This window comes from Vipera ursinii (assembly GCF_947247035.1).
Source record: "Vipera ursinii genome assembly, chromosome: 9".
Classification (NCBI taxonomy): Eukaryota; Metazoa; Chordata; class Lepidosauria; order Squamata; family Viperidae; genus Vipera; species Vipera ursinii.
Window position 1 is genome coordinate 8,119,178 of NC_139523.1, and position 129,027 is coordinate 8,248,204.

The 129,027-nt window shown below is 41.7% G+C and overlaps 2 protein-coding genes and 3 long non-coding RNA genes across 6 annotated transcripts; 2 read left to right on the plus strand and 3 right to left on the minus strand.

Annotated features, from left to right (window-relative positions):
• Positions 1-31,975: 31,975 nt before the first annotated feature.
• GJB3 (gap junction protein beta 3) lies at positions 31,976-62,129 on the plus strand. The gene is made up of 2 exons (XM_083369819.1): positions 31,976-32,169; positions 58,279-62,129. The coding sequence occupies exon 2, from the start codon at positions 58,313-58,315 to the stop codon at positions 59,114-59,116; it is 804 nt and encodes a 267-aa protein (XP_083225945.1). The 5' UTR covers positions 31,976-32,169; positions 58,279-58,312; the 3' UTR covers positions 59,117-62,129.
• An 11,557-nt stretch (positions 62,130-73,686) lies between these two features.
• GJA4 (gap junction protein alpha 4) lies at positions 73,687-84,647 on the plus strand. Its single transcript, XM_083369796.1, has 2 exons — positions 73,687-73,758; positions 81,605-84,647. The coding sequence occupies exon 2, from the start codon at positions 81,611-81,613 to the stop codon at positions 82,658-82,660; it is 1,050 nt and encodes a 349-aa protein (XP_083225922.1). The 5' UTR covers positions 73,687-73,758; positions 81,605-81,610; the 3' UTR covers positions 82,661-84,647.
• A 441-nt stretch (positions 84,648-85,088) lies between these two features.
• On the minus strand, positions 85,089-92,514 carry LOC310644629. The gene is made up of 3 exons (XR_014493326.1): positions 92,496-92,514; positions 90,149-90,357; positions 85,089-85,806 (listed from the first exon to the last, which is right to left on the minus strand). It is a non-coding gene; the product is annotated as an uncharacterized lncRNA (long non-coding RNA).
• Positions 92,515-102,836: 10,322 nt separating this feature from the next.
• LOC310644630 lies at positions 102,837-106,687 on the minus strand. Its single transcript, XR_014493327.1, has 3 exons — positions 106,658-106,687; positions 106,183-106,340; positions 102,837-103,979 (listed from the first exon to the last, which is right to left on the minus strand). It is a non-coding gene; the product is annotated as an uncharacterized lncRNA (long non-coding RNA).
• A 7,404-nt stretch (positions 106,688-114,091) lies between these two features.
• LOC310644709 lies at positions 114,092-121,356 on the minus strand. Of its 2 annotated transcripts, XR_014493356.1 has the most exons (5): positions 121,277-121,356; positions 120,274-120,372; positions 116,789-116,833; positions 115,308-115,478; positions 114,092-114,484 (listed from the first exon to the last, which is right to left on the minus strand). It is a non-coding gene; the product is annotated as an uncharacterized lncRNA (long non-coding RNA). The 2 variants fall into 2 exon arrangements; XR_014493357.1 differs by lacking the exon at positions 121,277-121,356 and having other exon boundaries at positions 120,274-120,482.
• Positions 121,357-129,027: the final 7,671 nt, after the last annotated feature.

Genomic DNA, 129,027 nt, shown 5'->3' on the forward strand with positions numbered 1-129,027 from the left:
TTTTGCTTGGGGCTACCTCAGATTGGAAGCCATTCTTAGAAATATCTTCCATGTGTTGGGGGCTGGAATTAAGCTTTATTCAAAGTGGACTACTCTCCATCTTCAGGGAAAGTGATTACACGTTTGAAAGCAATATGAAACTTAAAGTGAGAATTAATTCTCACACAATCAGTGAGAAACCAGATAAGAGCAAGCTTCATCATCTTGAAAACAAAGATCAGGTGGAAACAAGCAAAATCTCAGTTAAGCAGGGCAGTATGAATAACTAAACTTTGTCTTTGCAAATAAGGCTAGCCTATTATTTACTGTAGGGACGCGGTGGCTCAGTGGGTTAGGATGCTGAGCTTGTCGACCAGATGGTCGGCAGTTTGGCGGGTTGAATCCCGAGTGCCGCGTAACAGCGTGAGCGCCTGTTACTCGTCCCAGCTTCTGTCAACCTAGCAGTTCGAAAGCAAGTAAAAATGCAAGTAGAAAAATAGGGACCACTCTGGTGGGAAGGTAACAGCATTCCGTGCGCCTTTGGCATCTAGTCATGCCAGCCACATAACCATGGAGACATCCTCAAACAAACGGTGGCTCTTCGGTTTTGAACCAGAGATGAGCACCAGCCCCTAGAGTTGGAAACGACTAGCACTCACGTGTGGGGGAACCTTGACCTTGACCTTTTACAACATAAGGAAAAACAAGTCACATAGATTCTCTTAGATACAGAGAATTTGACAATTGGAACCAGGTTTTCATTTTTTGAGATTGATTGACCCATCACAAAAAACACAAATAATTAACAGAATAACAGAGTTAGAAGGGACTTTGGAGGTCTTCTAGTCTAACTCCTGTTTAGGCAGGAAACCCTATACCATTTCAGACATCTTCTTAAAAATCTCCAGTGCTGGAGCACCCACAAGTTTTGAAGGCACATCATTTGAGTGATTAATTGTTCTCACTGTCAGGAAATTCCTCCTTAGTTCTAGGTAGCTTTTACCCTTGATTACTTTCCATCCATTGTTTCTTGTCCTGGCTTAGGCTGTGTTGGAGAATAGCTTGACTCCCTCTTCTTTGTGGCAACCCGACACATTGGAACACTGCTATCATGTGACCCCTTGTCCTTCTTTTCATTAAACTAAGCATACCTAATTCCTGCAACCACTCTTCCTATGTTTTACCCTCCAGCCCACTAATCATCTTTGTTGCTCTTCTCTTTCCAGAGGCTCAACATCTTTTTTATATTGTGGCCACCAAAATTGGATGCAATATTCCAAATGTGGTCTTTCCAAAGCCAAGCGATACTTACATTTCATGTGATTTTGATTCTATCCCTTTGTTGATTGTTAATGAGGATTTTAAAAACCATGTGATATACATAAAGGTGCAGGACAGGGATGCCCACTGTACTCGTCCCAGCTTCTGCCAACCTAGCAGTTTGAAAGCACATAAAAATGCAAGTAGAAAAATAGGGACCACTACGGTGGGAAGGTAACAGCGTTCTGTGCGCCTTTGGCGTCTAGTCATTCCCGCCACATGACCACGGAGACGTCCTCAGACAGGCACTGGCTCTTTGGCTTTGAAATGGAGATGAGCACCGGCCCCTAGAGTTAGAAACAACTAGCACACATGTGCGGGGGAACCTTTACCTTTACTATTATTTACTGTAATTGCTGGATTCTCAATCTACAATGATTTCTTAGTCCTTGGAGTTTCTTTTGAAATTATGCCTGTGGTTCATGTCCAGCCTCCATCTGAACCCTGAAAAATAAATCACCTTTCAGATACCCCATGAGCAAGAGGAATCCATCCTACCAAATTTCCAATGAGCCTCAATAGCTGTATTTATCCTTTGAGACATTCAGAAAAAAGGTGCTAGAGGAACAAGGATCCTCTTATTCTGACAGCATCAACAGCTGTTCGATTGAAATAGGTTTCAGCCAAAGATGGTCCATCTCAGCATGGGCAAAACTAGATAACTTGGGAACTAACTCCAGGAAGCTGTCCATCTTGATTGCTTACTTCATTTCTTGTCCTTCAACTTTTCTTTCATCAGTATCCAGATATGATGGATCTGGACAAAGATCCTTTGTCTCTGTTGATCTTGCAACCAAATTTCCTTCTAAAGTTCTGGGTACCAGAGCATATATATAATATTAGAGTTCTCTTAAGAATGATAACAGTCAGCATAAAAGTCCTGTCAGTCACTCTCTTTGAACAAGAAGTGGCATTCTATATTGACATAGCAAGCAAGCTTTTTCCTCAAAAAAGCCATCCTGGATAAATAGATTCAGTATATTCATATCTATTAAGCATCTCAACTCCTCTATGAGATAATCCAAATCCATTTGTTGCAGAATACCCTAGCACCACACACACGCACACACACACACACAAACACACTGTTAAGCAAACAATGTATCTCTTTATTTGTCTATTTTGTTTTTAAATAGCTTATCTGGAGGGAACATTCCATTCATCTTTTTTCATATCTTTCTTTTTCCAGTTTTTACTGTGCAACCTTCACTCTGAAAAGATGGACTGTTTGTTACTTTAAGAAACTGTAAACGGTGAGAATATGTACTTCACTATTAAGGGTCATGCGTATTTAAACATAGTCTTCTTCATTTAAGTACAGGTGACCCAGGTCATCATGTTTTGTGCATCATGTTTTGATGTGCTAATTGTAACAAATGTATTCATGTTGCATGGTAAACTTGGTGTTTATTTGGGTTAGATTTTGTTGTAGCTTAGCTTTGTTGTGAATGTAGGCCATTTAATTGTTTTATGGTAATGTATCTTGTTAATCCAAAAAGTATATTAATAACCAGTTTATATGAAATCTTCATCACTAGATTTTTGGTACTTACCTCCAATGAAAAGCGGTTACACAGATAACATGATTCAGTGGAAAAATCAGCATAACCTAAGGTAGATACCTTGGTTCACTGCTATGAAATTGCTGGAGAAATGGCACCACTGTTTTGTGAGCTTTGAAAGAGGGGTCAAAGAGGCCATCTACCTTAAGAGTGAACAGCCCTCTCTGAACAGGGGGGAAAGGATACGACACCTCCTATCTCCTGTTTTACAACACAGTCCTCTCAGCAGTTCCAAGTAGGCTCCACACCCATTTGCACTACTCAGGTGACCCCGAGGGCACAGATAAACCTCCAAGTGCGGTCACTGACCTTCAGAAAGAATGCAAAAGGCCAGCTGTCTGCAGGGAGTATAAATCCTTCCAGTTCTGGTTCCACAACATGATGATTTTATTATGGTTTCATCTTGATTTAATATATTATCTCCTATATTTTATTGTCCACATATCTTATATATTTATATATTTTTGCTGATGTTTTATTCAAACTAAATTTGTATATCAGTGGTGCCATATGCTAAATAAATAAACAAACAAACACATAAATAAATAAATAAATAAATAAATAAATAAATAAATAAATAAATAAATAAATAATAAATAAATAAATAAATCTTTTTAAGAGGAAAAATTTGCTTTTTTAAAAAAATAGAGGCTACTCTTACAACTGCACCTTTATGTATTTATCTATTAAATTTGTATACCGCCCACCTCACTGTTATAATGACTCTTTGGTGGCTGTAGTTACAGGAGGACCTAAAAATGAAGGATTAGAGCAGCAAGCAGCTTGAAGACTTCAAGTTGCTTGGCTCTACTATGTTGGAACTCAGATGGCTTCTAGGTTGGTGGCCACTGTGCTCTGCTTGAGTCTTGCTTTTCAATTTGCAAATTGGACACGATGGAGTGAGGTAGGTTTGGGCTTGTGCAAATCACAGTGTCCCCGTCTCTTAATAATGAAATGCCTGTTCAGTGCTTCAGTGTACTTAAGTCGTGTTAAGACATGCTGAATTACTGAAACATGCTTGGGTTGTATAAAGAGCTAATTGGCTGCTCCTGGGTTTCCCAGCACCCCGACAAACCTGTTCTGTGGATTAAAGGTAAAGTTCCCACCTTCAAGAGACGGCAAGGCAGAAAATTGGAAGAGGCTCATTAGAGATTTTTCTTGCTCCATCCCCCATATGAAACTTGCTGGTTCTATTTTCTCAACATGGGCTGCATGCGTTCAGCATTTCACCTGCAGAAGGGAAGGCTCAAAGAACATGCATATGTCAACCAATCTGCAAGTATCAAAGACCTGCTTACTTCATCCAAGGATTAATGCAGGCAATGTTTGCAGAAGCTTTGCACAATGTTTGCATAGCAGAACGCAAAGCTAGAGGCTTTTAAGCTCTGTATTTTAGGAGCATCCTTCTACCCACAGAAAAGCTGTCCAAAATCTGACATCAGGAAGCTTCAGTCCTCCTGCTACAGTTATTTCTCCAAATTAGGCATATATGGAGGTTGACCCTTTCCAGCATCCCGTCAATGCATTCTAAATCTCATCTACATGGTGTGGTTAAAAAACTTTTGGTCCTGACTAATACAATCCCACCAATCTTATCTTCAATGTGAAAGCATGAGCGGGATGTTACAAGACAGCTCATAAACCTATCAACAAGCTGTCCTTGTGCAGGGGGTGTGGGGGTGGGCACTGTCCAAAACATTGCTGCAGTTTCAGTGCAAGGCTGAGCTCCGAATCCTGAGACAAAAGTTTCAGGAACATTTTCTGGAAATGCTAAACCTGCTGAATCTGTTCAGAGAGTCATGTTTCCCAGGATGCAGTGCAAGCTTAGTTCCTGGAACTCATTTTACAACATATTCTTGAAATTCCCCATTGAAATTTGGGGGTTTAACCAAGATCCTGTTTTCTCCTCAGGACTCAATCAACCATTTTATGTTCTCCTCCCTTCCCTTTCATGTTTCCTTTTTTCATCCTTCCCTTCCCTTCCATCCTTCCCTTCCCCTGCCCTGCCCTCCCTTTCCTTCCCAAATTCAATGCTAGAAGCAACAGAAAGGAAATTGTCAGCAAGTCCTCTTACTAAACAAGGTATTTTAAATGCCCCACAGGGATTTCTTCTCAATTCGGCTTCAGATCTAGCTACAGTGGGGCTACAGATGTGTCACCGGATGGTTAAAATCAATACATTAAAAGTGCTTGTTAGCAAGGCTTATTTTCTGTATTGCTGTTAAAGACCTTTTCTAAAGAAAGAAAGAAAGAACTGGGAGACGACCTGAATCATAGTAGCCTCCTCTTTACTCTCTGGAGAGGCTATTTCACCAGGTCTAGCATTCCTATTTGGGGATGGGGGTGAGAAATTTCAATTAAAGACAAGGCTAAGGGGAGAGGTGACGGCAATCTTGCAATACTTGAAAGGCTGTGAGTTTATTGTCTGTTGTCTTCAAGATTAGGACAAGAATCAAAGTGTGGAAACCTTACAGAGTGAGATCCAAACTCAAAAAAGGGGGGAATTTCTTGACTACTGGCACCATTAAGTAGTGGATGAGTCTGCCTCGTCACTAAAGGTTTTCAGGCAAAGGTTAGATAGCCATTTCTCTAGAAAGAATCTGAGGGGGGGGTTGCCTTATAAATAGAGTTTTACTAGAAGATTTTGGAGGTCTTCATACCCCATGATCTGGTGAACTCTTCAGTTTTCAGCTACTCAATAAGAGCCTACACCCCAAAAACGAGAGGTATTGCTGAGGCTCCAAGCCAACCCATGTGATAAAGAGAAACCATTGTGAAGGGATATTATTATTATTATTATTATTATTATTATTATTATTATTATTATTGTTGTTGTTGTTGTTGTTGTTGTTGTTGTTGTTGTTGTTGTTATCTAGAAATTAGAATTGTGAGCACCAGCCCTCCAGGTCACAAGGGTTCAGAGAATCCCATAAGTTGAAATAGTTTCCACATCTTATCCTGGTGAAGTGGTTTTTCAAAACAAGCGTCATGCTCAGATTTCTCTGCATGGTTTGTGAGTTGTGACTCATTGTTCCTGAACCGCTGACAACTTTCCCCATTTGGCTCACTTCTGAATCAGTAGATGGGTTTCCAACAAGGGGAAAATGTTCAGATTTCACTCCTTTTCTTCTGCCTTTTGCCTATCGCTTTTTTTCTGTCCTCCAACCTCTGGCAGAAAACTAGGTTGGAACCGTCTTCAGTCTGAATTCATCTTCCCATCTTTGCTCGGGAAGAAACAGAATCAGGAGAATTCCATGTGGATCCTTCTCAGATTCTTTTCATTTCTTGCCTCCTTGTTCTTTAGTTCTAAGATTAAAAAAAAAATTCCTTTCTCTTTATCTATTTGTACACTTCATCTGTGTGCTTTACAGACGCGGTACATTGGTTCTGCAGCTTGTCAGCATTCCTGTTGGCTTTGATGCAAATCGGAAAGCATTAAAATGCATGTCCGAAAGAAGGAGAAGAACTAGTCACTGCCACTCTCTAGAATAGATCACCTGTCCTTCAAGAATGCGGGCCTGTATTTTTTTACAAATGGAAAATGTAGAGAATGATAACGGAGAACGTCTGCAAATGCATTTGCAAAAGGAAAAGTAATATTTACTATATGAATGAAGACCGGCTGGGCACCATGTCAGATTTTATTTGAACAACTGCCAGATCCCAAATCCTTCTGGGATGCTGTCATTTGCCCTGGGCCTCATTTTCAACATAATGTTTTGTTATGTTATCCCTGATGTTAAGCAACTTTCAGATGCCATTTTGGACTTCTCTCCAATACCCTGAAGGTACTACACCATAACAGGACAACCTATGGCTTGTGGCTGATAACCAACCCAAAAGCTCATTTTTCTGGTATCTAAGACTCTGCATCATCCAATTGTGGTTGTGAGTTTGTTGAATACCAGTAGTGTGATCTTCTTCTAATTTACTGGATTTTCTGTAAGCCCAAGAAAGAGCTTAAAGCAATTTAAAAACAAACAAAAATCAAGCCAAAGTCTCAACTCCATAAATTTGACCATCCATTTGAATCACTTCCCTAAAAAAATACATTAAAGGCAATATCTAGTCCCCTCTCTATTAACTTTTACAAAAATGCTTAAAACAGTCCTCTTGCATCGGGTTTTTGGAGAGTAGGATAAAGAGACATGTATGACTTAGATTTGTTCAGCACTCAGCAGGGAAAACAAACTGTGTAAAGATTATCTTTATTAGTGTCATACTGGGTAGAACAGAGCAGTGTCTGTGAGTCTGGAGAAGAAACAAAGTACTCTTTGTCGTCCCCCCCCACCCCCCAAATCACAGGTTCTCCACCCTTGATCTGGGAAAACAGAATCTTGGCATTTTAGAACCAGGAATTAGCATCATTAGTATCTCTTAATCTGTTTTTTTCTGTTAGAAAAAACAATACTTCCAGAAGGAGGAGGAGGAGGAGGAGGAGGAGGAGGAGGAGGAGGAGGAGGAGGAGGAGGAGGAGGAGGAGGAGGAGGAGGAGGAGGAGTTTTTATTGAACTTTAGTGACAAGATCATTGCTGGATCAGACAATACAGAGTGTCAGGCTCCAGTTTATCATTTCCAAGGGTAATGTCTCAACAACGATAGTATTATGTATGTGCTTCTTTCAAAAAATGGTATTATTGTTAAGTTACATCCTGGAGCCTATAGAACTAATCTGAAAATGGGGAGATACATTTCCCTCTTTAGTAAAACGGCCTTGAGATTTTTAGATTTATGAGGAAATGAATAAACATTTCTGAAACCATTTCTTGTCTCTTCAGTCATGAAATCTGTAATTTGCTCAACATTAAATAACATTGTGTAGGGCAAGTGTTAACAATACAATATCCAAGACATCCTCCGTTGGGGTCTTTAGCCTCTCTTAGATTAAATTAAAAAATGAATGTTAAAAGTCATGGTTGAAAACTCATGCGATGAGCCTGAAATTGTGTGAAATTTGAACGTTCTTGCCCACGCTTCTGTTGATCTCTCTCAACAGAGAGATAATTGCAACTCACATTATTCTGGGAGTTGAAATTTACACATCTTAAAGTTGCCTAGTTTGAAAAACACTGATTTCAATTGCTTAAAATTTGTAGCAAATCCCCATATTTGGTGTCCTACTCTCCAAAAACCCGATGCAAGAGGACTGTTTTAAGCATTTTTGTAAAAGTTAATAGAGAGGGGACTAGATATTGCCTTTAATGTATTTTTTTAGGGAAGTGATTCAAATGGATGGTCAAATTTATGGAGTTGAGACTTTGGCTTGATTTTTGTTTGTTTTTAAATTGCTTTAAGCTCTTTCTTGGGCTTACAGAAAATCCAGTAAATTAGAAGAAGATCACACTACTGGTATTCAACAAACTCACAACCACAATTGGATGATGCAGAGTCTTAGATACCAGAAAAATGAGCTTTTGGGTTGGTTATCAGCCACAAGCCATAGGTTGTCCTGTTATGGTGTAGTACCTTCAGGGTATTGGAGAGAAGTCCAAAATGGCATCTGAAAGTTGCTTAACATCAGGGATAACATAACAAAACATTATGTTGAAAATGAGGCCCAGGGCAAATGACAGCATCCCAGAAGGATTTGGGATCTGGCAGTTGTTCAAATAAAATCTGACATGGTGCCCAGCCGGTCTTCATTCATATAGTAAATATTACTTTTCCTTTTGCAAATGCATTTGCAGACGTTCTCCGTTATCATTCTCTACATTTTCCATTTGTAAAAAAATACAGGCCCGCATTCTTGAAGGACAGGTGATCTATTCTAGAGAGTGGCAGTGACTAGTTCTTCTCCTTCTTTCGGACATGCATTTTAATGCTTTCCGATTTGCATCAAAGCCAACAGGAATGCTGACAAGCTGCAGAACCAATGTACCGCGTCTGTAAAGCACACAGATGAAGTGTACAAATAGATAAAGAGAAAGGAATTTTTTTTTTAATCTTAGAACTAAAGAACAAGGAGGCAAGAAATGAAAAGAATCTGAGAAGGATCCACATGGAATTCTCCTGATTCTGTTTCTTCCCGAGCAAAGATGGGAAGATGAATTCAGACTGAAGACGGTTCCAACCTAGTTTTCTGCCAGAGGTTGGAGGACAGAAAAAAAGCGATAGGCAAAAGGCAGAAGAAAAGGAGTGAAATCTGAACATTTTCCCCTTGTTGGAAACCCATCTACTGATTCAGAAGTGAGCCAAATGGGGAAAGTTGTCAGCGGTTCAGGAACAATGAGTCACAACTCACAAACCATGCAGAGAAATCTGAGCATGACGCTTGTTTTGAAAAACCACTTCACCAGGATAAGATGTGGAAACTATTTCAACTTATGGGATTCTCTGAACCCTTGTGACCTGGAGGGCTGGTGCTCACAATTCTAATTTCTAGATAACAACAACAACAACAACAACAACAACAACAACAACAACAACAATAATAATAATAATAATAATAATAATAATAATAATAATAATAATAATAATATCCCTTCACAATGGTTTGATAAGAACAAATAGAGAGGTGGAGTTCCCCCTTAAAAGGACTTGATTCTTCCACCTCTTCTCCTTCCTCTTTCTTCTCTTCTCTTCTCTTCTATTAATTTTATTTTATTAATTTTATCAAAGTATAAAATACAAGGGAAAAAGCATAGAAAACTAAAAGAAGAGGGAGGGGGAAAGGGGGGGATAGTGTAAAGGACAAAAGAAAAAAAAGGCACGGGCTTCCGACTCTCTTTAGCACAGTAAAAGGTAACAACATTGCAACCACAACTTTTTGCTTTTACACAATAGATATACTGTACAAGCCATTTCTGTAACAATAAGCTTATCTAGTTCACAAAAACAGAATCAATGTTTCATATTTTTTTTCTCATTGCAAGGACAAAATCCGGAAGCAATTTCAAAATAGAGACAAGATTGAATATATTCTCTTCTTTGGGTAAAGGAATCAGTTTGACCATCTCTGCTTCTCTTTGCTGTGGGGAATAATATATCTCTTCTCTTCTCTTCTCTTCTCTTCTCTTCTCTTCTCTTCTCTTCTCTTCTCTTCTCTTCTCTTCTCTTCTCTTCCCTTCCCTTTCCCTTCCTTCTCTTCTCTTCTCTTCTCTTCTCTTCTCTTCTCTTCTCTTCTCTTCTCTTCTCTTCTCTTCTCTTCTCTTCCTTTCCTTTCCTTTCCTTTCCCTTCCTTTCTTTTCCTTTCCCTTCCCCTTCCCCTTCCCTTCTCCCATTACCCCCCCCACAAAAAAGAGTCAGAAGACTGAATGTACCCTAATGCCAGCCACAGAAACCCAAACAGAAAACAGAGGAATTTCTTCTGATAGATAGAAGGAAAATGTCTGAAGAATATACTGAAGAGGGAAACAAACAGTGCTTTTAAGGACACAGAGATGCTTGTCATTAGGAAAAAAAATAAGAAAGAAAGAAAAGAAGGAAGAAGGAAAGAAACAGCTTGAGCTGGCCATGTGAGGCTTTGGCAGGGTTTCCAAAGCAGCTTTGTCTCCTAAATATGTAACAAGACAAACAAACACAATGGAATGCCTCAGCTGAACTGCATCTGTATGAACATGCGCTGGACTGCAGACTCTGGAAATAAGATGAAAATCCAGTGCCAATCCTGGGGGCGTTATGTAAGATGATGTTTGGAAAAACAGAATCCACTCAAGGAGAATCCACATTCCAGTTTATTAAGCAAGAGACTGGAAGCAGAAGATGCTGCTGTTCCCATCATTGGCGTGCAAACACATCTGGGACATGGTGTTCAGCTCACCAATGGCATGGAAAAGCTGGATACAATGCAAAAGAAAAAAGAAAAGAAAATTAAACCAATGCTAAAAACATTGAGAAGTGGGAATACTGATGTGTCAATTTTTTTAGGGGGGGTGTTTCTGAAATTTGGGGGTGATTCTTATCCCATTTGATGGAAACACGGCTTTCAATCTCTTTTCCTGCAAAAAAAAATATAAGCTTGAAAGACTTTTGGGTAGAATGCAAAGTTAATCTGCTTCCTTCTCTTAAGCAGTAAGAATGCAGGTAGTCTCGACTTACAGCCGTGGGCTTAGTGACTGTTTGAAGTTACAACGGCACTGAAAAAAAAGTGGCTTATGACCATCTGTCACACTTTCTCTTTGTATTTTTATTTTATAACGAAATTTAATAGAATCTAAGAAAGAAAAAAAACATTAAACACACAGAAAACACTATGTGCCAGTGGCTTTATCTGTTCTATCTCTGCATAAATCATGCAGGCCATCCACAACATTACGCAAAATTTATCCTTATTAAAGAAATAATTCATCATTATTTTATTTTCATAATTTTTTTTGATGTTTTGTATTTTAACTTTTCTTGAATAAACTTAATAAAAGAACTAACAAAAAAAGAAATAATTCAATGATGCCCAGTCTGCATAATGTATGGAAGAGAATGCCTTCCTCCCTCCCTCCCTCCCTCCCTCCCTCCCTCCCTCTCTCCCTCCCTCCCTTCCTTCCTTCCTGCCTCCCTCCCTCCCTCCCTCCCTTCCTTCCTTCCTTCCTTCCTTCCTTCCTTCCTTCCTTCCCTCCTTTCCTTCCTGCCTTCCTTCCCTCCCTCCCTCCCTCCCTCCCTCCCTCCCTTCCTTCCTTCCCTCCTTTCCTTCCTCCTTTCCTTCCTTCCTTCCTTCCTTCCTTCCTTCCTCCCATCCATCCATATGGTATTCAGACAGCCCTGCTTCCAGGATACATAACAGACTTTTTTTTTCCTGATCATTCATTTGACATAACTAGAGTTTGCCTAATGCGGTGTAGGCAGCTCCATCTTTAGCCTTGGGTTAATTAATGTGCTGTTGGAGACGTTTTCCATATATGTGAATTTTCTGTGCCCCAAACTCTTTACTGGCTCTATATATGGTCAAGCAATGCAGGCAAGGGGTAACGTGGTCAGTTGGAAGATGTTTAGAGGGCTCCCTTCGCCCAGAGAACTCCAAGTGTGCTTGCCGACACACAAAAGCTGATAAAATCACACTGTAGGAGGACTGCAGAGGTGCCAAATAGGAATTTATTTCTAGGGTCAAAAGACTGTGACTTTCTTGGATCCATGGCTAGGTTAAAGGGGGGTTGCACCTCTCATTTCCCACGTGGATAGGAAATTGGACAGCAGCCATCGCAGGAAAAGGGAGCAAATTTCCATCTTGCTGGATCTACTTTTTCAAAGAGGGCAAATTTTTATTCATTTTTTAAAAAATTGATTTATTAAAATATCCATATAGGCTTGCTGGATCTATTTTTCCTTCGAATCCTAGGGTCTACCAACTGGAATTTGGTAGAAATTGTGCTTGATGGGAGAGTCAAGTTTCAAATGGCACTTTAGGAACTGGGTCAATAATTTTGGTTGCTTTGTCATCCATCACCAAGGGCTGCTTTTAATAAAGGTAGTCCTCAACTTACAACACAGCTGAACCCAACCTTTCTGTTGCTAAGTGAAACACTTGTTAAGTGAATTTTGCCCCATTGCCCCTTTCTCACCACAGTTGCTAAGTGAATCGCTGCAGTTGTTCAGTTAGCATCATGGTTGTTAAGTGAATCCGGCTTCCACATTAACTTTTCCTTATAAGAAGCTCACAAAAGGGGATCACATGACCCCAGGACACCTGCAGCAGTCATAAATATAAATCAGTTGTAAAGCATCTGAATTTTGATCATGTGACCCCGGGGATGCTGCAACGGTTCTAAGAGTGAAAAATGCCCATAAGTCATTTTTTTCACTGCCGTTGTAACTTTGAATGGTCACTAAATGAAACAGTTGTAAGTTGAGGACTATCTGTATACATAATCTGGATTTCTTGTCCTTGATTTTAGAGGGGAGGTTCAACATTAGGATTTTTTATAAGATGTTGCTGAATGATTTCGCTTGAATTATTTCGCTTGAATCCTTTAGCGAGCTGTACCTCTTTTTGATGGGCTACTCCATTTAAAGGAAAGAAAGATGGAGAGAATCTTTCATGAGTAAATAAAGCCATCTTTTAAAAACAACTTTTCTTTTACAGCTGTATGTGTTGATCAGATGCAGAACAAGCATGAAAGCAGTCTATGTTTTTGGCATTCCTAAAAGTCATTTTGGCTAAAATATCCTTTATTCTAATTCCAAACTAGAGATGAAGGAAAATTTAAAACTCAAAGCATTATTTTAATAACATTTCAATCTCCCTCCAAGGATCTGAGCACTGTGCAGAAAGTTACCTCCCACAATAAATTCATGGCTGTGTCCACACATATTTAACTGGGATCCCAAATTTACAAGTTGCTTTTTCACAGTATATTGAACTGCAAACGAACCAAAGGCTGGGGCTTCCTGAGGTCAAAAATAATCAGGAACATAGGAAGAGGGTGGTCACAACTTGGCAATAGGAGCCCCGCCCCTTCCAACACGCATTTTGGTCATGTGATCAAAACTGCCATCTTAATTTTTCAAACCCGCCCCCATGGACATAACTACCAATAATCCACCCAAGCTGTATGCTGATTTATTTTATTTATTATTTTATTTATTAGATTTATATACCGCCCTTCTCCCAAGGGACTCAGGGCGGTGTACAGGGCAATTAAAATATAACATACAAAAGTTAAAAATAGATTAAATTAAATTTAGCCCCAAACAAATAAATTAAATTATGAAATTTAAAACCCCAATCCCTCAGTCCAGGCCGGCAAGCTCGAATAACCAGGTTTTCAGGTCACGGCGACAAGAGCGAAGGTCAGGAGCTATCCGGAGCTCCACAGGCAGCTGATTCCAAGTTTGGGAAAATGTGTGCATGCAGTTGCTAGGAGTTTGTAAATGACCTGGTTAAAAACATTTTATGAATTTAGCTGCTGGGATAGATTGACTATATCCTGCACTCTGTCTTCAAAGGAAATTGTGGATAATCTAAAAGCTGCAGAAGGCACCTGAATCTCTTTCCTATGGAGCTTAACATGAGACAATTACCTGATGTTTTGTATCAAAAATGGAGCCAATGCTAGCATTTAAAAGTACAGCTTTCCCTATTTTTAAGAAGGCTAAAAAAATACAATAGCCACATGCATTTACATGATGTTAGCAGCATTAAATCCACTTTTACTCACTGTTGTTCCAATCTGCCATAATCCTTCTAATAACCAAGGAGGTTTTCTCCTCCCAATAAGTCCAGTTTTGGAATTTTGGAATTCCTCAGCATGTGCAGAGAGACTTTTTTCACTGTTGAGAACCACAGCTGGATACGAAAGCTCAATCTGGAATCCCTCCTAAGGAGAGGACCTCACCTCCTTTGCTAAATATAAGCAATGCTGGGAGTTCTAGTCCCAGTGCAACTGGAAGGTGCCAGGATAGGAAACCTGATGTACAACTTAAGGTGCAATTATGACATCCATGAGAACTTCAGTGCAGGATGGATGCCCAGCATTAGAAGGAAGAAATAGAGATGAAATAAAAAGTAGGAAAATGGCAGCCATGTCACTTGTTGTTGTTGTTAGTTGCAAAGTCATGTCTGACCCATCGCAACCCTATGGACAACTTTCCTCCAGGCCTTCCTGTCCTCTACCATCTCCCGGAGTCCATTTAAGCTCACGCTTCCTGCTTCAGTGACTCCATCCAGCCACCTCATTCTCTGTCATCCCTTTCTTCCATTGCCTTCAATCTTTCCCAGCATTAGGCTCTTCTCCAGTGAGTTCTTCCTTCTCATTAGGTGGCCAAAGTATTTGAGTTTTAGCTTCAGGATCTGGCCTTCTAAAGAGCAGTCAGGGTTGATCTCCTCTAGGACTGACCGGTTTGAAGGCCTTTCAGTCCAAGGGACTCGCAGGAGTCTTCTCCAGCACCATAGTTCAAAGGCTTCAATTCTTTGGTGCTCAGCCTTTCTTATGGTCCAGCTTTCACAGCCATACATTGCAACTGGGAAGACCATGGCCTTGGCTATACGCACTTTTGTTGGCAGGGTGATGTCTCTGCTTTTTAGTGTGCTGTCTAGATTTGCCATGGCTTTCCTCCCCAGGAGCAAGTGTCTTTTAATTTCTTGGCTGCAGTCCCCATCTGCGGTGATCTTGGAGCCCAGGAAAATAACATCTGTCACTACCTCCATTTCTTCCCCACCTGTTTTCCTGGAATTGAAAGGGCCGGATGCCATGATCTTCATTTTGGAGAAAATTGGGTGGAAAAAACTTTGTGATCCATTGATTGATGGATGGAGAAACTCACCCTTTCTGCCTATCCAGTAGCTTTACCAGCTACCTAGTGAGCAGAACCAAGAACTAAACTTTCTGATTGCATGGATTGGTCAGTATAGAAGAGAAAGGAAGGCAGTCAATGGAAGAAAGCCAATGCAACACCAAATCCCTGCCTTGAGTGTTCATGTGGTTGAAACCAGAGCTGGCCATGCCCTGGAAGGCTATAATCAACTCTGGAGCAGCTGGCAAGGTCAATAAGCAAAAGCCCTGGAGATGAAGGCCCATTGATGTTTGGAGGAAAAAAAGAATGCGAAGGAGCATGTCGGGAAAAGAATATTATTCCCAGCCCACGGCCTGCAGCAGAACAAACAGGCTGAACTGTCTGCAGTGGAAGAAGAGAGACCCACTCTTTAATTAAGGAAAGAATTCCAACATCTAGTCAAAAAGACTTTCCACTAATTCTGAACCAGCCCGCGGGCAGCCCAAATATTGATTTACCAAGCCGCGAGCTGGAACGTATAAACACCATTCATCAGAAAGATGGAAAACTGCAATGTTTCCAAGTGGCTGGTTTGAAAGGCAAGCCCAAACGATGAAAATTCTTCAACATCAGCAATAAAAAAACAACAACAACAAACCTGCATTTTCAAAATCTGAATGAAAAACTCAAAAGACTGGAGGCCTCTGTTTTTTAACCCTGTAAAATAAGACCAGTTCAATGGAAAGAAATCTACCAGGATTGTCGATGCAAGAAAAGAATGGAGATATAAGAAATGACTGGGTTAAGTTTTTGGGGAGCTGAGTGTTTACCTGTATAGCCCAATGTTTATCCTCGAGTTTCCACAGGCGAGTTGTCTCATTTGACAAAACCAAGAAGAAGAATTTCTCTTCTCCGCAATAATCATCCAGTAGAATATAAAAAAGTCTTCATTCAAAGCAAACATTTGTGTCACTTCTGGCCTTCTGCCACTTGGTTTGAACTTCAAGATCAATATAGCTTGTCCTTGGCTTGCAGTAATTCATTTAGTAACTGTTCGAAGTTACAAAGGCACTGAAAAAGATGGCTGATGACCATTTTTCACACTTGCGACTGGGGAAGCCAGATTCATTTAATGGCCGTGTTACTAACTTAACATCTGTAGGGATTCACTTAACAACGGTGGCAAGAAGGATCGTAAAATGAGGCAAAACTCACTTAACAAGTCTCTCACTTAGCAACGGAAAGGTTGGGCTCAGTTGTGGTCGTAAGTGCATACAGCGTAACACTCTATACAGTTTTTAAAACATGTCCCACTTCTTCTCCAACGAAAATATTTGTAAATGACCTGGTTAAACATAATTTTGTGAATTTAGGCCCTGAGGTAGATTAATTCCTGCGCTCTGCCTTAAAAAGAAATTGTGGATAATCCAAGGCTGCAGAGAACTCTTCTACTCTTCTCTCCCCGTGCCTCAAATCTCTAAAACGAAAGGCCACAAATGGGTAGTTTTCCTTGTGAAGAAAAAAGGTAAATATTTCTGGCTTTTCATTTTATGAAGGCCCAATGATCATTTTGGTTGCCCCTTTTAAAATGGATTTTACAGTTGTTTGGTATGTTCCCTGTAGACCTCCTCGTTGGCGAGTCTCTCTCCTTTGAGCCTTCTCCCTTCTTACCCACAAGCCCGACGCGTCCATCCGGAGAGCCTGCAACTGCAACAAAAAAATTAGACGATGCATGGAAATGTAATATAAAAACGATATGGTAATTCTCACTATATAATCACCACCATGCAAGATGCACTGGCTTAATAATAATAATAATAATAATAATAATAATAATAATAATAATAATAATAAGAAGAAGAAGAAGAAGAAGAAGAAGAAGAAGAAGAAGAAGAAGGAAGAAGAAGAAGAAGAAGAAGAAGAAGAAGAAGAAGAAGAAGAAGAAGAAGTTGGAAGGGACCGTGGAGGTCATCTAGTCCAACCCCCTGCTCAGGCAGGAAACCCTATACCATTTCAGGCAAATGGCTGTCCAGTCTCTTCTTAAAAACATCCAGTGTTGGAGCATTCACCGCTTCTGGAGGCAGGTTGTTCCACTGGTTAATTGTTCTGTCAGGAAATTTCTCCTTAGTTCCAGGTTGCTTCCATCCGTTGCTTCTTGTCCTGCCTTCAGGTGCTTTGGAGAAGAGCTTGACTCCCTCTTCTTTGTGGCAGCCCCTTAGATATTGGAACACTGCTATCATGTCACCCCTGGTTCTTCTTTTCATTAAACTACACATACCCAATTCCAGCAACCGTTCCCTATATGTTCTAGCCTCCAGTCCCCCAATCATCTTTGTTGCTCTTCTCTGTACCCTTTCTAGAGTCTCGACATCTTTTTTACATCGTAGTGACCAAAACTGGATGCAGTATTCCAGGTGTGGCCTTACCAAAGCATTGTAAAGTGGTATTAGTACTTCACTTGATCTTGATTCTATCCCTCTGCTAATGCAGCCTAGCACTGTGTTGGCTTTTTGCATGAGAAGGGAAGCGTCCTCAAAGAAAAAAACAGAAAGTCCAGTCGCCTCCTGAAAAAGCACCTTTGGGACAACCATGACCTGGATGACCGAGAGTCTCCACAGACATTTGGCTTGTTCAGAAGTGCAGAATTTATTATTGAATTCACAGCATAACCAAGTCAGGTAAAGTCCCCAGTTGCTGTATTGATACGCTACAGTTAGTCCTCGACTTACAAGCGCAACTGAACCCAGCATTTCCGTCGTTAAGTGAGACACTTGTTAAGTGAGTTTTGCCCCATTTTACGACCTTCCTTGCCACAATTGTTAAGCGAATCTCGACAGTCATTAAAGTAGTAACACGACTGTTAAGTGAATCTGTCTTCCTCATTGCTTGTCAGAAAGTCACAAAAGGCAAATCCCAGGATCCCGGGATGTGACCGTCGTAAATATGAGTCTGTTGCCAAGCGTCTGAATTTTGATGACGTGGCCCTGGGGATGCTGCAATGGTCGTAGGTGTGAAAAACGGTCATAAGTCACTTTTTTCAGCAACTTTGAATGGTTACTAAATGGACTGTTGTAAGTCGAGCACTGCCACCTGTTCAGGTTAGGTTTATTAAATGACAATCTCGACTAAGTCATGAATGTCTGCCTGTGCATTTCTATGGATCTTAAAATGTGTGAAACCAGCCTGTTGGGGTTTGTGGTTTGGAGGTTTGGTTAATTTCAGAAAATTGGTTAATTCAGTAACCAGGTTGGACACGGAAGCCTGCTATTAAAAACTGCTGCTGAAGTTTTGAAATAAAACAGACATTCTTGCTGAAGCAAATTGCCACGTGAAGGTGAATCCAAGCCAGCTGCCGCACAGATGTCTATTTTTAACATCATAAAAAACAAAATAACCCCTAGAAGGACTTTAGAGCATGATCAGGAGGCAGCTATAGCTTGAATAAAAAGCTGGTTCATGACTTGTCATCCTTGCTAAAGCTTAAACTGCCTCACATGCGCAGAATTTTTAAGAGAGAAGGTTGCAATAAATAAATAAATAAATAAATAAACACCCTTTGTTTTTAGGGTGAAGTTAAGGTGAGATGTTTGTTTTTCATATTGAAAATTGTGCATTTATGCCAGTAAAGATAAGGTAGAATGAATTCAAGAAGGCAAATTGCATTGTCAGCCATCTGGAATGTGAGAATGCAAATGTTGAATTCCTCAAGGGCCAAGTAAGGTCAAGCAAGGGAGGAATCTCAATATCTCACCGCCCTGAGTCCTTCGGGAGAAGGGCGGTATACAAATAAAATTAACAATAACAATTAACAATAATAATTATACTCTACATAGCAATCAAATAGTGTGATCTCTGACTTCATGCTAGCCAGCTCTATCAATAACAATAATGATTAAAGATGTCTTCAGTTATATTCATCCATTTCTTCCTTCCTTTCCTGTTGGCCTGGCCCGGTAAGCCAGATAGGAATCTCAACTTGAAGAGCTAATTCTACTTTATTGACAGAAGCTTGCAAGTCTGAAAGTACAAATTTCCCTCCTCCCACTCATCTCCTTTAGAACTGAGAAACTGAAGAGACGGTCTCTTCTGAGTTTCTTACCCTACCTACTATCCAGCTGTGGGCTATTCTGTCTTTTATCCTTTGGCCAAATCTCTTTATTCAGCCTCCAAGGTCTTTCTCACATGCTTTTCCTTTCCTTTCCTTCCCTTCCCTTCCCTTCCCCTCCCTTCCCTTCCCTTTCCTTTCCTTTCCTTTCCTTTCCTTTCCTTCCCTTCCCTTCCCTTCCCTTTCCTTTCCTTTCCTTTCCTTTCCTTCCCTTCCCTTTCCTTTACTTTACTTTCTTTTCCTTCGCTTCGCTTCCCTTTCCTTTTCCCTTCGCTTCCCTTTCCCTTTCCTGTCCCTTCTTTCCCTTCCCTTCCCTTCTTTCCTTTCCTTTCCTTTCCTTTCCTTTCCTTTCCTTTCCTTTCCTTTCCTTTCCTTTCCTTTCCTTTCCTTTCCTTCGCTTCGCTTCCCTTTCCTTTTCCCTTCCCTTCCCTTCCCTTCCCTTTCCTTTCCCTTCCCTTCCCTTTCCCTTTCCTTTCCTTTCCTTTCCTTTCCTTTCCTTTCCTTTCTTTCCCTTTTCTCTTCCCTTCCCTTCCCTTCCCTTTCCTTTCCTTTCCCTTCCCTTCCCTTTCCCTTCCCTTTCCTTTCCTTTCCTTTCCTTTCCTTTCCTTTCCTTTCCTTTCCTTTCCTTTCCTTTCCTTTCCTTTCCTTTCCTTTCTTTCCCTTTCCTTTCCTTTCCTTTCCTTTCCTTTCCTTTCCTTTCTTTCCCTTCCCTTCCCTTCCCTTCCCTTTTCTCTTCCCTTCCCTTCCCTTCCCTTTCCCTTTCCTTTCCTTTCCTTTCCTTTCCTTTCCTTTCCTTTCCTTTCCTTTCCTTTCCTTTCCTTCCCTTCCCTTCCCTTCCCTTCCCTTCCCTTTTCCCTTCCCTTCCCTTCCCTTTCCCTTTCCTTTCCTTTCCTTTCTTTCCTTCCCTTCCCTCCCCTCCCCTTTCCTATTCCACTTCATTTCATTTCCACTTTATTTCATTTCATAGATCCTGATAGCTACCGTATAAGGTTTGTTCCTTATGTCATTGAAGAGGAGGTTTAAAAAGAAAGCCACCGCTGATTCCTATGGCACTGGAGATTCCCCCAGAGAGATTTTTATTGCCCCCTGAATTAGAGCATTAAAGAGAACTAACCAAAGTGCATCAAATAAAAGATCGTATACATCCTGCACACAAGCAAGCTAAATGTGAAAATCAGTGTATGCTTCTAAAAATGGGAGACAGAAAAACATAGTTATTTGAGAAGAAAGAAAGAAATGTACATGAAAAAGATGTAGATCAAGGACATGCTATATAAACGTATTTATAGAAAATGTCGATAGGGATCCTGAGGGTTATATACAGTATTAGTTGAATATAAAAGCTTATTATGTTACAAAACATCATGAACAAAAAAAAGAACCATACAAAACTTAGGCAAAATACTTCCTACTACAGCAGCGAAGCTTCGTTTTAGTGGTTCTTTTAGTAGGCCATCTCAGCAAATGTTTTGATCTAACCAATTGTCCAAGCTTAATCAACAATTCAGATTGAATCTCTGAATCAGAAGCTTCCCACTTAATTCAATGATATGAATCAATTCAGCTATTCAAACTGGAACCAATTCTCCCCACCCTGATGTTTGGAAATCTCAGCAGCCCAGAACATTGTTTTCCATAATAATTGATTGATCTAGCATAGATTTTGGTAAACATAATGCCTTTGGTTCATAAAGGCGAGGCATTCTTTTCTGGTATAATAATGAACTTAACCTAGAATTCACTCAGCCATCCATGGCTAGCAAAATTTTGTCTGAAACATTGCTAAGGTATTTGGGCCACCCATCCTTGTCCAATAGAAGAAATTCTGGATCTTCAGAGTAGATATCAGTGAACTTTATTTCCAGATGGTAATAGAGAAGGACGCCTAATGCAAAGGAAACCATTCACACCCTCCTATAACTTGCCTCTTCTTGCGTCATGCAGCTTTATGATCAAGGGCCTCCTACAACTAACTTCTTAGCTAACTAATTTGACTACTGAATTTCCTTTGACAGGTTGACGACATGACTCCAGCTTCATCTCTCTCTTTAATCAAGGTCAGCAAAGCACATACAGTCTTGCAAAGCGGCAGAAGAATTTGCGTATATCTGCAAAAGATTTTCTATGGCCAAATGCTAACATGACACTCCTTTTCATAGCGTATCTGTTCTTCAGACAAACCTCTGAAGATGAATGCACGGTGAAAACCAATCGGAAGAATGTAGCTGAAGAAGACATACATTTTAGGCCAGTGTTTCTCAACCTTGCCCATGTTAAGATAGCTGGCTGGGGAATTCTGGGAGTTGAAGTCCACCCATCTTAACGTGGTCAAGGTTGAGAAAGACTGCGTTAGGCCAATCCCAGAATATTGCCCCACCATTTGGAATCCACATATCGGACATTAATACAATCCGATGAGTTGAGAAGTACAGGTAGTTCCTGACTTTCAATACTACATTTAGTGACTGTTCAAAGTTACAACAGCTCTGAAAAAAGTGACTTACAACCAGTTTTCACACTTATGACCATTGAAGCATCCCTATGGTCATATGATCAGAATTCAGATGCTTGGCAACTGGCTCATATTTATGACTGCTGACGTGTCCCAAGGTCATGTGATCCCCTTTTGTGACCTTCTGTCAAGCAAAGTCAATGGGGAATCCAGATTCACTTAACAAGTGTGTTACCAACTTAACAAATGCGACAATGTACTTAACAACTGGGGCAAGAAAGGTCGTAAAAGGGGGCAAGCTCATTTAACAAATGTTTCACTTAGCAACATAAATTTGGGGCTCAATCATGGTCATAACTGGAGGAATACCTGTACTTTACAAGAAAAGTTTTGCACTCTCCTGTCCATAGGAGAATACCCTACACCAGGGGTGTCAAACTCAATTTCATTGAGGGCCGCATCAGCATTGCGGTTGCCCTCAGGGGGCCGGGTGGGTGTGGCCAGGGTGGGCGTGGCCTCCTGGGTGGGCATGGCTAGAGTGCGTATGGCCTGCTGGGTGGGCGTGGCCAGCTCTACATCGTTCGCATTGAGGGTGCCTATGGGGGCCTGGGCAGGAGTGGGACAGATCTGAGGGTCTCTGGCAGAAGGAGGGTCTCTGGGCCAGGGCCAAGGCAGTGGGGGCCGTTCCCTCACTGTTTCCAGGATGGCTTTGCGGGCCACATGAAACCACTTCGCGGGCCTGATCTGTCCCCTGGGCCTTGTGTTTGACATGTCTGCCCTACACTACTAGGCTTGAAATTCTTGGTTTGGATAGCCTAAAACTGCAAGACTTTTCGCAGTTATGTAAATGTTACATAGTAAGGTTTTGTCTGTAAATGACTTTTTTGGTTTTTAACTAATGTAATGTAATGCGTATGAATGATCGCTTTAAACTTAATGTAAACCATTTTAAACGTGACTGTAAAAAACTAATCAATTTTTGTAATAGAGTTGTCAAAGTTCGGAATATTCTATCCGATTCAGTAGTCTTAGTTACTAGCCTTCGTAGTTTTAACTCCAACTTGTGGACCTCACCCCGTATTTACAAGGACCTTAAGGGGTCATGCATAAACACACTAACGTGCCTATCATCGCCACCACATTTTAATTTCTTTCATTTTGCTTGTTTGAATTTTCAATTTTTGTTTGATGAATAAACACTGAATGAATGAACGAATGAACGAATGAATCCACTCTGAAGAATATGGTCCCTAACTGATATTGCTTCAAGGCTAATCATGGATTGTAGAATCATAACATTGTTGAATAAATAAAATGGCATCAATCTGCACTGTGACACTTCATCTCTCACCTTGCTGATGTTGACGTCCACCCATTTCAGATGCTGTCACTGGCTGTCAAGCTGGACTGGGAGGAGAATTGAGTTTGTCAACCGCCTGCAACTGGATAGTTTGCCAATATTTAATAAATAATCTCTTAATAAGACAATAACTATCAAGACCTCAGTCATTCCTACCTTTTAAACAATCCTGTTTTAGCAACAACTTCAGGAATGGTTAGCTAGAACAGGGTTCTCCAACCCCCAATCCATGGACCAATACAGGGCCACAGCATGCCAGCAACTGGTCCACACAAACAAGCAAAGCCCCATCCATGGGATGCAAGCAGCACACAAAATCATGCACTCTCCAGTCCATGAAAAAACCTTTCTCCATGGAACCGGGCCCTGGTGCCCAAAAGATTGGGGGCCTCTGAGCTAGATTATGGCTAAGATGCATCTGATGAAAAAAAAATTTCCACTCATGTGGGTAAATAGAAAATTCAGGTCAGAGTACGATAGTGCTGTAGCAGTTTCTGCCATATATATAAGGTAAAGGTTCCCCCACACATGCGTGCTAGTCGTTTCCGACTCTAGGGGCCGGTGCTCATCTCCGTTTCATAGCCGAAGAGCCAGCGTTTGTCCGAGGACGTCTCCGTGGTCATGTGGCCGGCATGACTAGATGCCAAAGGCGCACGGAACGCTGTTACCTTCCCACCGCAGTGGTCCCTATTTTTCTACTTGCATTTTTACGTGCTTTCGAACTGCTAGGTTGGCAGAAGCTGGGACGCGTAACAGGCGCTCACTCTGTTACGCAGCACTCGGGATTCGACCCGCCAAACTGCCGACCTTCTGATCAACAAGCTCAGCATCCTAACCCACTGAGCCACCGCGTCCCTTATGCCATATACAATATATAGATCTGGACAATTGTGAAATCTGGTACCATCTGTTTCCACCTTGAATCAAAATCCATCTCACTGATGTTTGTTCTCTACAGAGGCCCAGTGAATTTGCAAAGTATCATAAGTAATACTGACTATCGTTGCTGAATTCCAGAGCCATCTAAGTACAGCATTTAGCAGCAAAACACTCATATTTATAGCATTCTCTGTTCATAAGTATATGAAACTCACCTACATGCTCTGTAACCTGGGAAACTATTTCTACGGTACTTCAGGAAATGAATAGCTCAAAGGCTCATTAAGACTCAAATATGTCAGAGAATAGCTCAAGCAAAGAAAATTAGTGAACCCAGACATCAATATGCTTACATACTTTTTAAACATTTAGATTCAAAATATCTGTTTATCTCTCACAAGGGCAAAGAGCTTCCATCCTTCAACTTACAAAAGCAACCACAGAAAGGGTTGATTCATAATGTGGGCAGGTATGTTATTTCAAACAACTGAAATTGAAAAGATGGAGAAAAGAGAAAATAACATTTAACAAATGTAGAGTGGGAGGATGTCTAAGGAAATAAAACAGGGTTGACCAGGCAAAGTTCAGCTGCTGATGGAAACAGGGAACCACAGCAAGAAATATCGAACATTTAAAGATTCAAGAAAAAAAAGGTAGAAAAAAATGATAATGCACAGACTCAAAATGGATGGAAATACAATGCTGAGAATTCTGAGCTAATATTCTGGAGGTGAATGGATGTTCTGTAGAGAGATGCTAAAAATTCTTTTGAACTGACTTGAGTCAAAAGAAGAAAAGGAGAATTTGCTCTGTGGAAAGCCAAGTTACTGGTAGGAGAGAATATTTGTTAATCTTTGTTAGGCTGCTGAGCAGTATTAAATGCCAGGTGGAAAGAATGAAAAATAGCCTTGGATACCACAAAGTGCTTTTTTTTTCCTTTTGAAATCCAGCTAGACTGCTTTTTATTTGAAGAAGAAGAGGAAGATGTTTTGCTTCTTATCCAAAAAGCTTCATCAGTTATAATTCATAAATTATAATTTGAGACAACTATAACCTGGATGACTGAGAATCTCCATAGACTGGTGTTTCTCAAGCTTGGCAGCTTGAAGACGCAGACATATAGCCTTGGATAATTTCTTGTCATTTCAAGAAACTCTCAGGTTGACTTTATGCTAAATCAAAGATCTAGGTACAATGCAAAGAAGGCAGGACAAAGAAGACAAAAATTGATATCTGGATTCCAGGACACATGCAGATATTTCTCGACTTATGATTGGGACCAGAAATCTAGTTATAAATACTTAAGGTCAGAAGTCAAGGTGCTCATGTGACCAGAAGAGATTTTACAATCTTTTTTTGCAGAGCTCATTAAGTAAACGTGGTGGTTATCAGTGCAAATCCATTCATGTGACCAGGCTTCCCCCCCACCCCCAAAAAACCAGAAAAACATATTGCAAATTGTGGTCTGCAATCAGTTGTAAAGGTGAGCTGTTGCCAAGCGCCCAACATGTAGTCATGTTTGCAATAGTGGCAAATATCTGTAGCTGGGGTGTGGAATGGGGATGAAGATTCATTCTCCAAGCTCGTGAGTTGGTTTTTGAACATTTCAATACCAGGATAGGTAACAACTTCAGCAGAGTTTAGGGGAGATGTCTGTGTCAATGCTTTTCTGTTCCTAAGGGCTTCAGATGTGGGTGTGTCAAGTGTTGGTCTTGTGATGCGTCATCAGAGAGAGGCATGTGGTGGGTCTTGTGATGGGGAGTTGACTTCAGGTCAGGGTTGTTGGAGGGTGTGAATTATCAGTGGGTCAGACAAGCACTGCTCCCCCCCCCAGCAGTTCACCTCCCAATGGTCTTGACCTGATGTAACCTTCCCATTGAAACTCAACATTAAGAAAACCAAGGTCATGTCATCTGGCCCTCTCAATTCCTGGCAAATAGATGGGGAACAAGATGCTTGCTCGTGGGGAGGAAAGCCATGGCAAATCTAGACAGCACACTAAAAAGCAGAGACATCACCCTGCCAAAAAAAGTGTATATAGTCAAGGCCATGGTTTTCCCAGCTGCAATGAATGGCTGTGAAAGGCTGAGTGCCAAAGAATTGAGGCCTTTGAACTATGTTGCTGGAGAAGACTCCTGCGAGTCCCTTGGACTGAAAGGCCTTCAAACTGGTCAGTCCTAGAGGAGATCAACCCTGACTGCTCTTTAGAAGGCCAGATCCTGAAGCTGAAACTCAAATCCTTTGGCCACCTAATGAGAAGGAAGGACTCACTGGAGAAGAGCCTAATGCTGGGAAAGATTGAGGGCAAGAGAAGAAGGGGACAACAGAGAATGAGGTGGCTGGATGGAGTCACTGAAGCAGTAGGTGCGAGCTTAAAGGGACTCCAGAAGATGGTAGAGGACAGGAAGGCCTGGAGGAATGTTGTCCATGGGGTCGTGATGGGTTGGACACAACTTCGCAACTAACAACAATAACAACAAACCTCCCCATCACAAGACCCATTGGCAACCTCTCACCGATGACTCACCCCTGACCCACCAATAATTCACACCCTCTAATGACCCTGACCTGAAGTAACCTCCCCATCACAAGACCCAACACAGCAGTCTCTCTGATGACTCATCACAAGACCCTCACTTGACACACCCACACCTGAAGCCCTTATAAACAGAAGGGCACTGACACTGACTTCCCCTAAACGCCGCTGAAGATGTAACCTAGTCTGGTAATGAAACATTCAGAAACCAACCCTCAAGCTCGGAGAATGAACCTTCGCCCTCATTTAGTCGTATAACCATGGGAAGGGGTAGGCAGCATGTATAATGCTCAGGGGATGTTTTATGAGCTGTAAAGCCCCCATTCCATGACTTTTGTCAACACGAATGGTTATTAAGCAACTGGTCTTAAGTTGAGGTCTACCTGTATAAGGTTTTGACCAATTGTTCCGATGATACAGGGGTTCAGGGTTCAGCACAGGGTGGAAAAGCAAAGGATGGAGATGCAAAGAACTTTTAGATCTATTTTTAGATCTACTTATTAAGAAATGACTAGCAGCAAAAGTCATACTAAAGTTAAGCTATTCTCTGATTAAATTTAATAAATTAAACAAATAGTGCAAGCTTCTGCCCTGTTCCATCAAGATCCTTTTTCTTGCTTTTCAAAGTCTTGCTCTTGTGGGTTTGCAAACAGGGCAGAAGCTTGCACACAGATAGGCACTGGCACATTTCTAAGAAACTTCATTTGAATTTCACAAATCAAGGGAATAAGTCAACAACAACAATGCCATCATCGTCCCCAAAGGCTCTCCAAGACAAAAGCTCACCTGCTTTTTTTTTCTCCCTTACTTTTATTTTTTTATTATTTTTTTTGCAAACCTAAATAAATGTTCTCACCCAAGACATCTGGGTGACATCCAAGAAAAATAGCAGATAAATACTCCCCAGGAGCAGTGAAGAACCCACATAACAAATAATGTTATGAAACTGGAGTACAGCATGTTGCATGCTCTGCTTCACACCACCTTTGAAACAGTTGGATGTGTCTGCCAAGATGAGAGGAGCGAATCTGACGTCAAAGAAATACTGTACTATCATGTTTTCTTTTGCAGAGTAAATCTTTGTTTTGCTTTGTTTTGTGTTAGGGAGTAAATGTCAACCCTTCCAAGTCATCTCCAATTTCTCTTTGATCTTCCTTTGCAATGATTCAGAATTTCTTTGCCGTCTCCTTGGCTTTTTAGCTGGCTGTCCATCATTCGTGATTTGCACATGGGAGTACAAAGCCCACACTGTAGCTTTGGGCTGGAACTTTTCTTTTTAGAAGATTTGGAATCTTAGAAGGTTTTTGCACAACCTACACCCCCAAAGTGTATCTTGGGCAATGCATTATTAGTAAAATATTCTGTTTGTCAATAATCTCTAGTCTGTTCTTACATCTGCTTTGTAGTAACTCAACATGGACTTACAAGTAGAGGCAGTAACATCAAAAGAACAGAGAAAAACAATGACTCAAGTGAAAGGTGTTTTTTGGGGGGAGGGCACCCAGCTCCTGATAACCTTGGAAAGATTTCTGGAAGAAGATAAAACAAGGAAAACAAAGATACACATAGCTTCGTTTAGGATTTCTGGACCTGTTGTGTCCCTATGTATGGAGTTTGTGTCACTATCTAGGGAGGGATCGTAGATCTTTGGTTTTTTGCACAGATATCTAGAAAGCCAGCAGGAAGATCCATTAAGATCTCACTCCTTAATAGAGAAGAGAAGAATAATGGGTGGAATAGAGGAGAGAGAAGAGCAAAGAGTAATGGGTGGAAGCTTGTTAAACAGAGATTCAGCCTAGAGATTCAGCAACTAGAGTTGTGGATGCTCGATCACTGGAGGTTTTCAAGAAAGAAAAAATTGGACAACCATTTGATTGGGATGGAATAAGGTCTCCTGCCTTGAGCAGGGGGTTGGACTAGAAGACTCCAATGTCCCTTCCTATGATTCTATGTTTTAAGAGCCCAAGAGACCACACCATGCAGCAGCTGTAAATTGTAGCAAAACTAGCAATGTATAATTGGCAACTAAATGCTGCAAGATCCACACAAAAGGATCAATAGCAATACCAATAGCACTTAGACTTATACACCACTTCATAGTGTTTTACAGCCCTCTCTAACAGAGTCAGCATATTGTCCCCAATAATCTGGGTCCTCATTTTACCAACCCTTGGAAGGATGGAAGGCTGAATCAACCTTGAGCATGTCAGGATCGAACTGCTGGTAGTTGGCAGAATTAGCCTACAATATGGCATTCTAATGACTGCACCATCATGGTAGGCAAAGCAGGTAGGCCCTTAGTACATTATGTGGGTGGATTGGCTTATTTATTTGTGTGCTTGTTATTATTGGATTTCTATACAACCTCTCTGATTGTAAGCAAACCCACTTAATGTTCCAGAAAGCCCTTAAGACAGACATGTCAAACACAAGGCCCGGGGGCTGGATGCGGCCCGCAAAGTGGTTTCATGTGGCCCGCAAAGCCATCCTGGAAACAGTGAGGGAACGGCCCCCACTGCCTTGGCCCTGGCCCAGAGACCCTCCTTCTGCCAGAGACCCTCAGATCCGTCCCACTCCTGCCCAGGCCCCCATAGGCACCCTTGATGCGAATGATGTAGAGCTGGCCACGCCCACCCAGTAGGCCATACGCACTCTAGCCATGCCCACCCAGTAGGCCATGCCCACCCAGGCCACACCCACCCGGCCCCTTGAGGGCAACCGCAATGCTGATGTGGCCCTCAATGAAATTGAGTTTGACACCCCTGCCTTAAGGTCTGTTATTAATTATCTTCAGACATTAGGGTTGAGATGTTCTGGGAGCACACGTATACCCATTTAGCGAATTTGTGATATGGTTCCTTAGTTGTCTGTGGTTGGATTAACTCTATGTTGAGATGGATAGGCATACAACTTTCTGTATAAAATAAATATAGGTAGTCCTTGACTTACAACAGTTCATTTTGTGACCGCTCAAGGTTACAGTGGCACTGAAAAAAGTGACATGACTTTTTCCACACTTATGACCATTGTCACATGATCAAAATTCAGATGCTTGGCAACTGATTCACATTTGTGATGGTTGCAGGGCCATGTGGTCATCTTTTGCAACCTTCTGAAGTCAATGGGGAAGTCAGATTCACTTAACAACCATTGTTGTTGTTGTTATTGTTGTTAGCTGCAAAGTCATGTCCAACCCATCATGACCCCATGGACAACGTTCCTCCAGGCCTTCCTGTCCTCTACCATCTTCTGGAGTCCATTTAAGCTCACGCCTACTGCTTCAGTGATTCCATCCTGCCACCTCATTCTCTGTCGTCCCCTTCTTCTCTTGCCCTCAATCTTTCCCAGCATGAGGCTCTTCTCCAGTGAGTCCTTCCTTCTCATTAGGTGGCCAAAGTATTTGAGTTTTAGCTTCAGGATCTGGCCTTCTAAAGAGCAGTCAGGGTTGATCTCCTCCAGGACTGACCGGTTTGATCGCCTTGCAGTCCAAGGGACTTGTAGGAGTCTTCTCCAGCACCAGAGTTCAAAGGCCTCAATTCTTTGGCGCTCAGCCTTTTTTATGGTCCAACTTTCACTGCCATACATTGCAACTGGGAAGTAACAACCATGCTACTAGCTTAACAACTGTGGCAAGATAGATTGTAAAATGGGGCAAAGCTCATTTAACCACTCTCTTGCTTAGCAACAAAAAATTTGAGCTCACTTGTGGTCGTACATTGAGGACTACCTGTACAAGATAATAGTTGAGGTTTTGCAATCCATCCCAACCCAGATAAATCATTTTAAATATTGCTGACTTGCTTTCTCATGAAAGGGTAATACAGTGACCAACAGTGGAATGTTAGGTCTGAATTAAAACCACCTTTAGCTGCAGTCACACGCAAGATTTTACCTCATTAGTAAAGGTAATTTACTAATTTAACTTAGTTTACTCATTTAATTCATTTTCTGGATTTGTAAGAAAGAGGTGGGGGGAATCACAATGTAACCAAAAGAGCTGAGCTACCCAACAACAATAAAAGGGAAAAAAACTGCTTAAGCTGCTTGTGTTAGACAAATCAAGTTACTACTGGTATGCCTTTGATTTGGTTAGATGTGCTGGATGAGCCCAGGCATGCCCTACAGAGCGTGGCCTATTTGGTTGGCCAATAAGATTGTTCCAATATTATCAAATATTTGCTCTTATTAATCCCCTCTTCAAACTTACTCCTCTTCTTTATTCACCTCCCTTGACCTTTACATTCTCCCTCTCTGCTCATATTAGAATGCAACTTTTCATTCATTGATTTGCTTCCTTGCAAGTTACGGTATATAGCCTCCTTCTGTCTCCTCCCCACCCCAAGAGTTCAAGATGGCACATACTGTACCTTCTTTTCCCATTCTTTCACAACAACGAGCCTTGGGTTGCGGAAAAGAGACGGGCTCAAAGTCCTGTAAAGAACTTACAGTGTTTGAAGGAAGACTAGATCCTGGTTTGTGTCAAAGGTGCATTTTCAAGAAGCAACTGGACTTTCTTGTTTTCCTTTGAAGAAGCTTCTTCAGCTCTAGAGCTGTTGTGAAAGATTGGGAGGAGAAGGTACAGTCCATGCCATCTTGAACTGAAGAAGCTTCTTGGGTGAGAAGCGAAACGTCTTCAAAGAAAAACAAGGAAGTCCAGTTGACTCTTGGAAAAACACCTTTGGGACAACCATGACCTGAAGGACAGAGAATCTCTATAGACATTTAGACCTTGGGTTATATACTGATGATCCAGCTCTTCACCACTGGACCAAGGGACTCTTGGGCTTAGAAGGAAGGACTGGCCTAAAGTCACCCCAAGACCATCTATAGTTGAGGTGAGCTAGAACCTGGGTCTTCCCACTTCTACTCTAACACCTTGACCACTGCACCAGATTGGTAGCCGTTTCCTCTGGGGACACCCCTACACTACAGGGAATCCTCAACTTAGGACCACCATTGAGTGCAAAATGTTTCTTGCTAAGTGAGACACTTGTTAAGTGAATTTTGCCACTGTGCTTGCCACCGTTGTTCAGTGAATGACTGCAATTAGTAACACGGTTGTTAAGTGAATCTGGCTTCCCCACTGACTTTCCTTGTCAGAAGGTTGCAAAAGGTGGTCACATAGCCCTGGGACACTGCAACCGTCATAAATACGAGCCAGTTACCAAGCGTCTGAATTTTGATCATGTGACCACGGGGATGGTACAATGGCTGTAAGTGTGAAAAACGGTCACAAGTCACTTCTTCCAGCGGCTTATTAACTTTGAATGGTCACTAAATGAATGGTTGTAAGTTGAGCCCTTTTTTCCACATGGCACTACAACTGCCCTAGACCCATTGTTTTTGCTCCCAGTCTGTGTCATGAACTAAAAGATGTGCTTGGCATAGACCAAAATTTGAACAGGAAGACAAAATGGACTAAGGGAGCATTGATTTGGGGCAAGGAGAAGTAGTTCTTGCTGTGTTCTCTTAGGGCAATCAACCTCTGCCCAAGACCTAAAACAGATGCAATCAGTTTGGCTGTAAAACCAGCCAAAACAAAAAATCTGACTTAGCCCCCCCCCCCTTTGCCACACAGAGAGAATTCCTTTCTCCTTGCACAACTGAAGAAAATTGAGACCACACCCTATTGCTCACACAAAATAAGGCATCTCATTACAGTGCCATGAGCCGGAGTCCTCTGGTGTATTTTTTCATGCAGGACAAGGAGAAAGTTTCATGGCTTAAACTCTTAAGATTTCAGGAGACCTGCCACAAAGAAAAAGAAATCTCTGCTTTTCTTGTTGGGGAGGCTGGCCCGCCTGAGGAAAGGCCAAAGGAGATTTGAAGAAGTTGGTGAGTAGAACTTCCCTTCTTACCGGTGGACGGACTTGAGTTTCGGAAGATGGAGAGAGAGGCTCTTTCGGCAGAGCTTCTTTTTTAAGAAAATATTTGAAAGCATTCGTTGTTTGCAACCAGGAGAGATGCCAATACTTTAACCCTGAAACAGAGATTGCTGGGAACTTTTCCATAGTACAAAATGTATTAAACATGATGTGTAGGTTTAACTTGAGCGGATAACAAGATCATATTGCTTGTTCAAGCAGCTACTCAGCAGTCTGAGTAGGCATTTTCAGCACCCAGAGGTAAAGAGGAGCCATGCCAGCTTCTTAATTCTACTTAGGACCCCAGGACGAAATAGCTTGATGGGTTCAATTGCTGAACAACAAATCAAAACAACTTGCTTAGCCAAGTTTGCTTCGATAAGAAGCATCAGGAAAAAGAAGGTGTTTTAATGTCGGTAACCAGGAAGTGCCTCTCTCCTCGTTTTGCAGATCTCCTTAAGCCTCATCGGTGCTCAGACGTTGAGCTGAGTAGGAGCTTTACAGTACAGGAGGCAATTCAAGTTAAGTGCTTGAAAGAACTGCAGCTAAGCACAAGGTTGGTTCTTTCCACCAAGAGACAGAAAGAAAGAAAAAAATGAAATGTCTCGATGTACACAAATCAGGCTTTAATTGTGCAGGCGTCAGATTGGTGACTTGGCCATCAGCCTTTTGGTGCTGAATGGCAATTATCAGGTTCTCCATACAGCAAATTGCCTTTTTTTTTAAAAAAAAAGAGTTGTAGTAGTAGCTGTAGTAAATTTAATACTGGCCAGAGTAAAAAGGACATGTGTGACGTGATAGAAGAATAAGGTAAAAAGCAGGTAGAAAAATCAACCTTAATTGTGTGCAGTCATCTGAATGCTAACCTTCCATCAATCCCATGGAGCTGAATGGCAATTTGTCAAGCTCTCCATTCAGCAAATTGCCTTCATTGTAAAATCAGTTGTCATAGCGGTAGTAAATTTAATACTGGCACGGGGTGTGTGTGTGTGTGTGTTGTGTGAAAAAACCACAAACAGGTATATGATCTGATGGAGATGGAAAGCAGGTAAGCAGGCACAGAGAAGAAGGAGTTAACTTTTTTTTCTCCTTTTGCAGCCAAGGTATATACTCTTGTAAATACCTTTGCTTTTGAAATGCACTGGCTTGTAAAGGAAGATAGCAACTAGACAAAGAGAGGAGGAAAAAATAAATAAACAAAAGCAGCTCCTGGAGTAGAAAACACAAAAAAAACGCCTTCTCTCAAAGCTGCTGCAGTTTGATGAAGACAGGGCAGCTGCTTATAAAGGAGCTTTAATAAACTTTGCACAGGGAGAAAAAAAATGAGATCCTTCCTGCCAGACCTGACTTTCTGCAGGGAGCACCAGGGGGTGGATGGTGGCAAGGAGGAATGAGTGTGGAAAGTCAGATGGGGTGGTTGTTTGTTTAAGTGTTGGTCCTAGTCAAGGGTGGGGAATTCAAAACGGGGGCATTCGAAATGGGGGTCCCGAGAGCTTATTATTGTTCCGAGGAAAGTGCTTTCCCAAGTGTCGGAATTAATCCAGAGAGAGAGAGAGAGAGAGAGAGAGAGAGAAATTCATTGCTCACTCAGTCCATAGGAGCAAGATTCAAAAGGATTTCTCTCTTTTTTTGAATGCTTCCCTCAATTTTTCATTTATATGTAAAATCGGCCCTGTTGGAGAGCCCAAAACATTATTTATTTATTGTTTCGGCTAAAGATTGTTAACCAAAGTAGTCATAAAGAGAGAAATTCCAGACTGCTGAACTCCATGTGTGCGAGTTTTTCATTTGCAAGGAGACAGACTGACAATTAAAAGATTATTTTAGCCTCAATTCACGATGCCCCAGTGATATTTGCAGTCTTAGCAACGGCTTTCTGAAAATTTGAACGGAAGTCTTTGAAACGGTGAGGGTGGCAGAGTTGAACCTATCCCCTTTCAGGTACAAGGCATGCACAGCACCGCTGAGCTAAGGCCCTTCAATTACTTTTTTTGCCGACATCAACAAACCTGGTGGCTTGCAGCCGCATGTTGCATAGCTGGAAATGCTTCCAGCAGCCATCCAGACGGCATCATTACTGCAAGGAGTCCTCAAGTTACAACCACAATTGGGACAAGAATTTCCATTGCTAAGCAAGGTGATGATTAAGTGAGTCGCATCCAAGTTTGCAAAAAAAAAATTGCCACGGTTATTAAGTGAATCACTGTGGTTGTTAAGTGAATCGCATGATTCTTAAGCAAATCCGGGCTCCCCCCCATTGACTTCACTTATTGGAAGCAGATGAGAAGGTTGCAAATGGTGAACACACGACCGAAGGATGCCGCAACCCCCATAAATACACACCAGCTGCCAAGTCCCCTAATTTTGGTCACATGACCGTGGGGAATCTGCAATGGTTGTAAGTGCAAGGACCGGTTGTAAGTTACTTTTTTCAGTGCCATTGTAACTTCGAAAGGTCGCTAAACGAATGATTGTGAATTGAGAACTACAGTACCTACAGTATGTTGGTCACGAGGATATGGGTGTTTTCTTCAGAACCTGACAATTGTTTCGGCCTGCACTGTTGCCTTCTTCAGCTGTTGAGAATTTTGTAGGGAAAAATCATCATCCGACTTCTGTTTAGGGCCATAATTCAGTTTGTTCAAGAAACTCTCAGTGTAGCCAAAAAAAAATTCATCAGATTTAATATTATTGTATATACAATATTATTGTAAGTCTCAACTGCTGGTGATTTAGATCATAGAACATGGAATATAGAATGATAGGGTTGGAAGGGACCTTGGAGATCTTCTAGCCAACCTCCTTCTCGAGCAGGAGACCCTATACTACTCTGGACAAATGGCTGTCCAGCCTCTTCTTGAAAACCTCCAGTGATGAAGCACCCAAAATTTTTGGAGATAAGCCATTCCACTGTTCTCACTGTCAGGAAATTTCTCTCTAGTTCTAGGTTGGATCTCTCTTTAATGACCTATCATGATCTTACTTCTTCTCTTACCCTCTGGTGCTTTGGAGAATAGGTCAAGCCCCTCTTCTTGGTGACAACCCCTCAAGTACTGGAAGGCTGTTATCATGTCACCCCTAATTCTTTTCTTCATTAAATTAAAGGTAAAGTTTCCCCCTAACCCACTGAGCCACCACATCCCTTCCTTCATTAAACTAGAGACACCTAATTCCCTCAATTGTTCATTCTCCAGATGTCTAATCATCTTTGTTGATCTTCATTCTAGGGTCTTTACATCTTTTTTGCAACATGGTGACCAGAACTGGATGCAGTATTCCAAGTGTGGTTTCACCAGTGCAGTATAAATTGGCACTATTGCTTCACGGGGTCTTGAAGTTATCCCTCTGTTGCTGCAACCTAGGAATGCATTAGCTTTTTTGGCAGCTTCAGCACACTGCTGGCTCATGCTTAAGCACTCTACAGTTGCTCCTCTTGAGCCAGGTACCACCTATTCTATACGTGTACACTTGGTCTTTCCCCCGTCTTGATGTCACCTGCATCATTTACATGGATCCATGCATGTAGGTTTATTTTTTTCAACTTCCTAGTTTGGCCTACAAATCTGTACATCCCAAACCCCTGTCTGAGACCTAATTAGGATCCCCGTTGACTAGCTTTCCAAGAACAGACACCATCTGATATGCTTTTCACTGAGGTTTGTGGAACCCATGCAACATTCTGATTCAAACAACATACTAAGCGTTATAAAGACATACAAACCATGGTAGTTAACTTCACACAACAAGCTAAAACTCCAACAAGTTAATCACAAAATGGTTCAGTAAAAGAACTGAATCTAACCAGAGTCTATCATTGGAACACAATTTGCAACCATGTTTCTCTGTTCACTAGATCTCAGCTTGGACTAACCAATGCAGCAATGGGATAAACAAACGTGACAGGCAGGTTTCAAATAGATTGGATGCTGAGCTTGTCGATCAGAAGATCGGCAGTTTGGCGGGTCGAATCCCGAGTGCCACGTAGCAGAGTGAGCGCCTGTTACTCGGCCCAGCTTCTGCCAACCTAGCAGTTTGAAAGCACATAAAAATGCAAGTAGAAAAATACTTTGCCGTCTAGTCATGCCGGCCACATGACCACGGAGATGTCCTCAGACAAACGCTGGCTCTTCAGCTTTGAAACGGCGATGAGCACCGGCCCCTAGAGTTGGAAACGACTAGCATGCATGTGCAGGGGAACCTTTACCTTTACTAGGTTTATGCCTCACATCAAGCCATATCACCCTAACCATGGCTTAAAGACTAAAGCACAATTATCTAGATTCACAAAACACACTAGTCCAAAGCCAAGTAATACACCTAATTGTTGCTCAGAACAATGCCTAACGCCAGCACAGTTTAGCAGGTAGTTGCTAAGTACTCCAGCAGTAAAGAGGTTAAGATCTTCCTTTTAATCTCATGCATTAGACTGAGATCACCTGCAATATACACATTCCCCTCCCCCACCCTGGGAACTCCCATTTCAGAACCTCTTGGAATGCAGACGTCAAAGTCCTGTTACAAACAGGAGAGAGTAAAAGACATGTATCTCTTGAAACAAGCAACTGTTTGCAGGTTCTAGAGTTTGGTGAAGTAGTAAAATGATGAGGGAGAACCACAGACATTGTCAGCGAGTTGCTTGGTAACCAGTGTTGCATTTTGGCTCGGGATATGAACCAGATCACCACCTAATTTCTGAATTTTGATCATGGCTTTAAATAAAGGCATAGTGGCAACCCTTGGCAAGGGCTGGGCTCCCAAACCAGGAACACTTTATTGCGGCACATTTTGTACCTTGTTGTTAAAAGCAGAGCCACTTTTAACCTTCGGCGATTCTAAATATGGCTGCTTCAGCCATACAGCAGGCAGAAGAACCATCTGTTTTATCCTTTTTTATTAGTTTATAATATAAAATACAAAAATACAAATCAAATAATAGGAAAAATAGGGGAGGGAAAAGGGAAGAGGAAAGTGTAGAGGAAAAGAGAAAAAGAAAGAAAAGGCATTGACTTTTGACTCCCTTCGGTGCCACAGAATAAGACAATAATATCAAACCTCGACTTTTTACTTTTAAATAATAATAATAATAATAATAATAATAATAATAATAATAATAATAATAATAATAATAATAATAATAATAATAATAATAATAATAATACTATTTCTATACCGCCCTTCTCCCGAAGGACTCAGGGCGGTGAACAGGGCAAGAATAAAAATACAGATTACAAAAGTTAAAACAAGATTAAATAAATGCCCACATACTAAAATACATCTTTAAAACTCAATAAAATAACCATAACAAACCCCCCCCCCAATCCCTTCATCAGGCCAGGCCAGCTTGGTATAATAGTATATTATATAATATAATAGTATATTATAATAGTATAAACTAGCCATTTCTATAACAACAGATCTATCTAATCAGTAAAACCCCAAATCAAAGTTTCATTTTTCCCCCACCTCAAGCACAAAAGTCTAGAAACAGTTTCCAAGCAGAAACAAAAGTAGAATAGAATAGAGCTGGAAGGGACCTCGGAGGTCTTCTAGTCCAGCCCCCTGCTCAAGCAGGAGAACCTCTACCATCTCAGACAAGTGACTGTCTAGTCCCTTCTTAAAAATCTCCAGTGATGGAGCGCCCACACTTTCTGGAGGCAAGCCGTTCCACTGGCTAATTGTCCCCACTGTTAGGAAGTTTCTCCTTAATTCCAGGTTGCTTCTCTCTTTGATCAGTTTCCAACCGTTGTTTCTCGTCCTGCCCTCTGGTGTTTTGGTGAATAACATGACCCACTCTGTCTTGTGGCAGCCCCTCAGATACTGCAATAAGAAGTAACACAATAAGTAATTGTGTGGGATTTTTTTTCTTTTATCAAAGCAGTAAATTTAGCCATCTCTGCTAATTCCATCAGCTTTTGCAACCCTTCATCCATTGTGGGGATTGAAGTCAGGCAGAAGAACAATGGCCAGGAGTATTTTTGCTCCAGGGGTCATTCTTGCGCCTCCATCTGCGGTTGGATTCCTCGCGGTTATCTTTACTTGTATATTTTTGCTGTCAGTGCTACTGCTAAAGGCTTAGATCCAGCTGTTTGCTGCCTGGTTGGCATTCCTAGCTGACAAATGTATCTGTGTTGGTGCTTCTCAGCCATTTGAGTCCAAACAAAATTTGAGCCAAAAAAAATGAGTCATAAAGGAAGAGAAGGCCAGCGTGACCCTCCTTATAACTGTTTACCATTGGGTGGAGAACCACAGGTTTCTTTCCCCCACGCTAACATTTTCGGTCAAATACACAATAGTTATTTAGTACCTGACCGCACCTTCCATAATTAATGGCTCATGAGATTCTGTGCAGGATAGCTGCCAAAGCCAAATGAAACCATCAAGAAGGAAAAAATGGAGACAAACATATTTGCATGACCATATTTTTAAACCATCTACCCAGGGTGTAAATATGTTCCCTACTGAGAATGTAAAAATGTTGTGTTCTGAAGTAAGTCAGTCAGTCAGTCATCATCTTTATTTGTTGATTAGCCCTTGGGCCATATCAAATTGCCAAGTTCCAAAAACAAAATATCACTAAAACTTGACAAAAACAATTCAAATGAAACTGGATAAAATACAATTTAAAATGAAACTGAAACAAAATACAATCGAAATAAAATCAGGATAGAATACAATGATTTAAGATACAGGTTAAATATGCTTAAAATTATATTGCAATGTCACCCATACGTCTACCCCAGTCTTAAAACTACTTTTAAAATCACATTTTAAAATCAAGTGATCTTTCCTACAATCTACCACACTCTGCTGCACCAACTTTGTTCTTATTTCCATCAACTTTACAGCATATTTGGCAATCCATTTCACCAACTGCAAATTAGAGCCTAACAAACAATGATGCAAGAAGCGCTCTTTAGACATAGGGGTACTAGTATAAAAGATCCTGCCCAATTGATGTTCCCTCAAATCTTAATACAGGGAGCAATCAAAAATTACATGGGACATTGTTTCAACTTCCCCCATCCCACATAAACAGACTCTTTCACTTACAGGAATCCCCCTATATCTGCCCCAAAGCATGTTTGTTTGAAGTTTCTTTCCCCCACACTAACATTTTCGGTCAAATACACAATAGTTATTTAGTACCTGACCCCACCTTCCATAATTAATGGCTCATGAGATTCTGTGCAGGATAGCTGCCAAAGCCAAATGAAACCATCAAGAAGAAAAAAATGGAGACAAACATATTTGCATGACCATATTTTTAAACTATCTACCCAGGGTGTAAATATGTTCCCTATTGAGAATGTAAAATGTGGTGTTCTGAAGTAAGTCCCACCACCACCACAAAGATATACGACTGAAATATAACACATTAAAGGCGAGCTCATGAATCTATTATCCTGTGCTTGAGAGCCCGTAGATTCACTTAAATATAATCAGCATTCTGAAAAATAATCTCCAATGAAATGGCTGTGTTTTACTCCAGCTATTCAGATTGGGAGGTATGATTGCATATTACACTTATAATATAAATTCCGGTTACAGAAACTGAGATGCAAAATATGACTAGCTGACTTTAGATATCAGATTGGTAGGGATCACGTTACAGTGCCTAGCTATCTGTTAATAGCTTCAAGAAAATTGCTGTACTTTTGACTGTTGGAATAAGAGGGTTTAGACAGGGACCCCCAAGTTCTTCGGCCTGTTGACAGTTTTATGAAGCTTTCGGATTGTTCATTGATGCCCAAACATTTAATCTTAACCCTTTGGGAGGGTCAATACTCAAGACTTTGGAGAACCCCGGATATCATGAAAGAACAAGAGATTCTTTGAACATATAGACAGACACACCCCTCACAGTGCAGTTGCAGGTACTTAAAATAGGCAAGAACTAATGGCTTTGTAGAGGAGCTTTTAATAAATACAAATTCCCTATTTATTTAGGTTGCAATCCCCTTTCCTCCTGAAGCTCAAGGCAGCATACGTAGCACTTTCTCCTATTTTTCATGGGTTTACTTGTTTTTATGGGGTTTCCCCCCCTACTTCTGTATACTGCTCAGAATCCATTGTTGGGCATCTAATGGATATCAAGCAATCCATCAATCAACCAATCAATCCAGGTTTGAGCTAGTCTGGACTGCAAGAAAAGGAAAGAGAGACCCAAACTCTCTTTGAGGGATGACAGCCAAGTCTCTCTACATCTATTTAGTGCCTCCACAATTACCTTTACTACCTCTAGCCCCCCAGAGGTTTCTGAGCTTGGGGAGGAGGCTAGGACCTAGGTCTCTCCATTCCTAGTTCAACCTGTTCACTGTTGCCCTAAGATTAAAGAGAGGGTTGGCCTAGAGCAGGGGTAGGCAACTTTGGCTCTTTTATGGCTGGATGAGAAATTCTGGGAGTTGAAGTCCACGAGTCATAAAAGAGCCATGGTTGCCTACCCTTGGCAACCGGGTTCAGTGGCTTAGGAAGGATTAGAATTTGGATCTCTCTGTTACCATCCCAACGCCTTGACCACTGCACAACGATAATTTTTGAGCTAAGACAGAGAGGATATCAGGGGCTGTGAAAATAAGTTTGGGAGACAGGAGGAAGAGATGCAACCAGGGCAACCACCAGGCAAGCGGTATCTCAGTCCATGGAAGGAACAGGAGTGAAGAAAGCCTCTCGGAAGTGATCCTCCCTTACTTCTCTGGCAAGGAATGGGGATGGGGAAGGCATCTCAGAAAGGATCTCAGAGTCACCTTATCGGTGAGATGTGGAAAACGCATTTAATTAATTCATTGGTTGATCAATTAACTAACCAGTCTCCTTCCTAGTTCTCAGGAAAGGAACGGGGATGGAGAAGGCGTCTCAGAAAAGACTCCAGAGTTGCCTTATCAGTGAGATGGAGACATATTAATTTAATTTAATTAATTGGTTAAGGCATTAATTGGTTAAGGCATTGCTGGAGCAGTGGGCTAATGCCTCCTTAAGTAACACCAGCTGCCTGCAATTAGTGCAGGTTCGCATCCCACCAGGCTCAAGGTTGACTCAGCCTTCCATCCTTCCGAGGTAGGTAAAATGAGGACCCAGATTGTTGGGGGCAATAAGCTGACTTTGTAATAATGTCGCTTGGGGTGTGTGTGAAAGCCCTAATAAGCAGGCATATACATAGAATGAAGGCTACTGCTAAGCTTGTAAGCCGCCCTGAGTCTTCGGAGAAGGGCGGGATATAAATGGGATTAAAATAAAAAATAAAAATCTCAGAAGGGATTCCATTTGCTTTATAAGTGAGATGGGTGGCATATTAATTTAATAAATAAATAGATAGATAGATAGATAGATAGATAGATAGATAGATAGATAGATAGATAGATAGATAGATGGATGGATGGATGGATGGATGGATGGATGGATGGATGGATGGATGGATGGATGGATGGATGGATGGATAAATAAATAAATAAATAAATAAATAAATAAATAAATAAATAAATAAATAAATAAATAAATAAATAAATAAATAAATAAATAAATGAATAAATAAATGAATAAATAAATAAATAAATGAATGAATAAATAATCCTCCCTAGCTCTCTGGAAAGGAATGGGCACGGAGAAGGCATCTCAGAAAGGATTCCAGAGTTGCCTTATCAGTGAGGTGGAGACATATTAATTTAGTTAATTGTTTAATTGATTAATACGCTTCCTAGTTCTCTGGAAAGGAATGGATCCTAGAGTCAGTGAGAAGGGTGGCCTGTTAATTTGATAAACAAAGAAATAACCTCTCTTGTTCTCTGGAAGAAAAAGGCAAGGGAGGGGAGTCGTTTTCAGACTTGCAAGAGTCTCTTACTGCAACCTTCCCATAAAGTGTGCTATTATTCATGGTTCTGGTATCCTATCTGGACTACTTCAACGGACTGACAGAACCCAGAATGTAGGCGCTTCATCACTTGGAGGTTTTTAAGAAGAGACTGGACAGCCACCTGTCTGGAATGGTACAGGGTCTCTTGCTTGGGCAGCGGGTTGGACTAGAAGACCTCCGAGGTCCCTTCCAGTTTTATTCTGATAGATTGAGAGACGCTAGCCCCAAATTTCCCAATATACTTCCTCAACTCAGAGGGGATATAAATCAGGGTTGTCCCAGCCTTTAATCTAGCATTTTAACCACACCACATAACCCTTTATATAGCAGGGATGGTAACCATGTGCCCCCCCCACCTTGGCTAATTTTTTGCAGCCCTCACTGTTTGACCTTTTATGGGTGGAAATCAGACTCATTCGTTTCACCAGTTTCAAGTGGACAACAGGGAAAATTCCATCGCTTTTGCCTCTAACTGATCAGGGTGGCCGTCTAAAATAATAATAATAAACCTTTTATTGTCAAAGTACAACATGTGTACATTGAGATTAGCCGAGCCTCCCCCCCCCGTGCTCCCTCCCCCCAACACACAGTGACAACAAACCCTCCATCCCACCACACCATGTGAACCTACTACACCACACACCGGCCTCCCAAGTCAATTCTGCATAAGATTATGTCCCATTTAAAAGCCTAACAGCCCACGGATAAAAGCTATTTTTCAGCCTGTTGGTACGGCTGGCTATATTCCTATATCTCCTACCCGATGGTAGGAGGGTAAAGAGATACCGTCCAGGGTGTGAGTCATCCCTGAGAATCTTCCTCACTCTTCCAAGGCAACGAGCCCTGGCGAGGTCATCCAGCGGTGTCAGGGAACAGCCCACAATGTCTTGTGCTGTGCTCACTACCCTCTGTAATACTTTCCTGTCCGCGGCTGTCAGACCAGCATACCAAACCACAATACCGTACGAGAGGACGCTCTCTATAGTAGACCGGTAAAAGAGTAAACCTATAAAGCCTGCAATAGTGATAAATCATCCCAGCATTGGTGGCTGGTGCTATTAAAACACAAGCAAGACTGGCCTCCTAATTTTTTTTAAAAGTAAAGCAAAGACCTCTTGCCAAATATCCCCCTCCAAAACAGACACACACACACAAACACACACACACACAGAGAGAGCCTGCTGTTGCCTCCCAGAACACATGATGTGCCTTTTGACTTCCCCACACATAAAACATAGTATTGTGCCATAAGTGAAGCAGCCGTGAAGTAGAAAGGAAATCATGGATCAGATTTACGAACTGTTGCATTGAAAAACTGAAGTTTGGCCAAGTCTATGACAAGCCAGTTCAGTTCAAGCAGGAAGAGCTATTAACTGCAACTGGCAAAGCGGGGACTTTAAGACCACCATCAAGAACACCAGCTAAAGTTGCCTGTCAAAGCCTTAAAAGAACAGTAAGGCCCTGTCAATGTGACAAGAAAAAAAAATAAGGAAACGTAGGCATGATAGAATATTTTCAATATTGGATAAATTAAGAGGCCAGTTCTTTTTTCTGGCCAGCTAACCTTCAAGGCTGCCAATGTTTTTACTTTCCTGCCTTGCTTTTCATATACAGTGGCTGAGTTTCAGACAAGAAAAGCCGATTAACTTCTGCTATTCCCATTCTTTGCAAGGACGTCTGTAGGGTGTGATGAAAAAAATCAGGAAGGAAGGAAAGAAGGAAGGGAGGGAGGGAAGGAAGGAAGGAAGGAAGGAAGGAAGGAAGGAAGGAAGGAAGGAAGGAAGGAAGGAAGGAAGGAAGGAAGGAAAGAAGGAAGGAGGGAGGGAAGGAAGGAAGGAAGGAAGGAAGGAAGGAAGGAAAGAAGGAAGGAGGGAGGGAGGGAAGGAAGGAAGGAAGGAAGGAAGGAAGGAAGGAAAGAAGGAAGGAAGGAGGGCGGGAGGGAGGGAAGGAAGGAAGGAAGGAAGGAGGGAGGGAGGAAGGGAGGGAGGGAGGGAGGGAAGGAAGGAAGGAAGGAAAGAAGGAAGGAAGGAAGGATTACTTTTTGCTGCCATTTTGACTTTTGTTTAACCATACCTTTACTTTCCTGCCTATCAACTGGCAACAGCAAAACTGAAAGAACCATTTGCAAAGTTTTTAACAGTAGGCACAGACAGATTTAACCTTGTCTGTTTTTTGGCTATGTGTGCCTTCATTTAAATATTAAAAAAATGTAACAATATGGATACTCTAAAGATGTTCAGACTTTTTTTTTAAAAAATGCACCTACCTGCAAGGACTTGATTTTATTCCTTTTGCCTTGAATGGACAACAGCCTAAGAAACACAGCAAATAAAATTTGTTCAGAGATCATGGCAATGTTTTCAAAGAAGACACATTTCTTTCCTAGAATGAGCCAACAAAAATTATCAATGACCTTATTTAACACAGAAATGCAAAACCTATAGTAGTAAAGTCTTGGAGTTCAGTCACTCCAAGAATCCAGATTCCTGATTTGTAATCCAATTTGTTTTTGTCTGGCCTAGAAATTTCTAAGAATGCAATTTCTGGCACTAGGTTTCAATGCCAAGCAGGATCTAAATTTGAAAAAAAAATACTTTGCAATCCTTTACTTTGACTGCCCTTTGAACTAAGTAACATGGAACTTAATTTATCAAATAAATAATATTATATGGTTCTTGGATTATGCAGAATCCAATTATCACATGGGGGAAAGAAATCCATGCAGATAGAAAACTAATCTGTTGGGGAGAAGTTCATATGCTAGATTTCTCTGTGGAGGGATTGGTTGTACGGAAAACAAGTCCTTGTTCATTTATGGGAATTGACAGTGGAATGATGAGAACCACTAGTTGAAAGTTAATTACTCCCAGAAGGAGACACATGGGGGGGGAGGCAAGATTGACTTGTTTTTCCTGTTTTTTTGAAGAGCATATATAAACCTCCCCCAGGTTAGTTTATTAGTTGCAAAAGGAGGCCTGCTTAACTTCAACCAGCAAGAGAATAAGCAGTTTCAGGGCTAAGGAAGGGAAAACAGAATATATCAAAGAGAAGGTGAGGGAAGAATACCATTTTTGAAAGAGCCACTATATGAAAGCAGAAAAATTAAAATCTTTATCTTATCTTTATCTTTATTAGACTTATATACCGCCCTTCTCCCGTAGGACTCAGGGCGGTTCACAAGGTTTTTTAAAATAACAATACAACAATTACAAAAATTAAGAACAGTTAAAATAATTACATTTAGACCTTGAATAAATATAAAACCCCAATTAAAATCCAATTTAAAACCCCAATTAATACTCTCAGTCCAGGCCAGAAAGCTCAAAGAGCCAAGTCTTCAGGTCCCGGCGGAATGAGCGAAGGTCAGGGGCAGTCCTAAGCTCCACGGGCAGCTGGTTCCAAAGGGCAGGCGCACCCACAGAGGAGGCCCTCCCCCTGGGTATTATCCGCCGGCAATCTTTTGCCGGCGGTACCCTGAGAAGACCCTCCCTGTGGGAGCGCACTGGACGAAGGGAGCTTGATTCCACCAAGTCCAAAGAGATTCTTTTCTTTCTTTCTTTCTTTCTTTCTTTCTTTCTTTCTTTCTTTCTTTCTTTCTTTCTTTCTTTCTTTCTTTCTTTTTCTTTCTCTTTCTTTCTTTCTTTCTTTCTTTCTTTCTTTCTTTCTTTCTTTCTTTCTTTCTGTTTTTGGGTTTTATTTATTTATTGTTGAAGACTCACCAATAAGTTTTCAAGCTATCTCCTACTCAAATATGATTTTCTTTGACTTTCTTTGAATCAGCCAGTCACTTTCCTAACCCTAAAAAAAAAAAGGAAAAGGAGGCCTTTAAAAGATGGGAAAGGTGTGGTCCTTTCATTTTTGCTGCCTGGTTATTGTACAGCCGGATGTGTGACAAATCTGTAATCACAATGGAGAAGAAAGACAGACACCTGCAGATGTAGTTTCCTTTGTGTACTTGAGATCCAGGGCTGACCGTTTTAATGTCTTGCCCTCCATAGTTCACGTAGTCCTACTGTCTAGAGATTTGGGACACTGAACTTCAGTGCATCTGACAGCAGAAAAGGTAAAGGTAAATCCTTTTATTTATTACATGTATTTATTGTCAATTCTAAAGAGTACAGAGAAGGCCAGCAAAGATGATCAGGGGACTGGAGGCTAAAAGATATAAAGAACGGTTGCTGGAATTGGGAATGTCTAGTTTAATGAAGAGAAGGGTGAGGGGGTGACATGACAGCAGTGTTCCAGTATCTCAGGGGCTACCACAAAGAAGAGGGAGTCAAGCTATTCTCCAAAGCACCCGAAGGCAGGACAAGAAGCAATGGATGGAAACTAGTCAAGGAGAGAAGCAACCTAGAACTAAGGAGAAACTTCCTGACAGTCAGAACAATTAACCAGTGGAACAACCTGGCTCCAGAAGCGGTGAATGCTCCAACACTGGAAGTTTTGAAGAAGAGACTGGACAGCCATTTGCCTGAAATGGTATAGGGTTTCCTGATTGAGCAGGGGGTTGGACTAGATGACCTCCAAGGTCCCTTCCAACTCTGTTTTCTATTCTATTCTATTCTATTCTATTCTATTCTATTCTATTCTATTCTATTCTATTCTATTCTGTTCTGTTCTGTTCTGTTCTATTCCTTCTGTTCCTTCCAACTTTATTATTATTATTATTATTATTATTATTATTATTATTATTATTATTATTATTATTATTATTATTACATAGCTATGGGGGGAAAAGTAACTTACAACGGGTCCTTACGTTCATGATTGCTGCAGCATTCCCCATGGTCAGGTGATCAAACTTTGGACACTTGGCAACTGGCTTGTATTCGTGACAGTTGCAGCCGATCAGAGTCATGTGATCGCCATTTGCAACCTTTTTACAAGCAAAGCAAATCTCTGCAGCTGTTAAGTGAAACACACAGTTGTTAAGCAAATTCCAGCTTCTTTCATTTATTTCATTTATTTTGCTTGTCAGAAGCCAGGGTGATCCCAAGGCCCCGGGACAACGCACCTGTCATAACCACATGGCAATTATCAAGCACCCAATTTTTTATCATGTGATTGGGAGGATGCTGTGATGGTCATAAGTGCGAGGGCCGGTTATAACTCACTTTTTCCAGGGCTACTGTAACTTTGAATGGTCACTAAACAAATGGTTGTAAGTTAAAAATTACTTCTATTAAGCCACCAGGTGCTTTATTAGTTTTTGTTTAGGCAGAATAAATGAACTCATCCAGTGGCAGAGTTCACACCACCTGCTGCACTAACTAACAAGGGATTGGATGATTCAAATGTCCACATGGGAACAGGAAGTTCTGACCTTGTTGGAATTTTCTCGTATGAATTAAGCCATCATAACCAGCCATAATTTGGTTTGTTTTAGAGGTGAATTACATGGCTTGTTTTGTTAACCTGTTAACCAGATTGTATCGTACAGCCTTAGCCTTATTATTGTTATTATTCCTTAACTTTCTAACCCACCTTTTATAAGCATAGTGGCCTTAAAACAAGCCATTAAGATTTATTCCACAAACGATTATTTTAAAATTGACCTAACATCACCTATGAACCCCATTAGTGTCTTCGATTCTCAGGAAAATCCTGAACGGCTAGACAAAATCCAGAGAATTCATTTCTGATTTAAATCTCAGGAAGCATTGTTGTAGTTTTTGCACAGTCCTGTGTTGTTTTAGGAAGGTTTTGTTTTGATTTTTAAATGTCAGTTGGGAAAAAAAATGGTAGGAAACCTACAGTCAAAATACAAGCAGTTCTTCCTGTTTGATGGGTCCTTTTCAGATGCACAAAAAAAATGTAAAAGAGCTAATTGCTCACAAGCGCCACAATTAAAGGAGAGAAAGGGCAATTGGACAGCTCCCAAAACACAAGCAGGATTTCCTCGCTAAGAATAGTTGCTATTCCTGCTAAACTTGACTGAACTGAACTTTGGAACAACCAATGTATAGGTAGTCCTCAATTTATGACCATAACTGAGCCCCAAATTTCCATCGTTAGGCAAGACAATCGCTAAGTGAGTTTTATTTATTTATTTTTTATTTATTTTAATTCCATTTATATCCCGCCCTTCTCCGAAGACTCAGGGTGGCTTACAAGCTTAGCAGTAGCCTTCATTCTATGTATATGCCTGCTTATTAGGGCTTTCACACATACACACACCCAAGCAGCATTATTGCAAAGTCAGCTTGATTGCCCCCAACAATCTGGGTCCTCATTTTACCTACCTCGGAAGGATGGAAGGCTGAGTCAACCTTGAGCCATTTTGTGACCTTTCTTGCCAAATGGTTAAGTGATTTACTGCAGTTGATAACTTAGCAACATGGTTGTTAAATGAATCTGGCTTTCCCATTGATTTTGCTTGTCAGAAGGATGCAAAAGGGGATCACATGACCCCGGGACAGTGTCATAAATACATCTCAGTGGCCAAGCACCCAAATTTTGATCACCTGACCAATGGGAGGCTGCAATGGACGTAAACGTGAAAAATGTTCACGTCACTTTTTTCAGTGCTATTGTAACTTCAAAGAGTCACTAAACTGGTTGTAAGTCATGGAGTACCTGTATGTGGCTGGAAAAAACTTCAGTGTTTGTATCTCAAATCCCTATTCAACCTACAACTTCAGGAGACCATGGAAAAATTAGGCAGTTGGAGTTAGACTGAGATGTAGAAGAGAGCTACAGTTAAGTTCACAAATCATGCCACCTCCTAGTCTGAGTTCACACATTTTTTTAACCATGCACAACATTCTTAGCACCCGATGTGCACCCACCCACTGCATTTTGCAAATTGTGCTTTATGTCTTAGGACAGGCATTTGCAAACCTGTGGACCGCAGTCCGCTTGTGGTCCTGGACAGCTAGCAACGTGGCCTCACAAGATATAATAAAAGGTTTAAAAAAGAAAGTTTGTTATTTATATGCATTAATTATATTATATATTTTATATGTGACCCATACAGAGTATATGCCCTGCAAGTCCTGTACAGACCTGGAATCTTCTGTGTGTGTGACTATGTTATGTAATTGGCAGGAGAAACTCTTTTGACTGTTATGTAATTGAAACTCTTCTTTCATTAGTGACATGGTCAAAATAGTGAATCTTTAGGCTTTGATGAAGGCATCTTTGTTAGAAGATGTAGAGTCTCTTGTTAATACTTGCTGATGCCTTCCAAAATTGAAAACATTGGAGATCCCTTGCTGCTTGATTTGCTATATAATGTGGGAGGATCTAATGCCAATATGAGCCGTGGTGGCACAGTGGTTAGAATGCAGTACTGCAGGCTACTTCTGCTAATTGCCAGCTGCCAGCAGTTCAGCAGTTCAATTCTCACTGGCTCAAGGTTGACTCAGCCTTCCATCTTTCTAGGTCGGTAGAATAAGGACCCAGACTGTTGAGGGTAAAATGCTGACTCTGTAAACCACTGTGAAGCAGTATATAAGTCTACATGCTATTGCCATATCACTCAATGCAGCCCAGGCAAGCCAAAAGTTTGGACACCCATGACTCAGTGTCCAGAAAATTGCAGTTTGTTCAGCTAACTATGCTTGAACAAACCATGACCCAGTTGCTTAGCTAAGTTTATGAACTACATTTCTTTTCAGCAGGTTAAATCAACCACAGCTTAATAAAATATGTGAAGCAATCTATAAAAAAGTCTTATGTTACTGTCGTTCATGAACAGCCTAGGAGCAGCCCATATTGGACACCCAATAAAATAATTGTGATACTATTGTTCTCACTTAACAAAGCCAATTGAGTCAAGTGGCACTGGGCGTGAGGGCAAATTTATTGAATAAGCATTCCCTTACCTGAAATGGGTTTCATTGTTTTTCCCTCCATGACTTCTTCAGAAGCCAAGATTTGACTAACAAATTGATGATGGGCAGAGTGCCAGTTGCAAGTTTGAATTGCCAGTAACAGACAACAATAATGAGGAGAAAAAAACCTCTTGACAAGAAAGAGATCAGAGAAACTCAAACATTTTTCAATATTTTTGCCCCCAAAATATTCACTAACATTCCAGACAAAAATAGAATAGAATAGAATAGAATAGAATAGAATAGAATAGAATAGAATAGAATAGAATAGAATAGAATAGAATGGAATGGAATGGAATGGAATGGAATGGAATGGAATGGAATGGAATGGAATAGAATAGAATGGAATGGAATGGAATGGAATGGAATGGAATGGAATAGAATAGAATAGAATAGAATAGAATAGAATAGAATAGAATAGAATAGAATAGAATAGAATAGAATAGAATAGAATAGAATAGAATAATAGAATAGAATAGAATAGAATAGAATAGAATAGAATAGAATAGAATAGAATGGAATGGAATGGAATGGAATGGAATGGAATGGAATGGAATGGAATGGAATGGAATGGAATGGAATGGAATGGAATAGAATAGAATAGAATAGAATAGAATAGAATAGAATAGAATAGAATAGAATAGAATAATAGAATAGAATAGAATAGAATAGAATAGAATAGAATAGAATAGAATAGAATAGAATAGAATAGAATAGAATGGAATGGAATGGAATGGAATGGAATGGAATGGAATGGAATGGAATGGAATGGAATAGAATAGAATAGAATAGAATAGAATAGAATAGAATAGAATAGAATAGAATAGAATAGAATAGAATAGAATAGAATAGAATAGAATAGAATAATAGAATAGAATAGAATAGAATAGAATAGAATAGAATAGAATAGAATAGAATAGAATAGAATAGAATAGAATAGAATAGAATGGAATGGAATGGAATGGAATGGAATGGAATGGAATGGAATGGAATGGAATGGAATAGAATAGAATAGAATAGAATAGAATAGAATAGAATAATAGAATAGAATAGAATAGAATAGAATAGAATAGAATAGAATAGAATAGAATAGAATAGAATAGAATAGCTTTATTTGGTCAAGTTTGATTAGACATACAAGGAATTTGTCTCAAGTGCATAATCTCTCGGTATACATGCAAAACAACAGAGTAATAATAATCTTAATACTAAAGTAATAATAATCATAACACTGATACCAACAAGAGAAGGTAGTGGAACAGATGAGAAGGATAAAGGTAATACATAAAAAAGTAATTAAATCCCGAGCAAGACAAGCTTGGAGACTAGGTACAGGTCCTGAAACACAGAACAATCCAAGACATAATTTAAAAGCAAAGTGATTGCTATGTGAGAAATGGCCCTTGGCAGGGGAACATAGGAGAGGCATTAGTACACCATGAAGTACGAAGAAGGAGGTGCAGCCAGTAGAGGAAATGTCATTCAAGACGGGGCTGGAAACAGTAGGCGGGCATGTGTCACCCAGCTCTGACTTATAGATGGGAGAAGCTGGCTGCTGGGATGACCTGGAGGAAGCAGGCTGCCCATTGACGGGTGTAACTCAGAGAGTGGGATGAAGTCAGTAATGGCCAGAAGAACAGAGCCAAGAGGAAAGAGTGGGTGGCAAAAGAGGGGAGGCGAAAAGGCAAGAAAGAGGAAGTGAGGCAGAAGCAAACTTGGGCTTAAGCCTAGGATGGTTAAAAAGAACAATCTTTTATTTATTTATTTTTTATTCATTTATTAACCAAATTGATTGGTTGCCCATCTTACCGCAAGGTAAGTCTGGGTGACTTGTGATATTAAAAGATAAAACGGTAAATATAAAATGCTACAAAAATATAAAAATACAAAACAGAGTAGCTAAAAGATGGGGAGGGAGGGAGGGAGGGAGCAGGGAGGAAGTGGGATTTGATACGAACCTATCAGCCATTTCAAACCTAAAACTCCTGTGGGGCCCCAAACCAACTGGCAGAGCCAGGCCTTTAGGCTCTTATCAGGAGGGTTGGAGAGGACATAGAGAAAATGTCTGTGAAAATGCCAGTGTCACAACAGGGGGCAAGATGTTCCAGAGAGCAGACACAAGGGCAGGAAAGGCCCTTCTCCTGGACCCCACCAGCCAGAATACCCTGGCCAATGGGGCCCACAGCATGCCTCCTTAGCCGGCACAGATGGGGCAGGCCAATCCCAAGAGATGGTCCCTTAAGAAACCTGAACCCATGCCATGAAGGTCTTTAAAGGTAATTACCGACGCCCTTGAATTTCACCCACAACCAGCAGTCGGTGCAGCCCCCAGAGCAGTGCTGTTGCAATGGGCCACCTTCTTCCAGATTCAAAGTCTTTTAAAAGCCAGGACTTCGTTAAACTAGAAGACTTAACATTGTCTGGGATTGGGTCTTCAAGATACTTGTGCCAAACTGCAGTAACTAACCAGTCTCCTTCCTAGTTCTCAGGAAAGGAACGGGGATGGAGAAGGCGTCTCAGAAAAGACTCCAGAGTTGCCTTATCAGTGAGATGGAGACATATTAATTTAATTTAATTGGTTAAGGCATTGGTGGAGCAGTGGGCTAATGCCTCCTTAAGTAACACCAGCTGCCTGCAATTAGTGCAGGTTCGAGTCCCACCAGGCTCAGGGTTGACTCAGCCTTCCATCCTTCCGAGGTAGGTAAAATGAGGACCCAGATTGTTGGGGGCAATTAAGCTGACTTTGTAATAATGCCGCTTGGGGTGTGTGTGAAAGCCCTAATAAGCAGGCATATACATAGAATGAAGGCTACTGCTAAGCTTGTAAGCCGCCCTGAGTCTTCGGAGAAGGGCGGGATATAAATGGGATTAAAATAAATAAATAAAAAATAAAAAAATAAATGCGGGGGAATCTTGATATGTTATAGGGATAGATGCATGTCCGCAAGAATGCCGCATCCTTCTTGGAGTTGGCCAACCAATAGCTTGATTACATCAAGACAGCATTTTGTCGATATTTTTCAGCAATGAAGATCGGAGAGAGGAGGGAAAGGGAGAAGGAATTAGGAAGAGATGAAAGGAGTAGAAAAATGCTGCAAACTGGAGATAACCAGTTTGTCCGGCCTTGTGTGGGGGATAGAGAGGCCCACACAACTGTGAGGCTGGATGCCCCCCCCCCATCTATATTAACAACTGCTAAAAAACACCACCCATCTTGGAATTTGTCACCTTTTGACATTTTATAATGTTATTTTTATATGGCACGGGTGCCAGAGGCGGCACTCAGAGCCCTCCCTGTGGGCACCCGCGCCATGCCTCGGAGGTGGCAACTGTCCCTCTTCAACCAGCTGCCCCCCACAGGTGTCCCTCCCCACAAGCGACATTGAGGTGACCACACCCACCCAATCTTCCATGACCACCACAGCCACACCTACCCAGTAGGCCACACCCACCTGGCACCCAGCAATGAATAAGTGGGCTTTGGGTTGCAGTTTGGGCACTCGGTCTCTAAAAGGTTCACCATCACTGTCCTATATATTTTTTTATTTTATTTTAATTCCATTTATATCCCACCCTTCTCCGAAGACTCAGGGCGGCTTACAAGCTTAGCAGTAGCCTTCATTCTATGTATATGCCTGCTTATTAGGGCTTTCACACACACCCCATGCGGCATTATTACAAAGTCAGCTTAATTGCCCCCAACAATCTGGGTCCTCATTTTACCTACCTCGGAAGGATGGAAGGCTGAGTCAACCTTGAGCCTGGTGGGACTCGAACCTGCACTAATTGCAGGCAGCTGGTGTTACTTAAGGAGGCATTAGCCCACTGCTCCACCAAGGCTCTATATGAACTTTAGGTAGGACTCATAAGAGGTCAGTCATAGTTTATGGGGGCAAAAAAAAAAGAATGAGAGTCTGATTACACCTTTATCCACTTAATGAAGTTTATTAAAAGGAATACACTTTTGTGAGCTTCAGCTGACTTCATCACATATATCTGCATTATGGGTAAAAAAAACCCTTTTAGATAAAAAATAGCCAACCAGGACTTCAACTACCCCTGATGTCTTGTGATTCTTAAACCAAGGAAAATTGTCTCCTCCTAAGAATTTTGAGCCACCCAATTCTGAGGGTTTTATTTTTCACCACTAGCCTTCTCCAAACAAGAGCCTTCTAGTTTTACTGGACTGTACCAGGCTATGCAAATTTGGAGAGACTGAAACCAATGAGTAGTAGGTAAGATGGATGGATGGATGGATGGATGGATGGATGGATGGATGGTATCAAGTTGTCAATTCTTCACAACCACATAGAGAGATTCTTTTTTCCATAATGATCTGTCCCTAATCCAGTCTTCCAGGACTTCTTTGCCTTGTCTATGTCTATGCTTCCTTTGGTAAAAAAAATACATAGAAGGTGTACCATTGTTTTCTCCTGGATAATATGAATGGATGGCTTTTCCATGGTCCCTAAAGTTATTGCCCACCTCCAGCATCTTCCTGTGTTTTTCCTTGCTGGGCAGATGGGATGGCTTTCACACCTTGGATGACCTTGCTGGGAATGTATGCTCCTGACATACACTTACCACATTCTTTGCTTATCCCTCCCAAGAACACCCCTACCACCATCGCCCTACCACAATGGGCAGCAGAGCAGGACTGGGTAGGAGTAGTTGAGGCCAGAGCGAAACTCACATTTGACTTCATTGACACTTCATTAAAATGCAGTTTCTTCACAAACATATCGTACATTTTCCTCTTTGCCCAGTGGGCAACATCTTTTAAAAAGATTAAGAACCACATGCTTGTCTCATTCTGAATGATCACATATCATGGCTGGGGAAGTCTGATAGTAGTTCTCAACTATGCTTTCCTGCATCGTAGATATTTTAGGCCTATCTTGTGATGTTTAGGACAAAAATTAGAACCATATTTTCTGACTGTATTTTGTCTGAACTGATTATTAGTAAGCTGTCTTTGAATGAGTTAAGAGGACATTATTTTTTTAGAGATAGGTGGGTGGCAGTCAGGAAAGGAATCACATCCTTTCATTCTTTACCCAAGCATCCAAAGAGCAGTGTATTCAATTAAACTAGAGTTTCTCAACCTTGGCAACTTTAAGACACTTGGACTTCAACTTCGAAAATTCCCCAGCCAGCAAGGTTGAGGAACACTGAGTTACACTCTTAGTAAGCAGTTTGTCCATGCTGTGCTTTTGGGTCTGAGATTCTATGTCCCTTCATATCCATGAGTACCAGATGCTGAACAGGAAGTAGGGTGTATCAAGTCAAAACCTTTCCCAACTATGAAATTGGGAACTGCTTAGCCCCAATAAATTATTTCAAAGATATGCCGGGAAACCACTAAGCTGTGAGTCAACTAAACATAATAGCTGAATAATAAGTTACCAACAGGCCAGGTGAATAAATATTGTGACACCGGTATTTTCAGCCTGAAATAAAAAAGAGAAGAAAAGTGGCCGAGATAATTTCAAAGAATGTGATTTATTTGTAGGCTGGTTGATTTGGAATGAACACACACACACACACACACACTCTCTCTCTCTCTCTCTCTTCTTAAGTAATTATGGGGATTAACAAACAAGACTGCAAGGCGATCAAATCGGTCAGTCCTAGAGGAGATCAATCCTGACTGCTCTTTAGAAGGCCAGATCCTGAAGCTAAAACTCAAATACTTTGGCCACCTAATGAGAAGGAAGGACTCACTGGAGAAGAGCCTAATGCTGGGAAAGATTGAGGGCAAGAGAAGAAGGGGACGACAGAGAATGAGGTGGCTGGATGGAGTCACTGAAGCAGTAGGCGTGAGCTTAAATGGACTCCAGAAGATGGTAGAGGACAGGAAGGCCTGGAGGAATGTTGTCCATAGGGTCGCGATGGGTCGGACACGACTTCGCAGCTAACAACAACAACAAACAAGACATAAAAACTACGGTATATTTTTTTTTAAAAAAATACAAATATAAAACAAAGCAGAATGCAATTAAAAAGATTGAGAGGGTTGTTCTATCTTGTCAAAAGCGATTGACAATAATATCATGATGTAGTATAACAATGGGACTGTAATAGTAGAAGGGGATAGCATCCCATCCAATTTCAAACCACTTAAGGATAATAACTGTCCATAAGTCAGCAAAGGCACCCCCACCCTCCAGGAATTGATAAATAGCCCAGAGGTTTGGGACAGTTTCCCTCTATTTCATATTTTCTGATTGTATTTTGTTTGAATTGATTTTATAGTAAGTTATCTTTGAATGAGTTAAGAGGATATTATTTTTTTAAAAAAGAGGGGGCTGGCAATCAGAAAAGTAATCAAATCCTTTCATTCTAAGCAGATAAGGAGTTAAGGATGTGAATGGTAAAAGAAGAAAGGAAACACGAGACTGGGGGCATCTAGCAAAAAGAAAAAATCCAGATGTTTAGAGAAAGCAACGGGTTCTTCAAAGTTCTGTGAGGTTCTCTAAGGAAAGCTAGGATCACGCACCATTCAGGTTAAGCTGAAAGGAGAGGGGGTAGTTTTATGAAAAACTTTGGGTACCATTATGGGAAAACCAATCATTATTTTAACATCTAGTGTAACACCAGCTGCCTGCAATTAGTGCAGGTTCGCATCCCACCAGGCTCAAGGTTGACTCAGCCTTCCATCCTTCCGAGGTAGGTAAAATGAGGACCCAGATTGTTGGGGGCAATAAGCTGACTTTGTAATAATGCCGCTTGGGGGGGGGGGAAAGCCCTAATAAGCAGGCATATACATAGAATGAAGGCTATTGCTAAGCACATTGGTTTGTGCTTAAATTGTAAGCCGCCCTGAGTCTTCGGAGAAGGGCGGGATATAAATGGGATTTTAAAAAAAATGTCTGCATAGGAAGCCATCATTTAGATCAGGAATGTCAAACTGCTGGCCCATGGGCCAGATGCATCATAGCAAAATTGCACCCACCCCATTGCTGGCAATGGCAAAAAAGTCACGATACGCCGTGACACGTCACATGACGTTGTGAGTTTGACACCCCTCCCTGATTTAGATGATGTGTTTTGGTATTGTATATGATATGAACACTGTTAGTATGTTTTGCAAACCTGGATTTGGAGTTTAGGATATTGTGTGAACCCAGCCTATGGGCCATGCACAGATTCTTATCAACTCCTTCCTGACTTATCCATGCAGAAATGACTTCCACAGTACATTCCTACATAATTCTGATAGAAAGTTTACAAAACTACTCATTGGTAGAAATCTGGAAAACAGTGTTTTGAAAGGGAATATGACAGAATAACAAAGATGGAAGGGATCTTGAAGGTCTTCTACTTCAACTCCCTGCTCAGGCAGGAGACCCTATATCATTTCAGACAAATGGTGTCCAATCTCTTCTTAAAATCCTCCAGTGTTGGAGCACCCACAACTTCTGGAGGCAAGTCGTTCCACTGACTAATTGTTCTCACTGTCAGGAAAGTGAAGTGAGTTTCTGCATGTTGGCGCAATCTTAGTATGAGAGAGCAACTTGCATCCCCCTCTGGTGCCCTCCATCCTTGGCGCGCCAAACAGTGTGAATGTAGCATTCAACCACATTTTGGCAGGAAGAAAAACAAAGCATTTATTTATGCCTGTACATAAACTTTTAAGTATCAATTGCCTTTTCTTCCCGCTCTGCTCCACCCAGTTTTTTTGAGCCCCACCTACGTTCTGTGGTCATACCTACCTACCTCCGTCAAGATATTATGTTGGACTGGAAGCATATATAAGCATTAAAAAGTTACCTAACACTTGAACGCTAGGAAACTTGCAGGACAAGAAGCAACGGATGGAAACTCGTCAAGGAGAGAAGCAACCTAGAACTAAGGAGAAACTTCCTGACAGTTAGAACAATTAACCAGTGGAACAACCTGCCTCCAGAAGTGGTGAATGCTCCAACACTGGAGGTTTTTAAGAAGAGACTGGACAGCCATTTGCCTGAAATGGTATAGGGTTTCCTGCCTGAGCAGGGGGTTGGACTAGATGACCTCCAAGGTCCCTTCCAACTTCTTCTTCTTCTTCTTCTTCTTCTTCTTCTTCTTCTTCTTCTTCTTCTTCTTCTTCTTCTTCTTCTTCTTCTTCTTCTTCTTCTTCTTCTTCTTCTTCTTTTCTCCTTCTCCTTCTCCTTCTCCTTCTCCTTCTCCTTCTCCTTCTCCTTCTCCTTCTCCTTCTCCTTCTCCTTCTTCTTCTTCTTCTTCTTCCTCTTCTTCTTCTTCTTCTTCTTCTTCTTCTAATTCTAATTCTTCTAATTATTATTATTATTATTATTATTATTATTATTATTATTATTACTATTATTACTATTATTACTATTATTACTATTATTACTATTATTACTATTATTACTATATGTTTCTGTTGACTTTCCAGGTGCTCGTGAGCTGGGTCTCCAACTTCTACCGCCATGGACTGGAAGACATTACAGGGCCTGTTGAGCGGAGTGAACAAATACTCCACTGCTTTTGGCCGCATCTGGCTCTCTGTGGTCTTTGTTTTCCGTGTGCTTGTTTATGTGGTAGCTGCTGAGCGGGTGTGGGGAGATGAGCAGAAGGATTTTGACTGCAATCACCGGCAACCTGGTTGCACCAATGTTTGCTACGATCATTTTTTTCCCATCTCCCACATCCGTCTCTGGGCCCTGCAGCTGATTTTCGTCACCTGTCCATCTCTGCTCGTCATCATGCATGTGGCCTACCGTGAGGACCGAGAAAGGAAGAACCGGGAAAAAAATGGGGAAAACTGTCCCAAACTGTATAGCAACACTGGAAAGAAACACGGTGGTCTGTGGTGGACTTACCTCCTGACCCTCTTCTTCAAGCTGGGTATTGAGATCCTCTTCCTCTATCTCCTCCACAGAATATGGGACAGTTTTGACCTACCACGTCTGGTCAAGTGTGATCTGTTACCTTGCCCCAATACGATTGATTGCTACATTGCTCGGCCTACTGAGAAGAAGATTTTCACATACTTCATGGTAGGGGCATCAGCTCTTTGCATTGTCCTCACCATGTGTGAGATCTTCTACCTCATCTTCAAGAGAATGGTCCGCTCAATGCACAAATGGAAGAAGAACAAAAAATCCTTGACCTACAGCAAGGCCTCCACTTGTCACTGCCACATGAGGATGGAACACGCACAGGATGGCAAATTAAAGCATTCCCCCTTAGAAGGCCTGAGATCTTCTGCGCCTAACCTGACTTTAATCTGAGAGGGAGAAGAAGCAAATCCAAAATGACCCCATGCCAGGACACATGAAATGGGGGAGGGGGAAAGGACTTGAAGTGGAAGCCTTCCATTGAATCACTAACCAAATTTTCCACAAGGGAAGGACCGCCATGACTGAAGGGGAGCTGATAAGAGCACTGCCATGTTTTATTCAGGTCTTAAGGCAAGACCATCTGTTTACATGTTATAACTAAGCTAAGCATGCACACTTAATATGCTTTGGCAGTCTATGTTGGTTTGTTCTCCAAACCCTTTTCGAAAAGTTGCAACCTTCTACATGCTCAGGTCTATGCTTTCTGTTTTTCTAAACTATCCCAGAAGCTAAGCAAACATCTGTGTACAATATGTTGTGGTCTTTAAAACCTAGGATAGCCAAAATCTATGACTCTGGATTCCTTCCACTGATTTATTTAGTTGTTTATAGAATTGTTTATAGAGTTGTAAGAATTGTCTGAGAAGGAGGGGAGTAAATTAATTAGGGAAATTCCGTAAACCTGGATAATTTAAGTAGATGTCCTCCCTTCTCTTGCAGGCCACAATTCTTTGAAATGACAAATGTCCATGAAAGCTACAAAGCAGGCAAAACAAATCACACTGGAAAATTGTTTTAGTCAAATTTCCTCTCTTGAATTTCACCTGGAGGAAATCCACTGTGGCGTTCATATTTGAGGAATTCCAAGAGAAGGAAATTTTTGCAGGACAGTCTGCTTACACCATTCCTAACCCATTTATACTTGAGCTTAATTCTTGATGACAGTATCCCCTTTTGCAGTAGAAAGTATTTTCACAAAGTATTGTTTACCTGCTAATTTTCTAGTGCCCCTTCCCCCTAAAACAAAAGATATTGAGTTGGGTTAACAAGGAATGAGACAGTATTTTCTTCCCTAAAGCTTTTTAGACAAGGCATAGCCTTCTACTCTCTGAAAATGAGAGATGTATTCTGACATGGAAAGCTAAATTTGATATAAATAGAATTTCGAAAGCATGAACATGCAAGTAGATTAATAGGTACCACTTTGGTGGGAAGGCAACAGCGTTCTGTGTCTCTTTGGTGTTCTGTGTGCCTTTGGTATATAGCTATGCTGGCCACATGACAAGGGAAAATGTCTTCAGCCAAGAAAGGGAGATGAGCACCACACCCTAGAGTTGGACACAACTGGACAGGAAAACCTTAAGAAAGGGAGGAGGAGGAGGAGATAAAAAAGGAGGAAAAAGTATCCTTGGTTCTCTTCTTCCTGAATTTTCCCCTACATTTTTTTCCCCATTATTTTGATGAAAGTTTGATGTGGGAGGTCTTCTAACCTTCCAACTTTCCCCAATTCTCCACCCTTGGTCTCTCATCCTGTCTGTAACAGAGAACTTTCCACTGAAATCAAGTTTAATGTAACATTTGAAATTATTCTGGAAAGTTTACTCCAGAGAAAAGGGGACATGTCTTAAGAAGAGAAATGGAAGGAAGCAATTAGTCAGAATCAATGTTTACAGCTCAGTTTAGCCAAAAGGAACAAATCCAGCAACAGAAGAGGTTTTGCGGTTAGCAAAAACATTTAAGCTATTTTGAGACAGCTGTGGATCTTATGGCTCTCCAATCTTATGACTATAGAAACTTTTATAACTAGATTTCGAGTCTCCTTGGTTGAGTTCCATGTAGACCCTCTTCCATGCAGAGCAAGACTTAAAATCGTATTTGAGGTTTTTGTTTGGCTGCTGGTTCTGTTACTCCGGGAAATAAAATCCACCATGGATAAATATTAGGCAGGACTCATGACTCATTCTGGATCAGCTTAGCAACAGGAGAGCAGGCAAAAAAAAATCCTTTCTTTAATTATTCAATTTTTATTACAGAAGTTTTTTTTTACCAAGTAAAAATACTTCAAATTTAAAGAAAAAAAGAAAGAAAAGAAAAAGAAAAGCATTAAGTAAATAAAGAAAGGGAAAATAGAAAAAGAAAGGGAAAAGAAAAAAGAAAGAGGGAGGGAGGGAGGGAGGGAGGGGTTTCTTCTTTACAGCGGTTTTAAATGCATTTATATTTTATCCTCTCTCTCTCTCTCTAAGGTTAAATCATGGCTTCCTTCTTTCCATAGTCTACCCTTTCTAATAATCAAAACCATAAATCACAAGTTCTTTTTTTTCCATTTTCAGCACACACAAAAATCCATAAAAGTCCATCGTTAACAAATGTGGCTATTGTCTTTTCCCCTAATCAAATATGTCAATATTGCCATCTCTGCAAATCTGGTCATCTTCACCAACCATTTCTCCATTATAAGAGAACTGGCAAGAGTTCCAATTATTTCTGGCCCGGGCCTGACACTTCCAGTTTATCTAAGCAGAAATAGCAAAGAAGCTGCTGGAAAGATATATAAATAAATCTATGGCATGGCAGCTTTGTCCACTTTATCTCTGTAGCTTTAAGTTTCTTTCATTTCATTTCTGCCAATGATGATGATGAAGATGATGAAGATGATGATGATTCTCAGGGCTTTTTTTGTCATAGAACGCACTGGAACGGAGTTCTGGCACCTTTTTTCCCCAATGGATTTGTGCATGGTAACATTAATAGTATTAACTTACCTTGAACAAAATCCTAGTCTTTTAAATAAACTAAAAATTGAAGGGTTTTTTTTTCAACTACAAAGGTAAACCTTGTAGGATAGGCAAGGCGAGTTGTATGACGTGTGTGAGTTCCGGCACCTTTTTTTATATATATACAAAAAAAGCACTGATAATTCTAGAGAATAATTAATACAAATTTACCACATTTCAATCAGCTACATTTTTGCAAGCTTGTTTTCACTTGCAAACATTTTCAGTCTTTATACTGCATTGGTAAGAGTGGAATACTGTGTCTAGTTTTGGTCATCACAAGAGAACAAAGATGTTGACACTCTAGAAAGGGTGCAAAGAAGAGCAATCAAGATAATTAGGGGGCTGGAGGCTAAAGCATAAAATGAATGGTTGTGGGAATTGGGTATGTCTAATCTCAGCAAGAGAAAGATTAGGGCAGAGGTCGTCAAACTCGGCCCTTTTATGACTCATGGACTTCAACTCCCAGAATTCCTCAGCCAGGCACACTGGCTGAGGAATTCTGGGAATTGAAGTCCATGAGTCATAAAAGGGCTGAGTTTGAAGACCCCTGGATTAGGGGGGTGACATGATAGCAGTCTTCCAATGTTTGAGGGATGTCACAGAGAAGAGGAAGTCGACCTACTCTACAAAGCACCTGAGGGCAGGACAAGAAGTAACAGATGGAAGCTTATCAAAGAGAGAACCAACCTAGAACTAAGGAGAAATTTCCTGTCAGTGAGAACAATTAACCAGTGGAACTGCTTACCTCCAGAAGTTGTGGTTGCTCCATCACTGGAAGGTTTTAAGAAGAGGCTGGGCAGCCATTTTTCTGGAATGCTGTAAGGTCTCCTGCTTGAGCAGGGACTTGGACTAGAATTATCTCCAACTCTGTTATTCTGCATTTCTATTCTGTGTTCTGGGATGCGGTGTGGCTCAGTGGATTAGGACGCTGAGCTTGTCGATCAGAAGGTTGGCATTTTGGTGGGTCGAATCCCGAGTGCCGCGTAGCAGAGCGAGCGCCTGTTACTCGTCCCAGCTTCTGCCAACCTAGCAGTTCGAAAGCACGTAAAAAATGCAAGTAGAAAAATAAGGACCACTACGGTGGGAAGGTAACAGCGTTCCGTGCGCCTTTGGAGTCTAGTCATGCCGGCCACATGACCACGGAGAGGTCCTCGGAGAAGCGCTGGCTCTTCGGCTTTGAAACGGAGATGAGCACCGGCCCCTAGAGTCGGAAACGACTAGCACGCATGTGCGGGGGAACCTTTACCTTTACCTTATTCTGTGTTCTATATTATTATCATATAAAGGAATAAAAAGTACAAATCTTAAAGAGTATTTTATAAAATAGATATTACAGAAAAAGATAGACAGACAGCAAGAAATGTAAAATATCAAGGCTAGCATCCTCCAGGACAACATTTGAGAGTTTCCATATTGTAAGCTGCACTGTGTGTAGTCTAGTACACATTTTAGCAATCAAGACCAGAGTGATATACCAATGATCAAACTTGGTCTGGAAACTGTAAATCTTAGAAAATAAAAAAGATTTCGGTTACTATATTGCTTATGGAAAAGTGAACATGGTAGACTTATATTAATATGTGAACTGAAGAAAAGTGTTTACTTCTTTCTTTATATCCCATCTTTTTTATATATAAATAGCTCAAGGGGGGAAACATACATAACATTCCCTCCTCTTCCTCCTTTTTTCCTCATAGGAGGAAAATCTCCTCCTATGGGCTGAGAAAAGAACTGGTTCAGGACTGGACAGTTGGCTCTCATGCCTAAGGCAGAATTAGAACTCACTGTCTCCTGGCAGTTGGCCCACCTGACCAGTTTTCATGCCTAAGGGAGGACTAGAACTCACAGTCTCCTGGTGATTGGCCCAGAGTCACCCAGATGGCTTTCATGCCTAATGTGGGATTACCACTCACAGTCTCCTGGTTTCTAATCTGGTGCCTTCATTATACCAAACTGGGTCTTTCCCCCCCTCCCGCATCTCTATCCTGCCCTTCTTTGAATTAAAGTCCCCTCCTCCCTCGAGGTCAGTGAGATCTATTCTTTTCTGAGACCTGGAAATATCGGTTGAAACAATCTCACTTTTCTTCAAAGCTCTTTTCTCTCCACTCTCCCGCTACCTAAATCATGTACTGGCAATGCTGACTACCTTGCAGATGAGTCTTCAAGGATAAACAAAGATTATTCAGCAACTAAAAATTTCTTGAACACACCCAAGTGTGATAACAGGTAAGCAGTCGTGTATCGGTCCAAGTCTTTTATCGGCAAAACTATCTACTGTCTTTTCACCCATTTGTAATTAGATTTTGAATCATAATGTAGGGGTAGGTAGCCACGTCAAGCCAATGAGTCAGTAGATGGGGAATCCTATTAAATGCACATTACAAGAGAGATGTTACCCATCTGAATAAACTACCTCTGAACTTCCTCAAGTTGTATACAGTTAGGCAAATGTAGCCCAGCACCTCCCTAGATTCCTGACACCAAATTGTGATCATTAATGGAACAGAAGAGCTATTAAAAACATGGGAAGTAATCAATTAAGCTGTCTTTGAGTTGACTTGTAATATATATTTAGCCTTTGACCAAGCCATCTCCTCTTCTGGCCCCACTTAAATCTTGAAGCACCACTTTTAGCTAAATGCAGTTCTCAGCTCATGAAAAATGATTAATTTGGTGCAGCTTTTTAAAGATCCAGGGCTTTCATTGCCATCTATCTACTCAAGGAACACGAGCCTTTAGCCCATTCAGGTTTGAGTATCCCTCCCTTGCTCTTTCATTCTGCTTCCTCAAGTACCAGCCGGCTGCAGGAAATCCACTCCTACTCACAACACTTCATAACTATTATAAACACAAGGCATTTTCCACCACATTTCTTCTTCGAGGGGGCCTTCAAAGCAGCTAACCAAGAAGTTAAGCATGCCACTCACACTGACCTCCTTTCCCCTGACTCACAAAAAGACGTTTCTTTGCTGGAATCTCAGCATTTCAGCATATAATGCTCAGTCATGTCTGGTTTTAAACAATCCCTTACACATCGGTTGACTGGCTATAGAGCAGATCAACGCAAAGATAAACATGTCCTCAAGTTGAGTTCAACCCCTTGATGGACTCAACCACACCGTTTCCTTGGTAACAAAGCAAAAGTGGTTTGCCATTGCCTTTTTCCTGGATATTTTTCAACTTCCTTGTCTAGTCTCTCTGTTATTTTTTTAAAAAAAACGTAAATCCCTGGAACCCCTGATCCAGAGGCAAAGTCTAGGGATTAAAAAAAGGGCTGTGCCTGAGTGATTATTATTTTTATTTTATTTTTTACTCTGGCAGAATTCACCAGTTCCACGGAAAACAACATACGGATAGTCCCTGGCTTATCACCACAACTGAGCTCAAAATTTCTGTTGCTAGGTGAGACATTTGTTCAATGAGTTGTGACCTATTTCATGCCACAGCCTGTTAAGTGAATCGCTGCAGCTGTTAGGTTAGTAACGTGGTTGTGAAGTGAATCTGGCTTCCTCATTGACTTTGCTTGAAAGAAGTTTACAAAAGGGGATCATGTGACCCTGGGACACTGCAACGGTCATAAATATGGATCAGTTGCCAAGCAACTGAATTTTGATCACATGACCATGGGGATGCTGCAATGGTCGTAAGTGTGCAAACGGCCATAAGTCACTTTTTTCAGTATTTTTGTAAGTTTGAATGGTCAATAAACAAACCATGGTAAGTTAAGGACTACTTATACCTGCCTATCATCTCAGGATGGAAAGAAAGCACATTAACATTTATCCAAAGGATCATTTAGTCCAGGGGTCTTCAAACTTGGCCCTTTCATGACTTGTGGACTTCAACTCCCAGAATTCCTGGCTGAGGAATTCTGGGAGTTGAAGTCCACCAGTCATAAAAGGGCCAAGTTTGAAGACCTCTGATTTAGTCTAACTAAGCAGGTATTCCTAGATTTGAAGGACTGGAGACCCTCCTGAAATTTGAAAATTCTCATTTTCCCTGTCCTTCCTCCCCCCCCATATTTACTTTGCTATACTTTTTCTTTAACTATTTCTTATGAAGCAAGTAAAATCTTTTAATAAATCTATTTTTTTAGGGAAAGAAAGGATCCTCTAAAAAAAAAGAGAAACATATAAATTACCTCAGCTTCTCTATCCTCAAGGTGAGCATTTAATGGTTCGGCTCTCTTTTTATCTCTTTTCTTTTTAAAGAGAAGGTTAATAATCTCACCTTTTCTCTAAAAAAAGAAGGAAGAGGAAGAAGAGACCTAGCTTCAACATTCTGGCCTTCTGAGTTTAAAAAATACACTATTAAAGTGGTAAGCATAACTAAAATGTAGGAAAGGAAGTAAAATGTGGAGAAAGGAAATATGCTAGCTTTATTTGATCCTTTCTTGTACACTGGGGCAGCATAAATTTAGATCAAACTCCTCTTGTAATTGCGAGATCATCTTACTTAAGTGGCTCAATCACTGGCAGATGAAAATATTTGACATTAAAATAAGAAATGAAAGAAAGTCGGTATCCAAAACTGCCACTAATGACTTCGAAAGAAAGTTACCAAAAAGATAAACTGAACAATGGTTACAGCGCTGTTTTCCAACCTTGGCCATTTGAAGATGGGTGGACTTTGACTCTCAGAATTCATGCTGGCTGGGGAATTTGAGGGAGGGGGGCTTGAAGTCCACTCATTTTCAAGCGGCCAACGTTGAGAAACATTGGCTTAGAGAGATAGTTAGAGAGAAGAGGCCAGGTCTGGGGAACTGAATTTACTGGATGTATTCAAGACAATGAGAACAATTAACCAATGGAAAGATTGCCTCCAGAAGTTATGGATGCTCCATCACTCAAGGTTTCTAAAAAGAGATAGGACAACCAAGGGGTTGGACTAGAAGATCTACAAGGTCCCTTCCAACTCTGTTACTTTATTATTCTCTTTTACGTCCTTCTTCAAGTGAAATCTGGGATGGAGTTTCAAGAAAGCAAAGCGGAGGCTGCTTTGACTGTAACTGATGGGAAAGGGAACAAGGCCACAGTGTAAGCCTTGTGGGTCAAATGCACCAGACTGATAGGACGGATTAAGTCTATTGCCTGAAAGTTTCTCACCCGCATCACATTTAATTTAACTTCTTCCGCATTAAAAGCTTATCTCAAAGGTAGGGTTACCAGATACATGGCAAAAGGAGGACATGTTCTCCATTTTATGTTTTTGTCCGCCATCTATATGTTATAACCCACCCACCCCCCACCACAGGTATAGTATAGTGCCTCAATAGTAGCAATTGTGTGAAGGATCTTGAAATCCTAGTGGACAATCACTTAAATATGAGCCAGCAGTGTGCTGCAGCTGCCAAAAAAGCCAATGCAGTCCTAGGCTGCATCAACAGAGGGATAGAATCAAGATCAGGTGAAGGGTTAATACCACTTTATAATGCTTTGGTAAGGCCACACTTGGAAAACTGCATCCAGTTTTGGTCACCACATTATAAAAAAGATGTTGAGACTATGGAAAGAGTACAGAGAAGAGCAACAAAGATGATTAGGAGCTTGGAGGCTAAAACATATAAGGAACGGCTGCTGGAATTGAGTATGTCTAGTAGTTTAATGAAAAGAAGGACGAGGGGGGACATGATAGCAGTGTTCCAGTATCTCAGGGGCTGCCACAAAGAAGAGGGAGTCAAGCTATTCTCCAAAGCACCAGAAGGCAGGGTGAGAAGCAACAGATGGAAGCTAATCAAGGCGAGAAGCAACCTAGAACTAAAGAGAAACTTCCTGACAGTTAGAACAATTAATCAGTGGAACAGTAACAACCTGCCTCCAGGAGCTGTGAATGCTCCAACACTGGAAGTTTTTAAGAAGAGATTGGACAACCATTTGTCTGAAACGATATTGGGTTTCCTGCCTGAGGAAGGGGTTGGACTAGAAGATCTCTTCCCTTCCAACTCTGTTATTCTGTATTCTGTATCTGGGAAACATAGCCTTAAAATCAAATATTGTCCAGCTTTTTGTGTATCTTCCATTTTTATTACTATTATTTGGGATGGCCTTCTCAACATAACTAACAAATACCTGTCGTTATCAGTGCTACCTAATCACTAGCATAGGTTCTTGAAAATAAAGATTCTCCAAAAATATATTGGAAATATAAACAAAAAGGGACACCCTCATTTGTACTTTAATGTCCCAAAGGTGCTTTTTCAAAAGGAAATTGGACTTCCTTTGTTTTTCCTTGAAAATGTTTCGCTTCTCATCCAAGAAGCTTCTTCAGTTCAGTCACGACCTGGATGACTGAGGATCTCCATAGACATTGTATATTAATGTTTTGTGTTTTTGTTTTTTTTAAAAAAATATTTTTAAAATTTTTCAGAAGTTTGGACTTTTGTTGATGTGATCCTAGCACCACCTTCTGGCCACAAATAATTTAAAAATGACTTCGCTTGACATTTTTAAATCTGAATCTCTGCAAAAACAGTTGGTTGGCAAAATCTACCAATTTTCCAAGATAGGTAACTCTGAGATGGAACTTTTTTTCATTATTTGGAATCCTGTTTCCCTGACAGATAACCAAGGAGGAGAACTTCCAAGTCATTTGGCCTAATTTCCTTCAGTTGTTGAATGGGTATATATTACTTCCTACATTTCCTTTCTTTCTCTTTCCCCTTTTTTCATTTATTTATATTGATTTATTTTTATATATTTCTGTGAGAATAGAATAGAATAGAATAGAATAGAATAGAATAGAATAGAATAGAATAGAATAGAATAGAATAGAATAGAATAGAATAGAATAGAATAGAATAGAATAGTTGGAAGGGACCTTGGAAGTCATCTAGTCCAACCCTCTGCTCAGGTAGGGAACCCTATACCATTTCAGGCAAATGGCTGTCCAGTCTCTTCTTCAAAACTTCCAGTGTTGGAGCATTCACCGCTTCTGGAGGCAGGTTGTTCCACTGATTAATTGTTCTAACTGTCAGGAAGTTTCTCTTTAGTTCTAGGTTGCTTCTCTCCTTGATTAGCTTCCATCTGTTGCTTCTTACCCTACCTTCAGGTGCTTTGGAGAATAGCTTGACTCCCTCTTCTTTGTGGCAGCTCCTGAGATACTGGAGCACTGCTATCATGTCACCCCTCGCCCTTCTCTTCGTTAAATAACACATACCTAATTCCAGCAACCGTTCCTTATACGTTTTAGCCTCCAGTCCCCTGATCATCTTTGTTGCTCTTCTCTATGCTCTTGGGTTTGTGGTTTTCCTTTTGTTTATTTAAATCAAGACTAGGGCACCCAGTGCAGCCCAGATGCTTTGGACTATGTCTCCCATCATCCCCTGATATTCATCATTCTCATTGAACTAATGGAGATTGAAATCCAAAACATCAACTTATTCTGTTTTAGATTATATTAGCTACGTTTTCCTACATAAGCAAGTTGCCTAGGACAAGGTGCAAACCAAATTAATTGGCTTGACAAACCATGGTTAGATATGGCATTTAAAGCCAGTTGTGATCATTCAGCAAATGACAGCTAAAACATAGTACAATTTACCCAAACATATGCACTATCTTATCATTTTCAACATGTCCTGAAGGAATTCATATTTAGAGTTTTATCCAGTGAAGGACCTGTTTTCTCCTTTCCTTATCCAAATCCAATAAGTAAAATATAGAAGTAGCTGAGTGCGACTATTGTAATGAAGAAATTAAAATGAATAAAACCCAGTGGATAGGTTTTATTGGGAAATTTGTCAGAAGATACCGATAGTCCTCAGGTCGTGACCATGATGGAGCCTGCCCGTCATTGTTATAAAGTAGTTCAGTCACATGACCTGCCCCATTTTATGACTTTTTTTGTAAGTAAGTTGTAAGTTGAGGACTATCTGTACTACTAATTATGCATCTTATGCATTATAAAAAGGTAAAGTTTCCCCCGCACATGCGTGCTAGTCGTTTCCCACTCTAGGGGCCGGTGCTCATCTCCGTTTCAAAGCCGAAGAGCCAGCGCTTGTCCGAGGACGTCTCCGTGGTCATGTGGCCGGCATGACTAGACGCCAAAGGTGCACGGAACACTGTTACCTTCCCACCGTAGTGGTCCCTATTTTTCTACTTGCATTTTTACGTGCTTTCAAACTGCTAGGTTGGCAGAAGCTGGGACGAGTAACAGGCGCTCACTCTGTTACGCGGCACTCGGGATTCGACCCGCCAAACTGCCGACCTTCTGATCGACAAGCTCAGCGTCCTAACCCACTGAGCCACCGCGTCCCTGTCTTATGCTTTATAAGAAGTGGTGAATGCTCCAACACTGGAAGTTTTTAAGAAGAGACTGGACAGCCATTTGTCTGAAATGGTATAGGGTTTCCTGCCTTAGCAGGGGGTTGGACTAGATGACTTCCAAGGTCCCTTCCAACTTATTATTATTATTATTATTATAAGAGGCTTAATTTTAGCAATCTGGTGCAGCTGCACAACTTCTCCAAAAGATGGCAGTGCTCCCTTTGAAATAGTCCAATAACACAGCAGTTTCTCCTAAGAAATAGGAATAAAAGCAGCACATGGCTGTGAAAAGTTCTCCCCTTTTTCCAAGCAGAGACTGAAAAGGAAGTGGGGGAGGGAGGCTGGAAATTTCTCAGAAAAATACCTCTGGAGAAAGTTTATCATAGGTAATGTCAACTGGAGAGGCACTTTGGGGTAGTGGTTAAGGCATCAGGCCAGAAACTGGGAGACTGTGAGTTCTAGTCTCGCCTTAGGCACAAAACCAGCTGGGTGAATCTTGGGCCAGTCACCCTCTCTCAGCCCTAGGAAGGAGGCAATGGCAAACCACTTCTGGAAATTCTTGCCCAGAAAACTTCAGACACTTCAGGATATTGGATACAATTGAATGGAAAAAGAAAAAAAAAGATTTAATGGCTAAATAAACAGCCTTCCAGGTACATTGGTAGGATACCTTTCAACATTCTTGGCCAGCAGACTATTGGCTGATGGAAGATTCTGGAAAAATCTGAAGAGTTCCAGATCAATGAGAGCTGGAACAGAGCTTCCATTTTGGCTCGGGCGCAACTTAGCCCCTGAGCCACAGCAACATTCTGATTTGCTCAGTCAGGGTTATGACATAACGCCAAGGTTGATAGCTGAAGGAGTGATAAGGTATCACTCTGGTTCTTCAATTGGCTCTGAACTGCTATAAATGGGCATCCAGCTGCCCTCCATCCCAGTAACATTTTTCTTCTATAAACATAACTTTATTCATGACTTGCAAGCTATCCAAGAGGCACAAGCTTCCAGGAACGTCTCCAAGAGTTGAACGATGCAAAAACCTCCCCGAACAAAGTTAGCATGTGAGGAGAAAGTTTGCTAAGGCTGAGATTGGATCCTTTCCGGGAGGTAAGTTTCATTTGAAGGGAGCTTCATTCCAAGGTGTGGGTGCCCAGGCTGTTTTTGCAGCTGCGTAAATGATTTGACACAATGCCCTGGATGCCCGTCCCCTCTCCCAAAAAATATTATTCAGCTCTGAGAAATATTTCGTTTAAGGGGGAGGGAACTAGTCAATCCCAGCTCAGATAGTAATAAAAGTCCTTTGGAAAGAATTGGAGGAATCTGTGTTTGGAAAATGAACGGATACTGGTGTGATTAAATACATGAGTATGAATTACCCCTCCAGCGTCACCTTGTATGGGACGTGGATGATGTGAAAATTAGATGATGAGAGGGGGAGAGAGAGGGGGAGGGGAGAGAGAGAGAGAAGTTGAGGACTACTTTCACCTTCCTACCATCCCAGGAGGGAAGGAAAGCACATTAACATTTATGCAAAGGATCATTTGGCTTAACTAAAGCACGTATTCCTATATTTGAAAGACTGAACACCCTTTGAAATTTGAAACTTCTCTGTTGAACACCTGATTTCCACAGCACTGTCATACCTAGGGATATTTAGCCATGTGATAAGACTGTATTGCTATGATCCTTCTCATTCTTTCCACTACCTTCTCTTATTGGTATCATTATTATGATTATTATTACTTTGTTTTTTGCATATACACTGAGAGCTTCTGCACCAGGGACAAATTCCTTGTGTGACTAATCATACTTGGCCAAATATTGCCTTCAGAAACCGTGGGTGCTCCATCACTGGAGATTGTTATGAAGAGGCTAGACAGTCACTTATCTGAGATGGTATAGATTCTCCTGCTTGAGCAGGGAGCTGGGCTAGAAGACCTCCAAAGTCCCTTCCTATTCTATTCTATTCTATTCTATTCTATTCTATTCTATTCTATTCTATTCTATTCTATTCTATTCTATTCTATTCTATTCTATTCTATTCTATTCTATTCTATTCTATCCCACATCCCAAATCCCACATTTCCTATTCTATTCTATTCTATTCTATTCTATTCTATTCTATTCTATTCTATTCTATTCTATTCTATTCTATTCTATTCTATTCTATTCTATTCTATTCTATTCTATTCTATTCTATTCTATTCTATTCTATTCTATTCCATTCCACTCCACTCCACTCCAATCCCTTCTATATTGTCCTTAATCTCTGAATTCTTCTTTCTGCATTCAGTTTATCAGAGCCTGATGATTACTCATCAATCTTTGTCAATCTCAACCATACTTTCACCTTCTCACACTGTTGGCTGACCTCCTCACTGTGCAGGTCAGTAATTTTGGCATGATAAGAACTGAGTGTGGAATTAAAGGGGGTATTGCAGTGTATTTCAAGGAAACCAGAAGTCCATTTTCAAGCTTAAGAAGACCACCTTTTTCATTCTTTGACCACATTTCATACCGGAGGGGGGGGCTGCTTCTGCATGCAGATTGTCAACGTCCTAGGATGATACTGATTTCTGCTTGGAACTCCTCACTCCCTTCCCCAAGGATTGCAGGGATTCCCTGCCTGAAACACCAACACCCCCAAAGACACACACACATTTTCCTGCTCCGGATTCCCACGCTTTGCAAGGTGCTGGCAAATTCTTCCCGTGCAGGATTTCCCTTTTGTTGCTCTTGGCCTGCGTTGCTGCGCAACAGAGGCACCAATTGTTATTTCAGTCTCCACTGTTTTCCTCTGCTTCCTTTTTCCTCAGCCAGGCTCAGGAGGAATAATCTCCACAATCCTGCTGCTGCTACGGCTGTTTAGGAAATCAAAAGCTTTCTCTCCTCTCTCTTCTGTCCCTGTCTTCACCCAACATGCCGAACCAGGTTTTATCTTAACCAGCTTGCGGGGGGGGGGGGATTGCATAAGGCCTTGAATTGTAAGCTACCCCAGTGGACTGGGTTCATATAAGACACTACACTCCCAGAAAAATGCCTCCAGATTCCCTTAACAAACTCTAAAGCAGGAGTCTTCAAACTTGGCCCTTTTATGACTTGTGGCTGAGGAATTCTGGGAGTTGAAGTCCACAAGTCATAAAAGGGCCAAGTTTGAAGACCCCTGCAGTCTAAAGCCCTGTTTTTCAACCTTGGCACCTTTAAGGCAGGTGGACTTCAACTCCCAGAATTCCCCAGCCAACTTGGCCTCTTAAAGGTGCCAAGGTTGAAAAGCACGGCTTTAGAATGTTATGCAGATTCAATGCTGCCTCTTGAATGGACCTGCTTTGGTGGGTTGTGTGAACACAACCTGTGTGAGTTGAGCCACTGTGCTAAGCTCTTTCAGTCAGGAGACAGGTGAAGTCAGCTTTGACTGTTCTTTCCTTCCACCTCCCCAGTCAGCTGGGACTTTTTTTTTGTGAAAAAGAAAAGAAAAGAAAAGAAAAACTCAACGATAATTGCACAGCCCTTTCTCCTCCTCTTCCCAAACTCATTTCCTCTAACTCCGCCCCTTCGGTTAACTCATCCAAGGGTTATTATAATAAACTTTCCCCTTCTTCGCTCTTCATAACAGTCTCGGAGTGTCCTGAATTCCAGGACCGTTTGTTATATTCCCATCCTGCCTCCGAGCTGGGCTGCAGCTTCTCTTCGGAAGCAGAGCTGAAACCAGGAAAATTAAGCCAAAAACTGCTAATGAGGACATTTAAGTCAGGAAAATCCCTTTGATTTGTTGGTGAGTACAACTGTCTTTAAATTTGTTAGATAGCCCTAAGCCTGGAAGTCCTGGAGGCGGTGCCTTGATTTTTAGAATAATAGTAAATCTGATTTTCACATTTGTCTGCTTCAAAGTTATTCCCTCTTGGCACCACAGCCCTTAGTCTGTTTTAAGGTTTAAGGTAAAGATTGATGGTATTTTCCTAATGTTTGACTTTCTCTACCATGCTGTCATATGTAGGACCTTCAAGGCATTCTGCCATCCTTTCCTAGTTGCCTAAATCAAGCCTGAGTGTTTTAACGTTCTCTAGACTCAATCAGAATAGAGCTGGACGGGACCTTGGAGGTCTTCTAGTCCAACCCCCTACTCAAGCAGGAGACCCTATACCATTTTAGACAAGTGGCTGTCCAGTCTATTCTTAAAAGCCTCCAGTGATGGAGCACCCACGACTATTGACAGCCAGCTGTTCCACTGATTAATTGTCCTCACTGTTCGGAACTTTCTCCTTCATTCCAGGTTGCTTCTCTCCTTGATTAGTTTCCATCCATCGTTTCTCGTCCTGTCTTCTGGTTCTTTGGAAAATAGGTTGACCCCTTCTTCTTTGGGGCAGCCCTTCAAATACTGGAACACTGCTATCATGTCACTCCTAGTCCTTCTTCTCTCTAGACTAGCCATACCCAAATTCCTGCAATCGTTCTTCCTGTGTTTTATTCTCCAGGCCTTTAATCGTCTTAGTTGCTCTTCTCTGCACTAAGTCTCAACCGACTCCATGCTGGAGTTCTTGGATCTTTAATAGGAAGTTACTAGTCCTCACTGACTAATGAGAGAAGAGCTAGTGCTCATGCTCAAAGGACTTAAGACCAAGCATGGAGTTCCTGCCTTTTTCCCAGTAGAAACAACAGCTAGAATCATTAAAAACTAATACATCAATTCAGGATGTCGACACTTCCAGCTGTCCTCTGTCTTCTGGTTGTGCAGTGGTGTGTAGACAGTCAATGGCTATTTTATCACCTTGTCAGGAAAAGCTTGTCTAAGGGACAACCTTTTCTAAATGCAGCGGGGGGGGGGGGACCCAGGATACAGTTTTTATTGTTTTTCCCCCCTATTTTTACCAAAGCAATTGAGAACCTCAACCTCAGGCACTAACACTTTGTAAGTCCTGGGCAGCTGCTGAGGATAGAGATAGGAAAAAAAAGATATATATATATATATAAAATATCATAGGCACAGCTGTGCAGGCAGCAGCACTCCTGTGTAAATTTAACCACTTGGTACTTTTTTGTCCTCTAGTTTTACTGCCTTCCTGAGACCGGAGGAGCCTAGTAGCATCTTTTCCAAACAACAAGTTTTATTAAAAGACATAAATTACCTTTTTTTTTTACTATCCCCTGGATTATCATGGTTTTCTTCCTTTCTGGGTGGGAGATTTTAAAAGCTAATGCTTCAAATGCCAACGCAGCACTGGTTGGACAGCTGGGGGTTTGAATCCTGCTTCTGTATATCTTTTTTTAAAAACCGGTCATAAAAATAGGACTCTAGCAAAGCATGAAGACAAGGAACGGTACAGTGAAATATTTTTTGCAAGGGGTAGTGTACCAGAATAACAGAAAAAAATAACAGAGTTGGAAGGGACCTTGGAGGTCTTCTAGTCCAACCCCTTACTCAAGCAGGAAACCCTACACCATTTCAGACAAACAACCAGGTTGTTCCACTGGTTAATTCAGACATGTCAAACACAAGGCCCGGGGGCCGGATCCGGCCCGCGAAGTGGTTTCATGTGGCCCGCGAAGCCATCCTGGAAACAGTGAGGGAACGGCCCCCACTGCCTTGGCCCTGGCCCAGAGACCCTCCTTCTGCCAGAGACCCTCAGATCTGTCCCACTCCTGCCCAGGCCCCCATAGGCACCCTTGATGCCAACGATGTAGAGCTGGCCACGCCCACCCAGTAGGCCATACACACTCTGGCCACGCCCACCCAGTAGGCCACGCCCACCCAGTCCACACCCACCCGGCCCCCTGAGGGCAACCGCAATGCTGATGCAGCCCTCAATGAAATTGAGTTTGACACCCCTGGGTTAATTGTTCTAACTGTCAGGAAGTTTCTCCTTAGTTCCAGGTTGCTTCTCTCCTTGATTAGTTTCCATCTGTGGCTTCTTGTCCTGCCTTCAGGTGCTTTGGAGAAGAGCTTGACTCCCTCTTCTTTGGGGCAGCCCCTGAGATATTGGGACACTGCTATCATGTCCCCCCTTGTCCTTCTCTTCATTAAACTAGACATACCAAATTCCGGCAGCCATTCTTTATAGGGAACGGCTTTATGACTGCATGCATTCGGCTTTATGACTGCATGCTTAAAACCACATATTTCAGTCTTCTCCCATTTGTGGAACTGTTGGGTTTTCAAACGTCAAAAAATATATTTAAGCCAGGTTAATGTGTAACTTTATTTGGAAGGAGACTTTTACAGTCATTGATTGCTTTAAAATCATTTTTTATTCCTGATCGTGCACAGAGGCAAATTAATTTTAACTCCACAGTTAATGCTATTTCCAATTTCAGAAGGGCAGTTTGGTTTGACTATTCGAGGCAGAAATCACAGTGTTGTAGCACCTAAATGTTTCTCTTATTGTAAGCGAACTGTAAACGCAACCATTTTTGAAAAAGATATTTATAGATCCCTTCCGGAAGAAGAGCAAAAGAACAGCTTTCGGTTTCCAGAATTTCCTTTTGAAATGTAAGCCATTGTGCAGTCTGTATTGTTTTCTTCAGAAGATCTAATTCTCCTATATTAAGTTGAAGCTGACAAAGTTAGAGGTCATGATAGAATTTGTACTCAGACAGCCTGAGACCCATACATGCAATGTTGCCTTAATCTGTGTTTCCTTCTGGCACAGCTCTCAAAACTCAGCATTTATTGGATGCTCTGTGCCTGAAAAGATGATCTAGTGCAGGGGCATATTAAGTTTTGGGGGTGAATTAGTACCCACCTGGAATTTTGAAAGCTGGTTGTGGATTCAAAGATGGACTCCTACCACCTGTGTTGATGGGTGTGGTTATTCTCTACTTACTCACCTGGGTATGTGTAGTTTAACGAAGAGAAGGGTGAGGGGTGACATGATAGCCATCTTCCAATATCTCAGGGGCTGCCCCAAAAAAGAGGGAGTCAAGCTATTCTCCAAAGCACCTGAAGGCAGGACAAGAAACAACGGATGGAGACTAACCAAAGAGAGAAGCAACCTAGAACTAAGGAGAAATTTCCTGACAGTTAGAACAATTAATCAGTGGGACAACCTGCCTCCAGAAGTGGTGAATGCTCCAACACTGGAGGTTTTCAAGAAGAGACTGGACAGCCATTTGCCTGAAATGGTATAAGGTTTCCTGCCTGAGCAGGGGGTTGGACTAGATGACCTCCAAGGTCCCTTCCAACTTCTTCTTCTTCTTCTTATTATTATTATTATTATTATTATTATTATTATTATTATTATTATTATTATTATTATTATTATTATTATTTCAGAGCCTCCTATAGCTTCCTCACTATCCTTCTCTCTCTCTCTCTCTCTTTCCTTCTCTCTGTCTCTCTGTCTCTCTCTTTCTCTGTCTCTTTCTCTTTTCTTCATTCCTCCAAAGCAGGGGTCTTCAAACCTGGCCCTTTTATGACTTGTGGACTTCAACTCCCAGAATTCCTCAGCCAGGCACCTGGCTGAGGAATTCTGGGAATTGAAGTCCACAAGTCATAAAAGGGCCAAGTTTGAAGACCCCTGCTCCAAAGAAAGCACTGGATCCCAGCCCCTACCACTTTTTTATAATCTTCCAAGAATATCCAGGCAACCACATGAGACTGGTGACATTCTTGTAAACGAACATTTTGCTGGATGCTAGGGTTTCAATTTTTTTTTACTCTCTCTCTCTCCTTCCCTCTCGTGTGTGTGTTCTCGTGTGTTCAAAAAATGAATGGAATTGGTAGATAAGAAGCAGAAGACAGCAGTGGAGTTAAATGTACCAATGCCAAGTAACATCTACATCAGGAGAAAGAAAGAAGTATGAGAAGCTGGAAAAGGACCCGGGTTTGAAGGAGGACATGGACAGTAAAGGCCAAAGTGGTACCAGTTTTGATAGGAGCATTTGGGGCTGTGACTCCTAAGCTGGGATCCAGCAGATTCCAAGAATGACATCAATGCTCTCTGTTCAAAAGAGAGCAGTGCTAGAAACACCTGAGATCCTGTGCAGGACCCTCAAACTCCCAGGCCCTCTGGTAGAAGACCCGAGATTGAGCAAAACACAGGCCACCCATAGGGGTGAGAAGGAAGATTTTATATATTTATTCTGTTTGTGTGTGTGTGTGTGTGTGTGGAGAGAGAGAGAGAGAGAGAGAGACTATTTATGCCTCTGTGTGTCTCCTACGTACACATACATACAAATTTATATACATATATAAGTATATACATATACATATGCACAGTAAGAATACAAGAGAGACTTAGAAAAATTAACAGCCACAGTCAAACTCTCTAGTATATAGCAATTATTTGTATATGAGTTGTAATAGTTCTTTTTCAATGTTGTACTCCACTTGGAATAAAAAAAAAACCCCAAACCTTGTTTTTTAATATTGCCATCCTAAATTGTAACTTATATTGAGAGATTATTGAGAATAGAAAGAAAAGAAAAGAAAAAATATTGTAGGTTATTTACTACAATGTTAATAATTTTTGAACACATACAAACATCAACATATGGAAACAACACAAGGTACTAAGATGCATAACAATGTAATAAGAAGGCAGGCAACTACATAAATAAACCATGCTAAAGTATTTGGTAGTGACAGATTTTATTTTCCTGGGCTCCAAGATCACTGCAGATGGGGACTGCAGGCAAGAAATTAAAAGACGCTTGCTCCTGGGGAGGAAAGCCATGGCAAATCTAGACAGCACACTAAAAAGCAGAGACATCACCCTTTCAACAAAAGTGTGTATAGCCAAGGCTATGGTCTTCCCAGTTGCAATGTATGGCAGTGAAAGTTGGACCATAAGAAAGGCTGAGCACCAAAGAATTGAGGCCTTTGAACTGTGGTGCTGGAGAAGACTCCTGCGAGTCCCTTGGACTGCAAGGCGATCAAACCGGTCAGTCCTAGAGGAGATCAACCCTGACTGCTCTTTAGAAGGCCAGATCCTGAAGCTAAAACTCAAATACTTTGGCCACCTAATGAGAAGGAAGGACTCACTGGAGAAGAGCCTAATGCTGGGAAAGGTTGAGGGCAAGAGAAGAAGGGGACAACAGAGAACGAGGTAGCTGGATGGAGTCACTGAAGCAGTAGGCGTGAGCTTAAATGGACTCCAGAAGATGGTAGAGGACAGGAAGGCCTGGAGGAACGTTGTCCATGGGGTCGCGATGGGTCAGACACGACTTAGCAGCTAACAACAACAAAGTATTTGGTTGGTAGAGTTTCCAGGTATCGCGTTCAATGATCCCAGCACTTTGAGAAGACACTAGGTAGGGCAAGGTAAGATGGGAAAAAATGAATTCATAATTTAGAATGGAGAAAGGGTGATTTATGGATTTGATGATTAGAAAGGGCAGAAAATGGGAAGATGATAAATTCATTTGTAACTGCTGCTGCAAAAAAAGGATTAGAAGCTGCTTCTTAATAACATTTTTTTCTTTTCTTTTTTCTCTACTTACTCTCTTTTTTCATTTACTTGTTTTATATCTTCCTCCACCCTTTTTCTTTTCTATAGCTTTGCACCATATGTATTATTGTAACTCATCTTTTAATAAATTTTTTAAAAAGTATATAAAAATCACTTTTACAGTAGAGGAGACTAAGTAGAGCAAGGCTGGATCCAGCTGTCCAATCTGGTTATACTCCAACAATTTGTTGGCTGAGCTGACTAGAAAACAAGGAGGTTTGGGCTTGACACATCCAGCACCAGAAGAGGGAAAGATAGAGAGACTTCCCTATTAATACAGTGTTGTGAAGTGGTTTGCCTGAAATTGCAGATGTTCCTTTTCGGAACTTAGGTCATGGTTTGATGGCCAACCACTGTAGTATTGTAAAGGGCTTCTCCTGAATGTTTCTGCCTGACCTAGAACATAGAATATTAGGTTTGGAAAAGATCTTGAAGGCCTTCTAGTCCAACCCCTCCCCCACCACCACCACCCAAGCAGGAGACCCTATACCATTTCAGACAAGTAGATGTCCAGTCTCTTCTTGAAACCCTCCAATGATGGAGCACCCACAACTTCTACAGTCAAGCCATTCTACTGGTTAATTCTTCTCACTGTCGGGAAATTTCTCTTTAGTTCTACATTGGACCTCTCTTTAATGATCTTCCATTGCATTGCTTCTTGTCCTGCCCTCAGGTACTTTGGAGAATAGGTTGACACATACAGCCCTCAAGTACCTCTGCTTTTTAAAACATGTCCTTTGTGTCCAACCTACATATTTAGATTTCTGCACTACTATTCAGAAGAGCTTTTTTCCCCATTTTTTTACATCCAATAGACTTAAAGCTATGTTTAAACATGAATGCATGGGTTTTACTACTAAAATAAGGAAAGGAACTCATTCAAATCCCCTTTGTCCTATGCACAGACACATGACAACACTTTTCAGCATCATCCCTTTCAATGAGGTCTCCTCTATTGCTAGGTAAAATAGTAGTATAAAGTTTTAAACTCTAAATGCATCCCCAAATCATGCTCAGGTCTATTCTGTGTTCCCACACCACCTCAAATCAGATCAATTGCAAACTTAACCGCTGTATTTGCATAAGATACTAAACTCAGACTTAACTGAGTTTACTGGCTTTGCAGTTTATAGTGTAATTTAGACAAGAGGGTTTCCTCAATAACTAAATTCATAATGTTGTGTAAACACCATCATCATATGGCTTGGACTTAAAATATTGTATGAGTCCAGCCATGTTAAGAAGGGAATGAGTTTCACACCAATTGGCTGGGGTGAATTATGGTCCCATTCTTTATCCATGCCTTCCTTTGGATCTCTTGAAGGCCTCGTGTTGGCCAATGTAGTTTTCAGTTCAGGAAGTTTGCCTCCATGTAATTTAGATCAGGGCTTATCAACCAGCTGTGGTACATTGGCACCTGGCAGGTGGTACATGACCATCCTAAAAAAGTGGTAGCGGGGGAGGGGAATGGCAGCACCACACAAGCCTCAGCGAGAGATGGCTGGAGCTGCAGGGCTGTCAGGGCTCAGCGGAAGCGCCAGGATCAGAGCCAGGCTGGAGCTCGGCGCTGATCCTGGTGTGTCTGCTGAGCCCAGAAGAAGCGCCGATCAGCTGGAATGTTGCAGCATCCCCAGGGTTTTGTGGATTTACATTCAGATGCTTGGCAACTGATTCATATTTATGACGGTCACAGTGTCCCAGAGTCATGTGAAGTGACCAAAACCTGCTGCAACCACCCAGCAGAGAGGGGAGGAATAAAAACCAGACACCCACCCTGCCCCGCCCCCACTGCCAATCCTCAACAGAAATGCTCACAACAATGAAAACCTCGGACAGGAGGAAGAGCACCGCCGGGCAGGCAGGCAGGTGTCTTGCTCGGCTGTGGCTTGGGGGGGCACTTTTTCCAGTGCCATTGTAACTTCGAACAGTTACTAAGCGAACTGTTGTAAGTCGAGGACTACCTGTAATTCATGACTTTCTGCCTTTTTTTTTTTGGTCATCAAGTTTTTGACACCTTGCTAGGCCACTGGTGGTACTCGGATGTTGCCATATCCTAAAAGTGGTACAATGGGTGAAAAGATTGAAAAGCCCGGATTTAGATGATGGTGGGAACTTTAAGCTTTCATGAAATAATTATGGACCCTTTGTTAATTCCTGCCTCTCTACTGTCCTCAGCACAGGATGGGCGACTGGGGCTTCCTGGAGAAGTTGCTCGACCAGGTGCAGGAGCATTCAACGGTCATCGGCAAGATCTGGTTGACAGTCCTTTTCATCTTCCGGATCTTGATCCTGGGTCTAGCTGGGGAGTCCGTCTGGGGGGACGAGCAGTCCGACTTTGTGTGCAACACCAAGCAACCTGGCTGTACCAACGTCTGCTATGACAATGCCTTCCCTATTTCCCATATTCGTTACTGGGTGCTGCAGTTCCTCTTTGTCAGCACCCCAACCTTGGTCTATCTGGGGCATGTCATCTACCTCTCCCGACAAGAGGAGAAGCTAAAGGAGAAGGAGAGTGAACTCCGGGCATTGCAAGCCAAAGATTACAACGTGACAGATATGTTGATGTCAGTGGAGAAGAAGATGGCCAAGATCTGTGTGGCTGAAGATGGCCGAATTAAAATCCGTGGGCCTCTGATGTGGACCTATGTCATCAGTGTGATCTTCAAGACCATCTTTGAGGCAGGCTTTCTCCTTGGCCAGTGGTACCTGTATGGCTTTGTCATGCATGCTAACTATGTGTGCCAAGGTTCTCCATGCCCACACCTCGTGGATTGCTTTATGTCCCGTCCCACTGAAAAAACCATCTTCATCCTTTTCATGCTGGTAATGGGCTTGATCTCTCTTGTCCTCAACATTCTGGAACTTCTCCATCTCTTCTGCAAGAACCTGGTCAAAAAGGTTAAGGAAGATAACTGTTGTTCCCCATCTTCTGCTCCCCCTCTGCCTTTTGAAGCCAACAGCATTGGTAAAATGCCAACAGGGCCTTATCCACCAGATAAATCCTATTTCTACCTGCCCATGTCAGACAGACACGCACCACCCTACCACGGATACAACAAGCTCTCCAGTGAGCAGAACTGGGCCAACTACAACACAGAAGAAACCTTGGCCTTGCAAAACCAGATTAAACCTCCTGATCTCTTTCCAACGGGAGCCCCTGCAGTCCATCTCTCTCCAGAAATGCAGTCCAGCCGCCCAAGTAGCAGTGCTTCTAAAAAACAGTATGTCTAGCAAGCAGCCATTTGAAGTCTACGTTCCATGGGGGCTTCCTTGATTGCAGCCGGGTTTCTCTCGAGGGTCTCTTCATCTGGAAGGCTCCACTGTGATTCCTTACCATGGAAGGAAGAAAGAGGCTGGGCCTCAGGATTCCTCCCAGGTGCTTCCCAAGTTTTGCCGCAGTATTCTACTTCTCTAGGTGAAAACCAGGACTTGTAGGCTGAACTTGTGGATCCACCCAAAGTGGGAAAAGAGACATAGATCAATCTCATACAAGCCACTGAAGTGGCAGGTTAATGGGCATTTTAAGACAGAGTGCTAAATGTTGATTACTGGGGGGAAACCATAAGTGGCTTGGTTTGTCTTTTTGAGGGGTCTTGTGACTTGCCGATCAGAAAACAACCACTGGACCACAAACGGAGGAGGGTAGGTGAAAGAGAAACCAGCTTGGACTATCCAAAACGGGATCTCAAATTTTGGAAGTCAATGCAACCTGAAAAGGAGAGTGCAGAGTGAACTCCAGGAGGAACTTCTGGTATGTCACCTTTTTAGGAATGGACATGTGAATAGATTGAGGAAAATCACTCATCAAGCAGATTTATTTTCATGTTGCAGTTGTCAAACCTCTGAGCAGCTTACTTATTAAAAACTGCAGCTCATGTACCATTTGCATATTGTTTCAAGTAGGCATTAGGGAGAATAACTGCTGTTGCTGATGTTACCTTATTAAATATGACTCCTACTTAAGCATGGAACTGACATGACTTAAGTCCTCTGGGTTACTTCTTAAATGTCTTCCATCTAACAGAGTAGAAAAGCACAGTTTTCAATCTCACTATATTTGAAACTCCAATTTCTGTTTTCACCGACCCTGGGTGAATCTTGGTTTGCAAAGTGATCTGTCTGCTTTTTTTTCTTTAACTGGTAATATGGAGAAATTAATTAGCTCCCCTTTCTCAGCCTCCTTGGTTATGTAATTCCATCTCTCATTCCATCTGGATACTTTTCTGGAGATTGGCCTTCCACAAGCTAAATGGTCTTCAACCCTCTTGGGGCTACAGGTCCCCAAATTCCCAGCCAAGCTGGTTCGAGATGTTGGGCATTGAGATCCCAGCACATCTAGAAGATACTAAATTAGGAAAAGCTGCCGCAGGCACACATTACTCTTGATTTTAAGTGGATCAAAACTTCATCCTGATGGTTTTATGAAGCCACATTCCTTCATAGACAAAAGTGTTGCCTGAACTTTACTCAGTATAAATTGTGCATTGATGATACACTCTAAGTATTGAAAGCTATCTGGCCTTATCTAGTGTAGCTGCTCACTCTTCCTTCTCATTGCAATCGTTATTTGTGCAGGATTCTGCCAAGCAGAGATTACTACTGGATGTTTGAGGTCAATATTGTGTATCCTTATGAATTGTTGCAGTGGTCAATCTCCTTCCTGGCTTCATATTTGTACCTTCTTTTTTATTATGTGTTCTAATTCTTTCACATCATATGACTGTAAGCACGAGCTGGATCCTTCAGTGTTCAAACCACAATCTCTCCTGCAATGGGAAATGAGGATTTTTTTCCATGCTCATGTGTCAGCCTTTTGGGGAAAAGTTCCTGCCTCTCTCTGGATTAAATCAAAGGAGCGGGGTTGTTTGGGGGTTTTGTGCAAAAATATATATTCTGGAAACTGGCTTTTGTTGCTGCAGGAGAAAAGTTTGTGACGGTTATAAAAATAGGATCGCTCTCCAGCTTCAATCAAGAGCAAACAGTGATAGGAAGAGAGAGGGGGGCACGAACCTTTTTTTCCATCTCTACTGAACATTTTCTGATAACTAAACTGTGAAAAAGAGGCTGTCGGGTGTAGAAAACCTACCTGTGTGATGCAGATGACTCAGATCAGCATGGCCATTCAGAAGCTGGCTTCACATCACCAGTTCATAACCAATGTTCATACTTGCAGGGTGCAAGTAGTAGGGCTATAAGTATGCACTCTGGGTTTGTGTCATTTTTTTTCCTAAATAAAAAGAATTTTTTTTCTAAATGAAAAGAAAAGACTGTTCTATGGGTCAATAGTACATCTTGCAGCCTGTGTAGAACTGATCTGGTGAATGCTTCCATTCTACTGCAAGATTCAAACCACTGGATACAATGATTAAGTATGGAAGATTTAACCAAGTCCCTTATAATGAACATACTTGCATTTGCAGAGCTCCAGAGATAGACATATATTATTTGAATGTCAGTTATATAAGAAAGAGAGAGATCAGTATCCTGGACTGCACACTTGATAAATGATCTATTGATATTCTGATATTTTTTTAAAAAATTCCTGCGTGGTCAAAATTCACAAATTACTTATATAACAAAGCCCTTCATTTGAATAAAATAGTTCCATATATGGGTTTCATTGGTATAAATTGTAGGGATACACAGAAATATGATTTGCATTTTTTATTCTTTAACAGAATAACAGAGTTGGAAGGGACCTTCTACTCCAGGTATGTCAAACTCATGATGTCACGTGACGTTGCCAACACATCGTGACTTTTTCCCAGCAATGGGGTGGGCGCGGTTTCGGCATGACGCATCCAGCCCATGGACCGGCAGTTTGACATGCCTGCTCTAGTCCAACCCCCTGCTCAGGCAGGAAACCCTATACCATTTCAGACAAATGGCTGTCAGTCTCTTCTTAAAAACTTCCAGTGCTGGAGCATTCACAGCTTCTGGAGGCAGGTGGTTCCACTGGTTAATTGTTCTAACTGTCAGGAAATTTCTTCTTAGTTCGAGGTTGATTCTCTCCTTGGTTGGTTTCCATCCGTCGCTTATTGTCCTGACTTCAAGAATAGGTTGACACACACAAACCCACTTCTTTCTGGCAGCCCCTTAGATATTGGAATATTGCTATCACGTCACTCCTAATTTGTTTTTAATTCCATGTTTACATACAGTCTTATTAACATTCTGTGTTTTATATTCTGTAATTGATATGGTCTGTTGGCTAATCAGCAATAGAGTTACTTCACTTTCATTCCATTGGGCGACACATGATCTCCAGTCCAGAATGAGTTGTGGAACAGTTACTCACAGCCCCAAAGTCCTCTCTCAAATGCTATCAGGTCGTCCTAGCAACATCAAGCATCCGTTGCGAATCATACATGAATAATCTGCAAAGGGGAAGGGAAAGTAAATGACAAAACACAAATGACTACATGATGCCAGCAATGTGACTCGTGTGTGTATCAGGCATTATGCTATAATTATGCAAGGGTAACATTTGATGATGCTAGTCTGCATTTTATTGTGGTTTGTTGTCAACCCCTCTGCAGTCTACAGTGATTATTGCAGTAAAAAACCAATAATCATCCTTCCCCTAACAGTCCAGTAGCTTAAAATATGGAGGATTTAACCAAGTCCCTTATAATGAACATACATCTTTTGCAGACCTCCAGAGACAGAGGACATAATGCATACATTATTTAAATGTCAATTATATAAGAAAGAGTTTATTAACTTGACCGCACATTAGATGAACGACCTATTGGGATCCTTGTATTAAAGTCCCATGTATGGTCAATGTTCACATATTACATACAGTATATAATGCAGCCCCTTTATTTGAATCCCAACTTGCCCTAGTTCCAAACCATGGCTTGCCACAAGCTGTGTTTCCATCTAATCAGACGGGAAACTCTGATGGCCATATTTAATTGAAGGACTGAAGTCCTTTTTCATCATCATGGCTTATTCACACCTAACCCTGTCAGAGGAAGCTTCTGGTGAACCTTGGCTATTAACCTGAAATTGATCCTCAATTATTCACAGATTTGTTTCAGCATTTGAGTTGCTAGAGTGTGTAGTGGCAGGGGGAAAAAATTGCTGGAATTGCGGCTACAATCCTATATCCACTCACTGGAAGAAAGCCTGATTGATATTTATGGGAGACTCTTCTGAGTAAACGTGGATAGCCCCAAATAACTGGTGACACACTTCTGATTAATATTTTATTCAAAGGCATGAATTACAGTGTATGAACTACATTTAACTTCCTCCAACGTGCAGAGTTCTGATGCAGATCCATACTGGGATGAGGCAAAGAATGGGAAGGAAAGAGAAGGCAGGTGAAGCAAACACAGGTTATCTGTGCAAGACTTTACAAATATCTTAACCACTGATAGCTTCAATGTGTTCTGTTGTCACCTTCAGAGATCACCTGCCTGATTCTCCCCAAAACTGATGCCTTTTAGTCAAATGTGTCTACCTGACTGGCTCCTGATTTGGGGCTATCATACAGTCATACGGCTCTCTTCCTGTGACATTATGCAAATAATACACTGATTGGATGCAGTTCAAATTCCCTTCTATTTGGAATGTTCAGATCATTTTTGTTGGAAATACAGTAGAGAGAGAAAAGTGAACTGTTCTTTGAGGTTCTCCCCTGGGCAGACCTCATCCGATAAAGGATTAACACTAGTATTCAGATCATCATCTGTTCTTTGTATTTTGTTCAAACGTAGAAGGCACCCTTGAGATCATTAAGACCAATCAGTGCTCAGGATGGAATCCACACCTGTCCTGGAATTGGGGGAGAGATGTGATCTGAATAGCAAATCAATCTAGTCTTGAGGCACCATGAAAACTATCAAGACTTCAAGACTCCCAATCTTTTAGGTCAGGGGTGTCGAAATGCCGGCCCATGGACCGGCTATGTCATGACGAAACCGCGCCCACCCCATTGCCAGCAAAGGGGGAAAAAGTCGCAATACATCATGACACGTCACGTGACGTTGCGAGTTTGACGCCCCTGTTTTAGATCATGAAACAGATATGAGATACATGGAGCATGATCTGAAGGGGACGTGCATATAATTTGGGATTACTGGAAGAGAAGGGAGGACCTCATGTGGGGTTGCGAAAATCCAGATGGCCAGTAAACAGCAGGAAATGTTTTATTTCCTGCGTCTCTTTGCTGCCATCTAGTAGCAGTTTGTATTTTTGCAGCCTGATCTGGCAGCCACGGTAAAAGGAGAAAAGAGGAGGGTGCAAACTATAATTATTTATAGCGTGATTGTTTATAAAATAGTTCTTGGGTGTGGCATAGAACTTCATTGTGAGTAGATCAACAACAATATAATCTCTTATCAGCAACTGATGAAGCTTATCTGCAAATGGTTCTTTTCCCTTCAATCGCCTAACAGGGCTAACTCTCTGGAAGGAAATTTGATAAAAATAGCTGTACAGGAAAAAAAAAGGGAGTTTAATCCTTTCTCGCATGACATTTCTCCAATTCCACCCTTGCCCCAGCGGCTATTATCCCTACAGTGGAAACAATTTGGCAGAGTTCTTATAACATACTTAATCCTAAACTCAGGTTAACAAAACACAATTGCTGGCCTCACCTAGCATGGGAAATCTAAACAGCAAAAGCATCTTGTGGCTTAACGTTTGATGGTCCGGTTCACAAATGATGCCAAGGCAATGGCTGGTTTCCTGCAATGCCCTGAATGAAATAGTCAGCTTGAATTTTAACCTTATTTAGCTAAAGTCCTTAATACAGGAACATGAGAAAGACGAAAAGGAGACATAGGCAAGAGCTGTTTACTTTATTTTTAATTGCATTCTTGAAGAACATGCCTGTGATGTCACTAGAAAATGCTAGCCCTTCAAGGGAGAATTTTATTTCGGTCCTGTTTTTTCGGGGGGGGGGGGAAACACCACACGCACCGACACAAACACACCAAAACTCTTGAGGTTGAAAACTGATCTTTTGTCGCTAAATTTCAGCTATGCTATCTGCCACTGCTTGGCTATGTCTAAAATAGGATTGGGAATATCTGGAGTCCATAGCTGTGGCTTGTCCAACCTTGGTAAAAACTTTCTATTTTTCATCATTGTTCTAACAACTGAATTTGGAGAGGAGGGTCATTGCCATAGAGCTGTTTTTAGGGAAGAAATCATAATTCCAAATGTGCCTGTTTCATCCTAACAGTGCTTTTTTTAAAAAAAAAAAAAAGGTGACGGAACTCACACACGTCATAACAACCCACCTTGCCTACCCTACAAGGTTCCATCCAAAAAAGGTGACAGAACTCCGTTCTGGGTGTTCTATGACAAAAAAAAGCCCTGCATCCTAATATTCCAACATCAGAATCAGCAGATATTTAGGTTGGTTATGAGAAAAAAAAGGTCTTAATGATAAGAGCGCTTCATCACTGGAGCAGGCTATCATGGAAGGGACAGACTCTCATTGCTGGAATGGTTTAAAAGACCCTGGACTGTCTTCCATTAGGAATGCAGGTGGGTTGATGAACTGTGGTGGTGCAGTATTGCAGGTAAACTCTGCTCACAGCCTGGAGTTCAATCCTGACAGGACTCAAGGTTGATTCAGCCTTACATCCTTCCAAGGTCGGTAAAATGATAAGCCAGATTGTTGGGGGCCATAGGCTGACTCTGTAAACCACTTAGAGAGGGCTGCAAAGCACTGTGAAGTGGTATAGAAGTCTCAGCACTGTTGTTATTCTATTATTTTGCAATCTTTTCTCTGTTTCCAGCAGTATTTTTTTGTTCACACAGGAAGCTTAACCAAATCAGTTAAAGATACATTGGGCCAATTCTGTATAATGTGCTAAGATGGGGGAGGGGGGCAGAGAGGTCTGTTTTCTTGCTGCTTATCATGTTGTATGAATCCAACCCAATTAGTTTTGATTCCACGTACTGTGAAACCCATTAAATAGGTTCATTCAGTAATCAGATTAGCTAGCTGTTTTGCACGAATGCAGAGGGATTTTTTCAAGTATTCCAATTATAAGCAGCCCCCTACTTATGACCACAATTGGGATCAGAATTGCTGTTGCTAAGCACAGCTGTTGTTAAATAGTCATGCCTAATTATCGTTATTTTCAGCATGCTTGTTAAGCAAGTCATTGCAATCGTTAGGTAAACCATGCCGTCATTAAGCAAATCCAGCTTCCCCCATTGACTCTTTGTTGGAAGCCAGCTGGGAAGGTTGCAAACGGTGATTATACATGATTACAATCATGTATACATGTAACCATCATAAGGACATGCCAGGTTGCCAATCACCCAAATTTTGATCACAAGACTATGGGGATGCTGCAACAGCTGTAAACACAAGGATCGGTTAAGTGTCCCTTTTTCCAGGGCTGCAACTTCAAGCAAACGGTTGTAAGTTGAGGACTTTGTCTCTCTTCCACACTGATATTCCTACTGATTTTAATTCAAAGTTGGATTTGCTAAAGCTTTCTATATCTCGTGTTAGGATGAGGAAATCTTTCTGAAGCCCAAGGAAATGGATCCATTGTCCTTTATTATGTAATTTTCAATGAGTGGAGCGATGTCATGCAGTGGGCAGTTTAAACCATGCTTAGCAGAACTTTACGGGAAATCCTGAATGCGCTTTCTCCATTCTGATAATTCTGTGGACTAGGAAAATGAAGCTTTCAGAAACTACATAGATGTTTTTTTTAATAATCTTTCCCCTTTTCATACCTGTACATTATGAAATCAAGGAGACTTAGATGCACTCAGCCCCAGCCAGATGGTCCACCTTTCACCTGCTCCTCCTTTAGTTCCTGGGGGATTCAATGACACATCCAGTGATTTTCCCATAAAAGTTTTGCAACTTTCCACTCTAGCCGAAATGTTGTAATTTTCTGGTGATGGTCTAGCTCCATATTGGCTCAATATTATACCAGTACCTAGGGAAACATAGCTGAAATGAGGCGGTTACCCTTTGAGAGCCGAATGCAATGAAATTTCATTTTAATGAATGCTGATTAGTGTATATTTAAAGTGATAATAATAGGGACACAGTGGCTCAGTGGGTTAGGATGCTGAGCTTGTCGATCAGAAGGTCGGCAGTTTGGCGGGTCGAATCCCGAGTGCTGCGTAACAGAGTGAGCGCCTGTTACTTGTCCCAGCTTCTGCCAACTTAGCAGTTCGAAAGCACGTAAAAATGCAAGTAGAAAAATAGGGACCACTATGGTGGGAAGGTAACAGCATTCCGTGCGCCTTTGGCATCTAGTCATGCCGGCCACATGACCATGGAGACATCCTCGGAGAAGCGCTGGCTCTTCGGCTTTGAAACGGAGATGAGCACCGGCCCCTAGAGTCGGAAACGACTAGCATGCATGTGCGGGGGAACCTTTACCTTTTACCTAAAGTGATAATAAAGCTATTCTATTCTATTCTATTCTATTCTATTCTATTCTATTCTATTCTATTCTATTCTATTCTATTCTATTCTATTCTATTCTATTCTATTCCATATTTTCTTTTCTATTCTATTCTATTCTATTCTATTCTATTCTATTCTATTCTATTCTATTCTATTCTATTCTATTCTATTCTATTCTATTCCATATTCTATTCTATTCTATTCTATTCTATTCTATTCTATTCTATTCTATTCTATTCTATTCTATTCCAAATGTTCTTGAAATCCTGGGAAACTGTATCATATTGAAAAAACAGCTCAGGGACATGCTTCCCTCTTTCACTTGGGTATAAGAAAGCATTATCAGACTTACAGGATTCTGTTAGTGTAGCCTCTCTTAATAAAATTTAGTTCTAGTCTTATGAAGTCTCTGTGGCCTTGACCTTCTGGTTTAATCTACCTAGTTGGGCCTTCAATGTGGCTCTTAGGAGCATCCTGTATTCTCTCTTCTGCCCTTATCCATCCACAGTTGGGCAACACCAGGTTAAATTCTGGCCCCAACTCTATTTAATCTCTGTATTAGCTATTTAGTAAACTCTTCAAGTATGGAATCCATACCTATGTTGGGTAGCAGTCATTCTATTTGCAGAGAGGCACAAAGGACAAGTCTATCGACAAGTTTGAATAGTCTAAAGTTTAAGTGTTTTCAAGACTTTTCCTTCCCAATCTTGATCACTCTTCCAGAATTATTTGATTGGGTAGGCTATTAAGGATGTGAAGTGAATAAATAATAAAGATAATACACTGTATTGTGGGCATGCATGCAGACATACACAGGTATACATATATTGTACCCAGATGGTTGGAAAAGTTGGAAGAAACAGAAGGCAAACGCTGCAGAAAAGGAAAGCAAAATACTATAGTCAGACAGGTTTTCTCAGCCTTAGCAACTTTTAAGATACACAGACTTCAACTCCCAGAATTCCCCAGCCAATCATGGGGAATTCTGGGAGAGTTCATGTGTCATAAAGTTGGCAAGGTTGAGAAAGCCTGAATTAACAGATTATCCAGCTTTAAACAAAGGTGTTTATTTTAATTTTTTAAATCCCATTTATATCCCGCCCTTCTCCGAAGACTCAGGGCGGCTTACAAGCTTAGCAGTAGCCTTCATTCTATGTATATGCCTGCTTATTAGGGCTTTCACACACCCCCAAGCGGCATTATTACAAAGTCAGCTTAATTGCCCCCAACAATCTGGGTCCTCATTTTACCTACCTCGGAAGGATGGAAGGCTGAGTCTACCTTGAGCCTGGTGGGACTCGAACCTGCACTAATTGCAGGCAGCTGGTGTTACCTAAGGAGGCATTAGCCCACTGCTCCACCAAGGCTAGAACTCTTTATAGTAAGTAGACCCTGCCACAAATGCAGTAATAATGCAAAGAAGTAGAAGAAGCAGAAGCGGAGGAGGAGGAGGGTAGTGATACAACTCTAGGCTCAGACTGAGAATCTTGGCTTGTCTTAGTGCCAGATTCAACTTCCATCCATGCTTTTTTGTGAAAGGATAGGGTCTGTGCCATGAGCCCCCCTCCCATCTTCTCAGGAGTCCTGTATTTGCCAGGAAGACCAAGTTCTCCTTTTCCTTGAAGCTATATCAACCCATTCTTCAGTTGATTCACTTACTGTACTTCCTCCTTCTGTCTTCATTCTCCTTCTGGGTTCTCAGCAACCAATGAGTGGGTCAAACTTTCATGTTCTCTGTTTGACACATAATAGGTGGAAATGGATTTGAGATAAGCCTCGAAACCACAGAGACGTTGTATTGTTTTTTTGTTTTGTCTTGTTTTGTTTCTATTGCTAAAGTACTTGAAATATTCCAGCACAGTACATTCCCTGGAGTTCTCTTGGTGTGTGATGCTTTTAAAAATAACCCGATCAAAGCAGTTAAAATATGAAGGGAAGGTTGTCTTTTCTCATTCATCTCTGCTTAATTTATGCAAGGAAGATTTTTTTTCTCTTTTTCTAATTCTATATTCTTTTGCAATTCAAATAAACAAAATGGCTACGACTATGATGAAGTCAACCCACTTCTGAAAGTCACATTGGATCGGTTCAGACTGTTGTCCTTCAAACATCTGGAGAAATAATTTCAATATTGCAAGGAGGCGGTCTTGATCAATGAGTGCAATATTCTTGCATTCCTGAGTGCTTGGCTAGGTAAACTGAGTTTGAAGAACCTGTGTGTTCAGGTTTAGCCTTTTATTAAAAAGGCAAGATAGAAATCAGTACCCTGAACAGTAAAAACTGCAACCATCATTAATGCTCCAACTTGGGCCAAAGTAGAATCTACGTAACACATCAGAGCAAGCAATATTGTACCAGAAGGCCTATTGATCTGACTGGTCAGATGGCTATTTTGTGTAATTCTATATCAGGGATTGCTGACTTGTGGCTCTCCAAGCAAACTTTTATTGCTTTCAATTTCAGAAGCCTTCTGGAAGTCAACTATTCAGTCCTGAGGCAAAACAGGTGGACAATGAGTTGTCCAAAAGACAGACCGTGGAGGAGGAAGGGTTATGTGCACATTTCACTGTTTAGTTAAGCTTCAGCCATGATTGACAAGCTTCCATTTGTCCCTTCCATCTATCATCCATAGAACATAAAACATAAAATCATAGGGTTGGAAGGGACCTGGGGGGTCTTCTACTCCAACCCACTAATTAAGGAAGAAGTTTAATAAAAGATAACAGAATAGCAGGGTTGAAAGGGACTTTGGAGGTCATCTAGTCCAAACTCCTGCTCAAGCATAACATTTCTGACAAGTGGCTGTCCAGTCTCTTCTTGTGATGGGGCACCACAACTTCAGAAGGCAAGCTGTTCCATTGGTTGATTGTTCTTACTGTCAGAAAATTTCCCCTTATTTCTAAGTTGAATGTCTCCTTGATCAGTTTCCATCTATTGTTTCTTGTCTGGCCTTAAGGTGCTTTGAAAAATAGGTTGACACACACCCCTCTTCTCTGTGACAGCCCCTCAAATATTGGAACACCTGGTCCTTCTCTTCACTAGACTAGCCATGCCCAGTTCCTGCAACCCTTCTTCATATGTTTTAGCCTCCAAGCCCTTAATCATCTTTGTTGCTCTCCTCTGCACTCTTTCCAAAGTTTCTACATCATTTTTATAATGTGGTGACCAAAATTGGATGCATTATTACAGTTTTGGGATACTGTTTTATAAAATCCTGATCAAATAGTTGTCTAGTCTATTCTTGAAGACCACCAGTGTTGGGGCACCCACAACTCCAGGAGGCAAGCTATTCCACTGATTGTTCTCACTGTCAGATAAATTCTTCTTACTTCTATGGTGTACCTCTCTTTAATAATCTTCCTCCTGTTACTTCTTGTCCTGCTCTCAGGTGCTGTGGAGAATAGGTTGACCCACTCCAATATTTGTCACCTCAAATATTCGAAAGCTGTTATCATGTCCCCCAGTACTTTCCTTCAATAGGTTAGACATACATAGTTCCCTTTCCTGCTCATCAGTTAGACTCCAGACCCTTTATCATCCTTGCTGCTCTTGTCTGCACTCTTTCCAGGATGTCAACAATTTTTTTTCTATCATGGTGACCAGAACTGTACACAGAATTCCATGTGTGGGCCTCACACCCACACAGATACTATACATACAAGCCTTGGTGGAGCAGTGGGCTAATGCCTCCTTAAGTAACACCAGCTGCCTGCAATTAGTGCAGGTTCGCGTCCCACCAGGCTCAAGGTTGACTCAGCCTTCCATCCTTCCCAGGTAGGTAAAATGAGGACCCAGATTGTTGGGGGCAATAAGCTGACTTTGTAATAATGCCGCTTGGGTGTGTGTGAAAGCCCTAATAAGCAGGCATATACATAGATTGAAGGCTACTGCTAAGCTTGTAAGCCACCCTGAGTCTTCGGAGAAGGGCGGGATATAAATGGAATTAAAATAAAAAAAATAAAAAATACATACCAACCAGAAAGCAAAGGGCTGGAGAGGACTAGAAAATTTGGTGCCCGCTCACTATAAAGAGTTCTAGACAACAAATGGGGTACAGGAGATTACCTGTCACCCATAACTTTCCTACCTGAATTGTCCTCTCCAGAGAAACTGGCAAAGAAATACTGCAGTACCGGACTACTGCATCCAGCTTTGGTCGCCACAATGTAAAAAAAGATGTTGAGACTCTAGAAAGAGTGCAGAGAAGAGCAACCAAGATGATTAGGCAACTGGGAGCTAAAACATATAAAGAACGGTTGCTGGAACTGGATATGTCTGGGTTTAATGAAAAGAAGGATTAGGGGTGACATGACAACAGTGTTCCAATATCTCAAGGGTTGCAACAAAGAAGAGGGAATCAACCTATTCTCCAAAGTGCCCGAAGGCAGGACAAGAAGCAATGGATGGAAACTAATCAAGGAGAGAAGCAAGCTAGAACTAAGGAGAAATTGCCTGACAGTTAGAACAATTAATCAGTGGAATGACTTGCCTTCAGAAGTTGTGAATACTCCAACACTGGAAGGTTTTAAGAAGAGACCGGACAACCATTTGTCTGAAACAGTATAGGATTTCCTGCCTGAGCAGGGGGTTGAACTAGATGACCTCCAAGGTCCCTTCCAACTCTGTTGTTCTGTTAAAACACAGGTGATCCCTATCTTGTAGAATTGTTTTTTTTTCCCTCTCAAAGAGATGGGAGTGGACAACAACGTGCCAAGTTGGAATCCCAAAGTGTAATGAAAAAAAAAAGAGGAAAGATACTGCTTCTCGGTTGGCACCTCCAACGGGTGCTGTAAAAGCCAAGTCCAACAAAGTCTCTGTTTTCCATCTCTGCCTCTTATCAGTCACGCAACTGTATTTACAGAAGATTCCCAGACAACCCCTTTTTCCCCAGTTTCTGAGGGCAAACATGGAGTTTGGGCCAAGTTCCTTATTTTCACATGTGAAGCCAGGGCCCCCCGCCTACCTCTTGAGCCCCACAGCTCACCTCTGGAAACATCCCCTCTGCAGAAATGAACGGGCCTGTGTTATTCTTGGAGAGCAAAGAGAGGCTGCTGGAGTACCAAAGCGAGGCCCTTCCCAGCAAGGTCGAACCCTGTCATAACATTCAAACAATAGAAAAGCAAGGGATGGCTGCAGAGCGACCAATTTGGCAAGAAGAGAACTGCCCCGGGCAGGAGTCGTTGTAAGCAAAACGGTCCCCTTAATCTTGTTTTCCACCTTGTTGGAACCAGTTGGTTAATAAAGGAAATGAGAAAAGAAAGCCACTAGCACATTCCCTCCTCAATCCCCGATTCTGCCAATGAAAATATTCACTCCAAGACAGCGAAAAACAGAGCGAAGCGAATATACAGTATGTATCAACTCTCCCCATCGGTTTGGCCCAAAACCTCGGAGGTGTCTGTTACATCACCTTTTCACCGGGAACTTCCTCTGCCTTCATTATGCCCTGCAATCATTCACAGGTCACTAAAATACAACCTTAAAGACTTCCTTTTGGCCAGCCTGTGCATTCGCAGGTTGCCAATGGTGCGCTGGAGAGTCAGGAGACCATAGTTTATATCGCGACCACCTTCACAAGAAGGAGACTAGACCCACATGGGTTTGGAGAGGGTCCAACTTTGTCATTCTTGATCATAAGAATGGGCCAAGGCGGCATCTGGGAATCATCTGACTGATGTGGCCAACGAATCCCCCTTTTTCTTTCTTTTTCCTCATCTTGCATGGAGTTTTCAATAGCTGGATATTTTCCAGAAGGTGAGAGTTATTTGCAAACAACATTTCCTCTCCTTAGTTCTTAACCTCCTTGCTGCTTAATTTTGGGGCAAGTGCATTGATTTGCTTCATCCTGCCCTGCTGCTCATTTCCATTAATTTTACAGTAACCCATTTAGAATCAGGAGCTCGGCAATCAGAGAGGAAGTGGCAAACAACTACATCATAGCGGAGCACAGTAACATACCTCCTGTTTATTTATTTTTATTTTATTTTTATTTTATTTTATTTTATTTAAAAAAAAGAGAGAGAGAAAGGAATGAAAAGGAAATTTGCTTGCCAAGCCACCGGTTTTTCAGAACAGCATTTATTTCCAAGAAAGCTCTTGGATCCAATACCTGCCCCACAGATAATTTTAAAAGATATAAACAGATGGCGGCTGGCGTTCTTCTCCCTGTTAGTAAGAAAACCAAGCGTACCAATAAAGGAGAATATTTGTAGCTCAGGGTTGAAACGAGGGGTCCTTGGTGCTGTCTACGTTTGCTTATTTTCTTGCAGACATCTCACGACCCACCTAGACAACATCATCAGTGCACTTGCATATAGATAGAGAGCAAACCCCACTCCCTTCTAATACTGATGATGTTGTTCTGTACCAGCCTGCTACCGGCCCTGCAGAAAAGGCAGGGACGACCCCTTTACAAACGGCAAGAGGCTGGAATTACGCCTGCCAAATTTATAAAACAGAGCAAGACAAGACACCAACCATAAAACACAAGCTAAGAAGCAGGAACAATCCAAGCGGTTGCCTTCAGCAAACCAGCCCTCCCACACATTCCCCTTAAATACAGTTCAGGGCGTGGCCTCTCTGTGCCTCCTTCCGAGGTGCCCCATTGCCTCCCTCTGTTTACTCCTGACTGACTGCCTCCTGTGTCGGGCATCCTTGAACAGGGCCAGCTGTGGGTCATCTTCATCCACGCTGTCAGGCTCACACAGCTGGGTCTGTGTCGTGACCAGATGAGAGGGGCCTGGCTGGGGGCTCTCATCAAGCTGTGCAACCCCCTCAGGAAGCTCTTCAACACCCACCCTCCTCCTCCTCTGAGTCGTCCGACCCAACTGCCGAACCCACAGGCTGACCCTGAATCACAACAGATGTTACCTAGTTTGGGTAATGAAACATCCTCAAGAAAACAACCAAGCTCAGAGAGCATCAAGGACCACTCAAAACCAACATAGATTTGAGGGGGGGGAGAGTGAAAACAGCACCTGCAGCTATTAGAAATGGCTGGGAACAGCCTCACCAATTGATATGATTGGGCTCCCCCCCCCGTGTGGGCTAAGCATTCTGGGACATCTCCAAAAATACTGCTCCTGTGTGTTTTATTGATTAAACAAATGCATATGCAGCCGAGCCCTCGACGTGCAACCACAATGGAGCCCAGCATTTCTCTTGTTGAGTGAGACATTTGTTAAGTGAGTTATGCCCCATTTTACGACCTTTCTTGCCTCCGTTGTTAAGGGAATCGCTGCCGCTGATAAGCTAGTGACACGGTTGATAACTGAATCCAGCTTCCCCCATTGACTTTGCTTGTCAGAAGGTTGCTAAACGGGGGGGGGGGGGGTCACATGACCCCGGGAGGTGGCAGACGTCATAAATATGAGTCAGTTGCCAAGTGGTTGAATTTTGATCACGGGGATGCTGCAGAAGGCGTAACTGCGAAAAATGGTCATAAATCACATTTTTCAGTGCCGTCGTAACTGTGAACGGGCACTGAAATGAACGCTTGTAAGTCGAGGACAACCTGTAGCTGCCCAATTCATATAAGGGTAACTCAGGGCAGCTTACAGTTGTTGGTGTTTTTTAAAAAAATCTACCGTATAATTAAAAAAAACCTGCCCCCTGCTCTATCTCCTATGGCAGCAACGCAACACAATCAAATCAGCCACATGATCAGTTCTGTCCCCTTTTTTGGTCCTCAGACCCGCTGGCCATGCCAGGTTTTTATGGCTTTTTGGAAAAGCAATAAGGTGTGGGCCAACCCTGAAGTGGCTCGGGTGTAAGGATCACGCGGAGACAGCAGGCTCTGGTTACAGATTTATTGAGGTACACCCAGCAAAACTCTGCCGGCTTGAGTTCTTTATATAGCCAGCTGGAAGTTGGTTCCACCAATCAGCGGTTTGGCTTCTCCCGCCAGGAAGCTGGGCCAATCGGCTGTGTCAGGAGTTTGACAGCTAGAGTCCTCGTTGCGCTGAGAGCTGTCAGCTATCGTGCTTGCGCTCTTGCAGGCGGCAGTTTGACAGCTGTCAAACTGCCACGTGTTTTCCTGTCAGCCGTATTTACCTCATGTAACCTATAACTAAACTCATTAACAATAACAAGTAACATTAAACATTAATATATATATCAAACCCTACTTTTGGGGAGGAATGATGTTCTACACAGAAGGGGCCACCACAAAGAAAGCCCTTTTTCAAGGTCCCACCCAATGCACCTTCCTAATCAACACGCGGCCTCTAAAACACATAGACAAATTGCATGAAGACATAGGAGGGGAAGGGAGAGGGAGCAAAAAATATTCAAATATACCCCTCCCCCAGTTTCACCTAAACCGGTTTGCATAGTGTGTGTGACAATATGTTACAGTTTCTTCTTGTTATATTTATTTGCCCGATTTTGGCCCACATTTGTGAGGTTGGCTGGACCGAGGGTGAAGGTGCTATCTACAGCCATCAAATAAGCCCCATGCTCAAGTAGTGGGTGTCAGCTTAACATCTGAACCATCAAACCCACCAAATCATACTGACACTCTTAGGTCTGGCTTCCTTTAGCCGCAGGAGATTCTGCTTTGTCACCAGTGACACAACTAAAAATAAGTAGTACAGCTGGATGGGGAAATTGCTTGGGATTATCCCTTTTTTGGAATTTTTCTCCCAAAACAATCCACCTGCTTCTTCTCAGATGAACAAGAAAGCACTTGAGATTTGAAATGACTGAATGCGTGGAAAAGCAAAACTAACGATGGAATGTGAATCCTTCTGTCTCCTTGCAACGAGCTCTAAATTTCATGTTCTTTTTTTTTCTTTCTAAGGATTAGCTTTGTGTATGTTTTATTATAATTCTTTGGCCCAGTTGGGAATGCCTGTTCTTTTTTTCCTGCAATTCAAAGTTTATGACAAAGCTTACAAGGGCTTTTGTGCTGTAAAGTCAGGGATAAAGTCCTCAGCGGTGTGCTGTCCATTCTTTCTGGAGTCGTCAGGAAACACTTTCGTGATAAGGCAAAGAGAATGGGAGAAAATTGAACAAAGCATCCCACCACAAGGCTATTCAACTGGGAAACAGCGCATGCAGGATGACGAAATCTCTATTTATCCCCAAGCTCAGCAGGAAGAACTGAGAAAGCTTTGTGCCAGGAACCCAGAAATCTTCTTTATAACACTGGAGGAAGCAAACTTCGGGGTTCACAAGGCTGAGATCATATTGAGTTCCTCTCACAAAATGGCTGCCATTAGGCCTGGCCTAAGACTCCCTTTACTTGTAAAGTTGACAAGGTTGAAGATCCCTGGTCTAAGCCATCCACCATTTTGATTTTCTACGAACGTCCATGTGGAATGTGTGTGAGATCCCAAAACTATCACAGAAATAAAGAATTCCTCTCCAAATTTAAAACATCTGTTTAAAATGTCCAGAGGAAGCAAGCAAGAAGGGGAGAGTTACGGAGAGTTATGGCACAATCATGACTACTTGTGAGCTCCTGAGAAGTTGCTGTTGGCCAACGACTGCTAAAAACAGAATGCAGAGCTAAATTAGCTGGATCTCTTGGGCAATTTTTACATATTTTCTGTGTTCTTTCCCATACAGTATTTTGCTGTGGCCCCTATTTTTAAACCCTTCATTCCTCCTACCTCATTCCTGCCCAATCTCATGTCTTATGACCAGGAAGTGAACGTTCCAGAAATTGCAACCATCAAAACATTTTGCATAATTGTTTATTTAGCCTTTAACATACCCTCAAGAAACAACTTTCTTCCCTCTGAAAGTGATGTGAGGACTGAAAATAACATGTAATAGAGCAAGATGGACTTATAAGCTCAGAAGTTTCAAAGAATTGGGGTTCTTTAACTGCATTTTCGTACCATACCAACCTAAATTGGCTTGTTTTGTCTTGGCTGAATATGTCCTGTGAAACCGATAATTGAGCTTATAAACAGGGTTATTCAGTGGGAAGTGTCAACATCTGTAAAAATGGCTGGTTCATCCTCATGATTAAAAGCCCTACCGCATTTCTACACAGGTACAAGTGAGGTTAAGTTTCTATCCATCATGCTGGAGGTTTTGACCATCCCTGCAGATACCGCTGTTTATAAATGATGATTTACTTAGGCAATTTGTGGGTTTTGTTGCTTTTATTCAACATCATATTTGAACTAAAACAGGGCTTTAGATCGCAGTAAGATAGGGAAATTGTTTCTATTACTTTTTTAAAAAAAAAATCTCAAACTCAAGGTTGCAAGATTTTAAATTTGGCCTTGATTTTGTTTGTGGAGGGCTGGGGGAAAGAGAGATGACTAAAACAATTGTCATCCCAAAGCTGATACGTTCCACTGAACTTTAACCACGCAATCTTGTGGGCTGCAAATCCAGACTAGGGACTTACCTATAGCCAGCAGGTTATTCTTCAACCCATTTCTGTCTTGATGCACGGTCAGGATCTACTCAATAAAATGAGTTGATAGAGCTAACAGTTTGATTCAACATCAAGCACATTCCTGTGCCTCTCCTGTTTGGGATCAGCATCCCAGACCCAGTTCCATTATCTATTGACCAGCTTTCCTCAACCTCAACAACTTAACGATGTGTGGACTTCAACTCCCAGAATCCCCCAGCCAGCATGTCCATATATCTTCAATTTGCCGTGGTTCAGAAACTGTGTTAGGTGTTATTTCTCCCTAGTTTCTTAGTAAAAGTGCACCTCTCTCTCTCTCTCACGCACACACATACACACACATACATGCACACAGACACCATAGCACATTGCTCTGCTGCCATGTCTAGCCAGCCAACCAATGACCAAAGCTGGGCAGGCTGGTTTTAGTATCATCATGAGCTAACAGCTACTCTGTCCTGATTAAGGCCTGGGGACATAATCTATTATTAATCTATGCCTGGTATATTCTGAATGAGCACCTAGCAGATCTCCCGGGTAGCTGCAGACTGATTGATTCTTAGCAGCCATCTCTGGACTGCTGCAGATAAAATATGGTAGTTGCCAGAAGCTGGGCAGCAGGTTTTCAGCACTCTGAGACAACTCGAATCCATCCTGCAGAAGAGCTGTGGGATTTACCAACTTCTTCTCCTCCTCCTCCCAAAATGGCCTGTATCGTTCGAAGTTCAAAAAAGCTAAATCCCAGTCTGGTTTTCCATTTGCATCCTAGATCCTTAGTGACATTCACTTTGAAATAAATCATTGAAAAAGTCTTGCATCTAATGTTACTCCAGGCTATGATTTTTTATGTATTTTTTTCACATGAGACTGCAATTTAAAGGCAAGGCAGAAAGGACAGGGTTGTGTGGAAAAGAGTTGAGTGGCACCCACAGCAGGAAAATGGTCTCTCTTACTATCCTGGAACCTTTCTCTATTTGCCCCTAATAAAAATGGCTCATAACATGCTTTGAAAAACAAATATTGTATTTATTGTGCATTCTACCCCAGAATGCTGATTGCCTGACCACAATTAAAATTATAAAATTAAAATTAAAAACAGTCAAGCAGAAACACAGGCAAAAATAAGACAAAACCTATAAAATCGATATTACATTGGCCAAATTGTTTCACAATCACCATAAAAAGAACACTTACACAAATATAATATCCCACACCTACCGGTACTTCCATCTATCTGAATTATTCGATAAGTGAGTGTGGGATCTTTAGTGCTCTCTGAAATTGGTTGTTTTCTTACAGACATTTCATTACCCAACTAGGTAATATTATCAGTACTAGAAAGGAATGGGGTTTGTTCTGTTTATATACAAGTGAAATGGCCTATCGGTGTTGTTGGGAATGTTCCTGCTGGTTCCTTGATTTGGCTGTTGTTAGCTTGTTTATCTGAGTTGACAATTCCTTGATTGGGGCATTGTTTATTGCTTGACTGTTGGTGTAGTATTAATCTTGGTGTTAATCTCTGCTTATCTGGGCGTCGATTGCTTGTTGAGCTTGTAAGCCGCCCTGAGTCTTCGGAGAAGGGCGGGGTATAAATGGGATTAAAATAAATAAATAAATAAATTGCACAATAAGTACGTTTGCAAATCTCTCTTTAATGCATCCAAAAATTCCAGCCTGGGACTGGAAACAAGTCTTGCAAACAAAATGCAGCAGGACTCGATGAGGAATGCAACAAAGCCTTGTCCTATTGACTGTGTTGCCTAAACAGCATCCCAAGGGCGCTTTTTTTTAAAAAAAACCAACTGGACTTTCTTTGTTTTTCCTTGAAGACGTTTCACTTCTTCTCCATGAACTGAGAACCAAAGAAGCTTCTTGGATAAGAAGCAAAATGTCTTCAAGGAAAAACAAAGGAAGTCCAGTTGCCTTTTGAAAAAGCACCTTTGGAACAACCATGACCTGGATGGATGACTGAGAATCTCCATAAAGGATCATGCCAAAAGGGGAAAGGGGGCAAACCCACTAACACAATATATTATTTTTTTCTGCTCAGGAGTTATCTCCATGTCAGACCCATCCCATGAGTGAGATATACTGAAGTCATCCATAGCTGTGCCAGTGTTAAAGATGGATTTGTACTCTTCCTTCCCAGATTATCTAAAATAATAATAATAATAATAATAATAATAATAATAATAATAATAATAATAATAATAATGATGATGATGATGATGATGATGATGATGATGATGAAGAAGAAGAAGAAGAAGAAGAAGAAGAAGAAGAAGAAGAAGAAGAAGAAGAAGAAGAAGAAGAAGAAGTTGGAAGGGACCTTGGAGGTCATCTAGTCCAACCCCTTGCTCAGGTAGGAAACCTTATACCATTGCACACAAATGGCTGGCCAGTCTCTTCTTAAAAACTTCCAGTGTTGGAGCATTCACCACTTCTGGAGGCAAGTTGCTCCACTGATTAATTGTTCTCACTGTCAGGAAATTTCTCCTTAGTTCTAGGTTGCTTCTCTCCTTGACTAGTTTCCATCCGTTGCTATGATATCAAAGTTATCAGGCTTTGGGTGACCTATGACTTTGAAGAGAAACTGGGGGAACCGAACGAAGACGAACAGAGGCAAGAGAGGGATTGCCAATGAGGACAGTACATTTTCCATCCGTAGAGTTTCTTGTCCACCCCGGACTGGGAGAATCAGTGGTGAGGCCAGGCCTCCGGTTCAATCCAATGAAGTCGGAGAAGGCACCTCATCAGTGTGACAAAAGCTGAGTTAGAGAGAGAGGCATATTAGAAGCAGACAATCTGCTTCTTTCCATTCCCCCAGGGAATCGGCTCTCTCTTCCCCCTTGCGTCGCTTTTTCTCCCATGCTCCTTCTCTGACCTTTCCCCTGACCCTGTGGGATAGTTGCCTGCCCTTCTGCCTTCTCTGGCCAAACCTTCTGGTCACAGTCCCCAGCGGCCTTCGTGTCGCTCCCTCCCAATTGGAGTTTCATTTCTGGCAACCAGAAGCAAGAGACGATAGAGACTCTGATAGAATGGGAAACCCCCGCCTGGATTTTGAGTATAAATTCCAAAGGGTAAACTCTTTGGCTCTTGTTTATTCCACACTCAATTGATCAGAACTTGCAGCAAAGCATGGTTCATGTTTAAACTGCTTATTGTGTGACGTAAGAACGTGGCACTTGGGGCTGTGAAGCAGCAGCAGCATCTTCCAACTGACATGGAAACAATATACTGTATACTGTACACTTGCTTGTTTGTTTCTTTCCAGCCTTTACTATTTTTACAAAAGGGAAGGGGACAACTTGCCACAGCCAACTCACTGCAGCCAACTCACCACGTCCAAGTCGCCGTGGGACAACTCATTGTGGGACAATTTAACAATTCTATTTAATTATTTAAAATAAATTAGAAATTAATTTAATTTCTACCTTTTGTCCCACAATGAGTTGTCCTGTGGCAACTTGGCCATGGTCAGTTGGCTGCAGAAAATGGTCATAGTCAACCCTAACCCTTTACAAATAGTTCAAGATGGCAAACAGATCCAACATACCCTGTTTCCTATTTTCTCCATAACTAGAGTCACCCAGCTAGCTTTGTTGGCTAAGGTGGCACTAGAACTCACAGTCTCCCGTTTTCTAGCTGGGTGCCTTAACCTCTAGACCCATGTTCAATTTGTTTTTCCCCTGCATCCTCTTCATTTGACATTGGAAATTCTGCTGTTGAAATGTTTATGATTGTGGAAGAACACAGAGTTATGTTTCTATGTTTGTTGCTCTCCTAAATGAGTTATACTTCAAAGTTATACTTAGAGGCAGTCCTCAAGTTACAACTGCAATCATCATAAGTAATAATGGTCATAAAACAGGTTGGTCACCTGACTGATCCAATTTTATAACCTTTTCTGCCGCAGTTTTCAGCAAAACCAAAGTGCAGTCAGGTGACTATGACCGAGAGCAGCTGTAAGTGTGGTCACTTAATTGTGGGTGGGTGGGGGCAATAGTTGGAATTTTAGATCCCCCTTTTCAGGTTGATCATAAGCAACTAAGAAACCGATCATAAATTGAGGACTAACTGCATTAGTTCATCTGGCTTTTGCATATCTTAAAGATGGGCCAATCATCACTTTTGCAAAAGGGCAAGGACACAGCTAGACCTGGATCATTTGAGGCAAGCCAGAAGCTTGGGTTATTTTTTTTTCCAAACAGTTGTCTTTCAATCTGATGAAAAAGTAGTTGTTTTCCATTTTTTTCCAAAGGGGAAGAGACTTCTAGTGCAGGGGTCCCCAATTCCCGGTCCATGGACCGGCAGTGGGCTGTGGCATGCCAGAAACCGAGCCACACAAACAAGCGAAGCCCCATCCGTGGGATGCAGGCAACAGGTGAAACCAGGCCCCCTCCAGTCTGCAGGGGAAACCTTTCTCCACAGAACCAGTCCCTGATGCCCAAAAAATTTGGGGGGGGGCACTGTTCTAGTGTCATTCTCCCCTAGACAAATGTGGACTGGCAACCTTGCCTTTTTGGTGGCTCGTTGGCCGAAAGATGGCTGTGAATGGATTCCTTTTCACTGAACCAACCTCTGTTCAAAGATCTCAGCCTCCTCCTTCCCTGTCTTGACAGAGAAAGGATCCACAAAGCGTTGGGAATTCTTCCAAGCAGACTTTTTTTTCCTGTTGGCAATGTGGGGAGCACTAGAAGGGCAAGTCAGAGAAAACAGCAAGACCAGCACTAACCTGGTCTGCCAATTCTAGCAACAAGGTCGCCCCAAAAGCCTCAGTGAGAGAAATCCAAAATAAATTCTTCAAAAGAAGTTTTAATACAAAAACTTCCATGTCAGAAGCACCAAAGTTTTCCCACGATGAAAGGATCAGCAGGTGACATCGCCATTGCCCAGGGGAATGCCTTATTGGAGCTCTTTTCATGTCCCCAATAATGAGCCCACCAAAGTGGTACCTATTTATCTACTCACGATTGCACATTTTTGAACTGCTAGGTCAACAGGAGCTGGAGCGAATGACAGGAGTTTAACCTGACACAAACAGCAGCACTCAGGCTTCAAATGTGGGTTTGCCAATGGTCAACCCAGTGTCCTAATCATCTGAGCCACCACGGTTGGCTTAACTTCTCCTGAAAGTAAGGTAGAAAAGCAGAAAACGATTTGTAGGAAAAACATAAACCAAAGCTTGGTTTCAAATCAGAGCTTAAAGCCAAAAGGTTCTCTAAAGACACCTCACATCTCAAACCCATATTTGACCCAATTCTAGCCCTAACTGTTCCCAGGAAGAAAGTTGATGCTCAAAAATCTAAATATCTTTGCTCAAGCAGAGAATACAAGCCTTCTGATCTTTGCGCTGGGTGATCAAATCTACCCTCACCCCCTTTCTGGAAGGATCCCACGGAAATGTGTCTGGAGGGAGTGACAATGTCAGGATGCAGGAAGTTACCCGGCAATTTCTTGAGCGAGCCTTCCTTTAACTGGGATGTTCACACACATTTGTCAGTGGCTCTTGGCATGGCACAGCCAGTCCTCTGGGCTCCTGATTGTCTGAGACGACCTCGGTCACCACTGTGTTATATTTAACCTGATTCTTCGGTGGCAATGAAAAGGAATTGTTTGGGACCTTCACTTTCCTGGAATGTCAATTGTTGGAAAGACTTGATAAAGGCCAAGACAATAAGAGGCCCTGAGGTGCAGCTTTCTCCAGGGAAAAGGGGATAAGAGAGGGCAGGGTGGGAATAATGTTGAAAATCTCCTTCCATGGTCCCAATACCCACAAGTATTGGGTAGTCCTGTAGAAGGATGAATGCATCCATTTCAATTTGCTGATTTTAGGATACTTGGTTAAGTTCAATTGTTTTCACTTTCATAGCTCTGCAAGTCTACGCAGCCTGTTTGTTAAACGACAATCTTATAAAATCTTGACACTGAAACTTGCAAGAATTTTGATAAACGCTTCCCCGGTTGTGTCTTTTTGTATCTTTGCAAATAGATCATACTAATATGTTGCATCTTTATGCATTTAAACAGGGGCATTTTTTTAATATAATGTGCTTTTTAAAAGGGAGCATGTCAAATTGCTTTACAAAATTCATAAAAGTGCAGATTTCAGGAAAGTTCACATTTAATTGCATATAAAATCATTTTCTTTCCCATCCTTGGCTAATAGTGCCTTTGTCTGAATCCAGAGTCAGGCCTTTGCTTTTCATGAACCCCTACAGTTTCTCATTCTCTTAAACTGAACTTCAAAACTGACCTTTCTTAAAATCCAAAAGTAACAGTTCCACATCTTTTCTTAGTAGTTCAATATCTGGAATAATAAATGAGGAACTGCAGGGCAACCAGTGCCCTGGACTGAAATAGGTCTGATTGCATCTGAAAGTCAAAGAATTCCATCCTGAGAAAATAAAGGGGCTTATTTTTCAGAGAAATAAGGTTATTTTTTCCCCTGAGACAATGATCTGCACTTAATCACTTTAAGGATTGCCCTTGCAATCTCTTTCATTCTAACCATTGCTATAATGGAGTCTTTTCCTTTGGATTTGTAATGTCTAGTGTGTATGTGTCTGTGTGTCTGTGTGTGTGTCTGTGTGTGTATTTGTATAGGTAGTCTTCAATGTATGAGCACAATTGGAACAGAATTTCAGTTGCTAAGTGATGTGGTCCTTAAACATATCATTACATAACCAGAACTGATTTTACAACCATGTTTTCTGTGGTCGTTAAGCAAATCACCATGGATGTTAAGTGAGTCCGGCTTCCCCAATTGACTTTGCTTGTCAGACGTTCGCTGGAAAGGTCACAAATTGGGTTTAGATTAGATGAACGCAAGACACTGCAGCCATTGTGTATGCAAGCCAGTTGCCAAGCATCTGGATTTGAACACATGACCACAGGGGCGGTACAACACGGGTAATTTTGAGGATGGGCCGTGTCACTTTTTCTGAAACGGTTGTAACTTTGAATCTTCTTTAAATGAATAGTCATGTCAAAAATATTGATTGATTGATTGATTGATTTATATGGGTTGTATTACTCTAAGGAGATGTGAAGAACAAAATCAGGACCTTTTTTTCTAGGAGTGCCCAGTTTTCCCTTATGATTTCTTTCCTCTCTCCCTTCCTTCCCTCCCTTCCTCCCTCCCCCTCCCTTCTGATAGCCTAAAATGCAAAGGATCTGCAAGCTGTAGTAATGAAAGTCAAGGAACACGGTGAAAAAAATGGAACTAAAATTAAATGCAAAAGAGACCCAAACTAATGATAGCACCAGTCTTAGAACAATAAAGATACCTAAGTGGTGGTTAGCATCTGCCCTTTAGGATCAACCACCTAGAATAAAGGAGCAAGCAGGCATGAACAGTCTTGCAGACTAGCACCTGGTAGAGCAGCCTTGAAGTCTTTGGAAAAGATGTTTCAAATGCTGTGATTCTCCATACCTGCAAAGTTCAAAGGCATGCAAGAGCTTCCTCCATCTCACATTCCTCAAAATCGGTTGTGTTGCAATACTTAAAAGATCTAGATATGTTCACCCTGGACATGTGCACCCTCAGCCGTAGAACCAGCCCCACGTGCATAGAGTTCAGCCAAGCTACTTTCTTGTTCCTTGCCTATAGTAGAGGAATCCCCACCCCCACCCCCAGACTGGCAGCTTTCATGTGAAAAGGAATAGATAAGGCTCGAAAGCATTAAATGGGAGTCAGACCTTACTCTCTTGTGTTTACATAATAAGTCCATGTTAATTCCCCATTTGATCCTTCCTTCTGACTGGGATGCGGTGGCTCAGTGGGTTAGGATGCTGAGCTTGTCGATCAGAAGGTCGGCACTTTGAGCTTCATGTATGATGGCAAAAGGTACTGTTTGGGTAATGTGAAGCAAGCGCATGACTTTTACAACAATGTTTTAAATGTAACCCCATCAACACTTCTGGAAGCTGCAGAGGGATCTGGAGAAGGAGAACATCAAGAGGATGAAGATGGACTGATAGACGAGAAGGGTACAGGAGGAGTTCAAGCTGCAACTCTTTTGGATGATATTAGAGAACAGAGGGTGACGCGTGCTGCCTTAAAACGCTCAAAAAAGACAAAAAAATAAGACCAGCAGAAATCTATGGAACTTCCACAATATACTTATAGACAAGTGGTAGTTGTGTTTTTAAAAGTTTTGGGATGTTATGTATGGTAACAGAATCTTTAATTTGGAATTAATGGACAATTTATTACAGAGGAAGAGGAAGAAAGTTTTGTGGGTTAATGCGGGTTAATTTGTGTAAGAACTATCTATTATAGTCTATTTTGGCTAGAGAGGTTAATAGGGATAGGTGTTTGTGAGGTGTAAATGAGAATATGTTTAGGTAATAGGGAAATGTGGAAGAACATAGATGGGAATGATGCTAGTTTTCTTTTATTTTAGTTTTTTATATATATTTAGTATTGTTAAGGATTGGTTTACTCTATATAAGCTAGAGAGTGATGGATTTTAGAGTTTATAATTGTTAGTATATGATTGTTTATGATTGTTTTTTAGATATATACCTTGTATTTTGCTCTGGGAAGTCGGAGGGGGGGGAGGGGGGGGAGGAGGGGAAGTAGAGGGGGGGAGGCAGGGGAGGGAGGAGGGAGAGGGGGAGGGGGGGAGATAGGGGGGAGGTAGGGAGGGGAGGAGGGAGGGGGAAGGGGGGTTTCTTAAAGGAAAATTGTATTTTTTAAAACTTTTCAATAAAAAAAAAAAAAAAGAAGGTCGGCACTTTGGCAGGTTGAATCCCGAGTGCCGTGTAACAGGGTGAGCGCCTGTTACTCGTCCCAGCTTCTGCCAACCTAGCAGTTCGAAAGCACGTAAAAATGCAAGTAGAAAAATAGTGACTACTACGGTGGGAAGGTAACAGCGTTCCGTGCGCCTTTGGCGTCTAGTCATGCCGGCCACATGACCACGGAGACGTCCACGGACAAGCGCTGGCTCTTCGGCTTTGGAACGGAGATGAGCACTGGTCCCTAGAGTCGGAAACGACTAGCACGCACGTGCGGGGGAACCTTTACCTTTTACCTCTGACTGGGATGGTTGCTTTCCGACACTGGGGAACATTAAATGCTCTCTTGCTCTCTCCCTCTGGTCAGTCAGACTCATTGGATGGTTGTTATGAAGAGAGAAAAAGTGAAAGGAAATCTCCTGGCGAAAAGATGAAATATAAACCTAACAACTCAATAAACACATTTGAACTGCATCAGCCAGCAAGAGTGTTTAACTACATTAGCCAGCAACTGGTTCCAACCATAATTCCTGACTCCTCTCCTTTTCTCTCCCTTTATTTACTCCAACCAAGCATAAAAGATGAACGAAACTGATTATCCCTTCGCCCCTTCAATGTAAAGGGGCTGAATGTTCTTCTGCAATAAAATGTGATTACTTTAAGCTCCGCAACATATTGGCCTCCCATTACAATGGCATCTTTCTCCTCTGAGAGGTGGCAAGAGAAACAGCATGAAGGCTGCCTGGAGTGGGTACATAAGCTCAGTGGCAGGGCTGACCATGATGCTCGGACAAGCGCTGGCTCTTCAGCTTTGAAACGGAGATGAGCACCGGCCCCTAGAGTCGGAAACGACTAGCACGCATGTGCGGGGGAACCTTTACCTTTACTAGTGTTAGTTCTAAAGATCTTGATTTAAGCTTCTTTAGGAAGTTCACCTCACATTGGGAAGGCCACTTTGTCCAAACTTCCAAGTTACATCATTGCTCCTTGATCCTGGTCCCTAACCCTTGCCACAAGCCATGATGTCATTTTCTGCTATTATTATGGTGATACCACCCACATAGAGTATCTAAAGTTTCCTTCCTTTGTCCTCTTTCTTTCAGCTAGGAAATACTATTTTTGAGTTTGGTGCCTTCTCCTTGGTGTTTGTATTACTTATAAATGCTTGGTGGGGCAGATGGATTTCCAAGCATAGATTGGAAGCTGCGTGGAAGCAGGATCCTTCTTTCACCTTATCCATCTGGAATCAGGGGATCTTCACTTATTTAACAAAGGTTGGAAAGTCTGCAGATGGAGAAGCTTAGCTCTATGGAGCTACAAAGGTTGTCTTTCTTTTTCTTAAACATCTGGAGTATCAGGCTGGAGACTTTCATAGCATGAACAGTAAGCCATTTGGATGAAGGATCTTTCTCTTTCACTTCCGCCTTTCACAAGGAATCATGTGCTTTGATGGGGCTGCCCAACCAATGACAATGTAGTAGCTTTGCAGAACATCTGTCTTTGGCCACCAGGGATTGTCTTACATTCTTCTTCTTATTTTTAGTGGTTAGCATCAGCAAACAAGTCATTGTTGCCTAACAATGGACAAGGGTCATGCCAATTGAGGAAAAGGAAATGAGCCACTTGGTTAACTAAAGACCCAGCTGAGCTGAAGAGAACGGAAATCCCGTTCCACAAACCTGCTTGTCCTTGGACCACATCTTGTTCTCATCTTCACCAGTGGGGGCACACTTCCTTGCAGAGTCCTTGGTGTTCTCTGGGCTTGGTTGTTTGCTTGTAGGCAAATGATTAAAACATCTGCAAGAAAACAACTCAGCTCAGAGAGCACCAAACACTCCATCATTCAACCCTGAGATAGTCTTCTCTGTTACAGCTCTTCCTTGCCTTCACTGGGGCACAAGGAATTCTGGACCGTTCCAGGGTGAGGTTAGAGAGAGGAGATTCTGGAAAAATGTTTGGAAGGGATCTACAGCTGTGGTCTAATAATAATAATAATAATGATGATGATGGTGGTGGTGGTGGTGGTGATGTTGGAAGGGACCTTGGAGGTCATCTGGTCCAACCCCCTGCTCAGGCAGGAAACCCTATACCATTTCGGACAAATGGCTGTCCAGCCTCTTCTTAAAAACTTCCAGTGTTGGAGCATTCACCGCTTCTGGAGGCAGGTTGTTCCAATGGTTAAGTGTTGTTGCAAAGAATTCCTGCACTTTTATTTCCCATTCCCCTTCAATGTGCTAGAAGTTTGACCCATCTGACTAAGGGTGTGGAGGTCGTGCATTTGTTTATTAGTGACAAGATAGCCAAACGACCTGTGGAAACGGATTTTTATTGCACACTCAACTCTCCCATGCTCTACAGTTTCCCATTTAATTCCAAAGGAAGGCATTTGGTCCTATTTGCAAAGTGTGGGCAGCTAGGATGGGGTGGTTTTTTTTAAATGTGTGTTAATTTGATCTAGACTATGAGTTCTAAAGGGATGCGGTGGATCAGTGGTTAGGACGCTGAGCTTGTCGATCAGAAGGTCAGCAGTTTGGCGGGTCGAATCCCGAGTGCCGCGTAACAGAGTGAGCACCTGTTACTCGTCCCAGCTTCTGCCAACCTAGCAGTTCGAAAGCACGTAAAAATGCAAGTAGAAAAATAGGGACCACTACGGTGGGAAGGTAACAGCGTTCCGTGCACCTTTGGCATCTAGTCATGCTAGCCACATGACCATGGAGATGTCCTCAAACAAGCGCTGGCTCTTCGGCTTTGAAATGAAGATGAGCACCAGCCCCTAGAGTCAGAAACGACTAGCGCGCATGTGCAGGGGAACTTTTACCTTTACATTTTTATGAGTTCTAGTCCCACCTTAGGCATGAAAGCTGACTGGGGATTTTGAGCCAACCATCAAAAAACTGTGAGTTCTAGTACAGAGGTCCCCAACCTTTTGGGCACCAAGGACCAGTTCCGTGGAGAGAGGGTTTTCCATGGACCGGAGGTTATGTGGTTTTGTGTGCTGCCTTCATCCCACGGATGGGGCTTTGCTTGTTTGTGCAGACTGGTTGTTGGCATACTGCAGCCCAGTACCAGTCCACAGACTGGGGTTTGGGGATCCCTGTTCTAGTACATCCCTTCTAACAAGGAAGCAAGTTCAAAAATACCCCTCAGAACTTGACAAAGTTTGGATTCCTCTGTTGAACATGAGGTGAGAGTTTTAATTTAATTCAAGCACGTTTTAAGGGAATCGGAACTGAGTTAAATGTAGAGGTAGTCCTCACTTAATGACCAGCCACTTGGTGACCGTTCAAAGTTAGACAGATCACCTCAAAGCTCCTTACGCCCCATTTTCATGGGGCGTGACCTCCCGGTTAGACTACTGCAACGCTCTCTACATGGGGCTGCCCTTGAGGACCACTCGGAGGCTTCAGCTGGTGCAGAATGCAGCCGTGCGAGTTCTGATGGGAGTCTCCCGATACTCCCATGTAACACCTCTTCTCCACGAGCTGCATTGGCTTCCAGTTGCCCTCCGGGTGAGATTCAAGGTGCTGGTGATGACCTATAAAGCCCTACATGGCATGGGTCTGGATTATCTTAGGGAGCACCTGCTGCCAGCATCAACTTCCCATCATCCTGTGCACTCCCATAGAGAGGGCCTCCTTAGGGTGCCACCAATTAGGGAGTGCCGGCGGGTGATCCCCAGAGGGAGGGCATTTTCTGTGGGTGCGCCTGCCCTTTGGAATGATTTACCTGTGGAACTCTGGACCACCCCCGATTTGCGTTCATTTCGCCGGGACCTGAAAACCTGGCTTTTCGATCTATCAGGCCTGGACTGAAGGGGTTTTAGCTTTTTAATATTGTTTTAATTGTTGGGCTTTAATTAATTTAATTTATTTTAATTTTATATTATCTTTTTATATTGTCTTTTATATGCTGCCCTGTAAACCGCCCTGAGTCCTTCGGGAATAGGGCGGTATAGAAAACTAAATAAATAAATAAATAAAATTTTCAAAGTTCTGACAGCTGTATACCCCCTGCAGCCACAAGATCTCACTTGGGTCACTTGGCAACCAGTTGACATTAGCGGCTATTTGCAGCATCCTGGGGTCATGTGACCACAATTTTTAGTGATTTTGCTGGTTTCCAGCATTTCGTTCCAATTTCCATCAAAAACACCCCTGAGCATAGTCGATTCATTTAACGACCACTGCATTCACTGAACAACAGTTACAGAACAAGGCTGTGAAATCAGGCCCAATCATCTGGTGACCTACTTAACAATTACTACAACTTAAGAGCAGAATCCTGGGCACAATTACGGTTATAAGTTAAGGACCATCTCTGTTGCTCAAGATGGAACATGCAGGGGAAGCGTGCGAAGGAACACGGACACACACAACTTTTTCTTTCTCTGCAATAGAGACTTCCAGGGACCAAAACTTCTTTGCCCAAAGCTTTGCTGATGTGGACTCTGATGTTTGGACTCTGCCAACAAATGGAGACTTGGTATCTTCAGCTTAGAGTGTAGCTGTTGGTTTCTGGCTTTCCTGATAAACTAAATAAGAACTGCCAGTCAATATGCAAAGAAAGATAACAAGCTCTTTTACACAAGTGCTTCCCTATCACAGGAAACAATGCCTGCTTTTTGGGGGTGGGTGGGTGGGTGGGGGGTGGAGAACTTCCTTCATTATTCCCAAGAATCCAAATCAGCCATACTTTGTCTCCTGCCCACCCGAGAGATTAGACTACAGCTTCCATCATTCTTTCATTCTTAAATTTTGATACAAATTTAAAGGTTCAGAAAGCAATCCCTGGACTCAGCTAAAGGATCGGTCCCAAGTGCAGGACAAATGACAAGAATGTGCTTCTTTTTGCATCGTGCACAGTTAGCTGATGGAACTCAAGGCCACCAGATGGAGTGAGAGTCGTTGGAAAAGAGAGCATTTGAAAAAGGGGGAAAAATGGATGCTACATATGGAGCATAAGAAGCCTACGATAAAAGTTAGCAAAATAGGTCTCCATGTTTCGTGGCAGCATTATCAGAAGCACATAATAGCACTTAGCACTTAGACTTAAATATCGCTCCACAGTACTTTAAAGCCTTCTCTAAGCAGTGTACAGAGTCAACATATTGCCCTCAACAATCTAGGTCATTTTACCAGCCTCGGAAGAATAGAAGGCTTAGTCAACCTTGAGCCAGTGAGAATCAAACTGCTGGCAGTCGGCAGAGTTAGCTTGCAATACTGCATTCTAACCACTGCACCAATGCGACTCTTCCTAGGTAATCTGGCATCTTGGATCCTGACATTTATGCATATATCTCCTCTTATCTACTGCAACATATTTAAAGCAACTTTTAATTTAAAAAGGTGGCAGGCCTGCTATAAAACCACATCAAAATCATCTTTGCTCAGAATGATTTCTCCGAGTTTGCAGAGGTGTTAAAAAATAAAAATGTCAGATGGTTGCAGCCCAGGGCTTTCTTTGGCAGGATGCCCATTTCTTCAGAAAAACAACAGCAAAGGTAAAATGGATGAACTGGTCAGGAGCTAGAAGGGGAGATAAGAAACAACTTCATCAATTTGCCTTCTGTTCAATGGGCATATTGTGAGTGAACCTTCCCAGCAGAAACGCAGGCTTGCGAGCAGATAGGTTTATGGGCAGCCATTTCATAAGTCCACCCATGAGATGTATTCAAAATACCAAACAGAGCAGAATAAATAGTCTTTGGCTTACAACCAATTGTTTAGCGACCTTTCAAAGCTACAACAGCATGAAAAAGGGTCTTATGACCAGTCCTCACACTTATGACTATTGTAGCATCCCTACAGTCATACCTCTGAACACACCAACAAAGTCTTCTTTAACCGTACTCTATGGACACCCCTGTTCTTATGGTGTTTTTTTTAATCATTATTGTTATTTCTCTATCTCAGTGTTTCCCACCCTTGGCAACTATATGATGTGTGAACTTCAATGCCCAGAATTCTGGGAGTTGAAGTCCATCCATCTTAAAGTTGCTAAAAGTCATATATCCCAGAAGCATTGTTCATCAGTAAGTTGGGAAGGTAAATCTAACATACATACATACATACATACATACATACATACATACATACGTAAATTATTCAAATTGCTATTAAAGAATTAGGGAGGCTGATATGGCCATTTCAAACTCCCTAATTCTTTATTAGCAATTTGAATAATGTACACAAATAATGAACTGTCGTAAGTTGTGACTATAGCCTGCGGATACTTGGGCTAGGCTGAAACAGGAAAGAAGATTTAACTAGCAAGGTATTCAAAAGATTTGACAAATACTTAACACACACACACACACACACACACACACACAGACACACAGACACACAGACACACAGACACACAGACACACACACACACACACACACATATATATATATATGTGTGTGTGTGTGTGTGTGTGTGTGTGTGTGTGTTAAGTATTTGTCAAATCTTTTGAATACCTTGCTAGTTAAATCTTCTTTCCTGTTTCACACACACACACACACACACACACACACACACACACACACACACATATATATATATATATATATATATATATATATATATATATACCTTTTTGGAGTTCAGGCAACTGAATGGAGCTGAGCATTTACTGCCCGGATGCCCTTCCTGATGCCTACACGGAGTTCACAGCAGATATTTCCTCTTTGCACCCTGCTAGGGAAATATCTGCCACTGCCTAGGATGGAACTCTCAACCTTCACAGTGGGAGGAGAGTGTCTTCACCACGCCACTCTGAATCTGATCTACATATATGCTATGAAATATTTTTTCCTAGATTGACTGATTGATTGATTTTTTTTATATTTACCTTCAGTGCAGCCCAATTTCGAATAAACTCTGGGCAGCTTGCAACCTAAAAATCAGAAATAGTATTTAGTTGGAACAAAAACATTAACATGAATAAAGATGGCAAATCTGGACCACAACATCACACACCCAACAAGGGCTCCAACTGTTCTAGCTCAAAGCCCAGGGGAAGATTTAGGTTTTCTGAGTTTCCTCAAATACCATTAAGGTGAGAAATAAACCAGCCAGGCAAATACCACTGGAATGAGGTGGTCCCTGAAGCAACCAGGTCCCATGCCAGGTAGGGCTTTATAGGCCATAAGCAGTAACTTGAACCACACCTGGAAGCAAACTGGCAGCCAGTTGTGATGGCAATGCGGAAGACAGTTGCTATTTGGAGGAGTTCAGTGACATGCTTTTATTTCTCCTTCATATTAAGGAAAGTCTAAACGTTTAGGGATCATACTGAGCTAACTTGCTTGGTTTTTTTCTTTTTTCTTTTTTCTTTACTTTTGTAGAAAGGGGTACCTTGCATTGGCCTCTGTGGAAACAGTCCAGCCAATGGGGCATCTCTGCTTTTGTTATAAAGGAGCTCCTGGCAGCTTATAAGACAGGGGTCTTCAAACTTGGCCCTTTTATGACTTGTGGACTTCAACTCCCAGAATTCCTCAGCCAGGCATGCTGGCTGAGGAATTCTGGAACTTGAGGTCAACACGTCATAAAAGGGCCAAGTTTGAAGACCCCTGTTATAAGAGATTTGGAGATCATCTTTTTAGGTATGCTTTTTATGTTGTATTTTTCAGCCTGCTTGCTTGAGCTAATAATAAAGCTTAAAATCCCTGTATTTACTGGTGTGCTTATTGTCTCTGGATCCAAAAGAACCAGTTGCCTGGGCACCTGATCACTGCCCTGACACTTGGCAAAGCCCCAGTGAAGTTCACAAAATTGATGTGTCATACTAGTGCACAGAGACATACACATCACTGATCACACTGCTGCATTCTTGACCAGCTGAACCTTGCCAATGGATCTTCAAGGTAACCCTAGGTGATGCACCTGAGATAACTAAGACATTATGGAAGGTCTGAATGGCCTTCAGATCTAAGATATGGAATTTTCCAGAAGCCTTCCTAGCCATGGGTACCACCTACTCATTGAGCAGAAACTTGGACTCCCAAAAGACCCTCAAATTCCACATCATTCTTGGACCACAGGACCAGCACCACTACCCCATCCAAGGTTCCAGATAATCTCATAATCCAGATGCATTTATTCTCTCTAGAATGAAAAGAGCTAGAAGACAGTACAGTGGCAGACTATGTTAGTGTGATAAGTGTGCAGCGTTCTTTCAATGCAGCACAACAGTGCCCCCTAAAGCATCCGATGTACCAAAAGGTCTAAACAGACAATGTGCATCTCTGGATTGCCCCAAAACATTTCCTAAAGGAACCGTTCAACACAGTGGGGGGAGGGGAATCAGCCAGTGCCTTTACCTAATGATCATATATTCACTAAGGAGGGTGGAATTCTGTTTTGCTGGCTAGACCCAGGGCTTTGGAGACAAGAGGCAACATGGAGCATTGGGGGAAAGTGTCGGACAAGAAAGAGGATCAGCTGGGTTCTAGTCACATAATAGAATAGAATAGAATAGAATAGAATAGAATAGAATAGAATAGAATAGAATAGAATAGAATAGAATAGAATAGAATAGAATAGAATAGAATAGAATAGAATAGAATAGAATCTGGGAGGGACCTTGGAGGTCTTCTAGTCCAGCCCCCTGCTCAAGCAGGAGAACCTATACTATTTCAGACAAGTGACTGTTCACTTAATGCCTGCAGTAAAAAAGTTGTAAGAGCAGGTCCGGTCACGTGGTGACCCACTTTATGACCATCACAACTTACAACCTTAACCGCGAGGCTCAATTATGGTTGTAACTGGAGGATTATCTATATACTCTGCAGCAACAGAGTTCCTGGCCAGATCTACCTCAAAGAGCTGACAAGGGTTGTCATACTTTCCTGGAGGAAAGATGAAATGGAAATCTTACACATACATACATTCTATCTGTTTGAATTAGAGAGTCAATTTGGTGTAGGAGCTGGTATCAGAATAACTAGGAGACCCTGAGTTCTAGTCTCATCTGGGAGACCTTGGGCCAGTTCCCCTCTCTCAGCCCGAGGAAGAAAGGAATGGAAGTGAAATCTGAGAATGTTGCCAAGAAAACTACTGGAATTTGTTCGTGTACCGTATTTTCCAGCGTATAAGACGACTGGGCGTATAAGACGACCCCCGACTTTTGAGATTTTCAAGATTTTTCGTCTTATACGCCGGAAAATACTTACATGCCAGTTGCCAAGTGTCTGACACAAACCCGATTCAGACCTGTCTGATGCAGATGATGCAAAGCCCTGCTGGTTTCCGCCCGATGCCGGACAGCTCCGCCAGTGCCGCCTCGAGAGCGAAGGGCGTGAGGCGCCTGCCACGGCTCCCCGAGGACTCCTTAACAGCCGGGGAGCGCGCGCATGCGCAGGACTGCCCTGCCGGTTCCCGCCCGATGCCGGACGGCTTCGCCGGTCTGCCTCGAGAGGGAAGGGCGTGAGGTGCCTGCCACAGCTCCCCGAGCACTCCTTAGGAGCCGGGGAGCACGCGCGTGTGCAGGACTGCCCTGCCGGCTCCCGCCAGACGCAGCCTGCCCTGCTTCCTCCACAGTGAGAGGGGAGGGCGTGCCTTCCCGGGCTCACTGACTTGCAGCCAAGCCGGAGCTGAAAGGGGCTTTTCCTTCCACCCACCCTTTGGAATAAACGCAAGAGCTCCTGGGGTCTGGCGTTTGCAAGGGGAAGGGGAAGGGGCTGAGAGGCTCTTGGGGGTGGGAAGGGAGAGTCACGTTGGAGGGGGGACTGGACTAAGGAGGCTTGAAGTTGCTTTGCAAGAACGGGGGCACTCGATTGATTTATGTACTATTTTCCGGCGTATAAGACGAGTGGGCGTATAAGACGACCCTCCAACTTTTGAGATGATTTTCATGGGTTAAAAAGTCGTCTTATACGCCGGAAAATATGGTACATATCAGAAGTCAACACTGACGTGAAGGCAATGAGAGCCAGTTTGATGTAATGATGATGGTGCAGGACTAGAAACCAGGAGATACAAATACAGAATAAATAAAGTTGGAAGGGACTTTGGAGGTCGTCTAGTCTAACCTCCTATACCACTTCTGACAAGTGGCTGTCCGTTCTCATCTTAAAAACCTCCAGTGATAAAGCACCTACAACTTCTGAAGGCAAGCTGTTCCACTGGTTAACTGTCCTCACTGTTAGGAAATTTCTCCTTACTTCTAGGTTGCTTCTCTCCTTGATTTGTTTCCATCCATGATTTCTTGTCCTGCCTTCAGGTGCTTTGGAGAATAGGTTGACCCCCCCCCCTTCTTTGTGGCAGCCGCTCAAATATTGCAAGACTACTATCATGTCACCCCTTAGTCCTTCTTTTTTATTAGAATAGCCATACCCAATTCCTGCAATCATTCTTCATATGTTTCGGGATTCTTCTCCTGCCTTGGGCACAAAGCCAGTAGGGTGGCCTTGAGCCAGTCAACTTCTCTCAGCCCTAGAAAAGAGGCAATGGCAAACCACTTTGAAAATCTTGCCAAGTAAGAACCAGATAGTCACCAAAAATCAAGAGTGGCTCAAGGTGCACGCGCGCGCACGCGCGCGCACACACACACACACACACAGAGGGTTGAACTTCCTGCATTTCATTATTAACATTATTATCCCATATTGATCTGCATGACAGCCTCCCGTCATTTTAAAACAATAAATGCACCTTCTGCAGAATAACCGGGAGCAGTTTGAGCTGAACTGCTGGATATTACCGTTATACTTTTTCAGGTTGCATCGATTCTGTCAATGAAAAAGACCCCCCCCCCAACGTGTGCCTGGAAATCAGGTGTATTAAGGTAGTGACCAGAGTGTACTCAGCCGGCATTAGCACAGAGGTGTCCACAGGAGGGTGACTTCAATTGCATCAATGTGACCACCCTCTTAACTTTTTCAACTCCTTCCCTGCAGAATCAGCACATACCTAAAGAGAGTTAAGCTGCTAACAGGAAGCCGTTAGCAAGCAGATGGAGACTTTCTCTATGCAAAACAAAAAATCCACACGGCAAGGAAATAAGAATTATTCCTGACAAAATGCACCGGTTCCCCCAGACATAGCCCTAGGAATTTTGCTCTGTAGAGTTTGTTTATTTGCTTTTTTTTAAAAAAAAAAACGTCCACATGTATCTTTGCATCTCTCCTCCGGAGTCTGGGGACTCCTACCTCTTTTCAGATATGGATGACAGCCGTGGGCTTGTTATGTTTTCACAGACTGAATGTGTGAAAGGGTTCCAAAGGGTCGGACGTTTTCAAGGACAGCGCAGGCACAAAAAAATACCAAGCCAGCTTATCCAAAGCTATCAGCTGTTTGACCTTTTCCCACATCTGCAGGAAATTAGGCGCCCTCTAACCTTGAATCGGGGACCGGAGGAAACCAGCAAACAAGCAAACTCTGCAAGCAGCTGACAGAAGGACGTTGGGAATGTGGAGATCACACAAATCACTGTGAAGGAGAAAAAGAAAACAGCATGTGGGGGTCAAAGAAAGAGGTAAAGGAAGAGACCTGAATTTGTTACTCCCAGCCAATTCTTTCTTTTTCTTTTTTTTCTATTTGCACGTAATCAGCACAAAATACAGGCATTCCTTTATTTACAACAGTTCATTTAGGGACCATTCAAAGTTACAATGGCACTGAAAAAAACTGACTTACGACCGTTTTTTCACACTTACGACCGTTGCATCCTCTGATCAAAATCCAGAGGTTTGGCAACTGACTCATATTTATGACAGTCAACCTTTACAGGAGTCCGAAATACAATTACAGGCAGTCCTCGATTTATAGCCATTTGTTTAGTCGCCAAAGTTACAACGGCATTTTTCACCTATCACCCTTGACACCCTCTTCTTTGTGGTAGCCCCTCAGATATACTATATATAAACACTCGTTCCACTGATTGTTCTTACTTTCAGGAAATTTCTCCTTAGTTCTAGGTTGCTTCTCTCCTTGACTAGTTTCCATCCATTGCTTCTTGTCCTGCCTTCGGGTGCTTTGGAGAATAGCTTGACACCCTCTTCTTTGGGGCAGCCCCTGAGATACTGGAGCACTGCTATCACGTCACCCCTCACTCTTCTCTTCGTTAAACTAGACATACCCAATTCCAGCAACTGTTTTTTTTTTTTTTTTTTTTTTTTTATTGAAAAGTTTTACAATACAATTTTCCATTAAAAACCCCCATCCCCCTCCACCCTCCCCTCCCTACCTCCCCCCTACCTCTTCCCTCCCCCCTTACCTCCCCCCTTCCCCCCTCCCTCTTCCCTCCCCTCCCTCCCCCCCACCCCCCTCCCCCCCCGGACTTCCCAGAGCTAAATACAAGGTATATATATATAAAAGCAATCATAAGCAACCATATACTAACAACCATAAATTCTAAAATCCATCACTCTCTAACTTATATAAGAACAAACAAAACTTAACATTATTAAATATATATAAAAAAAATAGGAAAAAAAAAAGAAAAAACACGAAAGAAGACTTATTCGAATGCTAGATAAAACTTCTTAACCCTATACTTATTCTGGATAAACTCAATCCACTTTCTCCATTCCATAATATAACGTTCTTGCGAGTGATCTTTCAAATAAGCCGATATCTTCGCCATCTCTGCCAGGTCGGAAACCTTTAAAGTCCATTCTTCTATAGTCGGCAGCTCCTCTTTCTTCCAATATTGTCCTATCAAAAGTCTTGCTGCCGTGACTAAATTCAGCATCAACTTGGAGTCCACCACTGTAGCATCAACAATTATTCCCAACAAAAAAAATTGCGGACAAAACTTTATCCTCCTTTTAAAGATCTTCTGTATATTCCACCAAATTTTAATCCAAAAGGCCTTAACCTTTTTACATGTCCACCATATGTGAAAATATGTTGCATCTTCAACCCCGCACCTCCAACACTTAGGCTGATAATTCGGGTACATACTTGCAAGCTTTTTAGGATCTAAATGCCATCTATAAAACATCTTATAAAAATTCTCTCTTAAATTTTGAGCTTGAGTAAATTTCACATTCCTCACCCAGATCTTCTCCCACATATCCATTGTAATAACTTCCTGGATATTTTGGGCCCATTTTATCATACAGTCCTTAACAAGCTCTGTTTCTGAATCAATCTCTATCAATGCAAGATATATCCGTTTAATGTGTGCAGGTCCCTGATTTCTAATTTGCTTTATCAGATTTTCATCAATCGTTGCAAATCCAATTTTCTGGTCTTCTTTCCACCTGGCCCGTAACTGAGTATATTGAAACCATGTTTGAACAACCTTCTCTTCTCGCAAGAAGCTATATGATTTCAAGCACCAAACATTCCTTTCCAAACTTAAAATTTCCTTGTAGGTAGTCTCATCGTGTTTGAAACCAGCATGTATATTTTCTATTGCGTGTTTTGGAATTGCCCACAATGGTATCTTACAACTTAGCTTATGTCTATACTTCTTCCAAACTCTCAGCAATGCCTGTCTTAAAATATGCGTCCTAAACACAGTACCTACCTTCTTATCATACAACAAATATGCATGCCAGCCAAACAACAAATCATGGCCCTCAAGATTTAATAACCTCGATTGTGTCAAATTGATCCAATCACTTATTCCTACTAATGCAGCAGCTTCATAATATAATTTAAAATTAGGCAATTTAAGGCCACCTCTCTCACGAATATCCTGCATAATCTTAAGTTTAACTCGTGGCTTTTTCCCTGCCCACACAAATTTATTGATACCACGCTGCCATTCCTCCAAATTAGAGTCTTTCTTAAGAATCGGTATCATTTGGAATAAAAATAAAAATTTGGGCAGGACATTCATTTTCACTGCTGCAATCCGTCCCAACAAAGTCAATTGCAATTTTTGCCAACTCTCCAATTCTTTTTGAATTTTCCCCCACAATTTTTCATAATTATTTTTATATAGCTTTGTATTCGAGGGCGACAAAATTACCCCCAAATATTTAACCCTTTTAACAATCTCAAATCCAGTTAATCCTTCCAAGAAGGCCTTCTGTGAAACTGTCATGTTTCTAGCCAAAATTTTAGTTTTCTGTATGTTTACTTTAAATCCAGAAACCTTCCCATATTGTGTTATTATCTCTATCAGGTCCACAACAGAGTTCTCTGGCTGGGTCACTGTAACAACCAGATCATCTGCAAATGCTCTCAATCTATAGTCCTGATCTCCAACTTGTATCCCCTTAATTTTTTCCGAATTCCGAATCTTGTTCAATAATATCTCTAAAGTTAATACAAATAACAAGGGCGATAACGGACATCCTTGCCTTGTACCCTTCTCAATATTACATACTGCCGTCAGACTATTGTTAACTATGATTCGGGCAGTTTGCTTTTGATATAATGCCCTAATCGTCTGTAAGAAATTTTCCCCAAAATCCATTTTATCTAACATTCTCAACAGAAATTGCCAATTCAATTGATCAAAAGCCTTTTCAGCATCTAAAAAGATTAGCGCTGCAGAGATCTGGTTGTGCCTTTCCAAATACTCTAACACATCAACTATATGTCTAACATTATTTTTCATTTGCCTACCACTAATAAACCCCGTTTGATCCCCATGAATCACCTGTTGCAGAACCCTCATCAGTCTATTAGCCAAAACCTTAGCAAATATCTTATAATCTGTATTTAAAAGCGAAATTGGTCTGTAATTTTTAACTTGAGTAGCATCCTGATCTTCCTTCGGAATCAATGAGATAAAAGCTGTTCTCCAAGACGGTGGCACCTTTCCCCCCCTCTGGATTGTCTGGAACAGTTCCTTTAACGGTTTTATCATCTCAAATTGTAAATTTTTATAAAAAGCCGCAGACAAGCCATCTGTACCGGGCGCCTTATCAACCTTCAAATCCTTAATTGCTGTAAGGATTTCTTCTTCTGTGATCAGTTGGTTAATCCCCTCTCTTTGTGCTTGCGTAAGGACCGGAATATTAGCATTCTCCAAATATTTATCAATGTCTTTTACCTCAATTTCCTCTTTGGTATATAATTTCGAATAAAAATCCACAAAAGCATCCTTAATAAGATTCTGTTGAAACACGACCCTTCCTTTATATTCAATCTTGTCTATATTAGAGGCCCTTTGTTTCTTCCTCAGTCTATAGGCTAACCATCTGCCTGGTTTATTAGCGTTGCAAAAAATATTATGCCTAGCAAACCGCAGATTGGTTGCCACTTGGTCTGCCATTAATTTATCAAATTGTCCTCTTAACAGCCTAATAGCCTCTTTAATCTTCACGTCCCCTGAATTCAAAATCAAAGCCCTTTCTTTTTCCTTTATTTCATTCTCCAGTTCTTTCCTTCTGGTTTCCACTACACGTCTACGTCTATTATTCATATATATCAACACACCTCTCATATAGGCCTTACTAGCATCCCAAACCATATCCATAGAGGTACCCTTATTCATATTAATCTCAAAAAAATCCTTCATCCGCTGTTTACATTCTTCCACATTTCTCTGATCTCTAAACAAGTTCTCATTTACGCGCCACGAGCGCCTGTCTCTTTTCTCCTTATCAATCTCCAACCAAACTGGACTGTGGTCTGAAATAGTTCTTGCACATATCTTCACTTTTTTAGTTCTCAAAAAGAAATCATTAGTCAACAAAATAAAATCAATCCTTGAGAAAGATTGGTGTCTGTCAGAGTAAAAAGTATAATCCTTCTCCTGCAGGTGCCTCTCCCGCCAGATATCTCGCAATTCGAGATCATCCTTCAATTCAAAAAAAGTTTTAGGCAGTCTGGCGTGGCTTGGAATACGCTTAAAAGCTCCAGCTTTATCCAAGTGTACATCCAGAACACCATTCCAATCTCCCATAATAATAAAAGATTTATAATCCAACTGGGTAAGCTTTGTATGAAGTAAGCTAAAAAAATCAGCTTGTTGTTGGTTAGGTGCATATAGTCCAACTAGAAGCATCTTTTTACCTTCTAACAGCAGCTCAATCATAACATATCTTCCATGCTTATCTGCTTCAATTAAGTCTGCTGTTAAGGCACTTTTAACATAAACAACTACTCCATTTTTCTTATTCTCTGCAGAGGCAACAAAATGCGTACCCAGTCTCGAGTTCAGTAAATACTTTTGATCCAAAACTCTAATATGCGTTTCTTGCAAGCATATAACATCTATCTTAAATTGCTTTAAATATTGAAAAACTTTCTTCCTCTTCTGCGGTGAATTTAGTCCATTAACATTCCAAGTTAAAAATTTAGTTGCCATGCATATCATCCAGAAGCCCTTGGACCACAGCCTTGATAGGACTAACTTCTTTAGGCCGTGCCCTAAAGCAACTGTTTTAGCCTCCAGGCCTTTAATCGTCTTCATTGCTCTTCGTTGCTTAGTTACTCTTCTCTGCACTCTTTCCAAAGTCTCAAGAAAGTCTCAAGTGAGACTAGGATTTTCCACATCTGCAGTAAAAAGCAATTATTTACTTATGAACATTTCTGTGCTCCTCTACTCTCAACATCTCAGAGCTAGGAAGAGGAAAAAGCAGAGGAAAAACAAGACCACAGTCCTCAAACAAATGCATTGTAATGCCATTGATCCACATGGGTAGATGCCTTGGTGGAGCAGTGGGCTAATGCCTCCTTAAGTCACACCAGCTGCCTGTAATTCGTGCAGGTTCGAGTCCCACCAGCCTCAAGGTTGACTCAGCCTTCCATCCTTCCCAGGTAGGTAAAATGAGGACCCAGATTGTTGGGGGCAATTAAACTGACTTTGTAATAATGCCGCTTGGGGGTGTGTGTGAAAGCCCTAATAAGCAGGCATATACATAGAATGAAGGCTACTGCTAAGGTTGTAAGCCGCCCTGAGTCTTCGGAGAAGGGCGGGATATAAATGGAATTTAAAAAAAAAAGATACCAACACTTGGCACCTCCAAATACTTTAGTTTTTTTTTTCAAGCATCTTTACTTTTCTTGCATCTTCAGCCTTTTCTCAGATGCTATTGGACAGGACTTATTGGAGCATCAGGGGGGAAAAAAATCTTGCAAGAATGAGCTGCTGCATTAACTGTGCGTGTTAGGACTTACTGCCCACACCGATAGTCCTCATTTAAAAACCACAGTTGAGGCCGGCAACTCTGTTAAGAAAGCAGTCACTAAGTAAAACCACAATGGGGCTTATCATGTTACAAGAAATGATTCACTGACCTGCAAAGGTCGTAAGTATAAGGTTTAGTCGTAAAGTTACTTTTTCATCACCGTCGTAACTGCGAATGGTCACTAAATGAGGCAGTCGCTAAACAAGTGCTACTTGCGTATGGTAAGTGAACGAATGCCCGTGATTAGTCGAATGAGGAGGCATTGAATTGACTTTGTGAAAGGGTTCTGCAAGTGACATATAAACCAGGGGTCCCCAAACCCTAGTCCATGGACCACTACCGGAGCTGCAGCATGCCAGCAACTGGTCCGCACAAAGAAGCGAAGCCCTATCCTCAGGATGCAGGTAGCATACAAAACCACGCTTCCTCCAGTCCACGGAAAAACCTCTCTCCACGGAACTGGTCCCTGGTTCCCAAAAGGTTGGCAGTGGCTGGCATAAACCATTCTGACTTCCTAAACTGCAGTATGATGCATTCATAATTAATAACAAGAACACGATGAATAAGTAAAAAAAAAAGCAAAGCAGTGTTCATTGACAAGCACCCAGGTCTCTGTAAACTATTTAAAACCAAGTTGAACTGTGCAAGTGCATTGATGCTGCCGCTTCAGAATGTGCAAAACACCAAGTGCTTAACCTGGGCCCATCGACGCAGCACCCTGGACGTAAACATTGTTATATTCTTGGCAAGCAGGCATGCAATTTCAGCCATTTTTAACAACAACAAAAAACCCTTTTACTATTACTCTACCCTTACGATAATTTTTGAAAGTCCGTTGCTTTGCCTTATTCTTCCTCAATCGATTGGATACCAGTTCTTTTTCATCACTCTTTAATTCAAACCTTTCCTTCCATTTTTTTGGGGTGCAGCAGCGATGACAAAATAGATGGATGGCAAAGAGAACCACAGTGGTCTCGGATCTTTTTCCCCCCCTAAAATTCTTCGCAATATGGTTATACATATATAAACAGCATCAATATTTGCATATTTTTTAAAAATGACACCTTCCCCATTTTAAAGTCAAGCAGATGTTTCAGTGATGGGAAATCCTGCACAGCCAGTTGCTTTTCATATTCTAAATTCTACCAAGGAGTGATAACTAAGACAGAAGATCTAAATAAATAAATAAATAAATAAATAAATAAATAAATAAATAAATAAATAAATAAATAAATAAATGAATGAATGAATGAATGAATGAATGAATGAATGAATGAATGAATGAATGAATGAATGTCGGCCACCACAACGCTATTAAACCCCATCTGCCACATTCTGATTGCCCTGCTGGTTATCTTAGTTTTTTAAACTTCACTTTCATGTTACTATATTTACATCACCTTCATTGTCTTCACGTTAATTGTAGTCTTGTTTATAATGTAATTTTTAGGGGGGGGGTTATTTTAGCTTATTTTTAAAGCTAAGATTGTCTTCAGAGGAATAGTTGTAGATATTGTCATATAGAGTTTTTGTGATAGTCTATCATTACAAAAAAAAAGTCAGTTTGGTGCAGTGCTTAAGGCACCAGGGTAGGAACCAGGAGACTGTGAATTCTAGTTCTACTTTATTTACAAAGCCAGCTGGGCGATTTTGGCCCAGTCTTTTTATTTCAATTCTAAGAAAGTGACAAGGGCAAGCCTCTTCTGAAATCTTGCCAAAAAAAACCTACAAGGATGATTTTGGTTGTCTCCAGGACTCAATACTCAAAGGGGGGGGGGTGGAATTCCACAAACAAACCAGTTTTAGCAGTTTTGAACTCAAGTACAGACAACAGCAGCTTCACTTCCCAAAAAAGACATACATGTTTTATCATGAGGTAAATTCTAGTTCTGAAGTCTCCTTAGACTTACTCTGGACTTAGGTGCTTGACTTAAAGCTGATAGAGGAATGTATTAGCTGAGGAGTTTGGGAGAGAGCAAGTTGGATCTAGTGTTTAGGGTACCAGGTTAACAATTGGGTGATGGTGAGTTCTAGTCCTGCTTTAGACACA

Coding starts and splice junctions, on each gene's coding strand:
- GJB3 (XM_083369819.1), top strand. CDS start 58,313: ATGGACTGGAAGACATTACAGGGCCTGTTGAGCGGAGTGAACAAATAC.
- GJA4 (XM_083369796.1), top strand. CDS start 81,611: ATGGGCGACTGGGGCTTCCTGGAGAAGTTGCTCGACCAGGTGCAGGAG.